Genomic DNA, 114,899 nt, shown 5'->3' with positions numbered 1-114,899 from the left:
TGATTATATGTTTTTATTTAGCATAACAGTCCTGCTGTTTTTCCTTTTGAACAGGTCACAGATTTGAGGTATGGTTCACGTTTTTGTCATTATGCGCTTGCAAATACTGCTGCTAATTCATATTGTGTAAATAAGGTTTGGGTATTACCACACATTTATTAGTGATGTTTATTAAACTAGGATAAATAGTTTGAAAAGGAAAGAAACATTTGGAGTCCCATGAATTATTGCTCAATTCATCACAAACAAATGAGTGTATAAAATGCTTTATTTGATGCATTATGTTCCACAGTATTAACAAAATATTGGCCCTAGACTACTATCATTAATTATCTACAGTACAGATATAATCTGAGGATATTTATTGGTTCACAGATGTTCCTTAGTGTGTCATACCCAGGGTCCAAAAACAACACTCGCTAACCAGCAAAATGCCTGTAAATATTGGATTTTGGTGAACAAATGTCATTTGGAGGGAGCTCGATGAACTGAACCGAGGGTGTCAGATGAGAGATATATCAAATGTGCAGCGTTACTGTAGAACCATTGTCAATGGAGATTTTGGGAAAAGAGCAGTGGTACCCCAGGACAGACTTGAGAAACATTTTTTTTTAAGCGCAAGCTGAAACAATGGCTTTTAATGGTGCACATCCACATCAGTGTCCAAAACTTGAAAGCAGTTTTATCACTCACAATCTCAAAAAAGGATGATTAAATGCAGCCAATCAGAGAAATGGTGAGTGGTATAACATTTGTTTCCTTATGAAAATGTTGAAATCAAAAATTATATATATTATTGCATTTATATAACTGATGCATTTATATATATATATATATATATATATATATATATATATATATATATATATATATATATATATATATGTTAGCTGGCTTCAATGTATAAATGCATCAGTTATATAAATGCAATAATTAATGTATAAGTGCACTACTTGAAATGTTTTGCACAAGCTTTTATAACTTTTACTGTTCATCCTATTGTTCTTATAGTACGTATATCATCTTTATTTCATGGTGCATTAGAGCTGATCCATTGCTGCTGCTCATTACTGTCCTCACAAGACGTTTTCCTTTAACAATGGAGGGAACCACTCGTATACATAAAACTTGTAATAGTTATGAATATATTTTTCAGAAAAATAAGACGCAGTTATTTCCCATCTGAAACATGCTGCCACTTATATTCCAAAATGACTCATATAATGCAAAACTCTCTTGAATCAAACAAAACATTACGGCTCCCCTGCTGTGCATCAATGTAAAACATCAAGAGAGGGATTTAAACCTAATTCAGTTAATCACAAGGAGCACATGGAGCACTCTGTATATATGTCAATGAGAAAAGCTGTAAGTACAGCTGAGCGCTTTAATCAGCTCTGAGAGATGACAGCAGCCAGCCATGAACTGCCCTGTGTGCCACAGCTTTACTGAGATCGGCCTTCGTAATCAGCGCAAATGAGAGTGGCCAGCACTTCAGCAGAGATTAGTGACCACAACAAGCATGTTTGACTGCAGAGCGAGGCCTGAAATATACTCTACACAAGTATGTGAGCGCAAATTGTGCCAGAGTGGTTTGCATTCTCATTATTTTCACAAGAGGTGCTAGTTGGTTATAAATTTAAGTGAATGTGACATGTGGCCGTACTCCGAATTTGTCCCATCCAAGTGCACACACACACACACACACACACACACACACACACACACACACACACACACACACACACACACACACACACACACACACGCACACACACACAGAAGTAAGTAGAGAACAAACACACACCTGGGGCATTGGGCAGCCATTTTTGCTGCAGCACATGGTATTGAGGGTGTAAGAGAGAGCACTTCAACAGGATATTATATTTCTGTTGTGTTTTCGTACTTGTGCAAAGTATGTTTTTGGCCTAATTTAGCACACTTTCCAAATTGTGCATGACATATTACATATTCAAATTTAGTTTTGAATGAACTAGTTGCACAGTCCATATATGACTGGGATTACCCTTTATTTAGTTTCCCCAGGTTAGCACCTTTAACCTTGAGTGGTTTACTCAGTGCTTTTTGATATAGTTATAGAATAATTTGCTGAATATTTGATTTACAGATGTGGCATGAGAACGGGCCTCGCTGAACGTGGAGAGGAGATCAAATAACATAAAACATTCAATATCATAATCAACACGGATCTTCACGCACACCTGCAAGCTCTTTTTTTTTTTTTACACGGGCTGCTTAAAAAGACAAGACAGAAAATATAAAATTATATATAAACTTGAGAAATAAAAAAACACAGAGTACATAGCTATGTTGTATTTACACTCATGCTTTTTTACAGTCTTGCATTCTGCTACAGGAAAAGTTTTGCTCTCAAGGCCTTGAATACATTGGGCTATGACCCATAGAAGCAGGCAGGCTGGGTGTTGTGGACCTGACCTGGTTTTTCATCCCATCCTGGCATTATCTAATGCACTGAATGGGTCAACTGGGATGTGCTGCCAACAATGGCATTACTGGGGCAGTGGCCCATATGTGCAGGGTCAGACCATATGTCGCCTGTCAGAGAGAAATAGAAAGGAAATAATACATGTCCCGTCGTCTGTTCCCATGCAAGTGGATTCGTTTTGTCTGATCGATCTCAGTCTGCGTCATTTCAGTGGACGTTATACGTTAGTCTCCAGACCATTCATGTCGATGGCACAATGGTCCTTGTCTCTGTGTTTCAGGTGCCGAGGAGGTATGGGTGGCTTTTTTCGATCAACTGGTGGTGGACGGACCCCTTCTTCCAGCTGCATGAGACGGGCCACGTCTGGGGGAATGTGCTGAGGTTTGCCCCCTGGTGGTGGGGGCTGGAAACTACCGTTGTTCTGCTGACAGTTCGGCAAACCCTGGTTAGTCATGGGCTTTGTTTCGCAGATGAGAGGGACCTATGGAGAAACAGAAATAAGGCCAATTCAATATTTCTTCTAATGGACTGTATCTCTTTCAGAGAGATTTTGATTCCGATTATCAGAACAGTGTTGTTATTGTTAAATAAAACTGTTAAAGAACATATTTATTCATTGAAATAAAGCTCAAATAAAATAGAAATAGTAAATGAAAAGCTTGAACTAAATGTAAGGGTAACCCCTCTATCCTGTGTTCTAAGCGCCTCTTCATTCTTGAACCAAGTGGGTCTCGAACCCGGTTTTCTGGCATGGAAGGCAGGTGCACTAACAAAGGCTAAAGACTGCAGCACCTCTTGAGATCAGGGGAGTGAGGTTTACCTGCTCCAGTTTTGAATTCATCATTATTTGAATTATTATGACCATAATATATTGCACAATTATTTCAAATTGAAAAATCAAACCGATACTTTTGGTTTAATGAGAGCATCACTTGAGACATCTTTTTTTTTATTGTAGATGAAGGAACCAAGGTCTTCCTACATGACTGTCAGAGTACAAAACGTTGTTATCATTAACTAAAAGTTTTTAAGAACAGTATTTTTCATTGAGATAAATCTGAGATAAATTATATATAAATATTAAATAATCAAGACTAAAACGAACTGAACGGAAAATGTAAGATTTCAAATTTAAGTTGAAGTACTAATCTTACAGACGAAAAATAAAACTAATACAGATTTTTTTTTAACTATTAACAAATATTTTTAAAACAGTAAATCTACACAATGCTATTTTTTTAAAGTTGTAAAAAAAAAAAAGACACTAATGGTGATTAAACATACAGAAGTAGATAAATCATACTAAAACAATACTGTACCAGGATCGCTGCACAGCTCATATTACAGTGTTTTTGATAGCTGTCATGTTTTTTGTCCTAACAGCTATACAATAAAGCCATTCAATAAAGGCCACTTACAGTATATGCATGCGAGAGACAGGGAACTGTCCAAAAGGTTTGTCAAAAATGAGCAGCTGTCCAATCAAATCAATGCCTCAAATTATCTTTTTATGAGGGGGAAATTTTCAGGTATATTTTTGCTTCATGTGCATTGTAGAGATATATTACTTTCAAGAATGGATTTTATTTGGGTGTGTGGTTCCCATCAGAGATAGATGCGAGCTGAAATTTGGCTACAGAAGGGTTTTCTGTTGTGAATAACATGTAGTGAGGGCATTTGAACATCTTTTGGTGGTGTGTGGTAGGGGTTAAATCTCAGAAAAAACGAGATTCAGGCTTTTAATGAGAAAGCCATAAGTTATAATTATTTTGCTTTTGAGCTAATTTGTCCAGTCAAGTAGTCCTTAAAGCAAGCAAACCTCAAGTTGCTCTTGGATTAAATTGTTTGGATAAACTTGACTACTTAATTACTAAGAGTGGAAAAATAAGATTGTCACAGAAGCAGTTACGTTTCTGAAGAATAATTAGAAACAGCCATCAGTATATGGTGTTCTGTACATATGCCTTCATGACAAATGTTTTCCAAGCCATTCACCATAAATTGGATGCCTACATGTCTATTTTGGTCCCAATTTTAACACATAGACATACTTTTTTTCCTCAAAACCATGTTTTTCCACCTTGTCACGACTATACTGTCTTTCTGTTTGTCGAAATCTGCATTCAATAGTCACAAACCCTCCTATCGTCACTGAGTTTGTCCTTATTTACAAAACCTCACTATCCTTGAGATATCTTTGTGAGTATGAAACGTGCAAATCAAGTGGCCTGTCCTATTTGTCAAGGAAAAAAATCAATGAAATCCACTTCAGTGTTGTGGAGAATCGTGTTCTTCGGTTTCAAAACATGTATGTTTTCCACAGAAAATATTTGTGTGTGTGTGTGTGTGTGTGTGTGTGTGTAGTGCTTCTCACAATTTGTATATTTCCAACGCAGCTTTACAAAGAATAGCACTTCACGAACCCCCACAGCGAGGACACAATATGAGGGAATAACATTTAAGATGTTTAAAAATTATCCTTGGGAGGACTAAACTCAGTCTTTATGTTTGTGTGTAGTTGTGATTGTGAATGTGTTATTTAATTATTTTACTATTAACATTAATTTACTTGAAGTACTTCAAGAAATTTGAAGTCAAAGGGGTTCAGCAGACCGTTTGGGAATCCTTGGTATAGCCTATATTGTCACACTGCAGTACTATTCATGTTTTGGCCTGCTACAGAAAAGGCTAAAAGTCCACTAAACGTGTGAGGGGGAAAAAACAACACAGAAATGGCTCCAAAATACTTTTACCTTCACTGGCTTATACAGTCCAAAAGTCAGAAAAGTTTTGCATTCTTCATTATTCATTCATTATCATTAGTCATTTTGCATGATTATTATATATTATGAGCATTACATTTTGAGCAACAATTTCAAATTTAGAAATTAAACTTTTTATTTTAAGCACTTGAAGCTTTCTTCAACAAAGCTTACAATTTACAAGACTCAATGCTAAGGACTTTCTATTCATATTTTTACTTGAACTAATTTTAATTTTTACCCTGCCAGTAGTTTCACTGGCCCTGCCAAAATAAATAAATACATAAAATTGTTATAATTTTTTTTGACCCATGTTAGGTTTTATTCTAATAAATAAACCTAACTAACATCAAGTTCATTCATTATTAAAGACAAGTGAACGGTCAAACAAATGAACACTTTACAGAAATTTAAATGTCAGCATTAATAATAATTGAACAACAAAAGACGAGGAGAAAAATCACTCCCCGCTCTTGACAGAATAGCATTTGTTGCTTTTATGAGAATTTATATATATAGAGAAAATTGTGCCCTACCATAACATTCACATCAATGCAACATAAATAAATCACTACTAGAACACAAAATTGTTTCTAAGAGCAAATATTTCTTAATTGATCTAGTCACTTGATTCTGCTCTCAAAATGCAACAGATTTCTGCATTTAAGTTTAAAATGAACAAAATTGTCTTATACCCGGCTACAGACCCCCCTAGAGTAGAGGAACCAATGTGCATTCATCACAGTCTCAAAAAATCATGTGTGGACACTGGGAATATAGAGGAAACACTGTAGGATCGGCTCTCAGTGTGTGTGTGTGTGTGTGTGTATGCCAGTTCACTTTACTATTTGAGTGTGAAAAATGTGTGGCACTAAATACATTTTTCACACTGGCCTCAGGTCCTCAGGCAGTCCTCATTGACAAGCCCTGGTTTACTTTGAAGTACTGACTTAGAAATAGTGCAGATGTTAAATTATTTATTTAATATTTTAAACAATAATAATGTAATAAAGATATTCGATTTTTTGACACTACTATAGATATATAATATATCTTAAAAAAAAGATGATTTGTCAACTTGTAAATGTCACGTACGGTGTTACAGATAACACAGGAGAGGGAACCAATTGCAGGTTAGTCCTTTATTTGAAGGGTAATCCAAAGGGGTAAACGGTCCAGGCAGGGTCAAAACCAGAATATCCAAACATAACATAAACCAAACAAGACACGAAGACAAGGCAAGGGCAAGAACTGACGGACATGAATTAACATTCAACAAGGAACATTAAACAAGGACTCCGTAACACAGACTCAGACATACCGGGTATAAATACACAGAAGGATAATGAGGGAACAGGAGACATGTGTGGAAAAATCAATTACTAAACAGGAGGAAGGTGACCAAATAAGGGAACAGGAAGTGATAAGGAGACAGACACTGTGAGAAAGGAGGACACCTTGTGGAAACCCAGGGAACACAACCCAGACACTGAGACAGGACCCCCCCTCTACGGAGCGGCTCCCAGACACTCCACGACAAGACACGACACAGACCAGGAGGGGGGCGGACAGGTGGAGGCTCAGGGGGAGGGACGGAGGGCCAGACTCACTGAGGGGAACAGACAGAAACATAACAGAAACCAAGAAACACAAAACAGAAATCCATAAGGACATCATGTGGCGCCCCCCAGGGCGGAGCAGAAGACCACCACAGCCGTGTGGTCAAGGCAGAGGCCCCCCAGGGCGGAGCAGAAGACCACCACAACCGTGTGGTCAGGACGGAAGCCCCCCAGGGAGGAGCAGAAGACCACCACAACCGTGTGGTCAGGACGGAAGCCCCCCAGGGCGGAGCAGAAGACCACCATGTCCTTGTGGACGAAGCCAGAGTCCTCCAGGGCGGAGTGGAAGACCCCCACAGCCGTGTGGTCAGGGCGGAAGGCCCCCAGGGCAGAACAGAAGACCACCGTAGCCATGTGGTCAGGACCAGAGCCCCCCAAGGCGGAGCAGACCTCCGTGCGGCTGGACCAACGTGACGACGAAACTCTGGTAATTCCCTGGTGTCCTTACTGGACTCCAGAAGATTGGTGCTGGCCTGACACTGCTCATGATGATCAATGGTGACTTTTATTTGCTCATGAAGATCAATGGTGACTTTTATTTGCTCATGAAGATCAATGGTGACTTGACTCAGTCCATGAAGATCAATGGTGACTTGACTCAGTCCATGAAGATCAATGGTGACTTGACTCAGTCCATGAAGATCAATGGTGACTTGACTCAGTCCATGAAGATCAATGGTGACTTGACTCAGTCCATGAAGATCAATGGTGACTTGACTCAGTCCATGAAGATCAATGGTGACTTGACTCAGTCCATGAAGATCAATGGTGACTTGACTCAGTCCATGAAGATCAGAGGTGACTTGACTCAGTCCATGAAGATCAGAGGTGACTTGACTCAGTCCATGAAGATCAGAGGTGACTTGACTCAGTCCATGAAGATCAGAGGTGACTTGACTCAGTCCATGAAGATCAGAGGTGACTTGACTCAGTCCATGAAGATCAGAGGTGACTTGACTCAGTCCATGAAGATCAGAGGTGACTTGACTCAGTCCATGAAGATCACCGGTGACTTGACTCAGTCCATGAAGATCACCGGTGACTTGACTCAGTCCATGAAGATCACCGGTGACTTGACTCAGTCCATGAAGATCACCGGTGACTTGACTCAGTCCATGAAGATCACCGGTGACTTGACTCAGTCCATGAAGATCACCGGTGACTTGACTCAGTCCATGAAGATCACCGGTGACTTGACTCAGTCCATGAAGATCACCGGTGACTTGACTCAGTCCATGAAGATCACCGGTGACTTGACTCAGTCCATGAAGATCACCGGTGACTTGACTCAGTCCATGAAGATCACCGGTGACTTGACTCAGTCCATGAAGATCACCGGTGACTTGACTCAGTCCATGAAGATCACCGGTGACTTGACTCAGTCCATGAAGATCACCGGTGACTTGACTCAGTCCATGAAGATCACCGGTGACTTGACTCAGTCCATGAAGATCACCGGTGACTTGACTCAGTCCATGAAGATCACCGGTGACTTGACTCAGTCCATGAAGATCACCGTTGACTTGACTCAGTCCTTGAAGATCAGCGGTGACTTGACTCAGTCCTTGAAGATCAGCGGTGACTAGCCCTGACTCTGGAGGATCAGCGGTGACTAGCCCTGACTCTGGAGGATCAGCGGTGACTAGCCCTGACTCTGGAGGATCAGCGGTGACTAGCCCTGACTCTGGAGGATCAGCGGTGACTAGCCCTTACTCTGGAGGATCAACGGTGACTAGCCCTGACTCTGGAGGATCAGCGGTGACTAGCCCTGACTCTGGAGGATCAGCGGTCGACTCTGGAGGGTCCACTGGCACCTGACTCGACTCTGGAGGGTCCACTGGCACCTGACTCGACTCTGGAGGGTCCACTGGCACCTGACTCGACTCTGGAGGGTCCACTGGCACCTGAGGGTCCACTGGCACCTGACTCGACTCTGGAGGGTCCACTGGCACCTGACTCGACTCTGGAGGGTCCACTGGCACCTGACTCGACTCTGGAGGGTCAGCTGAGACTCTCATCCTGTGCAGCGGCGCTGGGCAAGCAGCCATCTTGGTCCATGACTCTGGACAGGCGGCCATCTTGTACTGTGATGCTGGGCTGGCGGCCATCTGGGGTTGTGGCGCTGAACCGGTGGCCAATGTGGGCATTGGCGCTGGGCTGGCGGCCATCTTGTACTGTGGCGCTGGACCGGTGGCCAATTTGGGCATTGGCGCTGGGTTAGCGGCCATCTTGTGCTGTGGCTCTGGACTGACGGCCATCTTGTGCTGTGGCGCTGGACTGACGGCCATCTTGTGCTGTGGCGCTGGACTGACGGCCATCTTGGGCTGTGGCGCTGGACTGACGGCCATCTTGGGCTGTGGCGCTGGAACGGTGGCAAATTTGGGCTGTGGCGCTGGGTTAGCGGCCATCTTGTGCTGTGGCACTTGGCTGGTAGCCATCCTGGGCAGTGGGGCTTGACTGACGGCCATCTTGGGTTGTGGCGCTTGGCTGGTAGCCATCCTGGGCAGTGGTGCTGGACTGGCGGCCATCTTGGGTTGTGGCGCTTGGCTGGTTGCCATCCTGGGCAGTGGTGCTGGGCTGACGACCACCCCGCCGGAAGAGACAGGATTGGCTGGGGCATCCCACAGAAGCCGATGCTGCAAATAGAACACAAACTCCCAGAACTCCAAAGTTTCTAAATGCGCCATCTCCTCCTGAGAAACTGGATCATCAAGCCCGCTGTTAAAATAATCTTTAAGGGCTGCATCATTGTATCCCATGCCCTCGGCCAGGGACCAGAACACCTGTGCCAGGGCACCCACCTCATTGCCCTCTTGGCGGAGGGCGATCAACTTCAGATACTTCGCCCTCCGCTCCGCCATCCTGGCTGGGGAGCGGGAAAAAGACATACCGCTGGTTCCTTGCATGACGGAGTCCTTCTGTCACGTACGGTGTTACAGATAACACAGGAGAGGGAACCAATTGCAGGTAAGTCCTTTATTTGAAGGGTAATCCAAAGGGGCAAACAGTCCAGGCAGGGTCAAAACCAGAATATCCAAACATAACATAAACCAAACAAGACACGAAGACAAGGCAAGGGCAAGAACTGACGGACATGAATTAACATTCAACAAGGAACATTAAACAAGGACTCCGTAACACAGACTCAGACAGACCGGGTATAAATACACAGAAGGATAATGAGGGAACAGGAGACAGGTGGGGAACAATCAATTACTAAACAGGAGGAAGGTGATCAAATAAGGGAACAGGAAGTGATAAGGAGACAGACACCGTGAGAAAGGAGGACACCTAGTGGAAACCCAGGGAACACAACCCAGACACTGTGACAGTAAATTTTTGTTGTTGGGGTTTTTTTCTCCAGGTAACTCACCCCATCTCCCTCTTTAATGAAGTCCTTTCTGCAGATATGGGCCATGATTCCTGTGGCCAGAGCATCTCCCATCACATTGACCATGGTGCGGAATCTGTCTCTGAAGAGGTGAGGACAGACAGACATGACGCTAAAATAAACTTACTGTAATGTGTTTTAAAGACACTGGTGGATAAAACATAGTCAGGATAGATACAGATGCTGGATAAAAATAGAGCATGATGGGAAATTTACAATCAAGTCCAAGAGTGACTGATTATTTGTCTTTCAACCGATGTTGAACTCAAAATTTTGAAAACTCTGATTTACTGTATGTGGCAACAGTAAACACATTTTTATGATAATAGTGACCATTAAAGAGTGAAATGCATTGAGTTAATATCCTGCCTAAGATGCCATTCACACAGAACATGTTTGGACACTTAAAAGCGCAACATACATGTCAGTGTAATGAAAAAAAAAGGTCTCTCGAAAAGTTAACTTGATAGCTTTTTCAATATGAAGCATTTATTCTGCAAAACAGTGCAATGCACAAATACGTCCACCTAGTGTGTGTTTATGTAGAAAAAGAAAAAAACCCCATTGAAAAGCAGAAGTAAACTGTTAGAACGCATTCTTTGTGATCAGCCTCTAATGGAAATTGACAAAAAATTGCACCTAAATATCCAATACTTACAGGGCCCAATCAACAGCAATGATGAGAGTGATGTCATCAGTGGGCAGTCCAACAGATGTCAACACTATTACCATGGTGACTAGGCCGGCCTGTGGGATCCCGGCTGCACCGATGCTCGCTGCTGTTGCTGTAATACTGGAGAACATGGTAAACAAATCATGATGAGGCAAACACAATGTTATGAAGGACAAAAACCTCTGTAGCATCTAAAGACCAAATTAGAGTAAATACATGGTGCAGTTCTTTTTATTTTGGGAAGAACTACTTCTTTACAAAGATAATCATAGGCCAGATATATTTCCACAAATTGCATGCATTTTATGAATGACAGATAACCAGCCTTCATGCAAACACTTCACTGAGGAATAACATCTATACATGTCACGCTTTGATCGCACGCAATTTATAATGCACTGGGAAGAATAAAAGATGCTCTGACATTCTCTAGTGAGCTTAAATAAAATGACATCAGCGACTGAAAGTTTTAGGGAATGTTACTTTTAAATACAACTTTTTACAATAATTCATTACTCATTGCAAATGATAACTAATTAAGGTAACTGACATGTTAATTTATAATTGCATCCTTTTGTGAACTGTTAATTGAGTCAATAAAAATGTTCTTGTCCCGGTTCAGAATTGATCAGTGTCGTCGAAGAAGGTCGAAGCAGGGAGGACATGTTTAACGTGTTTAAGACGTGTTTAACTGAACGTCTACTAGCTTGATGTGGGATGATCAGGAGTAGACTGGTGAACAGTAGTCTGCAGTTGAATAACACAGAGCAAGTGCAGTGGTCTTTAGTGTCTGGGCCCTTGCACCCCAGCTAGTAGATATCATCGGCATTGATGAATTTGTAGGACTGTGTTGCTGGAAGATCATTAATATAGATGTTGAAGAGACTTGGAGACAGGACAGACCCCTACGGGAGTCCATTTACTAGTCTTCTCCAAGAGCTATTTTTCCTACCATGTGTACTCGAAAACGTCTGTCATGGAGAAAGAGTTCTACAGCCTCTATTACCCAACATGGTCAAACTTTGGATAGTTTCAACAGGAGACCAGCATGCCAGACCGTGTCGTAAGCCACAGTTAGGTCAAGGAAGATGGTCCCAGTTTTCAGATTTTTCTGGAATCCGTTTTCAATGTACAGTATGTCGTCAGGGCAAGAACATGTTCACCAGTGCTATGTCCTTGCCTGAACACTGACTGCTCAGCTGTGATGGTTTTCTCCAAGAGTGGGCTGATTCAGTGAAGGATCAAGCGTTCGAGTATCTTTAAACACACGGGTAGCAAGGATATTGGGCACCACAATAAATGCACTTTCAACATATTGATTTCAGCAAAAATAGTCACAGAAACTCTGCTATGCATTAGCATTGTGCTTAAACAAGCAGTGTGGATACTTTAACATTTAATATAGGTGCTAAAATAAATACACCCTGCATGCAATTGTGAAATAAAGCAAGACCAAACATGGCAATAAGATTTGTGTATATGAATAGACTACTAGTTAAGTTTTTCACTGATTTTATCAATGTCACTATGTATCTGATTCACACTTGTAACAGAAACAGAAACAGAAACGTAGAGCTGAGGCATGGCAGAAACAGTTTCCTTTTGTTTTCAGTGACAATGTTTTCATTAAGGGCATGAGATGCTTCTGTAACGTATCCGTTCAAGATTCATTAATGCAAAGATGGATCCTAAGAGGTTTCGAGATCTTTTCATGTGAATATCAACAGCATGTCTTTGTAGCTCATAATGAGCATGAAACTGTGGTTTGGTGATAAACATAGGAGAATATTTATAAATTGTAGGTATAGCTTAAATATTGCCCATGTATTGTGATGATTTTATATTTGCAAATTCATTAGTTGTTCATTAACTTCGAGATAGTAATGCAACCTCAAATCGTATGTAAATTAAATTGTTAAATAAGGTAAAATATATAAATATCAATTAAATAAAGCAATGCAATATGTTTCCTTCTTTAACAGGGTCACCTTGACATAGAAAAAAAGATTTGCTACATTCTCTTACATTTTCTAATCGCATAAACCAAGCTATTATGTAACGCTCTTTTGTGCATCACACACAGCTGGAATAAAGCATCTTTTGAGCCTTGTTCATTCTCTGGATCGTGAAGATCTTCATGTGTGAAATACTGTAAATCCAGAGCTTGCTAGTTAGCAGTAACTGATCGACAGAGGTAAATTTCTCAAAAAAATTTACTTGAAAAAAACATAAGAGATTTAATGTTTTAACAACTCCAATTACAAATAACAAAATTTGTATTCTTAATCGTTAAGACACATTTTGTACCTGATAGTGATGATTTGGCCGAAGTCAAGCTCGTAGTTGTTGACCTGTGCAATAAAAATGGCTGCCACAGCCTCATACAGCGCAGTGCCGTCCATGTTGATCGTGGCTCCGACGGGCAGCACGAAGCGGATGATCCGCCGGTCTATGTGGTTGTTCTCCAGCAGGCACTTGAAGGTGATAGGCAGAGTGGCAGAACTGCAAATGAAGAAGGATCCAATGTTAAAACACTTGCTAGACTACAATGTCAGACTGTCTCAGTTTTACCCAAAACCAAAGTCTGCAATCATGAATGAAGGAACTCAAGAAACAATTCCTATCATGTTTGAGTTCTTAACACTTTGTGGTTCCTTCTACCACTTTCTTGTTTGTTTATTCGATAGTTAGGCCAGTTATATCCGTAACATATTTTACCATGTTTAAATCCACATATTTATTGCCATAATAAGAGTAGAAAATGCTAATAAAGGTGTGCAAATTCTGCGAGACCTAAGATATTTCTCAACCTGTTGAAACAGCTTCTCTTAATATAACAACAAAGCTTCACACAAAAGTCTGTTTGTACTGACACAATATCCTGCATTGTGTGTTGGCTCTTTTCTTTTTAGTAGATGCAACGTGACTATAGTTACTGGCATAATGACTTTGACAGAAGGGTAAAAGTATGTAATTCTTCATAGGGATGCAAGCTTGTGCAATATTAATGCTGTTTTTTCTTTCTCTCTATACAGTAGCCTAATGTATTTTCCTGTCCCAGGGATGGGAGAAACATGTTGTTTATTGAGTAAAATAAATGTTGTTGTGTAATTTAAAGATATATTTCTATAAAATCTAGCTTGATTATTTGCACAAAAGCAAGAAAATGAACAGGATGGAAATAATGAGCTGAAGTGCTTAATATTTAGACAACTATTCAAAAGTCTGCGTTCAGCAAGATGACATTGACCTTGAAAGATTTCCGAAGGATCACTTGACACTGAAGACTGGAATAATGATGCTGAAAATACAGCTAAAATAAATAAATAAAAAATATTTCACAATTTTCCTGTTTTTTTTAATTGTTTTTTTTTGTTGTTGTTTGTTTATTGTTTTGTTTTTTTTACTTGAATTTTTGATTAAATAAATGCAGCCGGGCTGAGACTTCTTTCAAAAGCATTAAACAATATTAAACTTTTAAATGTTAGTGTGCATCTATTTAAAAATGTTGATATTATTAATCAAACCAGGAAATAAAACACCAGAGGAATTGATCAAATTTCTTGTTAACACTAAGTTTTCTGGTCTTCTGCCACCAGAAATGGTGTTAAATTTGAGTTTAGTTTAGTTTAAAAGTAGTTGTTCGTTAGTTAAAGGGATTTTGCATCTGAATGACAGGATGAATATGCACAATGCATATGCATATGAATATGATTGCTTTGTGTGTTTGTGTGTGTTGTACCTGGAGGACGTGGCCAGTGAGATAAGCAGGGCCTGCAGGATTCCTCGGATGTAGACGATTGGGCTCTTCTTTGTGATGAAGAAGTACATGCTGGGCAGGATGAAGAGGCCGTGCAGAATGAGGCCCATCACCACAGTGATGGCATAAAAGCCCAACTTCTTCCCCATCGCAGACGGGTCGCTCATCTCCAGGATCTTCCCGGCCACCAGAAACACAATGCCGAATGGGAAGTACCTGCACAGCAAACTATTAACTAAATATCCTCTTACACTTTATTGCCTAACCTTAATTTCTACCTAAATTATCCGCATTATCAAAACTGTAAAACCCTGTTGCTCACAATCTACTACATGCCTTCTGTGGTCTGAATGATCTTTTATGCACTTTTAGCAAGCAAAAGGCCTTTTAGTGTAAATGTACAAATATTGTGCTTCATGGGTCTTTTTGCCATGATTTTTTTTTACTGATGTTTATAATGTAAGAATAACTTTGCCATTGTTATTAATATTTCAAGATGAGCACTTACTGGACTGAAGCAGTTTAGCTTTCCTTGATTATCCAGGCATCATTTTTTAGAAAAATTAGATATTAGTAACAAATATCAGGCTTATTTGTTCATCTCTCAATCATCATTGTATTGCATTGCATTATGTGTTTTGATTATGAAGCTAAACATCTTACAAAGAAAATATAAAGGGGTTGCCTGATATTTATGTCATTTTAAAAAGATCCCATTAGTTTACATTACAAGCAATCAGAATTTCATCTGACTTCTTGTCCATATAAATATTAGTATCTACACCAAATTGTGTATTTCTTTGCTCAGTTTGGGCCTCTGAATAAATCTTATGCTTTTTACATTCTGAATTTGAACTCCATACTCTCAATATATCTTACTATATGAGTCATAAACAATTTCCCCCCCAAACAATTTAATATTTTGTTTCAAGGTTCAGTATTTAAATATATATATATATAGTCTTACCAGATGACAATAGCGACAATTTTCAGCACTGCTTCATTGAGACTTTGGCAGAAGTTGACCAGAGCACTGCCATTAGGACCCATCCTCCCCAACATTATGCCTTAGCAAAAATTAGCAGCGATGTGCAAATGTGAGAAGCGATTTAAAAATATTAGCATGTTTATTGTCAAATATCATTTGTAGTCTCTGTGCCGAAATTCTCACCCATTGTGGCAGAGAAGATGACGATCCCCAGGACGTTCATGCCCTCGCTGGTGCCTGGAAGCGTCCGCATCACCACATCAGGAGGCGGCGTCAGATCCAGCTGGAAGTTCTGGATGTCCGTCCCGTTATCATCCTGAATCCCGTAGATTAGAGCGCGGCGAGTGGTGGTTTCTGTTAGACTGGTGGCCACTGTTGTCTTGGGGGTTTTCATTATGGGCACACTGTTGGTACGATACTAAAGAGAAGAAACACAAAATTAATCTCTTTTTAGTTTACTTCAGGTTGTCAAGCACTGTGTGATCAGAGCTAGCTCCTCAAATGCATTTATTCAGTAATTCAGATTGAAAAACAACTAACCTGCCCATGCTTATTACATTCCAGGCGCTCATTGTTAATGTGCGTTAATGCTTTTACATATATGCATTAATTCAGTTGATTGTTGTCAGTTTTTCCTTACATGTATAGTAAGCAGGATGACTTATTATTCATGGCTAGCTGTGGATTCTTACCTGTTGAAAAGTGGCTTGAACAAGGTTTGCTGGAAACATGTTTCTGTTTGGGGACATAAAATATATCACAGTTATATACGTGCATAGAGTAGCATTGAACTGCGCTGAATACTCTCAATAGGACTTTCCTTAAAACGTTTAATGTACGCAACTTATATTAACCTATAGTAAACTGTCCTTACCAGTTCCTTAATGTGTGCAACTGTTCATTTTATTTTTTTTATCATTTTACTTTTTTGTCAAAAGGTCTGAAAAACTCCACATTAATAAAAAAGCCAATAAATACTTATTGAGAAATACAATTCCTGCTGTTGAAGGATGTTGAAAATAATTCATTAATCATTACGGGGTGAATTCAATTCTGTGCCAGTTTTTTGAGGTACGTACTTCAGTGCAAAAAACTGCATCCTAATCTCAAATAAGCATGTATTTATGAAACCAATTATACATTGGTTTCTATGGAATAAGAACCTTTAGAAAAACACACACAACACAGCAGTAAATGAATATCTGTGTGTACTTTAGATACAAATACCTATGATAACTAATGAGATCACCCCTGGATTGGTTGTATAGTCATATAGTGCTGTATGAGAGGATGATATTCATTCATTAACATCCAAACACAATCTGTGCATGCAAGAGCAGTTGGAGCTGGATCAGATGTGCCATATGGTCCCAGCTCACTATTCACATCAAGATAATATTCTGTGTTAATAGGTGGTTGAGTTTCCTGCAGGCGGATACTGTAATGATTGAATAGGATGCAAATGTGCTGTTGGTTGGGGTCTACTTAAAGCTGGCCCAGCTCGTGTGGCCTTTTCACACTGAGTCATAAAGCACTGGAACTGTCGAAGGAAAACAGCAGAACCCAATGAATTTTTCCTCTAATGGAATTTAAATGAAATGTTTATACTGAACTCTCAGTTCTACATTCCAAGACTCTCAGCATGCTGCATCTGAAAATAGATGCTACCTACATAATGCACAACCACAGCTGTGTGAATTCAATATGCATCTGTTTGTGTATTCGTGCATGGTATTTTTATTTTTTTGAGTGCATGCAAGTTCTTATTTCTCAATGGAAAATAGCTTTCCTTATGCATTATGCATATGTTCATTAATTCTGTGAATTAGTGCATGGGATTTTTTTTCATGCACGCAAGTTTTTTTCTGAATGGAAAGCAGATGCACGTGCATTTTGCATTACTTTTTTTGTGCACACAGTGTTTTTTTTCATAATGGAAAATATCTGTGCTCATGCATTTTGCATCAGTTTAGGTTTGTTCGTTCTGTGCATTAGTGGCTGAGTTTTTTTTTTGTGGATGCAGGTTTTTATTTCTTTGTTTTGCTTTTACAATGTAACAACATAAAGAACATGTTCATGTTAAATGTGTACTTTATTCTTTCATTGTTATGCTTATGTAGCTATTAAAAGGAGTAAGTAGTGTTTTTGGCAGGCTTTATGGTGTTTTTTCATCATTAGTGCACAAAATGTGTACCAACTACACTAAATGATTAATAGTCAAAAGTCACTAATAATTACAACATTCCTATGTGCTTCTCTCCCAAATAACATCATTATGACAAGACCTTAGGTTTGTATATTTATGGACAGTCTTTATATACATATATATATATATATATATATATATTTTTTTTTTTACATTATTGCTTATTACTACAAATTAATTTTTGTCTGAACATTCGAAAATTTTGTTAGCCAAGTAACCTGCAATTAATCTGCTTTTGCATATCGTTGGCTATAACAAAGCTCAATATCTCATCTTCAGGTGGTTTGAGTCATTCTCTGCTATCAGTCAAACAGCTTCATTAATCCACACGTTAATGTGTTCAGTCGACACACATGTTCTCTGGGTAATAAGGGGCTCATTTTAAAGCTATTAGAGAAAGCGAGGGATAGCAGATGATGTTATTAATCTGGTCTTCGTTCTAATGAACTCACTGGACGATATGAGGTCAGGAAGCATGAGATGTTACATTCAATTTGGAATCAGTTAACTTGAACATTGATAGCACATCCTGAGTTTGAGAGAATGTTAATTTTAGTGATCGTTCTAACTAACACAGGCTTTACAGAATGGCCTTATAGAAATGGAGATTTATGTGACAAGTGGTCTTCAATAAAAGTGTTTGTTAATAGGTCAAATTGATTGGACGCACTGGAATGAACTGTGACGTGGCAATGCATTTTTAACAGTCATTTGCATTAAAGAAATGATTCCACCAAATAATCCGGCCATCAGATGAGGCTTCTGACCGTATTGAGGGTCTTTTAAAAGGCTCTGATGACACAAACAACAATTATATTTCTAATGAAATGACCTTCAGCTGATGGAGTGTAATTTGAGTTATGAAACAGTTTATTTTAGTTACGTAGCTTCCTGGCCTTAAGCTAAAAACATGCATTAGCATGAATGACACAGATATTGACCAGTTGGGTGATGCTGAGCTCAAATAAAGTGGCTTCGAAATGCATGTGGACACTTTAAATATACTGTACAATTGCATTGGATAACAAAATATGAAAACTAAAATAATTTACTGTATAGAAGTACTTTTCAAACAAAAAATACACATTTGCTTGGTTTGAAATCCTGAAACAGTAGATGTAGCGTTGAGGATGCTCAGTATTGTGTGACTTTGTGTTTATTTGTCATTAGTGGCAAATGTTTTTATCTAATGCAATGGCATGCGGTGTCCAAAGACATTTTAGTGTCACTGTGCATTTATCAGATCACTCAGATAGATTCCCAATGCTTCAGCACAAGCACTAGATGTGTGTTGTTAGATTGATGTTAGAGACTCAAGTGCTCTCAAACTGGTCATATGAGATTCTGACTGTAGTACCTTCAATTTAAACATAATCCGGTTAGCTGGAGATTATATCTGTGATAATGGTTTAATGTGATTTATTACTGATCATCAGCCCGATAGTTAATAGAAATTTAGAAATCAAATTCTATTTTTATTGACAGGTACTATTTATAACGAATATACTAATATAGTCTGTGTTAATATTTTGAATTGAATTTTAAAATGACACTTTTTTTTTTTTTTTTAAATTGATCACTATTAAAATTATTTCTGATCTATTTACAGTATGATTATTTCTTATAACCATTTGATCCACTTTGAAAAAACACTGTGTATGAAATTTGTAATGAAATGAAATGAAAAGATTTTGTGTCGAGATACTGTCCTAATTTTTTCTAATATTTTCAATTACTTTTTATTTTTATAATTTGTTTTCATTTTAATTTTAGTGAAAGTTTTAGTAGTTTAGTAGTTTTTTTTTATAGTTTTCATTGATTTTTATGTATTGTAGTAGTCAGGGGCGTCATGCATTCATGATTTTTGAGGGGGCACATTTGGGGGGGGGGCGTTGTATAAGTCATTCATCCAGGTGGATGCTGCACACTGGTGGTGGATGAGGAGATACCCCCTGACAATGTAAGCGCTTTGAGTGCCTAGAAAAGCGCTATATAAATGTAATGAATTAATGACTGAATTTGCATTTAATGTAAAATTTTCAGGCACTTCAAACTCCCATTAAAATCACTGAAGCACTTTACATTGTGAAACGAATATCTTACTTACATTCGTACGCACATCTGCACTTTTTGTTGTTTCTGATGAGAGAATTCGCTAAATAATTCAGTCAGCAAGCAAGTGAACAAAACACTGCGTTTCAGTGATGACTCTTCTGGACGTCTCTGATTGGCCATTGCATCCATAAGCGCAACAGAATAGTTTCTGATTGGTTATCATGAAGCGTTGTACGAACGCGTCTGTCTCTGGCTCAGCGCCAGCCAGCGAATGCAGATTTGAATTTAGCAGCTGATGCTGTGCACTGAACGATCTAATCACACCGCTGTGATTGTATCAAATATATAAAAAAATAATATTCTGCAATTTTTTTTTTGTTGTCGTTTGGAAGCTGCATTTAAAATCCACTTGGCTCAGAAATCTGAGGGGGCACGTCCCCCCTCACTTCGAATGTGCATGACGCCCTTTGGTAGTAGTTTTAGTTTATTTAGTTTTAGTCATTTTAGTGAACTAAATGAAATTACAAATGTTGCCTCTGCATATAGCTGAAATAAAATAAGTAACATGTTTATATATATATATATATATATATATATATATATATATATATATATATATATATATATATATATATATATATATATACGTGTGTGTATTTCATTTCATTTCAGTTAGTGCTTTCAATAAGCGTTAATAAATGGTGGCACAGTTGCCATTTTTGGGTGAACTCTCCCTGTGAGCAGTGCCTCTGTTTTCTCTCTATGCTGTCTAGGAGGACGATGAGGGCCGTCTGACCGTATGAGATCCAACAGAGCATCAGCGGAGCTCATGATGGGTTTCCCGCTGTCCTCAGAGTCTTCCTTCTGTGCCATTCCCCCCGGATGGATGATTAACACCATGACGATTCCCACCACCACGGCCAGGAATGTGGTCCAAAGGTAGTAAGAGACGGTGATGAGACCCAGCCGACTGGAACACTTGGCGTCCAGCGCAGCCAGACCTGACATCAGACTGATGGAGAGCAGACAGAGACATGCTCATGTGTATAAAGATGAAAAGAATCAAAACAATAAACACTGAATACATTATAAACATAGTTTTATTGCCCATACATTAGAATGTGTCCTGTTTAATTTAATTTTTTTTTTCTGAGCAAAAAAGAATGACTTTTATGCATAGAAGCATAGAGGACACACGCTAAAATCAGTGTAAAAATAGTTCATATACTGTATGAAATACTCATGTCAGGCATATTTACAATGACAATTAGATTACATTAGATGACATTAAATGTTATTTCTTTTTAAATCTTTACCAATCTTTAAACCACTGTCCTTCAAACCATTGGGTTTTATCCAATTGTCAGTTTTTACTCAGTCATAATGTATTATAATTTAGTATGATCACTTTTCCTTGTACATGTATTTTAACAGAATGATTGTTTCATTTTTACATATAAATATACAGTATCTGTTAAGCTGAATGAGAATGGAACATTGTCTCATCCATATTTTAACATTTAGTTTCACAAAACCCATTTTAAACCGACACTTTACTTGCATTTAATATGCTTTTTATGTATATACAATGAAATCTAATTTGATGGGTGTGTGTGTGTGTGTGTATATACTACTATTTAAAAGTGTGCATTTATTGCTTGAAAATACAGTCAAAATAGTAATATCCTGAAATATTATTAGAATTTAAAATTAAAAGCTTAATTTTCAGCCTCATTACTCCAGTTTTCAGTGTCACATGATCTTCAGAAATCCTTCTAATATGATGATTTACTGCTCTAGAAACATTTCTGATTATTAGCAATGTTGAACATTTTTGGAGAAAATATTTTGGAGAAAACATTATAATTTTTTTTATTCAAAAGTTTCAAAAGATCAGCATTTATTTGGAACAGAAATCATTTGTAACATAATAAATGTCCTTACTGTCACTTTTGAATCAATTTAATGCATCCATGCTGAAAAAAAAAATTACTTGACATTTATATTAATACAAATTGTTTAAGAAATATGACTTCATACTCATGCACTTAATTTTTTATTATCTGTATATATTTATATAACAATATATATGATTTGATGGATAAAATTACATGGTTTTATCCCACTGCACAAGCTGATGTTATTTTGTAGCTGAACACATTTTAATTTGACCTCTCAAGGCCTTTGAACTGGACTAGTTCATGCACCTATAAATAGCCCAATGCTGTCGTCCCCACGTACTCATCTCTCTGGGCACAGAGCTAAATCTCACTACAACATGAGCAGTCAGTCAGTCATCACACAAAAGCTGTCAGATTAACGTGAGAGATAGAGAAGGTGCCCTCTAAACAGCTGCTCTATCAACCACGATTACATATTAATGAATGCAGCAGAAACATAGCTGTTTCGCATTTACATGATGTCATTTTCCTGCACTGGATGGCTTCTTTTCTCAATATTAGTCTATTTTGAATAGAGTAATGTTTTGTTGTACAGTCATACATGTGGATGTCCTTCATATCTATATTTTATATTATATCCTTTGAATTGGACTAGTAAGAAAGCACCTAGCAACTGCATAGCAATATCTTGCTCCCTTAAACCTCAGGACACTGCACTGAGCTCTCAGTTGTGTTTCATTCTAGTATACATTTTGTCCTGCACTGCTTACAGTCTCACAAGTCAACAGCTGTCATACAGTAAGGCAAGGGCATAGAATATAGGGACATGTCCCTACCAATATCCAGCGACTACAACAATAATTATGATTAAATATAGGCCTATGTAAAGACAGTTGTAATTTCAGCCGCTTCTAAAATAGGTTGTACCAATGATATTACCTAACATATTAGTACAGATCAGCTGAATGATAAAGTATACCCACGTTAACTGTATATTGTTAAACTGAATGTAATGATGACACAATCTTGTGTCATATATACAGTATGGTTTGTAATTGTACATGCATTTGTATTTTTAAATGATGTGAGGAGCATGTATGAATATATGGATAAAAGATTTAAAGTTATACCTTTAAATAGGAAAAAAAGTAGGTGATTCAATTTAAAATATTAAAGCAACCAGCTGCAATGTTTGACTAGTAGCACGCTCAACTTAAACAAGTAGTTTTAGTGAACTTTCATATGTTTTGGCACAGCATCCTTCATCCACTGAAGCTGAATAAACAAAAAAAATGCTTTGCAGCTGGTTGCTTTATTTTTTTTTTTAAGTTAACTCAATTTTTTATAGTGAATAAGCACCAATTTCGGGTCATTGTAGCAGCAATTTTGGGTCAGTGCAAGAGCAATTTTATTTGTTTTGCAATTTACTATTTTCTTATGTGCAGTAGCTGGTAAAATTTAACCTAAAACACTATTCCAATGCTTGCTGTAAATCCTGTAAAACATTTTTTTTTCTTGTTCCATAAGCATTTTACACATTCTTCAGTAAAAGATTCAAAGCCAGGAGCAAAATGTCTATGGGGAGCACCTTCGACGTGATCGGTGTCTGAAGCACATGTCTAAACACAACAATAACATTGGATGGGCGACAGCCTGTGACATCACTATGAGTGCGACCACAGTATAAAAGGACGCCGGGAAAATATGTCATCAACTTGCATCCAAATCATGGCAGGAAAAGAGGACGCAGTGTTTTGTTAACTTATCAGGGAACCATGGTTACATGCGTAACCTGAGATGTTCCCTTATGAGGGAACTCGAACTGTGTCCTCTAGCATTCGCTATGGGGAACGAAATACCCATGCTGCCATGCTGAGGGGAATGCATGCCAAGTACCAAGGCGAGCACTTAGTACCAAACCTATTGCGTAGCCATAGAAGTTGCCCCTTGGACGCCTCAGCAGCTGTTAGTGACAATATCCCTTTCAGCCAAAGGCCTGAGCTACATACACAAAATAACTTAAAAGTCAAAGTGGGAAACATTTGTCATGGTGTCACTGAATATACACATCAAGAGTGGGACTGAGAACCAGGGTCTGAACCACACCTATATATAAGTAATTTAAGACTGTTGGGGGACAAAATTCAGAATAAATGTTTTTATTTGCTTTATTCCTTGGCAGACTTCAATTAATTCTGAGAAAAAGGTCAGATTTGTGAGATATACCTCAGAGCAATTCTTATAATTCTGTTTATATCTTGCAATTTTGACTTTTTAATTGCAAATTCACAATTCAAATTTTTACTTTTTATTCCATGGCAGAAATATTCTTCCATAATAGACTGCTGTGTTTTATAAGTGTGAATACATTTTAAATTCTTCTAGGATCACCGCTGAGATCTGACCTTCACATTCCGACGCTAACATGGCACAGCTGGGCATGTTTGCATGTGGTCCATCCTATTGTTCAAGGTCATGAGCCTGATGAGCATTGTGGGTAATCCATATCTAGCCGCGGTGACGTTTCAATCTGGACTTGCGTGCTGATGGATTTATTAAGGAAATATCAAATCTGTTTCTCTCTTTATCTGCTCCTGTTTACAGGGTGAGCTTTGAACCTCACCGACCCTCATCAGTGGAGAGGAAATAATCATCATTAGAAATATGAAACATATGTTCAATTTATTCTTAATATTACACTTCAAAATACGTGAATGTCACTGCATTATGATAACATTTGGCATTTATGAGTGCCATTTACTTTAATGGAACATTGCACAAACACTTTAAATTTTTTTACACTTATGCATTGGCCTTTAAATACATGAAACATTTAATTTAGTGTACAAAATGCAATGCCATAACGTTCAGGCATATTAAAAACTCTTTAAACAATTGCTCTGTCATGACAGTAGTATGAGGCTATGTGGAGAATGTCACACATATCTCCATGAATTGTTGAACAAAACAATGGCTGAATAAAGTTTGCATAGCTTAAAGTGTTTATGCACTTGTACAAAATAATGTTTCGTAATGGCCTCCGTTTTGATGCAATGCAACATGTAGTTTTCAAGGTCTACGACAATACATTTACAACCCATAAGTTGAGTCATGTCCCAAAGTTGTACTTTCTTGCTTAAGACTAAACAAATAATTTATGTTTGCAAACACCTTGTGCCTTTGCATGGCATTAATGACATAATTCTAAATATCATTGCATGTTTCTGATGGATAAGAGAAGATATAAGCCATTTATATCTATTTAAATATACTTTTAGGGGAAAATGTATGCCTTTCGTGTTTTTTTAAATGTTACATCCCATACATCTCCACAGAGAGCAATGCTCCTGGCCTCTTTTCCTGTGAGAGGGAAGAAAGATTAACCGATGCACCGTCATCAGCATCGTCTGGCAGTCAGTGGCTGATCGTACACCTCAGTGGGTCGACTTCAAAACAACAAATCCTGACTAGTAGTAAATAATCACCAAATCTCTCAATGTATTTTTCTCTTTACCATCTATACAAAAAAAATGTTATTATATAAATTATAAAATATGTATTATATGTGTGTGTGTCTATGTATAAATATGTATATATTGTATATGAAATATTACTACATGAATGAATAAAATATATACACTGTTAGACTTTTTATCGTATTTTTGCGGTAACTTACTGGCAGCACTATTGCCAGTAAGTTACTGTAAGTTCCCCTTTACAGTAGCTTACCTGTAAATGTGTTTTACGGTAAGATGCCCTTACCGCAATGTAATTTTACAGTAAGATGCTCTTACCCCGATTTCGTTTTACAGTAAGATGCCCTTACCGCAATTTAATTTTACAGTAAGATGCCCTTACCGTGATTTAATTTTACAGTAAGATGCCCTTACCGTGATTTCATTTTACAGTATGATTCCCTTCATTTAACAGTATATTAGTCATTTTATTTTAATAATAATAATATTTTAATATTTATATTTTACATTAATGCTATTGAATTTAACAAATTCCAAAAAAAGTGACTTGAGTCCATGTACATCAACATATTGTTTATTGTGCTTTTTTGTCAAACAAAATATTTTATTATAAACAAATCATCTAATTAAAACAAAACTAAGTTACAAAACAAAACAAATAAAATAAAAAAAAATTCACAATCAAAAATACACTTCAAAACAGTTCCAAACTTCCACTCCTCCAATCACAGCAGATCACTGGTGTCAGGTGGCATCAATTCCTTTCTGCATATGGGAAGTAGAGAGAGAAACAGGGAGAAAGGGGAAAATAAATAAAGAAAGAAAACAAAACAAAACAATTACATCCTTGGAGTAACACACTCACACAGCAAGTTCTACAGATTGTAGCACCAGCACCAGATTTGGTAGCACCGCACATGTGATATGAATTTTACATGTTTTGTCTCTAAGAAATGAACAGGTCCCCATTGACTTCCATAGTATTTAATTTTTTCATACCATATAATTCAAAGGACTATTTGGTTACCAATATTGTTCAAAATATGATCTTTTATGTTCAACAGAATAAATAAATTCATTCAGGTTTGGAACAACATAAGAGTGAGTAAATTACATATTTTTTATTTTTTTAAAGCTTTCTCTTCTTTTGGGCAAAGGAATTACACGATTCTCGTAAAAATTTGGAAAGATTGTCGAGTTTTTTAAATGCACATAATAGACAATAAGTAAGTGTACACTATGCAACTATCGCTTTACATTTTCCTATATTAAAAATAGCAGAACTGTGATCCTTTCACCTAATTATCATTCTCACATTTCTCAATCTGTCTCCACCTTTCACTTTAAAAGGTTAAATTATTTGCTTTTCTATTGGTGTGTAGTTCACAGTTATCTTTTTACCTTGATTTAATTTCTTAACAGAGCTTTTCTTTAAATATTACTTGTACTTCTACTTATGGAGATTTTGTAGTCCACTGCCACCTATTATCCCAAGAGTGCCAGTCGAATCAACAAGTCCACTTGTCCAGAGCACTTACTACTGTGTAGAGGTTTGGGGGGATAGTAAAGCTATCGGGTCAAGAGTAGTGAGTGATTCTCTTTGTCTTTTGTTGTTTGATTGCAATGGCAAACAGCATCAGTATACTGTATATAGGCTACTGTTACTTTAAGACAGAATGCACAGATCCAAAATAATTACTTGCATGCATCCAATTTTTTCCTTGTGACGAGTGGGGCGGGGCCGAGGGACATGGGAGCGAGGCCGGGGGAGTGATTGGAGATGAACTACACCTGTTCGACCCACCGGTCTCGAGGCCCATGGAGGAGATGGAAGGATATAAAACTGGAGCGACGACAGTGAAGGACGAGAGAGGACCAGGCCTGGGCTTTTAGTTGTGTTTTGGTTTTATTTTATGCGCACCAGTCGTCCGTGAGGGGCTGGTGCGCTGTTTTGTGTTTATTTTGTTATTAAAATGTTTTTGATTGTCCGCCGGTTCCCGCCTCCTTCTTCCGGATGAATATGAAGGTTGATATTCATTACAGTGGTGCCGAAGCCCGGGAGAAGGAGGGACGCGCTGCTGAAGATCCCTCGCCGCTGTGGTGAATCCGCGGTGCCATCGAGCTGGCGAGGAGTGTGCCGCCATGGACGCTCGAGGCGGTGGGCTGGAGCGAGTTGCCGGGGACGGGCGAGCTCGCTACCGGCCGCCCACGATGTGGAGAGACGGCTGCCGTCCGTGAGGGAGCGGAGGAGTCGGCGCCGTTCGCCAGGTGGCCGGAGCCTGCTGCCATCCGCCGGAACGGGGAGGAGCAGGGAACGGGGGACTCCTGCCGGCTGCCCAAAACCGGAGGAGCCGTCGCCGTCCACCGGGCGGCGGAGGAGTGTCGTGCCGTCCGCCGAGGGCCGTCCAGTGCCACCGCCAGGCACCGCGGAGGAGATCGCCCAGCTGGTGGAGGGCCGAGCAGCGGTGCGTCTGGGAACCGGAATTTTTTTTTTTTTTTTTTCCTCTCTCCCCTCTCTCGTCTCTGTCGCTCCTCCTTCCATCTCCTTTTCTCTCGCCTCGTCTGTCCTACCCCCAGGTTCCCGCAGGTCCCCGTGAGCGGCCCCGGAGGGAGGGGGGGGGGGAGTAGAGCGCAGTCTCGGGAGTACCCCCCGGCCTGCGAGGGGCGATGGGGGTATGTGACGAGTGGGGCGGGGCCGAGGGACATGGGAGCGAGGCCGGGGGAGTGATTGGAGATGAACTACACCTGTTCGACCCACCGGTCTCGAGGCCCATGGAGGAGATGGAAGGATATAAAACTGGAGCGACGACAGTGAAGGACGAGAGAGGACCAGGCCTGGGCTTTTAGTTGTGTTTTGGTTTTTATTTTATGCGCACCAGTCGTCCGTGAGGGGCTGGTGCGCTGTTTTGTGTTTATTTTGTTATTAAAATGTTTTTGATTGTCCGCCGGTTCCCGCCTCCTTCTTCCGGATGAATATGAAGGTTGATATTCATTACATTCCCTATTATTTACGTTCACTTAAGACATGATTGTGGACTATTCAATTTCTGGGCTTACGTGAATACTATTCAGGTCATGCATTTTGACACATACATATGTGTATTTGATCTGTAAAAGCACAGAACTGAAATGGGTGCTCGAATGTTGACAGACTGTGTGCTCACTCTTCGAATGAGTGTGCACAAAGTGCTGCCTGTCAGTATGCAAGTGCTAAATTGAGATATCTTGCATGGTTTATTGCAATTTTAATAACTTACATTTTTGCATTTTGCCTTTTTCTCATTTACCCACATTTCTTTATTGCTCAAATGCATCAGTAACTTTAAGCAGTCATAACATGCAATGCATTGACATGGATTTAACATTTCAGAAAGCAACAAGTGCAAATAAAATGTTAATCTTCTCTGTGGTTGCATTTTAAGACCTTTGAAACCTGGATTTAAGACATTTTGACGCTGATTAAGGCCTTATCTTTTCATTAACAAATTTAAGACATTAAGACTTTTAAAGGATCCACAGGCATATGGAGCCAAAAGAGTCTCAATAAAGATAAATGCACACACTACATTCACATATGCACACATAGGATTCATACATGCACACACATAATTCATAAATACACACACAGGATACACAAATGCGCACAAAATTCACAAATGCACACACAAAATTTAAAAAGCACAGAAGATTCACAAATGCATACAAAATTCACAAATGCACACAAAGTTCAGAAATACACACACAATTCAGAAATGCAAAAAACATTTACAAATGCGCTCAAGATTCACAAATGCACAGGACAAGATTCAGAAATGTATTTCTGATGCACACACACATATATCTTGATTTACAAACTGCTTGCGGTCTGTGAACTTCACTGCATTTGTGTGTGAATTTTGAGACTCCCCTGACTTGGCTCGACACACAAATGCCTTTTTTTAAACAGGGAATGATCTGCAACCAATCAGATATCTCCCTTGTTTTAGCCAATCACAAGAATGCACCCCACGTGGGGGATTGTTTACTTATAAGCCAATCAGCGAACTACTCACTTTCCTCAGCGAACAACTCACTTTCCTCACGCAGCGAACGACTCACTTTCCTCAGCGAACGATTCACTTTCCTCACGCAGTGAACGACTCACTTTCCTCAGCGAACTACTCACTTACCTCACGCAGCCGGCGACCCACTTTGCGCAGCCGGAGAGTCACTTTCCTCTCGCAGCGAACGACTCACTTTCCTCAGCGAACGACTCACTTTCCTCACGCAGCCGGCGACCCACTTTGCGCAGCCGGACACCCACTTTGCGCAGCAGGAGACTCACTTTCCGCAGCCGGAGAGTCACTTTCCTCTCGCAGCGAACGATTCACTTTCCTCACGAGTCATGCAGCGAACGACTCACTTTCCTCACGCAGCGAACGACTCACTTTCCTCACTCAGAGAGCAACTCACTTTCCTCAGCGAACGATTCACTTTCCTCTCGCAGCGAACGACTCACTTTCCTCACGCAGCCGGAGACCCACTTTTCGCAGTCGGAGAGTCACTTTCCTCTCGCAGTGGACCACTGACTCTCTCTTCATGTAAGAACCGAATATTATAATTAAAGTGACTTCTATATTGCATCCAAAAGAATATTTAGATATATTTAAATATTCAAAAAGGTGTAATTTTTTTTTAACTTTCATTAAAATATTTCAATAAAATGAAATAATTGCTTATTGCAAATTTATGAATCCATGGTTAACTTTTTTTCTGCAGTCACTGGGCTTTATGTATTGAGACATTTTTAAATTTATATTTTGTAAAAAATAATAATAAATAAACCTGAATTGTAATCTAAACATCTGTATTTTCATACAATTTCATAAATAAGTAGGCTATAATATGCTGCACCACAGGCATATCGCGCTGTGTGAACGTGTTCATGTGATTGGCTTATAAGTAAACAATCCCCCGTGGAGTGCGTTCTTGTGATTGGCTAAAACAAGGGAGATATCTGATTGGTTGCAGATCATTCCCTGTTTAAAAAAAGGCAGTGAAGTTCACAGACCGCAAGCATTTAGCAGATATATGTGTGTGTGCATCAGAAATACATTTCTGAATCTTGTCCTGTGCATTTGTGAATCTTGAGCGCATTTGTAAATGTTGTTTGCATTTCTGAATTGTGTGTGTATTTCTGAATTTTGTGTGCATTTCTGAATTTGTATGCATTTGTGAATCTTCTGTGCTTTTTAAATTTTGTGTGTGCATTTGTAAATTTTGTGCGCATTTGTGTATCCTGTGTTTGTATTTATGAATCATGTGTGTGCATGTATGAATCCTGTGTGTGCATATGTGAATGTAGTGTGTGCATTTATCTTTATTGAGACTCTTTTGGCTCCATACAGGCACCCTGAGTACAGTAGGGACAAATATTTAATGGAACTGCAAAGATTGTGTACTGGTGTTTGGTGTTTGACTGATTGTGGTGGCCTGTCTGGGCCAAATTTTTGTCCCAGTCCAGCCCTGCATTAGAAACTTACCTAATTTGCAGTCTTCCATTCAAATTCCGTAAGCCTCTGCAGGAATGTTGCTACCTGGGAGTTGATGGCTGCAACTTTTCTCTGTACAGTTCCACCTGTCTTTCGGCTTTTACCGAATTTTGCAGTGCACTTTGTGCCCTCTTCAGGATTGATCCTGACAAAGAATCTAAAAACAAACACAGGTCTTAAATGTTAACACATATAGTAGTCATCTTTAAAAGCGGCCCTGTGCATTTATCAATTTTAATGACATGGAGGCAAAGAACCACCCAAAACGAAATGACCCTAAATCATTTAATGCACAGCTACCCATGGATAATCCCGCTTATACCATGGTCATTTGCCAGCACTGACAACTTAAAATTGTTGTTGCTGTTTGCAGAAAGTTCGCAATATTTGACCGGGAGGGACAAATTGACCCAACAACTAATCAATTAATAAAACATTTTGGTTTCTTATAATTTGGCTTTGGCTGCATTGCATGCCATTTTATTTATATTATTCTGAAATGAACGAAATGACTCGAAAAAGATTCTTTAATTTTGCTGAACGAGACTCAAATATCCGAGTCAGTAAAATGATCCAAACTTCCCACTACTACACAGCGGTGTTTCGTTTATGAATGAATCTGCGTTTTCAAACAAATCTAGTGAGTCAATGACCCATTCAAAAAGCATGCTTTGTTCCTGAATAAATCTGCCGTTTGAACGAACTGACTGAATGAATCGTTCAGTGACAAAGACAGTGACTTGCTGTCCCCTACTGGCAGTTTTAGTTTAATTTTTAAAGTATTTTTTCAGTTATTTAAATCATTTAATATTTCTATATTCAAAACCTTCTATTTAAAACATTAATCTCATAACATATTGTTATCATACATTTAAATGCATTCATGCCCCTTCTGAGCCTCATTAAAGTCCCAGTGAACAGAAAGTTGCAAACAACTTTTCTCCAGTGTTGTGAAGTATTTCCATGTGAAACGGAATATTAAATAGAGGGCAGGGTTTTACTTTATTTTTTATTTAATTTTTATTAAGGTTAAATAAATAAAAAAAAATACCTAAGTGCTCCTAAAAAGAAATGTAAGTGTAAAGCCCTAAGTTATGCATTACAATATGTTAATGCATCTGAACTGATAGTCAAAACATACTTACAAAGCCAAAGATCCTCAGTGCTTGTGGCTCTTAAAAGAGCCTTTGGGCTGTAGTTAGCTCCTGATGACACAGGGAAAAGAGAAAAAGAAGAAACATTATTTTTCCTCAATGATTCATGGGTAATGACTATATGAACATGTTAAATCACAGATCTGGGATCACTTACACAATCAGATGACAATCAACACTGAAAAAAGGGAGAAGAAAATCAGTTTTACCAATAATCAGCATAGAATATCTAAAATATTTTTCAATGAATATTTTTCAATTAATCTATTGGTCTGCCTTTACATTGCTTTAAAAGCGTTACTATTTTAACATGTCATATTTCTGTCACGTGCAGAGTGAATCGCACGGTGAACCAGACAGTTTGCAGCATTCAATTGGCTGTCGGTCCAATAAACCTCTTACATCGTGTCTAGACTTTGTTGATGAGAGGATTCGCGAGCCTACATAATTCGGCACTGAATTAAAATGGCGTTGTGAGCAGTGAGTAGATTCTGACTAACTTGAACACCTTTGATAGGTCATTGCGTTCAAGAGACCAGACAACTAACGTTATGTCTGTGAATGGCTACATTGATGCTCACCGCTGCAAAATGCGTTGTAAGATTCATTTGCCATTCACCAGAGAGTGAACACAAATAAGCACTAATATACACTGGAGCTGGAGCGCTTGCCAAATCTGTTGCGCCAATACATTATTTCAGTATCAATTGAGTGTGCTCTTGCTTGCGGTGGACTGGGGGAGAGAGACTGCGACAGAGTGCGTTTGAGAATTCGCGCCAACGTTACTTTAAATAGCCTAACGTCACACACATTTAACGGCATTCATTTAAATGACGAGTAAAATATACCATAACTGGTCTTAAAAAATACGGAAAACCATTGTGAAAATACTACATTGGGTCCATCTAAAAGCAGTCAGTCAACTGTATGACATAATGGGATATGAAAGCGGCAGTTTTTGAGGAAAACTAAAAGTTCCTTCAGACTGTCCTGTTAATAATAGCCTATTAGATTGTATTATTTACTTTCTTCATAAATTTAGCTATATTTAATTGATATTGGTAATGGTTTACGTTGTAAAAGTAACTTATAAAATAAATTTGTTAAGTAAAAAGTACTTACCTCAGAAAAACTTGCTTCTAGTAGAAAAGCTGGCTTCTAGTAGCATCCACTCTGACAGACGTCAGTTTTGCGCGCACTCGACACGTCACACAAACATCAGTTTACATTCTGCCAGGTTGTTGCGCAGGCTTTGCACGTGAGCAACAATTTAAAATTTGTGAGGTCTAAGCAAAGTTATTATTATTATTATTATTATTATTATTATTATTATTATTATTATTATTATTATTATTATTATTATTATTATTATTGTTGTTATTTAAATATCACCACACCTGTGCTCTTATACCTGGCATGAAAATAAAACAAAAAATGCCTAATTTGCCTGTATGGGAACCAGCTGTCGATTACTATTATTATTAGGGCCCGAGCACCGATGGTGAGAGGACCCTATTGTTTCTGCTCCGTTTATTATTATTATTATTATTATTATTGTTGTTGTTGTTGTTTTTATTGGAGAAAATGCTACTATTAAAATTAACATCCAGTGTGTGAAATGAGAATAATTTTATGATTTTCATCTGCAGAACAAGACGGAAAAAACTATAAAACATTATCATATGACATTTTAATAGGCCTAAAACATTAATACAATATGCATATAGCCCTATGAGTAATACAAGTTGTGGACACAATGACAAAGGCAATTTGCATACAAAAAGGCATACAACTTAATTGTATGTATAGATATCTGTCTTCTTCATTTACAGTAGCACTACTGCTTTTGCGTAAACAGTAAAGTACTGTAAATGACCATATACAGTAAGTTACTGTAAAATTCATACAAAATACCCACAATGCAGTGCATATTACAGTAGTTTACCGTAAATAATATAAATGGTATTTTACAGGGCTTTTTTGCGGTAAGTTACTGTAAAATTACGGCAAAGTCTAACAGTGTATATATATAATAAAATATATAACCTCAATAGAGTTACTAAGCTATGGAGTTGATAAATTAATGGAAAACGTTTATCTTAAACTTTTATTCACTTTCACATTTATTGGAATCACACACATAAATAATTACAATTATTCGAGTCAGAAAGGTAAGTTTTAAATGAAAGGTCAAGAGGATTTCATACCAGACCGACATAGTGAGTAAATCGTGAACTATTTCTTTAAATCTTTCTAAAAAAGAGCACTCTTTTTCTTTTCTTTTTTTCTTTTTTTTATAATTTTATTTATAACAGTTTTTATATGAACATAAAACAGATAAGTCTCACAAAATGTATACAAAGATAAATTTTTAACATAAGTTAGGTCTAGCTAGGCCTATAATAATAATAATAATAATAATAATAATAATAATTATTAGAATTTCAATTAGTATTTTGGTCCTCACATGAGTTGTGCTTCAGCTCTGCTGTGATCGCAGATGATCAGCATATCTATGCGAATCTTAACAACATAAAAACTCTCCCAATAATGAAAGAAAGGCACATTTCTCGAAAATAAATAAAATAAATATGCTGTTGTTGTTTGGACTTGTTTAAATGAATTGTTTTTAAAAAAAAAAGCCTGACAATGCTGTACATTAGAAATAACGATCACTATTCAAAACGGTGGAATCTACTGTATAACTTGGCAAGGCGATTTAAAGGCAAATAGAGCAGTGACTGGTTAAGAGATTTTGACAGATTTGATACCTACATAAACATTGTTAGTCAATACAGCAAATGTGATGCTAGGCAAACTGTGTTGATTCGTGTTTTATTATGGGCTTTAGTATGCTGGAAAAATAAATACATTTATTGAGATATGCTCTCCATCTCATTTAACTATGTCCTCTATTGCAAAATGAGGCACAGTTTCTCTGTCTCTCTCTCTCTGTATGTATGTGTGTGTGTGTTTTAACACCCTTCTTCTGGCATTTCTAAATGGAAATAAAAGCTGTGAATTGTTTGAGCATGTGTGGATAAAATTTTCTGAACTGGTCAGAAAGAATGATATTTTCATTCAAAGAATGATTATTCAACCAATCAGGTTCAATATTTTTAATGCAAAATAAATAAAGTACTAATTTATACTGTACAAACTGTATATTCTATCACCCTACACCAACCCTACACCTAACCCTAGCCCTCACAGGAAACATTGTGCTATTTCAGATTGTCAGTAGACTCCATTCTGTGTGATTTCTATGTGTTTTGAAAAGTGGGGACATGGGGTAATGTCCTGAAAAGTCACATGCTCCTTGTAATACCTAAGTCATACCCTTTTCATAATATAAATCTATGTCCTGATATGTCACAAAAATGTGCACACACACACACACACACACGCACGCACAAGCACGCACACACACACACACACGCACGCACGCACACACACACATACACACACACACAAACTGCATATTGGTTGGTATGTCAGTTGCACACAATTAACAGAAGCTGATGCTTTCAAGATCCTAAAAAGACCTAGAAGCACCATAGAATAATCATAATAGTGGTTCATGCCACTAATTTAAAATCATACAAAGGCTTTACTTGAAAAACAGACTGATGTTTAAGTCATTATTCAATTAAAATATTTGGTCAATGAGTCTGTGAGCTGAACTTGAGTTCAAATAAACAACTCATTCAGACTGGTAATGAAAAGATTTGACTCAAAAAAAAAAAAAAGATTCATTCATAAATCATCTTCTCACTTGAACTCTAATAGTCAAGATGTCGATTTGGGTTTGCTCCTTAGACAAAACTGAAACTAGAACTAACACTAGGAATGCACAAGCTGTGTGGACTATTTTAGGATAATTATGGGGCGTTTTAATTCTTTATAAAGCTTGAAAGACCTTTGAAGATGTGGTCTGATGACATATTTTGTGTGTGTTTACATAAATTGTATGTGGTTCAAAGTTTAATCCTACTCAAGGCTGTGCTTATCCATAGGACAATGCACATATATTGAATATTTATGATACAGTCACTGTTTTTTGCTGCTTTATATATATGTGTGTGTGTGTGTGTGTGTGTGTGTGTGTGTGTGTGTGTGTCTGTGTGTGTCTGTGTGTGTGCTCTTGTTTTTGTGACATATCAGGACACAACTCTGTATAATGACATGGGTATGACACAGGTATTACAAGGAGATGGAGACTTATGAGGACATAACCCATGTCCCCATTTTTCAAAACGCTTATAAATCATACAGAATGAGTTTTTTTGAGAAAGTAAAAATGCACAAAGTTTTCTGTGAGGGTTAGGGTTAGGTGTAGGGTTGGTGAAGGGCCATAGAATATACAGTTTGTACAGTATAAAAACCGTTACGCCTATGGGATGAACCCACTTTTCACAAAAACAAACATGTGTGTGCAGGGCCGGATTGGGACTCCTTTTCAGCCCTAGAGTTTCATGCCTTAGACCGGCCCACTTTAGTTCACAACTGACTATATTAAAATAATGTAATTAAAACCTCAGAATATAATTCCCTACAGCCTTGTAATTCATTGTATTTTTAAAAACATCATAATTTCCAATTCAGTGCAAAAACAATAGCCTAAGTTTTGCTTCACAGTGAAGATTTATTAGAACAGTAAATGACAGGATAGTGTAAGGCCCCTTACATAGTCAATGCGAGAAACGCAAGCAAGCAACGCGAGCGACGCGCTCCGTTTCATAGTCTAAACAGTGGACGCAAGCATCACGGGCGATGCGTGTATGCAATACACCGCTCACGCAACAGGGGGTAGTAGAGTCAGGGTGATATTAGTAGAGCCGGGTCGCGTGATATTCAGCAACTGAAAAGGAGTGTATTCTGTTGCTGATTTTACATCGGCGGCAACAAAGGCAACGCAGAGATAGGGCCATTAAGTTTGCATAATTTTTCCTCTTCTTCTGTAAACACAATATACTTGAATTAATGTACAATACTTGCAATGTCGCCCCCACCGACAACGCATAGTATTGCGTGTATCGGCACGTCGCGTATCAAAAACTAGGACGACACATTTGGCTACGCACCAACGCATAATGGCGGCCGAAGCGTAACGATGCGTAGCCTCGGGGACGCGTATGTGTACAGATGCGTTGACTATGAAACGGCCCTAAGAATCTCTTTTCTTTAAGATTTAGTATTCATAAATATCCAAATAAAATGTATTGCACTTTCTAATGACAGTATCTCAGTTTCATTAATGTATTGCTGAATCATCAGGTATCATTAAAGGAGCTATGTGGAGGTTTTTACTTAAAAAAAATCTTTAAGATAGAGTTTTCATTTGTACACTTATGAGCCAACCATGATGGAAAAAAAAAGAATGACACCTCGACTGTCCACCACGGTTGCCTCTATCAGCCTGTAGGCTCAATTGTGGAGGAGTCGGGCCCGAATTGGCGTGAAAATTCACAAAATGTGACGTCATGCGCGTTCTCGTCTACTTGAGCTTACAATCGTAAGGCACGCCAGCCAGACGGTTTCATCGGGCGCACGCGCCTGGACCTAAGTTAACTTCCGGTCTGTGTTGTGTATATCAGTCTGGCTGCAGTGCTTTCTACAAACGCAGTTAAAGTCAAGGTGATGAGTAGACTGAAGTTGGCCTCAGGTGGTTGTGCTGCGGGATGTGTTCCCCATACATTTATTTATTTTTGAAGACTCGCCACGATTTTAAAACTGATCGATTTTCCAAAGGGCTTTGTTGTAAATAAACATGAGTAACGTTACGTACTGCACGTTTAATCATAATAATAATTCCTTCAATTTATATGTTTAAATATCAAAACGAGGCACGGGTGTTTTTATATGACTATTTCTGAAGGAAGACTTGCATGTTATATGCCTGATAACGCAGCGTTTGTGAGCGTAGCTTTGCTTTGTTTACTGCTGTTACTGGGGAAACCTCTATTTCTCGCGCTTTATGCATCTCCTGCTTTGAAATAATTAATTTGCATTTTCACCAAGTCCACCTGATTTACACAGCAAACATATTTTGTTTGTTATCAAAAAAAAATCTACTCTAGAGGGACTTGGCTGTTGTTATTGATTCTATTTGGAAGTCTACCGGAAGTTAAGTTAGGGCCACAAAAGCGCATATGTGCAGTAACGTTTGTTTATGTTGTTGCCGTTGAAACCGTCTATAGTAAGCAGCGGCAATAGTGTTTTCAAATGGACTCTGCGGATGGAAAGAAGCGACCAGCCTCCAGCACAATTCAGACACCCACGGACACTCCTCGTAAGTAAAAAAAAAAAAAAAAGAGCATGCGTACTGAGAACCACTATGAGACTGGCTGCAGTTCCTCTAACGGCCACTGGTGTCAGTAACGGTTAGAAATTTCAGAACCTACGCAATGCTCCTTTAATTATCTTGGGCATTTTTCATTGAGTAGGCTCTTCATTACTATTGGTTCTTCTAAATGACAATCCTACCTGCCCATTCTGGTGTGTTGGGCTCATGACTGGAGCTTGGTAACGTTACTGGGCCTTGCTCTTGACTGTTAGCAGAAAAACTGGACTAGAGGCGGCTGCTGCTGAAGAGCTACAAGAAAAAGTTTGATACATGAGCGGTGGTTTGCAAACAACGTTGTTTTGCAATGTCGCTAGCATCTTGAACTGCTCCTAACTAACGTTACCTTATAATATATATTTATATATATATTTCAACCCAGTGCCATGACAACAACGGCCCTCGGAGCAAAAAAAACATACCGGCCCACCGGGAATTTTCCCGGTGCTCCCGATTAGCCAATCCAGGCCTGTGTGTGTGTGTGTCTGTGTGTGTTTGTGTGTGTGTGTTGCACAGAGGAAAGCTAATTTGGATCAACATAAGAATGAAAAAAATCTTATGCACTTCTATAGTAAGGCTTTGTGTACTGAATCGGTGACATGATTGGTAAATATATTTAGTTTCATTTTGTTTTATTTTTTTATTGTTGTGCCAAATAGATTTCACTTTTAAGAACAAATGACTACATTAGATCTACTGAATGGATAAAGATGTTGCCTGTTAAACAGTTTACAAGACCAAAGTTGATTATGGAAATGCGTCATATCGGCGTATTTTGATTAGAAATGCTTAACTGCCAAGATCTTGAAATCAGATTTACTGGCATCAGTTACTGGCTCTCACAATGTCCTGGGAGATATTCATCAATACCAGACTCAGAAAGAAAGAATAAAAGAGCCTGAAAATCATGCCTAGTGAAAAAAAAAAGAAATTTAAATCAATAGTTCATTTCAGTTTAAACATGATCTGTTTTAGATGCTCCTCTTATGAATGGTCCGGCAACAAAAAGTTTGTTTTCAGATGAAGTTCCTATGAACTGATACTTTTCTATCTTACATTTTACCAATAAAATCATTAATATAGCTCTGCTTTATACATTTTTTGCACAATATATTCAGTTATAAGTTCTGGAATACTGAATTATTAAAAAGAAATGTAATTTTTTTTGTTAATCACGGTTGTTTACAATCTAATTTTGTGTAAAATTAGATTGTATGATTGAATTATTGAATACCCAGTCAATATGAAGTTAAAAGGGATTCATCCCTTACACTGCAAATTAGAGGTCAAGTACATTTCATATTGGGATACATAATGCACTTTTACTGTTTCTGCCTGTATCTTTTTCTCTTTCCAGATTTCTGAGGAAGCTAATTCAATTTCAGATGTAAAGCAGCTCTGCAAAATGTAGTTTAATTATTCAGCTCAGTTTGTTTCAGTTAATTTCAATAAAGTTAATCAATTAGGAAATGAGTTCAATTCAGATATAAGCAACTTTACAGAAGACAATAGTGTTACTTTTCAGCTCAAATCATTTCAGTGTTGATTAAATTCAGTTCCAGCTCAATTCAATTTAAATTTTGTTCTCGTTTGATAATGCCAGTGTCATTACATAGATGACATTACTGAATATTAACTGACTTTTAAACCCCAAGAGTGAATTGTAAATTGAACACAGAGAACAAAATGCAGTCTGATGACTTGTAATGCATATTTAAAAGCAATCCGTGAAAACTTTTCCGTTTCCCACTAATTAAAGCCCTCAGGGCATTTGGTATTCCTTACAGATGGATAATTGACAGGATCTTGCTTCATTACTGAGGTCAGACCGCTGGTAAACAGCCCGTTTTAGAAAAAAACAGTGACCCTGTCCTAGATTGATCCATATTGTTGAAAACTCACCAAATCAAAAGCTGAAAGTTCATCAAGCGGCCGTGAACACGCAAGCAGACACAACACTGATTTTAACAGAAGACAATTATGTTCAATCTGACATGTTTTTATGCCAACAAACAAATAAATGATGGCCATTTCAGTCTCAAGACATCAAGTGCACTTCTGGCTTACAACAGACTAACTACATGTCAGAAGCTCACATACAAGAGAGATTTTCAACCAAGAGAAGTCATTAGAGGGTATTTATAAAAAGACCATAGAGGGTAATTGAAGAAGCAGTAAACACTCCAAACTGCATCAAACTATTTTGTTTCTTAGTCTTAAAATCGACTTCCTCTAATGCATCAGACGGATGCTAAAATGGCTAAGAGTAACCTGGCTGGTTTACTTCCATCCCTCAGTTTCACTGGTGACAAAAAGAACTCTACAATGGACAAACTGATGCAAAATTTATGTAAACCAATTACAAACAGAGATGCTAATGGAAGCCTCACTATCAAATTACCCAGAGATATTTTACAGAATTTTAATTCTATGTTTTGTGACTGCGATAGTTAAATTAGCTTTTCAAACTCAGGGCAAATACTAGTGAAAGTTCTGATGGAGTGTTTGATTATAAAGGGTCAAAGGTCAAAATACTCTCAATGTTTGGTTGCATGATTGAGCATCACTTTTGCACATCACTTGTCCACAAACCATGATATTTTTTCCTGGCATAGCCAAAACTCATATAAATTGTGACTAACTTTGGCGAATTAGTTCGTTTGGACAAATTATGTAAGTTATACATATTATGTTTCTTTTTTATTTTAATTGTTTGCATTTAGTGTAAATGTATATGTTCAAACAATACTGTATTTAATTTCACTTCATCTGGTTTGTGCTAGGCAAAGGCATAATTCATAAACTAAATAAATAACTTAATAATTAAATTCCCTGATTAAGAATTATACACATTTGTTTTTGTACCACAAGTTTTTGTAAATGTTGTGCTTACAGTATATACAAATTAGTCATAAGTAATTAAATATGCAGTAATTTCTAGAACATACAGAATTTCTACAAATTTTGTTTCATTTTATTGACATATTAGAGTTGAAGCTTTTTACAGATGGGATTCTGGAAATTTTAGGGGTGAAATTGTGATCGATTATATTGATTAAATATAAGTCAATTTGAATGGGATGCACTAAAGCGTCACACTGTTCATCTGACCTGTTTCACACAAAACAAAATTTTATGAGAAAACTTTTAAATAATACATTGAAAGATTAATAGCAGAAGTTATGGTCATTTGATTGGTAGGTTAACTAAGGTTATTGGTAAGGATTACTAGACTGACCATAACAGTTAGTTTATGAATATGAGGCGTTCATTACAAGACCATCTTAATTGAACTAGACATACTGCCACATTTAAATTTCAGGCTCATCAGGAGAAAAATGAAAATACTAGAACTATTATACAAGAACATGATCAAGATTTGAGTATGGCATTCTTTCTACATGATAAAAAAAAAAAAAACATTTAATGAGCTGAACAGAAAACTGCACATATATTAACTATATTTCAGAAAAGAAATCAAGTATTTATAGATTGTTCTATAATTTTTTATCTCCACTGTGTATATATGATATATGATTGGTCATTATGAATACCAGGATGTGTTCTTCTCCTCACTTATGCAAGATACTTTAAAAGCATATCAAGAGCTCTGTGCTTCCAGGAACTGAATGGGCTTTTCTCAGAAATGGTGTCAGTGGACTATACAGATTGTGTTTCCATTGATGGCAGACGCCTCAGTCACTTCTTTGCAGTTCACACTCCTCTCTGCATCAGTGGACCAATGTTTATTGGTCTTAAAATGTGACATTCCAAGTTTATGGCTGTGTTAAATAAATATATAATAGCTACACATTATACTATACCAATGCACAGAAACCAGGGGTCGCTTTGGAGGGCTTGTTTTTTAATATCTGGTTGCTAAGATTGCAGCTAATTGCAATGCAGCTGGGTATTTGTGTAAAGGGTTTTTGTTGTGAGCATAATGCACATGGCTAAATCAAGAAAGGCTCTTAATTTAGCACAGCTGTGCCAATTTGTTTAATGAAAAATAAATTGATTTATTGAAATGAGCTGATGGCAGGCGTGTGAGATATAGCCAGGATTGCTGGGTTAGTATACTTATCATAATAATCAGAAATGTTTCTTGAGCAGCAAATCAGCATATTAGAATGATTTCTAAAATATCATGTGACACTGAAGACTGGAGTAATGATGCTGATTCAGCTTTGATCATATAAAAATAACAGTTATTTAAAAAATATTCACAACATTACTGTTTTTAATGTATTTTTGGCCAAATACTTTTGAACGGTAGTGTAGCATAAACATAAATATAATTTTTCAAGCTAGGAATTAAGATCTACAGACATAAAATCAGCTTGTTGTTCATCGAGAGCATTCTTACCTTGACACGACCAGAGGCAAAATCAACATCTTCAACATCCTCATCAGCAGCTCTCCAGGAAACTGGAAGTATTTCACTTCCTAGAGTGGAAAAGAGAGAAAACATTTAACAAAACACTAATCAGTCACAACTTTCGAAGGATTTTTTTTTGAATATGAACATGTGAGAGAATACTTGATATGGCTTGGTGGATTTAGCCTAAAGGCTACTTTTATCCCCTTACCCAAGAAACCAAAAATCACAGGACTTAATGACTACAGACCTGTTGCTTTAACATCTGTGGTCATGAAGTCATTCGAGAGACTGGTGCTAGGCTACTTAAAGGACATTACTGGCCCCTTCTGGACCCCCTGCAGTTTGCATACCGAGCAAACAGGTCTGTGGATGATGCAGTCAATATGGGATTGCACTGTATCCTCTAACATCTGGACAAACCAGGAACTTGTGTAAGGATCTTGTTTGTGGATCTGAGCTCCGCTATCAACACCATCATCCCGGACACCCTTCAGAATAAACTCACACAGCTCTCTGTACCCACCTCCATCTGTCAGTGGATCACAGCTTTCTGACAGACAGGCAGCAGCTAGTGAGGCTGGGAAAATCACATCCAACACCCGCACCATCAGCACAGGAGCTCCTCAGGGCTACGTTCTCTCCCCACTGCTCTTCTCCTTCTACACAAACCTATAGAGACCCCTCTTTCAAGCTGCTGAAGTTTGCAGACGATATTACAGTCATCGGCCTCATCCAGGACAGTGACGAGTTTGCTTACAGACAGGAGGTTAAAGAGCTGGTTGTCTGGTGCGGTCTCAACAACCTGGAGCTGAACGCGCTCAAAACTGTGGAGAAAAATCATTGACTTCAGGAGAAACCCCCCTGCTCTCCCTCCACTCACCATCATGGAAGGCACTGTGGCTGCAGTGGACTCATTCAGGACTCATTCATCTCTCAGAGGTTGTACTTCCTTCATCAGCTGAAAAAGTTCAACCTGTCCCAGGCACAGATGACACAGTTTTACTCTGCTGTTACTGAGTCGGTTCTGGGCTCTTCGATAACTGCCAGCCAGCAAATCAGATAATGGGCCCTATAATACACCAGGCGCAATTCGACGCAAGGTGCACTGCAAGTGTGTTTACTAGTTTCAGTCGCATTTTCCCGTTCAGCGCAACGTCGTTTAATTAGCAAATGCATTTGGACCCATTTGTGCGCCCATGGGCATGCTGGTCTAAAAAAGAGGTGTGCTCAGGCGCAATGCTATTTTAAGGAGCTGAAAATAGACTGCGCCATAGACCAACTCAAATCTGGTCTGAAGTCTGGCACATTGATTTTTCTTTGTTATTTAAAGAGCGTGTTAGTATAGGCGGGTCCACAACACTGCTTATTAAACACAGGGATGCACAGCAGCACACAAACATGCCAAATATAAAAAATGAAAGGATTGCAATGCATTGGAATTTTTTTGTAGGCTAAATAAATGTATAAATATATATATAAATGCCTACATGTCATAATGGATAGTCATCGCATGTATCAGGATTAGGCTATCTATTTGCTCACACACAAGCAGCTCCATTTCATCTCGGAGACGCGTTCTGTCTTTCCGCTTGCCAAATTCCGCCGCGGAAATAGCAAATCCGTCATGGCATTTTACGCCCAAAAAACACCCATTATTCATTAAGAGAATAGGGTCAACCCCTTTAGACCATGCGCCCGGGCGCGCCAACCGTTTTTTCGCCATTAAAAGAGCAAAAGTGGATTTGTACACGCCCTGAGTGCACCTGCGCCGTGCGCTTTACACTTTGCATTTAGATTGTTAAAATAGGGCCCAATAAGTCTGCAGTGGATTGTTAGGACCGCAGAAAGGATCATTGGTGTGCAACTGCCCAGTCTTCAGGACTTGTACAACTCCAGAGTGAAGAAACTGGCAGGTAACATCATCAAAAACCCCTCTCACCCCGGACACAACCTGTTTGCACTTCTCCCCTCAGGCAGACGCTACAGATCTCTGCGCACTAGAACATCTAAGCTTAAAAACTATTTTTCCCCCATGCCATCTCCAGCTTAAACAGCTAACATATGAATCATTACCTGTGTTTCTGTAATTCCTGTAATTCTGTGTTCTGTAATTCATTTCCATCATCATTCAAATCATTCTACATCTGTAATTATTGCCTTCTCAAGTTTTATGGAAATACACATGCATATCTCAAATTTTTTAAAGTAAAAATATGAGTAAAAATGCACAATTCTGTACATAAATCAATATACGGTTCCAGATTCTTTCACATTATTTATTGCTAAGTCTTGCTAAATGTATTATTATTATTTGTAATAGATGAAAACATCCCAGTTCTTGCACGGCCAGCATACTCACTGGACATATCACCCATTGAGCATGTTTGGGATGCTCTGGATCGGTGTATATGTCAGCGTGTTCCAGTTCCTGCCAATTTTGCTTCTTTTGGACTGAAGAACTGCAACACCCACTGACTGCAATGATAGAGCTTGGAATAGCTGGGACAATTTTTTATATAACTCTGACTGGATTCGTCTGAAAGAAGAAAGTCATATAGACCTAGGATGCATCGGGGGTGAGTAAAACACAGCCTAATTTTCATTTTTGGGTGAACTAACCCTTTAATATTTCTAAATGTCAAATAGAAAAGAAAAAAAAATATATATATATATATATTTTTTTTTTATTATTATTTTTTTTTGTATATATATATCTTTTCTTTTTTTTCTGTTTTTACGTGGTACCATTTCTTGCCGGTTTGATCCACAACACAAAAGTAGTAACCAGTTATTGAACAGAACAGAAAGGATACATTTAAGCAGGAAACAGCTGCAATCCATACTGAGTTTGCAGCAGCACTTCTCTTTACTGGCACTGAGCAGGCCACAGTCTGAAACTAAAGAAACTGCCTTGTGAAAATGCCCAAATCTCTCTCTCTCAGTGTTTGGATGTTTGGCCCATGGTCAGGACTCTGAGAAAGCCTCTTTGCTTTAAGCTTTGCTGGTTTTGTGCTATGCTATGAGAGCAGAGGACTCAATAATCCATCTTAAAACTCAGAGCCATGACTAGACTCCATAGACTGCTCACAGACTAATACACAATTATAAATATGAATATATATATATATATATATATATATATATATATATATATATATACGATTTTAATTTCTGTTTCGATGAGTGGTTGCTGATAAATGCAAATGTGTAAATGTAGAAATGTCCCAAACTTGAATGCATAATTTTACACAAAGATTTAATTATAAATTTAAGTATAAATATGCATGCCAGCTCAAACGGTGGTATAGGCATGGGTACAATTATTTTACATAATCATATTATTGAATGTGGATTTAATCAATGCAAATGGGGCTCATATAATTTAATTTTTAATTTTAAAGCAATTATTTGTCCAACAGAAATGGCCTGTTAGAAACACATTTATTGTTGCATGTATGCAAATTATGTTTTATTATCAATGCATTCCTGTTTCCATTCAGTTGCAATTTAAATAAAAAAAAATACAATGACCTTCCACAGCACAACTTAATTTCAAAATGCCCTCTATCAGAATCTATTTCGTTTTGCAGGCTGTTACACCAATCAAGCAGGGCATTTGTGTGCAATTTTTTTGTTTGTGTCAGTACAGATGAGCATGCCATAAATACGGCATGGATGAGGATACTGAAAAATCTCAGATAAAAAATGTATTGGTCAGAAGTTGATTGATTGGGAAATCCTCTAAGAGACGTGTGAGTGGTCTTTTCTTGAGAAGAAGTGTCTCATTCCCTGTTCAGGGAACATGGGTTAAACAAGTAACCCGAGATGTTCATTTACATAGGTTCACTGAACTCTACACGAACTTGCCAATCTAAGCGCTGCCACTTCTGGCCTGAAACAAAATAGACCAGGCTAAAACCAGAGCCCAGGACTCAGGAGCCACATCTAAATCCAGATTATAAAACCTGATAAAATTGTGAGGGGAGGACCAGCCTGGCATCACACATACCACTTTTCTTTGCCAAAGCCAAAGCCCAATTGGGAACCAGGCTGCACTGCCCCAGTGGAAAATCCATAACAGATATCTTCCAGGGGTACTCCTCTGAAAATGCGAGGAAGCAACACTCCTGGTAGAGTGAGCCCAAATGTTGCAGAGAGACCTTGCACCTCATATGCAAGTGAGATAGCGTCCCTAACCCAATAAGAAACCCAAATAAGAAAAATACCTTAACAAGGCCTGGAGCAATCACAATGAATGATTCACTTACAGAGAGAGCCTGCAAATCCCCTACGCACTTGATAGAAGCCAGTGCCAACAGAAGCGTCAACTTAAGGGTCAGATTCTGGTTGGGAGCAGACTCCAAAGGCTCAAAAGGTAACTCTGATAAGCCCTCCAGGATGATAGACAAGTCCCTGGAAGGAACACTGACAAGGCACGCAGGTCTCAAATGCCTAATCCTATGCATAAACACAGACTAGACAATGCCTATCTAAGGGGACTTTGTCCAAATCCCGACGAGCAGCAATAGCTGTGACATAAACCCTCAAAGTTGTGGCAGCCGCAAACTTCTCCTGCAAAAAATTCCAGTATTGAACAAATTTGGCAGTTGACTGGATACATGAGGTGAACACCAACACTTTTCCACTTGGAAAAATAAAACCTCGTAGTGGAAGCAGCCTTAGCATTATAGATGTTTTCCTGAACATCAGCAGGTAGACCAGAGGTTACTACCGATCTCCCTCGACAGGAAGTCCACTGTGAAGTTCAGAGCCCCTGGGACATGAACTGCTCTCAGTGAAACAAACTTGCAAAAAGTTGTGAAAGCAACTGTGTGTCACTCTCAGCAGGTGGAGGGCCAGCTATGAGGGGTGATCTCATTTGATACTCTTTTGAAACATGTTCTGACACCGTAGACTTGAGCTGGAGCCAAACAGGACCGGATTGAGACAGAATCAAGCTGTACCCCAAGGAAATCATCTGCTGAGAAGGAGTGAGAACACTCTTCTGGGCATTCAGCCTGAGACCGAAGGTGGGGAAGAAGAATGTCCCTGTCTCGACACACAAACTCCCTTGATTGGGCCAGCATGAGCCAGTTGTCCAGGTAGTTGAGCACACAAATGCACTGGAGCCTCAGCGGTGTCAGAGCAGCATCCATACACTCTGTGAATGTCCATGGAGCCAAAGCCAGACCAAATGGAAGAACCCGATATTGGCATGCCTTTCCCCAAAAAAGGGAATCTGAGGATCCTCCTGTGTTGCTGAACAACCTGAATATGAAAATAAGCATCCTTCAGGTCTCCAGTGATGAACCTATTCCCTTCACGAATCTGGGCCGGAATAGCTTTTAGCGTCAGCCTCTTGAACTTCCCTTTGTAAAAGGAAATATTCAGGCGATGCAGATCCAGGATGGGGAATCTCTAAAACTGTACTTAAGGACAATAAATAAGTATTCTGTTTCAGTGCATGACTCTTTAAATGATAATGAGCTATTGCTCACTCCACCCCTTTCTTCTGTGGAGCGCGTCTAAACAAGTCACGTGAATCGCTGCCTTGGACTCCATATATGGCTTGGAGGTGGTCTTATTCAAAAAGCTAGCTATCTACATAGAAACCGGCTGCAGATTGAAACAACTTGCTGGATTACAGTATAAGACTCAGACAGCCCATAACAAGCTGGCTGCATGTTTTTATTTTCACCTTTTCTGGGCTGGTAGACACACCAGAAACCTAACTAAATAAAAAAAAAAAAAAAAAAAAAGATGAAAATTTTACTTTTTCACCTGACGTCACCTTTAAGTTTTACTGGAAAAACACAAATTACATTTTGCTTGTTTATAGATCTACTAATCTCAGAGATTTCGGAACAAATACCAACAATGTCTCAAACTGTGATCTTTCAAAATTTCTCAAATTTAAAATATTAAATGGACATTTCATAATTAAATTCTTACATTGGGAGGGAAAGAAAGAATTGAAAAGGATAAGAATCACTAAATGTGGAAAAGCACTACATGCTTGTCTATAACTTTTGTTTACAATGAAAAAGGCTAAGATTTTTGGATGTTTTTCAGGAAAATACTATTTCAAGTTTTCTACTTCAAAATTTCAAGTTTAATTCAATGTGCTTTCTTGTGAAATTTTCTTGTGAAAACTGTTTCAAAGTAAATCTCACACCAAACATGTTCTTTACAATAAGCATTTTGCTTTGACATTTTGACCTAAAGTAGTGACATTTTTTTTTCAACCACTGTATACAGAGCTTCTCAGATAATTGAGTTACTCTCATAATACAAATAAAGAAATAAATAAATCTTGTGTGTCAATGCACTGGATATATCAAAATGACCTTGCTCCAGTACAACAGTCTCTCTAATTACTCTGAACCCTTTTAATGTAATAGTTCCTTACAGATGCTAATCATTTCTAAGAAGGAACTAGTTTGGGAAAGAAAATTATCCCATCAAAAATTTCCAATCTGCCTGTTTCAGTATTAAAAATGATATTCTCTTTCTTCCTATGTGGATTACGTCACTTTAATTATAGTGGGAGCCACTATGTCGCTGTATCTGCAGGTCTTGGTAAAGAAATTATGAAAGGATGGGTAGGTTTTGTTGAATTTTTTTCTCATTTTGCAATATGTATAGACCCATAATTAACAATAGAACAATGATTGCCAATATTTATTTAAGAACATCTCATGCTTTGTTTTTGAGTACTCAGTTTTTGCTGTAGAATTGTAATGATATACCTTTGTTCCTTCACACTGAGAAGAATTACAAAGCAGCTGATTAAAAATTAGCTATTATTTTGTGCATAAGTGGCTCATCTGTGTGCATTGCACATGTGCTTCTAAAGCACAGAAAGGACGATCATGCTTATATTATATGGTTAAACAGAGGCTGGGTGGTATACTGAACAACAGCACAAACGCATTCTGCAAGACATTGATAGGGGATTACACAAGAAAAAGAATAGTGAAATGTGAAAATACAGAGCACAATTTGTCCTGAACAAATCAGATGAAAAAGTTATTTAGTTGGTTACGGCTACTGTGCAACATCATAATTCCCTCATTAACATTGAAATCAACCATTGTGATAATATTAGTTTAAAAAAAATTTGCATCTATCTAAAGTGTTGCTTTCACCAGTGAAAAAGTCATTTAGACTGAATCAGGAGAGAAATATTCACAGAAAACAGCAAAACAAACAGCAAAAACAGTAGTGGATTTTGATGTGAGAGGACAACAGGAGATGGACTTTTTCACTGGAGGAAGCGTTATTATGGATTATGAATTCCTATTTTAGCTGTAAACAAGGGTTTGAATTAAAAAAATAATATACATATATATATATATATATATATATATATGAACTACTATGAACTACTATACTTTGGGTGAAGTTTAGATTTTGGACTTGTGATTTTGGATATCTATTTTTAACACTCCATTATACTTTCAACAGACAGATGAATTTTTTTTTTGCCATATTTTTAGGAATAAATTGTTACATTGTCACTATAGTCTGAAAGTAGAAAAGGAAATCGCGTTACACTGATGCCAAATAAATGAATAATTTAGTAAATTTGAAAATATGAATAATTATGAATAATCTGAACTTTTGGTTTCTCTAAAATTGATAGTATACTTGTAAAGGAAAACAAGAACAAGTCTTTCTAGCAGTCTGCTGTGCTCTAAAAGCCACTCAGAGCACAGTGTTTATTTGTTAGACTCTAAAAAGCAATTTAGGCGTGAGTGCCTCAGTGTCCTTGCTGAGTGGAACATTTCAGTAGATGTTAAAGAGCAAAATCTCATAGGGGCTCAACACTGAACATCTGAACCCTCACTGCACAGCCTCATTCAGACTAATGACCGTGTGAGTCAAACTAATGAATTTCACTCAGTTCACATTTTTGACCTGCACCATTTTTGAGTCTATGACTGTTTTCTAAATTTATTTGGTATATGATTTGTTTCTTGTTCCTCTTAACCGTTCCGGCTCCTTAAGTTGCATTAATGGGGACTACTAATTAACTAATTGGGAACAAGAAATGCATTTAATTGTGACATATGTATAATAATAAAAAATAAAAAACTTTTCTATTTTAGTGCATGGAATGCTCTTATTCATTTATTCATTCATAAATAAATAAAACAATTCTTGCAAACTGTGTGTACACAGATAAGACTATACAATTACTTTTTAGAGCATAAATGCAACCCAGTATTTTGCCTTAACAGCAAATGTGAGACAGATTCAACTTTTTTTAATTTTATTTATGTATTGGTATATCTTAGAAAACTGCACATTTAACTACTCGTCATATAAACATCAGCAACTAAGTATCAGAATTATGTGTTTGATTCATTAAGATGAACCGACTCACCCTTCGTTTGGTACAGTGGCTGTGCCTTAAGCTCCTTTATTCATTCTTTATGTATTAAATGGCTTTTGTCAAATTATTTCACTGTATGCTTTTGATTCTTTATCAGATTCTTTATCTATTATTATTCTTATTCTTATTATGTATTATTATTTATTAGTCATTTGAATCATCCACAGCTTATTCATTCATTCATTCATTCATTCATTCAAATATCCTGACTCATAAGAGTCATTTTTGAGAAGTCATACTACACCAGTTGCACTGTAGTTTTTGATTTACTAAAAATAACTGCTTTTAGTATTTGTTTTGTAGTCCAACAAAATCCATATATGATTTGATTTTTGATTTCATACTCAAAATAGACAAACTTACAATATGATTGTACAAGGTTTGCTATTCATTCTCAATATTAAGATGAAACTGCCCCAGAGTCAGCTCAACAAAGTAGAAGAGAAAGAACTGAGCCAGAGATAGAAAATGTTCAGATTGAGAAAGAAAGGCAATAGAATGAGACAGAGAGGGAAGAGACAGAGGCAGAGCAGGAAAATATGGAGAGTAAGTCCAGAAGTATATATAGACAGAAGACTGCTTTTTTGCTTCAGTTCCAAGATCCTGCCCATGTAAAGAAAAACAATACAACGTACAATGTGTCCTTTTGTTTCAGGGACAGTGGAATGAAGGACACACATGGTTAGACTATTCTCCTGAGAATGATGGAACGTATTGTTCCAGCTGCAGGCTTTTCAGAAATGATGAAAAGTACAAGAGCAGGAAAGGTTGGCAGTCAGTGGGGGTACGACTGTGGAAGCAGGCTAAAGGGAAAATGAAGGAGCATTATAGGACAGAGACATACATGCTAGGCATCATTCGGGGAAAGCATTTAAAAGAAAGTCATTTGATAAAGCTTTGTAAAAAGCCGACTTTGAAATGCAAGCAGCCAAAGAAAGAGAAAGGCAAAACAACAGGGAGATTATCTACTGACTGACTGATATTATATTGCACTTGGCGAAACAGGCATGGTATTCAGAGGTGACAGTGTAAGCCTCCCAATTTCTAACAAAGGAAATTTCTTAGAGCTGGTGAAGTTAGTTAGTTAACATGACAGTGTTCTTATGCTTCATCTTGACAACATCAAGCATCACGTTAAAAACCTCAGGTGTCTCTCCTCTCAAACCAAATACAAAATCACCTAATTAGAGCAAAGGAAACAGGTCATACTAAAGGAAGTGAGGGAAGCATCAATATTTTCACTATTGATGTATGACGTATCACACACTGAGAAGATGTGCTTTGTGGTGCATCATGCACATGACAAGATCATAACGGAGTGCTTCATTCAGCTGTGTGATGTCCAGTCAACAACAGGAGAACAGCTTGAAAACCTAGTAATGCACTGAAAGCGAATGACATTCATGGCCAAGTTTATGATGGAGTAGCCAAGGACTACAGTCCAGAATACACAAGCAAAATTAAAAGACAATATATGTTCGTCACCGTGCTCATTGCTTGAATCTTGTATTAGTGGAGAGTGCAAAGTCTAGCATACACTTTGTCAGTTTTTTATTTATTTTTATTTTTCATACAGTAGTTGAAAAACTTTACACCTTTATTCCTGACTCCACAAAACAACATGCAGCTTTTGTCCAAACACAGCACATGGCTTGCCATGTACCAATCCTGGCCAGCGTGCCAGCGAGCTACAGAAGCTCTCCTAATGGAGCTGCAAGGAAACAACCCTCAGGACTCTCAGAAAATGCCTCCATGCAGTTGTCCAATTCCTGGAAGATCTGACAGCGTCTGAACCATCTGATCTAGCTGCAGGGGAAGCAAACTTGTGATGCACAACAACTTTGAATTTATTCTTTGCTTGGAGATAACAACCCCAATATTCAAGCAAACAACAGTTGCTTCAAGTGCTCTTCAGCAGCAAGACCTGGACTTGGCAACAGAATACACTGTTGTAAATGGAGTCGTTAGCAGAATGAACACACTGCAGAGACCAGAGGGATCAATGTGTCTGAAGAGATTCCAGGACAAGCAAGATGATGAAAAGTACCAACAGTGATTAGGTGCTACTCCACATAAGTTACAGAGGACCACCAGCCACAGACTTTAGAGGAGTACATATATGAGGAAGGATGTACTTCAAGGTAAAGGGAACACTGACAAAATTGTGACATCACTGCACTGCTTGATTGAGCCATCAAAGTGGACAGACACTGTAAATGCTGCCCATACTCTGTGAGTTTTACTGATTTCAAGAGGAGGAGGAACAGCTGCAAGCTGAGTTTTTCACTCTTCATACACATACTCAAAAAAGAGTGCCCATGCAATTCTGTAAACGTTCAAGGAGTCTGATGCACATGTTGTGTTTCCAACACAACCCTACGAGTCTCAACAGTCACTGCGCATGTCTGGTAGGACAATCTGACTGTAGCTGTATCCCTAATACTAATATTTTGGGGAACACTCTAATTTCAGAGTACAAACATAATGTTTTCCCATCAAGTTCTTCCTCAAGACCTCAGGACACCTGCTTGAATCCTGCCATCTGTGGAACAAGCCCACTAATTACTCATGAGACAAGCGGAGCTGAAGATCTGCCGTTAATCACGTAATATTGTTCCTGAATCCAAGAATGCATTTCCTCACATAAAGAACTTTGAAGCGGACTCATTTTAAAGCCCACTAAGTTGTGTGAAATTATACAATAGCACTGCATGATGAACAGATAGAATTCTAAGTTGATAATGATGTTGGATGCAAAGCTTTTGATAAAAAAATAAAATAAAATAAAAAAATAAATAAAAAGATCATTATCCTTTCTGGAGCCTGACAGATGGTCATTATCTGTCGTTACATACGTATGCGTTCTTCAGTACTTCTCATTTTGTTTTACCTGAGTCAACAGAGTAATTCAAATCATTTATTTTTGAATGAACTATTTATTTAAATTCAGAGTTTGTCTCCTGTAATCTACACAACACTGAGGCTTTGGTGTCTGTGTGATGTGGTCATAAAGTCTGCTCATGAAAATGAACATCCCTCAAATTTTGTTTTTTAGAAATAGATAATAGATGAGTATTCAAATGTCCTACAGGCTTCTCTATGTTTTCCATCTGCAGATGTGGTGACGTCTGTAGTCTACTTTATCTTCAGCGATGGCCTCAGGATAAGCATATAATGAAACGCAGCTTGTCTTGAAAAGAATAAATCATCCAAATGAAAATTTTGTCACCATTTACTCACGCTCATGTTGTTTGCAAACATGTAAGACTTTCTTTCTTTAGATTTTCTTTACAATACAAAAAGGCATCATTAGCATTAGCATTGTCCAGCTACAAAAATCCGCTATAAAGCAGACTTGGATTATATCTTATAAATTCTCTAAAGTCATAGATTATCTTTGTCTGAGGAACACATTAAAATGCAATTTGTTATTGAATTAAATCTTACCATCCAACCTTGCTCTCAAATTGCGTTAATTCTCCCAAACATTCAGATCAGAGCTATTTTAGTGTAATTTAGCTACTATTACATTTCAGTTTTTCCCCTACATTTCCTGTTTTTATCTTAGTTACTTTTAGTAATTGTGTTGTTGTTTTTTTCATATTTTTTGGTATTTCTCTTAATAAACTGTAATAGTCCTGATTCAGACCTGGGATATTATTAATGATGCATGTAAGAACCAGTCAAGTTTAAGTGCACTTTGAAGGTTCAGGTGTGTAGATTCAGCCTGTTTCTCACACAAAGACATTGTATAGCTGCCTTTTTACAATGCTTTCTATATGTTGTTAAGTATTGTTCTGTAGTGTTGACTGCATATACTGTACAACACACCAGATAAATGGGCCACTTTCATGATGCTTTTAAGGTGCTTTTAGTTCTTTTTAAGCATGACAGGCCCAATATATTTACATTTATGCATTTAGCAGATGTTTTTATCCAAAGCAACTTACAGTGCATTCAGGACATACATTTTTTTTTACCAGTATGTGTGTTCACTGGAAATTGAACCCACAAACTTTTGCACTGCTAACGCAATGCTCTACCACTGAGCCACAGGAGCACTATATATTGTATAACATAAGTTGGACATGTCACTTCTTCAGGTGCTCAAATACACAACAGAATTGCAGCAGAATGGACACACAAGCTGCATCTTTTAAAAGCTCCTGCTGGCTTTCTGAATGCATGAGATATTCCCAATCACTTCACAGGCATTACACCAAGCTCAGGATTCATTTTATACCAGAAAAAACACCATCCAGTCCAGCGCCAGAAAAAAATCTCTCTCTTTGAACACAGCAAGGAAAAGATCCTCCCAAATCTGTCTTTGTGTTGAGACACAAAAATAAAGTAGGGCATTTCAGAGGTTTTTAATGGTGCAAACTGCAAACAAAATTCATTGGGTCAGCTTCAAAGCTGTTGAAGCAAAATGTGAATTTGCACTTTTAGTGTGGATCAAATCGTAAACATATATTTACAAAAATGTGTACTTGCAGATTATATTGATGAAGCATAAGACAACTTAAGTGTGCTTAAAGAGATTTAACTTTCATGACCGTTTTAAAAAGTGTCTTATAATGTCAAATGAAAAGTTTACAAATTTTATATCATTGCTTTAATAATTGTTTGTTGTCCCTTAAAGACATACACTTATTTTAAACATACACAAGTATCTGAAATCATTTTAACTGCAGTTATTAGATGCTACATCAGATTGCAACTTCAATACAATGTGTAATTAAAAAAAAATTAAATAGCATACAAATGTATATCTACATTATTTACATTTTTATATGTACATTTTCAATAGAAATTACATTTAAGTATATTTTAGTTTAGCATAAATGCTTGTCAGTACACTTTGAACATTTAAAAGACAATAGAATGATTACATTACATACTGTATGTACTGTAATCCTACTTAAGTGGTCAAAAAAGCACTACTAATTGCATATTGCCCTGTGTAATTTAAATGAACAAAAATACATTTTAATTTTATTGCAAATAACATGCATTTAATTTTCTAAAATTCAACTACATTCTTTAATGCTACGTGTAGAGGAAAGGCACACAAAGATGAAGGTCATCTACACAAGACTTTGATAGAAACCAACAAGATGAAAATCCATGAAGACAAAGGGAACAAAATAACAACATCAACCATACCAGACAACTGAAGAGTGCACAAGGATGAACTTAAGTACACAGACAAATTAAGATAATAAACTAGACACAGGTCAACAGAATTAACTAATCAAAAGATGAAAGAAACTAGGTAAAATGAAACTTGACAGGAAACATGACACATTCAGTTCACACTTAAGTATTGTTTTACTGTCTTCTATTTCATGACAGTTTCAAAGCATTTTTCTTTCAGACTCCCCCTCAAAAAATATATATATAGAATAAAAAAAATAATAATTTAAAGTATGTATTCTCCTTTTGCTGAATTTGCACAGTTTTTTTCCATATAATGAACAACAATGAGCATTGCTGAGGTCAAAAATGACAAAAAGAACAGCTGAGTATCATTGAAGACGTCTACGTGATAGCTCTGTTTCAAGCCATAATTCATCCCAAAAAATGAAGTGCATATATTTCAGTGAAACACATTAAAGGTGCCCCTATTATGCCTTTTCGACTATTACATTTCATGCAGTGTGTCATAACTGTATGTGAACATAAACTATCTGCAAAGTTGAGAAGAGTCTGCTCGCAGTCGCCTAAATGAGTCGTCAGGAATCTGAATATTATTTTGTTACGGCTCTACGTCATGAAGTAACATACATTTGCATAATGTCCGCCCATGTTTTAGGTCGCCAACTTGCCTGCCCACAAACACAGTCAAATTACCAAAAGAGACCAATAAATAAAATAAAACACACACACACAAAATAAACGCTGTATTTACGAGAATCGTTATGTGGAATCGAAATGCACGTCTTATCGAACCTGTTCTTTATACACAATACTATTTGTGACTATCACTTTCGACACATTTAGTCTTTCTTAATGCAGCTACAGAACAAATGCATGCTGTGTCTTTTTGTGCTTTTGTCTCATTATAAATGCATCACAGCAAGGCAAACCCAAAAATAGTCTCACATCTGAAAGAGAATTAAGAAATGCATGCACAATAGGGAGAATTTAGAGCATGTGCTTATAAAACAACAACCACACTAACAAAACAAAAAAAGTCTACTATTCAAAGTGTCTGTAAACACTTTTATGTCTCACATTTTCTTTGCCAAAAAACAATGAACACTGATGAGCTTCAGACACATGCAATGCATGGCTCGCAGTCACCTCTTCGCAGCCTGCAGCATTTGTTCGGTGGCAGTTCTGAGATTATGAGTCAAAACTTCGCTGTCTAACAGATGCAGCACTCAGTTTCTGCTCTCCACAACACAAACAGCAAAAGAGCGAGTGTGAGAGTCTGTATTGTGACACGGCTTTGTGAAATTAGTTTGGAAATCTGTCTACGAGAAGGGGCAGGTTTTACATTTATCAAAAAAAGAAAAATAAATAATATATATATATACCGTAAATGTCCAATGGCTCTCAGAAAAAATACTCAGTAAAAAATATTTGTTTGTTCCCTTATAAAAATACCATAAACTTTACACATAAACTGATATTTTCAAGGGATTTTCAAGCAATTTTTTTTCCTCACCTTTTTCAAATAATATATTGTAAAATGGAGTTTATTCCTGTGATGCAAAGCTATATTTTCAGCATCATTACTCCAAATATGATGATTTGCTTCTAAATTATTTAGTCATGATTGGTGCTCAGTTGTTAATAATGGTTCTTAATCAGTGTTTTTTTCTGCTCAATTTTTTTGTGGAAACCATGATTTGCACATTTTATGGACAGGTTGATGGCTAATTTCGCTGGTACTTGTGACTAGTGACAATAAAGGGCTACTACTAAATGTTTTACTGTCACTTGATCAATTACAATTTTCAACTTAATATTTCACAATTTTGATCAAATAAATGCAGCCTTGATGAGCATTTCAAAAACATAAAAAAAAGTTAATTATTCCAATTATTCCAAGCATATGTGAGTGCATTTGCATTAAGAACAAAACTGTCTGAAAAATGTAAAAATATTTGATCTCCTCATAGGTAAAATTTAAAACAAAAATGCTTTTTAAAGATGTTCATTAAAAAGACTTAAAGACTTAGGTTTTTTATTGTCTGCACTTGCATTTATTTTCTATATCATGTAGAAAATTGTCTAAATGCATGGGTGTGTGTGTGTGTGTGTGTGTGTATGACTAGTGCTTTCAGGTTACTTAAGTCCTTTCTCCTCTTATGACTCATACATAATTCATACAAAATCACCAAACATCATGGGCTCTTGACCGATGATTCTGTTTGCTTTTGTATAAAAAGAAATCAATAGACATATATAGCTGAATTTACAGTGTATATATATATATATATATATATATATATATATATACATACATACATGAGGGATATTTGTGGATGCTATACCTTTGTTCCTTCAAATGACTTGGTAATAAGACAGATTGTGTTGAGTATGAGAGAGAGGGTGGTGTATGAAGTGAGCCAAACATAATTATGATCATTTCCTCTCATGGATAGCAATGGACTTGTTTACACTGTGTCTCAAGCAGATAATTCCCATCAACAAATAATTTCTCAACATTGAAAGCGAAAATGCTGTGATGGCAAACAATCACAGCCAATTGGAACATATATTAACATTTTGGTGCAATGTGATTTCAGTATGTGATTTCAATTTTACATGCATCTAAATGAATGAGATTGCTATGTTCCTGTACTTTAACTAGAGCTTAACTCGCAACACCAGGGTCAAGGGTTCAATTCCCAGCGAAGCATGTACTGACGAAACATCTGGATAAAAGCCGCTCTGGATGAAAACAGATGCCAAATGAATAAATGCACATAACATCTTTTATTTTAAGATCCAAACTGGGTTTCTCTTGCAAAATAAGCCAATTTTTTTTTTTTTTTTTTATAAAGAGCCCATTGCAATTTAGCTGAAACAGCAAATAGCATCACTGACCTGCTTTAATGCTGCGAGGCTAAGCAGCACTTGCTTAATGTACAATTACTAAGAGCATTTGTATGATTGGACAGTAATCCCCGGCCGTTTCAGCAAATGGCCTGTGGAGGTATTATTTTTAGGCGTATTTGAGAATCATATTTGAGGTTTTAGTCGAAGCGGACAACAAAATGAAAAAGGGAGAAACACCACCTCTTGTTTGCCGTTCATTCAGTCGCTGTTCTTTTAATCTAATGAAGAACTAGAAAATAACACAATGTGAAAAAATTCATTATTTTGTACAGTACAAATATCTAAACATTCTTAAATCAAGATTTACTTTGAAGTAAAATAATGAAGATATTAAGTCTTGTTTTCTCAAAAGCAAAAAAATAAATACAAATAAAACAGGTAAAAAGATCTGTCAGTGGACAAATTATCATGTTTTCAGTTTGAATTAGGTTTATTTTTCTTACACCATTAATTTTTTTTCTTGTTTTAAGCATAAACATAAGCATAATTTTGAAAAGTCAAGTTGCTTCTCAAGTAATTATATACTGCTTTGAGAATGTTCTAAAATGTTGCAATTCAGAGTTACTCCTAATATTGAGGAAAAAACTCTCAATCCCAATACATAAATTTCCCGATCATTAAAAACAGGGCTTGATGCTAAAACATTTATCCAAATTATTCAATACTTGGTGGAGTCAATGTATAATCAAAATAACTCATATTGATCTACCAATAATCAAAAAAAGCCCTGATTTTAGGGTTTTACTGGAAAGTCGTCCATAAAAAAGCAAACCCAGAGGTCATTCAGACCAAATGAGACCATAATAATAAAAGTTTTTTTGTATAGCGCTTTTTACGATACAAATCATTGCAAAGCAACTTTAGAGAAAATAACGTTTCTACAATATTTAGTAGTACTGTAGCTTAAATAATCATCAAAAAGCCCATATTGATCAACCAATGATCATAATTCAATGATTTTAGCCTTCTACTGGAAAGCCATTCAAATGAAAGAAAACCCAAAGGTCATTTGGACCATATGAGATGGTAATAATTTAATCGAAAACCCATATTGTTCAACCACTAATCATAAAAAATCATGGATTTTTAGCTTCCTGCTGGAAATTCATCCTAAAAATAAAACCAAAAGGTCATTTGGACCAAATAACACAACTTGACCATCATACTTGAATCGAAAAACCCATATTGATCAACCAATAATCATTAAAAATCCCTGATTTAAGGCTTCTACTAGAAAGTCACCCCCCCCCCCCCCCCGCAAAAAAAAAAGAAACCAAAGGTCATTTGGATTGGATGAGGCCATGAGGAGAAGTTTGGACCATACTGAAACAGTATGGAATAGGGTTTTATGGGAGGTTTTTGGAAATAATTTTACATTGTATTGGTGGTGTTTGCAGTGAACATTCATTGTTGTCCGTATAGGAGGTGGACAGGGAGACTAACCTGCTCCGAGAGGTTTTTGGAGCGCAGGAAGAAGCCGAGCAGACATCCGATAACCACGGCCAAAACTGAGAGGATGAGTAGGCCGTTCTGTTTACAGACACCTTTCACTCGCACCCAAACTGCATCCAGCGCCACGGCCATCGTGTGTCCCACGTCCACAAAACACCAGCTACACTAGCAGATCTCCATATATCCACCGCCCAGATCCAGATGGGAGAAAGTCCCACGCAGATGGACGAGAAAGAATGGATGGACAGATAACAATGTGCAGAAAATTAGTGCAATTTTGCTCAGGATCTGGAGAAAACACACATACTCTCGTTCTTTCCTTCACCATGCAGCGATAGACTAAGATCACCACACTTTTCAAGCATCCACTGTTTTCAGCCCATTCGGGACAGATTGGCTCCGCCCACCTCCCAGCTCGGCCAGTAGAAAGTGAGCGACAGTTGGTGTTGTGCACAGTGCGGACAGCATCAATCCTATTAGTGAAAGCACACTGTGTAAAGGGGTCTGTGGCCTGGATTACACGCACAGAGCATCAAATGAAGATGAAACTGGTTGGATCTATTCATAAATGACGTTGAATGAAGGGAAATGGTCTCTTTTTTTGGGGAGTGTGGATGCTTACATATTTACACAGGTGCATTTTGGGGTTAAAGCACAACAATTATTTGCCTTAATTTGTACAGATTCAGAAATGATTCAGAACGAATTAAACTTTTTGAGCATCATGACCATTTAAGAGCGAAACTTGCAAGGGGAAGAAGAATCAGAAATCTGCAGGATTTAGTTATGTTTAAGGGATATTGGGAATATATCCTTGGACACGATGCACATTGAAACCAACAAACCATGGGCATAAAAAATGTGTAAAATACTTTTTATTAAGATTTTTTCTTTTATTAATACTTTATTCAGCAAGGGTGCATTGAATTAATCAAAAGTGACAGTGAAGACATTTATAATGTTACAAAATAATTATTTTTCAAATAAATGCTGATCATTTGCACTGTATTTTTATCAAAGAATCCAGCAGTAAATCAGTATATTAGAATGATTTCTGAAGGATCATGGGACACTGAAGACTCGAGTAATGATGCCGAAAATACAGCTGCGCATCACAGGAATAAATTACATTTCAACATGTATTCGAGTAGAAAATGGTTAAGTTAAAGTGCCCCTTTTATGCCATTTTTAAGGTACCTAATATTTTCCTTATAGTTTTGGGAGTTTCCTGCAATAGATAATACATGCATGCAAGGTCAAAAAACGCTTTTGTTTTCCCAAAATATGCATTTAATTTAATCACCTCATTTCCCAATGATTCTCAAATGTATGGAAGCCCGTTTCTGCCACTGAAAGAAAAAAAACAAAAAACAAACAAACAAAGAAAATCTATTTTATCTCATGATTCTGACTTTCAGTTGCGAGTTAAATTGACTTTATAACTTGGATTATAATTCTGACTTCATAACTCCCAATTGTTGAGTTTATATCATTTATAACTCCCAAATTGAGTTTATATCATGCAATTCTGAGAAAAACAGTCAGAATTATGAACTCATATCTCATCATCCTCATCTTTCAGGATTAAAAATAAATTGAATTTCACAGCGTCTCTTAAAAACATTTAAAAATTGTACAAACCATTAACTTTAAACAGTAGTGTAAATCAATAAAAAAAGAAACAGAATGCCAAACTAAAATAATATATGTATGAAAAGTAATGTGGACAATCTGCACAGTCAGTGTTTTTTATTTTTATTTGATATCAGAGAATCACAGGAGCATTAGATGACATAATCCCAACACACCACACACATCTCCGGTCCTCATTCACAATTAATCTGAAGCACCGAAGGCTAAGCATGGCTCTCCAGCTGTCTTACTCATCAATTACTCTCAGAAGATAAAGCGCTGGTTCATTTGCTACACAGAGCAAACAAATAAAGAGCTTTTAATGGAGCACGAGCTGGAGGAAATCTGCGTGTCTGTCAGATGCTTCGTTAAAGCCCTTCATTGAACCGCTGTGAGGAAGACTTGTACATGAGCCTCTTATTACTCATGATGATAGTACTAAAGTGACATCTAAAGGTACATTAGCGGCCAACATAAACAGCACTGCTCTCCCAACTGCATCTTCAAAAATGGTAATAATTTAACACCAGAAAAGTGTATAATGATTGTTTCCAAACAGGTTGCTCAAGCATTTCTGGCACAGTGTTTCATCTTCTACAGTGATATCGTTGACTTGATTGCAAATAAATGCACAGACACTATTTAACTGAACAGAGGTGACATCCGTGAATTCATTGATGAACTGCCTTTAACTATCATTTTGCATTATTGACATACTGTTTTCCTAATGAATGTTGTTCAGTTGCTTTGACGCAATGTATTTTGTTTAAAGCGCTGTATAAATAAAGGTGACTTGACTTGACTTGACTTGTAACAGAACTGTGACTCTACAATGCTTTCCGGGTTACTACATGAATATATCTTTTGATAATGGCCAATTGTTCACTCCACTATTTTAAGTTACTTTATATTTTCATTAATGAATTACTAAATTGCAATAATTATTTGTATTTTCCAGTTTTTCATAAACTGAACATCATTAAAGCTTCAGTTCTTTATAGTTCACTCAAAAATGACAAATTCGGTCATCATTTACTCACCACACATCAAACCTGTAAGACCTTCTTTCCAACACAAAAGGGGATGTTTGGCAGGATGTTTCATTCAATCAAAGCAATCTCCAAAATGCTCCAAAAATGACATTTTGAAGTTCAAAAAAAAAGGTAAAAAATGGGTTTTTGTGTAGTCAATATTATTAGAATGATTAAAAAACAACAACAACACAAGTGTAATATGTCCTCATTTAGACAGCCTTGTTTGTGTGCCAAGTTTACACTGTTATTATCCTTAACAATGAACAGAATTAAACAGAAATGTCAAATTTGGTAAATGCATTATGCTAGAGCTGAGGGAGATTCAAACTTTCAGGCTTGTTTCTTCCTTTTTTCTGGCTCTACCAGTCGATGGTAGAGCAAACAGCATTTGCCAACAAGATCGAATCCTAAATTGCAAATTATTATAGAGCAAACAGCAAGTTAAAGCCCAGCACTGTTCTGCCATACCTGCACACCTTTGTGCACTTTAAAGCTTTCATTTAGTTTTGTTGCCTGAAATCTACATACATGGAAGAGGCTGATGAATTTGTTTTATGAAGGGCACAGAGGGAGTGATTTTCAGGACATGGAGAAAACTCTGATATTAGACTTGTGCGTCATATGTCGTGTTTTAGTCAGGACAGTCGTCAGCGGATGTTTACCAGTAGAGTAATCTGACTCAGTCTGGCTGTCCCACAAGCGAACACACTGAGACAGACCTCTCCTTATCTCCACATGTACCGTCCCATTTTGACACACACTGGACGTGACCTCTTTAACAGCTCCGTGCCTGTGTTTAAGGGCTATTTTGCAAGTATAGAAAAAATATCAAACAGTACCACAGTGTGTGCAAGGCTGTGTGCGCATATGTGATTATTTGTGCAATTGTGTGTTTGGTTTGTCTCGTCATCCCTCACGTCACATGTTTGTCCAGACTCTTGTTCATGCTCAGTAATCCCACTCTTTTGCCAATATTTCTGCTCAATCTAGTTTCATCAGGTCAGGATTAGCAGAGATTAGACAAATGCCCAGCCGCTGGTGTGCACATTCACTCATTCATTAATGATGTTAATGTTTCTGTCATCAGGATGGCAGCATATCACATTTCTGTTGCTATATTTTTCAACCCCAAACCTTTTTTTATTAAACTTTGATGTGCAACTTGTCATGCACCATTTGTGGTCCATAGATGCGGTCAGGACTTTGACCTGCTAAATCCCATTGACTAACATTGAAATATGCACTCAAACCATATCTAGAGACCAGAATAGACTTGGTTGGGTAAGACCACTGCCTAAAACACCAGGCTGATAAATTTGTGCTGACACTGTCTGGATATATGTCTGGCTTTTGGAAAATAATAGATAACCTTGAATGGACAGTGACTCAAAATAAATTTACCAATCGGAGGAGGTTGCAGCACGGGGATTGGACACTATTGTTCATTGTCAAAGCTAATACTCCAGCTAGAAAAGAGGCTTAGCCTGAACAGACTGGTGAGTAGGAAACCAATTCTCAAAATTACCCCAGTTTTCTGGTCCATTTTAACACTGTAATCATTCCCACATGCCTCGGGACAACAAAAGAGTGACCGGAAGATACAAGGGAGATAAAATTGGATCAGGAACTAATATAACACTGAATCTGAATTTAATTTATCAGATTTTGATATCCCAATGATGTAGAATTCACGTGGAACTGCATGAGTGTTTAAGTATAGTAATAGTTTAGCCAAAAAAAATGGCATTGGATTTATCAAAATCCTCTGTAGTGTGACTGTGTTGAATTTTATTGAAGTCAGTAAATTCCTCTTCCTCTTATGTCCATAGCCAATTCAATCTATTTAAAACTTTCCCCAACCTAGATTAGCACTACAGCCCAATCTATCAGGAATTTATGCATTAACCACTTAGCTTCCTGGATTTCCCAAGGGAGACTCTTATTATGTCATCAAAAAAATAACAGGACAGGCTGTTACGAAATCGGGCGAAAAAATGCCATTGTCATCAATAACAAGGTAGTTTCTTCATACACAATGAATGATCCATATAACCACTTAAAAGAAATTTAAGACTACTTGCATGGGACTGCAAAAAAAGTTCTATTCAAATCCAAATTACACTGTTAATCCAGGTTTAGCAGATGTTCATATGAAATGACCTGAGATTACCTTGAACAGATGGTGGCATCTACAACAATAACTCTAGAAGACACCTTAACATATCATGGAGTCCACAACCTGATGCTTACTGTACCTTAATTTTTCCAAATGGGATGTGTGGTTTCACATCCTTTTTGGTCTTGGAACAACATTCCCATCAACTGATCAGATTTTAGGATTAGGTTTAAGGCCTTGACCCACCAAACTGACGGTTGTCCGTTGACCAATGTTGGCCATTGGCAAGCATCTGTCAGGCTAGTTTTTGTGGCGTATTCCACATGTTGGCAGCAGTTTGCCCAATTTGACATGTTAAACCGGTGTCATGGGAACTGTGATTGGATGTTCAGTTTAGCGAATGAGTCAGTGAATGAGAATTAAAACAAATTTATGAAAAAGAACAAGTAAATAAAGCTGGCACAGACAGAAGGCTGTTCTAATTTTCTCTGGACCGTAACCAACATAGAAATTGAGGGGGACAAGTAAACCTACCCTGCCCACCCTCCAAGAACTGTATACGTATATCCAGAGTGAGGAAAAGGGCTCAGAAAATCACTCTCGATGCCTAATATCCTAGTCAACTCCCTTTTGAACTTTTACCGTCTGGATGGCGCTACAGAGCACTGAACACCAGGACTGTCAGACAAGAAAAGTTTCTTTCCCCAGGCAATCTGCCTCATGAACATTCAAATGTTCTCCCCTACTGTTTAATAAAAAGATGTGCAATATCACTTTTTATTTACTTAATTATACCCTACATCTTATTCCTTTCCTGGTGGCATTTGAAAGTTTGGGAACCCCTTGTAGAATCTGTGAACATTTGAATAATTTTAACAAAATAAGAGAGATCATACAAAATGCATTTTTATTTATTTTTCATTTAGTACTGTCCTGAGTAAGATATTGTACATAAAAGATGTTTACATTTAGTCCACAACAAAATTTTATTTTATTTGAAATTATTTGAATATTAGAAATTATTAAAATAACCCCATTCAAAAGTTTGTAAACTGTTGGTTCTTAAACTGTTTGTGGTTTGTGTTTTTTTGATGGTTGTTCATGAGTCCCTTGTTTGTTCTGAACAGTTAAACTGAGCTGAGCTCTGTTCTTCAGGTTCTTCAGTTGTCCAGAAACTTTTTTAACCCTTTTTTTCAGCATATTTGAAACCCTTCCAGCAGTGACTGTATAATTTTGAGATCCATCTTTTCACAATGAGGACAATTGAGGGACTCAATATTATACACTGATGCTCCAGGGGGTGAAAACTTTTGAACAGAAAGAATATATATATATATATATATATATATATATATATATATATATATATATATATATATATATATATATATATATATATATATATATATATATATATATATATATATATATATATATATATATTTTTTTTTTTTTTTTTTCTACACTGCCCTTCGGAAGTAGCAGAAGATACTTGCATGTTGCATGTTTCCCAGAACACAATTTAAGTAGGCTACAATTTACTTTGATCTTCAAATTTCAAAGGCTTTCACCCCTGGCCCTTAATGCATCGTGTTTCCTTCTTGAGCACCTTTTTAAAGGGGGGTGGGTTACAGTGAAAAAAGTAGTTTTTTTTATTTTAACCCTTTCACGCATAGTGGTCACTACAGTGGACAGCTATTAAAAAAGCATTTTCTTGAATTTGCATGGGTTTTTATGGCAAAGTTGCACATCAATCTCTTCATTGGACCCTGGTGCATCATCCTATAAATTGCAACCAAGTGGCAAGCCTTTGTGTTTCGATTTTTTCCCCCTCCAAACCAAGATGGCCAAGGGTCAGTCAGACATGCCAAGTTGCTCCAGAATATCCACCCATTCCTTCTATCCTAGGAGACTCTTGTAGGTAAAAAAAATATTGCAGCATAAAGTAATATCTAATGAGTCATATCACAGTAAAATGTTCCAAGTTTTGATTTTAGATTGAGAGAAAACTCTGATTAATCACATGTCCACTGTAGTGGACATCATGCATGCAATGGCTATATTTCAGCTACAATTCATAATTATAATGTGAATATTGTTTTTGAAATTTAAAACTTAAAAACTTAATATGCATTGACTTTTTCTACTGTAAATAAATGTATTTGTATTATTAGAATGTAATTTTCATTGACATCGAAAAAAGTCATGTGATTACATAATGTATGACACTTGTAATGCATTACTTTACTTGTTAGATCAAAAAGTAATCTGATTTTATAATGCATGTTATTGTAATGCGTTTTTTTACTAATAACATCAAAAAGTAATCTGATTACGTAATGCATGTTACTTTTAATGCGTTTCTTTACTCATAACATCAAAAAGTAATCTGATTACATAATGCATGTTACTTGTAATGCGTTTCCTTTCTCATAACATCAAAAAGTAATCTGATTATGTAATGTGCGTTATTGTAATGCGTTTTTTTACTCATAACATCAAAAAGTAATCTGATTACGTAATGCATGTTACTTGTAATGCGTTTCTTTACTCGTTACATCAAAAAGTAATCTGATTAGGTAATGCACATTACTTGTAGTTAATTACTTGTTAGATCAAAAAGTAATCTGATTAGGTAATGCATGTTACTTGTAACACATTACTGTACTTGTAACATCAAAAAAGTAATCTGAATTGGTTATGCATGTTACTTGTAATGCGTTACCCCCAACACTGATCATTTCAGATGAGATTGAAAAAACGTATCGCTAGGTTTTCTCAGAGGAGGGCTATGATAGAAATGTGCATGTCCATCTTGAACATAATCATAATTATCAGCTAATGAGGGTAAATCTCCATACTCTGGTGCACTGGAGGGAGCATCTGAGTGGTTTCCACAGTTGTACCTTGACAGGCTGTAGAAAATTCTGATGGAATCACGTCCTCATGTTCTGATATCATAGATACACGAAGTGCAACTTGTATGAAGTTGTATGAAGCCATTGCAATATTTTGCATTTATATTTTTTGCATATATTTTATAGTTTTCACATTATTTGATATAATTGCATTGATTAGTTTGTTAAATTCACATACTTTATCTGTTTGATTATTGTCTTATATTTAATACAGTATATCTTCAGTTTAAACCAACCGCATGCTGTCCACTCAAGTGGACATCTGAAGATCTCTTTGAAAAATTTGTAAAAAAATTAAATAAAAATCAATTCTTGTTTTTCATGCCCTAAGAGCAATAAAAACACATAGGAAAAAAATCCTGACTGAGGTTCTCATAATTCATGCGTGAAAGGGTTAAATTTTTTACCTTAAACCGCATAAACGCATATCATTTCACCAAATACACTAAATAGCCTTATCATTGGCGCACGAGATGATGTAAGAGTCGTAGTTGAATTTGAATGTTTTTGTTAAACTATCTTGTTGAAATCACGAGATGTGCCGCTGCTGCGTTTTTCATTCAAAGTATTAAAGAAACACAGAAGCTCAATGTAGAGAATATATTGGTTAGGTTCAAACCGAAACCAATCCATTTACATAACGAGTAGGCTAATCTGCGTGCTTTTTTTTTTTTGATACAAACAGTTAGCCCATGACTTGCACTCACGTTTCACACAAGATATGTATTGAAAACCATGTAAAGTTAAAAGAGGTTAAACTTTTAGGAAACATGTCTCAAAAATTTGTGTGGATTTTATTCCATTCCACTATGCCCTGTCATATGTTTTTAAACGCAATCTGTGAGATTATGCCATGTATTAAGATATGCATAAATAGGTTTAGGTTTAGTGTTTATGCGAAATTATTTTTTATTTATAAATGTTAGTTTATACACTTGCGAAGTCGTTATTTAATTGCATTGAATAAACAATTCAATGCAGTTCATCATTTTGCTCATTGCGCCCTCCTGTGGCCTCAGGAGACAAAATATTCCTTATTTAATCTGCATATAAAAAATATAATAAAGGAGATATTTGCTTACATTTTATTTCGTGTTGACTGTTAAAACAAAAAAATTATTTGTTTTTTGCCCCCACAAACATCAAATGTTGTCCCTTCAAAGGCATCTTTGATGTCATTTGGCATGCAGTGTATGAGAGGCACAAAGCTGAAATGGGCTTTCCCTGTCCTTCTGCTGAGTCTATCCAGCACAGTCCTTCGGATCAGCTGAAAAGGCATTCAGAAAGACACTTTCTGTTTTGAAAAGGCATGTTAAGAGCTTGTAGTGACATGATTCAGTAAAAGCAGAGGTTGAACACAAGGTCACATCGTCAACATCTCTCGAGAGTTTGAATCACTCCACTCACTCGCTCTTTCCTGTTGTTCTAACATGATGTTAATGGTCTGTCCTTTTTGCTGACAAACATTTCCTTATTTTGCATGCTATTTGCTTAGGTTCATCCACTGTCATCCTCACCATGCCCTTGCTGATCCTTATTATTTTGTTCTTTTTTACTCTACATTCTTCTAATTAAATGTGTCCAACAGCGCAACTGACTGGTTTAGATGGAGTAGAACTTAAATATTAGAGCTCAGGCAGGTCCATGAGTAAAAATATCTTATCTGTCAGCATGCATTGTTGACAAAAATAAATATGTTACATGACCGAGAGACCTATACTTGCCTAGGTGAAAAGGGTATTATTATTGAGTTGAACCTGGGCTCATATTCCTCTGGATGGAAGTGTGGAAGCAGACCTGAAGCTCTGGACTCTGCCATGTTACTGTGGCAACACTGCATCAGCTTCAGGCATCTGGATGCATGTAGCTGGGTCTTTAGCAGTGCTTCAAGTGGACCATATTTTATCCTTTAGAGTACCTGCAATGACATGATGACAGTACTCAGAGTAAAAGCGTCAGGGTCTGGGTGATTATGATCCACTATATGGTTAGAAAGGACACTATATGAATCACACCACCCAGGCGGGATCACCTCTCATATCGACCAATCACGTGAATGAATGCAAGCGGAGTGTGTAGGGCACGAGAGCATGTCAAGGGAGGCGTGCAGAGTAGTAGAATATTAATTAATAATTATTGATTACAAATTTGAATTAGTAATTTATAACAAAAATAATATCTTAAAATGTAAAGAAGCAGGCTTTTGCAATCTTCTTTTTTTCCATTTCAAGCACTGGTCTTTAGGGGAAAACAATGCAGCATCAGTATTAAAACCGGTACATACAAACACAAGAAAATATGAGGAGGAAAAATCACATAATCGTTTTAGCACAAAATCCTTCATCTTGATTCACAAACCACCTACAGTCCAACTTTCACTGGATAACACGAGGCTGTGAGTATTTGAAGAAAATGTACGATTTTTTATGTAAAAACAACAATAAATTGTGTAGATATTTTGAGCAAGTACATACAACGTTTTGTTCAAAACTTCAATTATTGAAAAATGGTATGCATTTCTTTATTGAGAACTTCTTGCACTGTGTGCATGAGAGTTAGACCACCATCAAACATGGAAACAAATTGCCTTGCATTTCTTCTCTTTGACAAGACTGCAAATGCACATCGCATAGACAGTGTTTGCAAATTGTCAGAGGACATTAATAGTGTAATATAATGAGAGAAAAAGCAGTCTGAATGATTATTGTAGTAAGGCAACTTTAGTGATGCTCTGACATTCTTACTTGTGCTGTTACGTCTCTCTAGAACAGTGCTTCTCAATTGCAGTCCTACATTTTGTGTGTTCCTCTTATCACTTCAGATGTTTGCTCATTTCGACCATAAAGTGGAGCTCGGAGCAATGAACACTGTGTAGGGACCCTGAACATCAGAACACAGTTCATGCATGGAGCTCTCTTCTAGCTGTTTTTCTGAATCAGGTGTGTTAAATAAAAGAGACATGCAAAATATGCGGAGCTGTGGGTCGCCAAGACTAGAATTGAGAACCACTGCTCAACACCTAAAAACAGGTGTAACATTTACTTCACACGCTTGAGGTATTCGGCCAATCACAATGCACCGGATAGCTGGCCAATCAGAGCACACCTCGCTTTTCAGACCGATGTTAAAATCGGCTTTGTAAAAATCAACGCGTTTTTAGAAGGCGGGGCATAGAGGAGAAACGACATATAGTATGTGGATTTTTTTTTACCTTAAACCACATAAACACATTTCATTACACAAAATGCACAAAATAATGTTCTTCTAGCAATATAATGACCCCTTTAATGAAATTTAAGGGTTATATAAAATTAAAACATTACAAAATAATATAATTTACAGTGTTAAAAAGTTTATTCACATTACCAGAATTCCCTGTGTTATACAGTATTTCACATTTGATAGTTTTATTTCGTTTTGTTTAAGTAGGGGTTGTTTCTTCAATAGGGATTGTATTTTTCATCTTATGTTGTTAAATGAATGTTTATTGCATTGTTTTAGTATCATGTGTTACCATGATGGTGTTCAGTGTTTGTGTGAATGACAAATAAATATTGCCTAAATAAAGAGAGGAAGTGAGAGTGGATACAAGAGCGACAAAGTGATTGACCGTCTTGAGAGAGAGAGAGATAGAGGGAGAGAGAGAGAGAGAGAGAGAGAGAGAGAGAGAGATGTCCGCGCATCTGTGGCAGTCGTCACATCACTGTTACACTGCCTGGAGTAACGCTCAGTCGGCTAATGAGACTCCAGAGGATGTTATAAGGGTTTGCAGACTTCAACAGGTGGCGGGTTTAGGGTTCGAGTCTCGGCCAGCATGAGCGCGGATTGTTCGGGATATTACAACGCGGAGAACGTGTTTGTCAGCGGCTTCACGTGCCCCAAACACGACAGCGACTCGCTCGCGATCTTCTGCTGCGGGTTCAATGACGTCAAATACTGCTGCGACGACCCCAACAGCTTTTTCCCTTATGAGTATGGCTATATGTGGTGGCTCAGGTAAGACACCGAGATTGTGTGTATTTTGTTATTGATACTTAATTTAAAACCATTATTCTACTGTATATTAAATATAGTTGCTCTTTAAACTTTAAAGTCACCGCGTAAAGAAAACGTAATACGACAAAAAATGTTTGTTTGTTTGTGGGTTTTTTTTTTTTTTTGAAAGAATAATGGTAGCCTACATTTTTATAAAAAATATTTTAAAAACACTTTATCATCTAATTAATCTAAATAATAAACTAAAGCTCAATTTTTTTTAAAAAAATTCAGTATTTAAAATTAAAATGTGCCCTTAATGCATTCATTAAATATTCTTTTCTTGAACACATAGGAAGATAAATATGTTCCATTCAACACAACACAAAACAGTGGTCATTTATAATGTCAAGCTAAGAAAAAGACAAATTAAAAATGCTCTTTCTCTATTTCAAGCCTTTTAAGGCCATAGTTGCAGTAAAACTTGTCAGTCTCATTCATACATGTCTTCATTATCCACAGCATGACTTTCAGAGAAAAATGACTGAATAATGAGACTTGTTCTCTTCATCACACACAGCTTTTTGTATGGCTTCAGGAGCCATTGTACAAGTGCATAATAGTGATTTCTTGACATTATATGAATTCACTTGTTATACGGATAAAAAATATTCTGCAAAACAAAGAAAGATAAAGATAAAGAAAGATAAAATGCAGTGTTTCCCAGAGCTATGATGAAAAACAATACAGATCTTCTCAAGACAAACATTGTTTGATATTTAAAAACAACAACAACAAAAAACATGTTGACAAACGAACACTGAGATGGAAAAATTGTAGGGCAAAAGGTAGTGAAGAAAAAGCAGTAAAACAGTAAAAAAATTTCCAGAGAAGCTGAGAAACTGACACTGTAATCTGCTTCTCAGGTAAAGTAATCTTGTTTTAAGCATGTTTAGATTTTTTTAAGAACAGGATTTTCAGAAATTATATGCTCTTACACAACACAACAGATCTTCACAAGACAACCATATATATGCTTAGTAAGCCATGTAATGGGTTTAACTGTTGATTGATGAGAGAACAGTGTTACAGGGTAGAACAAGAGCTCTTCATCAAGGTTCATCAGTGCTTATATGATGTGGCATTAATCTCAGCAAAAAGTTTCCGTTAAGTGGTACGATCACACTTCAGGTTTTAATTCGATGATCACTTTCTGCACAGGAACTTAATAATGATCTAATAAGACGTGAAGACATGCTGTCATGGAGCACGCATTGATTTTATGGTATTAATTCCAGAGCATTGACTGACAGATTAAACTGTATTGAAATGAGTAAATAATTCATGCAAATTGCTTCATTTATCAATGTCAGTAGTCAGAATAAAAGTTTAAGGTTCAAGAACTGCATGTACATAGTGCACATCCATTCTTATGTAAACTGTTACAGTAACTTTAAAGCTGCAATTTACGTCACAAATGGCAGAAATCAAGTCAAGTCACCCTTATTTATAAAGTGCCTTATACAATACAGATTCTGACAGCAGTGTTAAACAGGAAAAAAGTGTTTGATAATAGGAAGACAAAAGTAAACAGTCACTTCTTCAGTTAAAAAATGTTCGGTTAAGAAATGTGTGGTTCTTGAATATTCTGATGAGGGATGATAAGGGCAACAATTTGCATTCATTATAAATATTCATGTATCTCACAATTCCTGATGAGAACATGTCGATTTCACCCCAAAAATCTAATGAAAACGGCAAGATGATGATATTATACAAGAATGAAGCCTGTTTTATGTCCATATTTTTTTTTTCATTGTGAAATTAGTTACATGACAGTTAATCACATCCCTTCTAAATCTTCATGACTTGAATGCAAAATTTCCCATTCTCCATTTGTCATGCAAAACAAAAAGTAGGCCTAATTTCCATTTTTATTTTTATTTTTGGGTGAAAAATGATCTGAATGTGTTTCTGCGAGGCTTCGGTCATGCTTTTTGCAAATTAAAAGATATATTATCGTTGATACAAAGCCAAAATATTCTGCTTTGCAATCTAAATGAACACAGAGATGTATCTTTCCTCTCACTCATGGTCAATTAAAACTGTCTAGTGCTGCTTATTGTGGCTGCTACTGATCTTCAGGTGATTAGGTCAAGTCATCTTCATCGCTCTCACAGGGAACTCAATGATGACTCTTTTCTTCATATTTCAGCGTGACATGAAATTTAACAGCAGGACATTTCAGAGAAGTCTGTAGGCACTCTGTAAATGTGATTCACATACATGAGGTTGCTCATGCTGCCCTCTTAGAGTTTTATAGAGTTTTAAGAGAGTGTGATGAGGACCTTAAGCTCTGATCCATAGAAATAAAGGTTCCAAATGGAAGTCTTCGTAGCAATGAGCTAAAAGAACCATTTTGGGTTCCCAAAGAACCCTGCACTGATCAGATACCATTTTTTGTGTAAATGTGTAAATCCAAGGTTTGCTGGTGCAGAAATGACACACTTCACCTGAGTGATGCACTGTTAGTATGTCTCTTTATTGGTTGTCTAAATGACCCACCAAAATATTCTGCTTTGTAATCTTAATGAACACAGAGATTTATCTATTCTCTCACTCAATGCTCAATTAAAAATGGCATGGATCTAAGTTTTGATGGTGCAGAAATGACACTCTTCACCTTTAATGAGCGATTCAGTGTTAGTTTGTCTCTTTATCAGTGAAGTTTTCTAAAATACCCACTGCAGCTATTTAATTACAATTTCTCTGAAGGTGAGCTCCGCTGATCAGGAAACTTTTACATTCCAAATAATGTGAAATAGACGGTTCTGGACCCTTTTTTAAGTGGGCTTCAGCTGTCATCTCAGCCCCCCCTGAAACTATAATCAGCTATCTGAACAACTGGGCTAGTGCTGCTTCCTCAAGAAAGTTTACCATTCTCACGTGTTTTAAGTCTTGTCAATTTAAACATTTAAGTGCTTTTAAATAGGGATGTAATGATTCAAATATGTGAGGTTTCAAATTGGTTGAGATGCTAAACAAATCGTGATTCAATTAGGGATAGGAGTTTATATGAATGTATGTCTGAGGGTAACTTACTGTCTTTAGAAAAGTTTAGATGGTATTTTTTCTTTTCATCTTGCCAATGCACATTAAATTTCATAAGTGCAGCCATGCTTTGTTTACAGCGGTAACCAAAGAAACGCTTTAAGTGCCACCTGCTCGGCTCATCTGCTGTTTCTGTTTCATGCAGATATTTTTTATAGAACATAAAACTGAAGTCAAATCATTCTGTTTTTTTTGCTGCAAATTTCAAAATTATACAGTCTAATTTAGATTATAAACTGCTCATGTTTCAGTGATCATATGATTCTTTTTTTTTTTAAATCATTATTTTGTGTATTTGGTGTACCAGAATATGTTGACATGCTTTAATGTTTAAAAAACACATTATTTTTCAAATACTGTACATTATTGTAGGTCCTATATGCCCCGCCTCTCTCAAACGCGTCATTTTCTACAAAGTCCCTCCTTCTGACAAGCTTCTGTTGTAAGTAAACTTAAAGATTCCTAAATGCATCTACTTTCAGAAGGCCAAATAAAGTGCTTTTGCTTTTTTCCCTGACATGACTGCTTAAACACTGTGTTACTAAAACCACGCCTTCTTCTTTGCGTGAACATTTGGGCGGAATTACGCAAATATTTCCACATAGTGACATAGACAAGTGGGGGTGTGTTTGAACAGGCCGTTTTAATGAACTTTGATAAAGAATATCTCTTTGGATTTGAGACTGTAGTCTTTGCAACTTTACAGATCTTCTTCATGCACCAAGAGCTTGTAACACTCCAAAGAGAAAGGAGAAATTTAAAATCGCATCATACGACCCCTTTAAAATCCATTGGTTGCCTCTAAATTTAAAAGGAAAAAGTACAGGCAAAAGCCTTACTATTGTTTATATGAAGAGATTGCTTTATTTGTGTTACTTATTTATTTGATTTTGGGCTTGTTTTCAAATTTCAGTTTAGTTTTGTTATTTACATTTTACATTATATTTAAATTTTGTTATTTAGCAGACGCTTTTATCCAACGCAGCTTACCAATGAGGACATTAGAAGCAATCAAAACCAACAAAACAGCAATGATATGCAAGTGCCAGAATAATATAGTGTTATATTTCAATTTCACAAAGAAACATGCAGCTTTTTGTCCAAGCAATAATAAAAGGACATATATATATATATATATATATATATATATATATATATATATATAGTGAATCAAATAATGAAATCAAAATCGTGAATCGAATCGTGAGTTGAGTGAATCGTTGCATCCCTAATTTTAAGCCATTCAAGCACAAGACAGCATGAAGGAGATCTCAATGTGGCACACACATTTAGAAAATATCAGATGTAAGTCAATATAACGGATCTGTGCATTTGTAATGTTAATAATGTTTATCAAACAACTAAAGAAAAAAGAAAATCACTCACTGCTCTTGTCTTAACTAAGTAATGTTAACTTCTATAGCTTTATTGGGTATTTGTGTATATTTACTTCATAGATAAATAGAGGTTTCACATGCACTGTTAAGTATATTTAGGTAATTTGTATCTTTGTGTCTAATGGTCTCTCTAGGATGAGATGCTAGAACTGCCCCTGATGTGAACCATCCATTAACATTCATTGATTTATGTAAGAACTCATTTGCTGTTTTCAAAGCTCCAATTAATTTGCTCTCAGGCATGCAGAAGTGATGCAAAAATTGTTTGCGTTTTCAACCCCATGATCTTGTGGGGGAGGAGAAGAATGTTTGAAGGGAGTTGTTTTAATGTGTAAAAAAATCTAACCAAACATCTTACAAAAAGTAATGATTGTCTTTTATTCTAATCACATAATGGGTTTTTTGAAGTCAGAAATATGCAAATGTGTTTTGTGTGTGTATGTGTGTGGCAAAACAGGTACGATTTTATTAGATATCTTTTCTGTTCAGCATTAGTGGCCAACTAAAACATACATGTCTGACTAATTATTTATACATATAAGTTATGACACATAGCTAAATAGATAGATACAGATTAATATCGGTTTCCTATAAATTATTTTTAAATAAAAAAATTATATATATAAACACCATTTTGAAATTTAAATGCAATAATAATAATATTAATAATAATATAATTAACTTCTTGTTTTAAGCTTAAATAAGACCTAAAAACAGTTTGCCAGCAAGGTGTTTAAATGTGACTGCTGGAAGGAAGATGAAGGCAAGATGAAGATAGTAGAAACAAATACTTTTAATAGTAATCCTCAGGGCGAAGAAGGCCTCACACACAGGGTAGCATCAACAATATCGGACAACATAAGGAACAGAACGTAGAGTACTTATACTGACTCAAACAAGGAACTAATGACTAGATAAACAGAACACAGGTGAACAGAATGAACTAATCAACACACGAGGGAAAACTAGGTTAGGGGAAAACATGAGGGAAAAATCATTTCTGTGAGCATTTGATATTGACACGATCCACAGGTAAACTGTTTAATCTGTCTCTTTTTTTTCTCTGTCTCTGTTCTTTAGTTTGGGAGCCCTGGTTGGTTTATCTATAGCTGCTGTTGTGCTGTTAGCATTCATCATCACTATTTGTGTGCTTTGCTACCTGTTCATTGCCACTAAACCTCGAGGGCTGGACAACGGGCTGCCTTTACGAGCACCAGGTATGAAAACAGCTTCAACAAAAGATCTATTTCTACATATGAACACATCATCAGAGGAAAGTCCTTGATCTCAGGACTTAAAGGGTTAGTTCACCCAGATAGCATAATTATGTAATTAATAACTTACCCTCATGTTGTTTCATACCCTTGAGACCTCCGTTTATCTTTGGAACACAGTATAAGATATTTTAGATTTAGTCCGAGAGCTCTCAGTCCCTCCATTGAAGCTGTGTGTACGGTATACTGTCCATGTCCAGAAAGGTAAGAAAAACATCATCAAAGCAGTTCATGTGACATCATAGGGTCATTTAGAATTTTTTGAAGCATCGAAAACACATTTTGGTACAAAAATAGCAAAAACAACGACTTTATTCAGCATTGTCTTCTCTTCTGTGTCTGTTGTGAGAGAGAGTTCAAAACAAAGCAGTCTGGATATCTGGTTCGCGAACGAATCATTCAGTTCACCAAATCGAACTGAATCGTTTTAAACGGTTCGCATCTCTAATACGCATTGATCCACAAATGACTAAAGTTGTTAACTTTTTTAATGTGGCTGACACTCCCTCTGAGTTCAAACAAACCAATATCCCGGAGTAATTCATGTACTCAAACAGTACACTGACTGAACTGCTGTGAAGAGAGAACTGAAGATGAACACCTAGCCGAGCCAGATAACGAACAAAACACTGACTCATTCACGAGTCAAGAACCGTTTCTGTCAGACGCGTCAGAGCTGATGATACTGCGCATGTGTGATTCAGCGTGAAGCAGACCGACACACAGAGCGCCTGAACCGAACTGATTCTTTTGGTGATTGATTCTGAACTGATTCTGTGCTAGTGTTATGAGCACGGGTAAACCGAAGGCTTGAATCAAGGGCAATCATCGCAAATGACGCCATTACGTCGAGCACAAGAACCGGTGAAGCGTTTTCTTCAACCGGTTTATTGAATCGAACTGTCCAAAAGAAGTACTGGTGATCCGAAAACCGATGCAACCGGTTCTTGACTCGTGAACGAGTCAGTCTTTTGTTTGTTATCTGGCTCGGCTCGGTGTTCATCTTCAGTACTCTCTTCACAGCAGTTCAGTCAGTGTACTGTTTGAGTGCATGCATTACTCCGGGATATTGGTTTGTTTGAACTCAGAGGGAGTGTCAGCCACATTAAAAAAGTTAACAGCTTAAGTCATTTGTGGATTAATGCGTATTAGAGATGCAAACCGTTTAAAACGATTCAGTTCGATTTGGTGAACTGAATGATTCGTTCGCGAACCGGATATCCAGACTGCTTTGTTTTGAACTCTCTCTCACAACAGACACGGAAGAGAATCAATGCTGAATAAAGTCGTTGTTTTTGCTATTTTAAGACCAAAATGTATTTTCGATGCTCCAAAAAATTCTAACCGACCATCTGATGTCACATGGACTACTTTGATGATGTTTTTCTTACCTTTCTGGACATGGACTGTATACCGTACACACAGCTTCAATGGAGGGACTGAGAGCTCTCGGACTAAATCTAAAATATCTTAAACTGTGTTCCAAAGATAAACGAAGGTTTTACAGGTTTGAACGACATGAGGGTAAGTTATTAATTACATAATTTTGCTATCTGGGTGAACTAACCCTTTAATAACACACTTAGTACATTTTTAGAACCTTTGATGTGAGCCTGTTTGATGAGAGTTTGCTTTATTTGCCAAATTACATTTATATTTAGTCTTTGAGTAGCAGTATTAATCTCAATTAAATTACAACGAGTGTTTGTTCATGACAGGCGTTATGTTCTTTGTAAAAGTATGCACTGTATCAATAACTTATTTTCAATTATTTTGTGCACATTATCATCAACATATTTCTTACATTCGCTAAAATTTATATTTCATTCAACTCAAAGTAATTTGTACTAAAGTTAATTAATATGCCAAAATATTGACACAAGTTTACAGATATGTTTGCCAAAAACTTTGACTGAAGCAGAAAAAACTGTATAAATTGTGTAAGAAAAAGGAAAGTGACTCTTTCTCACACAAGTTTTTTTTTTGTGTGTGTGTGGATAATTTTGACAATGTTCACTCAAAAACTGAGGTGCATGAACTCAGATCAATGAGGTCCACAATCAGTCATTTCCAAAATAAAATACGCAATTTGTGCTTACTAAAAGATAAGCAAGATAAAATTTAATCTTGATAAAAAGATTTAATAATTAACAGATCCCTCCACACTGGTGTATTTCCCTCAGAATTTAAACAGGCTCAGATATCCCCACTACATAAGAAACCCACTTTTAACCCAGCACTTTTAGAGAACTACAGAATGGTATCCCTTCTTCCATTCATTGCAAAATCACTTGAACCACCAGATCCTCCTGCCAACCTTATTGTCAAAGGACATCTCAGGAACACTCCAGTGGTTTGAGACTTACCTCTCAGATAGGTCCTTCAAGGCAACTTGGAGGGGTGAGGTGTCCAAGTCACAACATCTAGCTAGTGGGGTGCCTCAGGGCTCAGTTCTTGGACCACTTATCTTTTCTGTCCACATGGCATCTCTAGATTCTGTCATTCAGAAACATGGATTATCCTATCACTACTATGCTGATGACACCCAACTCTACCTCTCTCACCATCCTGATGATCCGACGATAGCTGCTTGCAATTCAGCATGTATAACATAGATTTCTTGCTGGATGAAGGACCATCACCTTCAACTCAACTTTGCCAAGACAGAACTGCTTTTGTTTTCAGCAAAAGCATCACTTCATCACAATATATATATATATATATATATATATATATATATATATATATATATATATATATATATATATATATATACAGTACAGACTAAAAGTTTGGACACACCTTCTCATTCAAAGAGTTTTCTTTATTTTCATGACTATGAAAATTGTAGAGTCACACTGAAGGCATTAAGGGCTATTTGACCAAGGAGGAGAGTAATGGGGTGCTGCGCCAGATGACCTGGCCTCCACAGTCACCGGACCTGAACCCAATCTAGATGGTTTAGGGGTGAGCTGGACCGCAGACAGATGGCAAAAGGACCAACAATTGCTAAGCATCTCTCGGGGAACTCCTTCAAGACTGTTGGAAGACCATTTCAGGTGACTACCTCTTGAAGCTCATCAAGAGAATGCCAAGAGTGTGCAAAGCAGTAATCAAAGCAAAAGGTGGCTAGAGAACCTAGAATATGACTTATTTTCAGTTGTTTCACACTTTTTTGTTATGTATATAATTCCATATATAATTCCACGTGTTAATTCATAGTTTTGATGCCTTCAGTGTGAATCTACAATTTTCATAGTCATGAAAATAAAGAAAACTCTTTGAATGAGAAGCTGTGTCCAAACTTTTGGTCTGTACTGTATATATATATATATATATATATATATATATATATATATATATTATACAGTATATACACTTGCATTAAGTGCATGGATTCTGAACCCTGTGTAACTTAGTGTGTGTACAAGATGTGTCACAATTATTTCTTAAATGTTTGCAAGCATCATGATAATATCTGTTGTACTGACATGAATTTTAATTTGTATTATTTTAAATCAATTATATTCTATGTACTTCTGGCAGTTCCTAAGTGTGCATGTCACCTTTTGTGTCTTTTGTTCATACAACAGCTGTTTGGATTACCAGTAACTGAGACCCGTCTCATCTGATATGAGAGAAATAAGACAAATATTGATCATAATTCATTTACTGAGTCAGATGAAATGTGTAAAATATTGGGATTTGTAAAGAGTTGGTCAACTTAATTAAGCAAACAGAAAGACAAGCACCCACATCACTGGCAAATTGCTTAAAGTGGGTGCTCAGACAAAAATAACTTCAGATATAGTCAGCACACCATGACACCAAAAGTGTAGACATTTACAAAGACTCATTTTGAGCACACCAGCTCTTCATCAGATCACCTAATTAAGTTGACATTTAAGATCACATAGGAGCCGTTTATACTGTCATAATGAGAGATGGCAAAACAAAAGGACTTTGCTCTTGTGCCGAATCACAATGAGATCAATACGTTTGACTTGTTTATCTGATGAGTGTTTACATTGATTGCTAAGGAAAAAGTCAGTGATCAGTTTGTTTGTTCTTGTTTTTTGACAGTTTTTGCCAAGTGGACAATTAAAATGTCCCATAGCCTTGCATTGCAAATCATTTATTGTGAGTTTATGACTTTTATTTTGACTTAAACCAACAAGAAACCACATACACTGTTGGAAATCCTAAACCTACACCTAAACCCATTACAAATGAACTTTTAAAACATACACCGCAAAACAATCCTTCATTCAGCTGGAGAATGAGAGGACGAGGATGGTCTCACTGCCTACATTTATCCTGGTGTTTCCCACACAATTCTGTCTGTGGCACAAAATAATTGATGTAATTTCAACTGCAGTGTCAGCTCTTTCTGTGGCCTTTAGAGTCTCATTTTATCTTCTTCTTAAACTCTGCAAAAAGACCCCAGACATCAGTTTTTAAAAAAAAAAAAAAGAGACCCCATCCATGAAGGTGTTTTTAAAAGAATTGTAGGGGGTGTTTTTCTTTTCTTTCCTCTTTTCATCTCTCTGCCTCCTCTGACCTTTTTTTTGTCTGCCACAATAACGTCTCGGTTACATATGGTAAGCCTCATTCCCGGAAGGAGGGAACAGAGAAGTCATGTTGGTGACCGACGAAATTGGGATATCGCTTCGATAGACCAATCTACTTCGAGTGTAACTAAAAGAGCCAATGCACATTGGCATGCAGTTATTGCTTCCAGCTGCCACTCATCGCAACGTGAGTATAAGAAGGCAGCAGGTGCAATGCATACCAGGTTTTCGCTGATGAGCCTAGCTGGTGACCCGGTGGCTCAGCGGTGGTACAGCAACCATGGCGACGGGGCGTAGCATCTCCGCTCCGTTCCCTCCTACTCTCCTTCCCTTATACACATATAGCATCCGTTTAGGTGTAAATGGAGAAATTTGAGGTGATTAAAACCCTCATGGGAAGGCAGAAGTCTGCCGGGGAACACGGGCTCTTAGGCTATACTGTGGACTATACACATACGAGTACTGCTTAGTTCTCAATATGGAACCAAGCCTTCCATGGTTCTCACAGATTCATCATGAAGGCCTGGAACCGGACATTCTGCCACATCCAGCTGCCTAGGCTGATGGAGGATCTCAACAGGGTCTACAGTACGGACACTCTGGAGCAGTTTAAGGAAGCCGACACTAACCGGGGCCTCTCAGTGCCACTACCCGTTTGAGGTGAGAAAACAGGAGGATACCGGCTCTACACGAAGGCTATAGAACCTAGCGAATGTGTTAGGGGTCACCCAGCCCGCAGCTCTACAAATATCTGTCAGCGAGGCACCACGAGCCAGTGCCCAGGAGGACGCCACACTTCTAATTGAGTGAGCTCGCAACCTGAATGAGCAGGGCACACCCTATGCCTGATAAGCCAGGGTTATGGCATCCACAATCCAGTGGGCCATCCTCTGCTTAGAGATGGCATTGCCCTTCTGCCGGCCTCCGTAACAGACAAAGATCTGGTCTAAGGTCTTGAAGCTTTGTGTCCGGTCTATGTAGCATCTTAGTGCTCAGACAGGACAGAGCAAAGCCAGGGCTGGGTCTGCCTTATCCAGGGGCAGCGCTTGCAGGCTCACCACTTGGTCTTTGAAGGGTGTAACCTTGGGCACGTAGTCGGTCCGGGGCCTCAGGATTACCTGGGAGTCAGCCGGCCCAAACTCTAGGCATGAATCGTTGACCGAAAATGCATGCAGGTTCCATACCCTCTTAATGGAGGCCAGTGCAAGCAGGAGCAGAGTTTTCAATGAAAGAAACTTTAGCTCAACTGAATGCAAAGGCTCAAATGGGCCCTACTGTAGGGAATTAGGCACTAGAGTCAGGTCAACAAGTGACCTGACAAGTATTTAACCTCCTGGCCCTTCTAAGGAACCTGATGATGAAGTCATGCTTACCTGAAGACTTCCCATTCACGGGGTCATGGTACGCAGCAATAGTGGCAACCTGGACATTGAGGGTGGAGGGAGACAGCCTTCGCTCAAGCCCTTGCTGCAGAAAGGAAAGCACAACCACAATCGTGCATCTTCGGGGGTCCTCTTGGCAAGAAGAACACCGCTCGTTGAACAAGGTTCCACTTCAAGGCGTGTCTCGTAGACAGTGCTCTTGTCGAAGTAATGATGTTCACTACCTCCTGGGATAAGTCATCTAGAACCTCCGCGTCCCGTCCAGGGCCCAGACATGGAGTTTCCAAACGTAGTCAGGACAGTCGTGGCCAAAAGTTTTGAGAATTACATAAATATTAGTTTTCAAAAAGTTTGCTGTTAAACTGCTTTTAGATCTTTGTTTCAGTTGTTTCTGTGATGTACTGAAATATAATTACAAGCACTTCATACGTTTCAAAGGCTTTTATCGACAATTACATGACATTCATGCAAAGAGTCAGTATTTGCAGTGTTGGCCCTTCTTTTTCAGGACCTCTGCAATTCGGCTGGACATGCTCTCAATCAACTTCTGGGCCAAATCCTGACTGATAGCAACCCATTCTTTCATAATCACTTCTTGGAGTTTGTCAGAATTAGTGGGTTTTTGTTTGTCCACCCGCCTCTTGAGGATTGACCACAAGTTCTCAATGGGATTAAGATCTGGGGAGTTTCCAGGCCATGGACCCAAAATTTCAACATTCTGGTCCCCGAGCCACTTAGTTATCACTTTTGCCTTATGGCACGGTGCTCCATCGTGCTGGAAAATGCATTGTTCTTCACCAAACTGTTGTTGGATTGTTGGAAGAAGTTGCTGTTGGAGGGTGTTTTGGTACCATTCTTTATTCATGGCTGTGTTTTTGGGCAGAATTGTGAGTGAGCCCACTCCCTTGGATGAGAAGCAACCCCACACATGAATGGTGTCAGGATGCTTTACTGTTGGCATGACACAGGACTGATGGTAGCGCTCACCTTTTCTTCTCCGGACAAGCCTTTTTCCAGATGCCCCAAACAATCGGAAAGGGGCTTCATCGGAGAATATGACTTTGCCCCAGTCCTCAGCAGCCCATTCACTATACTTTCTGCAGAAGATCAATCTGTCCCTAATGTTTTTTTTTGGAGAGAAGTGGCTTCTTTGCTGCCCTTCTTGACACCAGGCCATCTTCCAAAAGTCTTGGCCTCACTGTGCGTGCAGATGCGCTCACACCTGCCTGCTGCCATTCCTGAGCAAGCTCTGCACTGGTGGCACTCCGATCTCGCAGCTGAATCCTCTTTAGGAGACGATCCTGGCACTTGCTGGACTTTCTTGGACGCCCTGAAGCCTTCTTTACAAGAATTTAGCCTCTTTCCTTGAAGTTCTTGATGATCCTATAAATTGTTGATTTTAGGTGCAATCTTAGTAGCCACAATATCCTTGCCTGTGAAGCCATTTTTATGCAACGCAATGATGGCTGCACGCGTTTCTTTGCAGGTCACCATGGTTAACAATGGAAGAAGAATGATTTGAAGCATCACCCTCCTTTTAACATGTCAAGTCTGCCATTCTAACCCAATCAGCCTGACATAATGATCTCCAGCCTTGTGCTCGTCAACATTCGAGTGCGAGTTAACAAGACGATTACTGAAATGATCTCAGCAGGTCCTTTAATGACAGCAATGAAATGCAGTGGAAAGGTTTTTTTGGGATTAAGTTAATTTTCATGGCAAAGAAGGACTATGCAATTCATCTGATCACTCTTCATAACATTCTGGAGTATATGCAAATTGCTTTTATAAAAACTTAAGCAGCAACTTTTCCAATTTCCAATATTTATGTAATTCTCAAAACCTGGAAAAATTCTCGAACCAGGTCCAAATGTGGGGCACTACGGCGTCACTAGCAATACTTGCTCCTCGTCCTCCCAGACTTTGCACAGTGTCTTTGCGAGAAGGCTCGCACAGAAGGGGAATTGGCTGTTTGCAACACGACAGGGGGTAGTGTAGCCTGAAGTGCGCAACCCACTTGAAACAAGAACGAGCACCGCTGAAGTGCCGTCTCGCCAACACACGAAGCTTCCGAGAGCATGCTGAAATCATAGTTCACAACAGACACAGTGAAGCAGAACGATACTAACGCTTGGCTTTCAAAGTGAAAAAGCTGATATGCATTGCACCTGCTGCCTTATTATACTCACACTGTGATCAGCAGCAGCTGGATGCAATAATTGCAGATTGGTCTATCATAAGCAATATACCAATTTCATTGGTCATTGACATGATGTCGAGAGTGACCGACGAAAGGGATCTGGAGTTTCTGATTTAAGCGGATAATGCAATTCCTGTGAAATATGATGTCATGGTTAATAGATGTTTTTTTTTTGTCCGTTTCCATTTAGAGAATGACCATTGTTTTTTGAAAACTGTAAAAAACTTTTGAAAAGGTATGAACCGGACAGGCTTTTTTTTTTTTTGAGAGTGTAAGATAAAGACAAAATTACCACTTATATTATGTTTCTGATCCATTATGGGTTTTGAATTTTCAGCATTTGTTAGAATACTTGTTTTTTTGTGTGTGTGATATTTATCCCCAATATAGTGCTGCTCCAATTTCAAAAAGAGGTGGCTGAAATCTCTCCAGCGACTGCTGATGTAGTTGCATTTTTGGAGGAATAAAACTTGTGTACTGTATATGGCCTGAACAAGCAGATGCATTTATACAGTTGGTCTCCTTGTCTTTTTTTTATTTGTATTTGGTCTTTTCTTGATCTAGCTATAAAAAATGTGTTCTGAGAACGTTTTGCTAATGTTCCCGTTAAGTTGTGAAAATTTTGTTTCTGAATGTTCTCTTAACCTACAAAACTTCCAGTTTTTTGGTTGAAAATATATCCATATATCTATTGTATAAATCTCTATATACCATATATATAAAGAGAGAGATATATATAAAGAAAAAAAAATTTTTTTTTATCATACAGGTTTTTGAAGAGTTTTTGGTATTGAGGGAGTAATCTGGTAAATGTAAGATATAAATAATATTACTAAAACTATTATTTTTATTCTTATTCCCTCATCGTTTTCACTTTTTGTGCAATCTCTTAGATCAAAGTGACCTTTTATTGCTTAACAGTTTGAATTCATAGCATTATTTTGGGCTTTCTAAAGCAAAGTAGTAGTGAAGTATGTATTGTACAAGATTACTGGTTAAACTAAAAAAACGTAAAGGTTAAAGATACAGTGAACATCAAAGATGGTTCCTCCCAGTCATTTATCAGAGTCTGCACTGCAGAGCGATCAATTGTGCTCGAACAGGAGGCTTTTTCGTAAGACTAGAGAGACGAGCAGAATACTTGACAGCCTCCTCAGAGAGATTTTCTTGACTGCAATAACAGCACAGTATTTGCATCTCTTCTGTTTAGCAGGTGCTTTTATGCAAAGTTACTTTCAAATTAGAACAATACAAGTAAAAGGGATTCACCCAAGAAAGAAAATGGTGCAAGTAGTTGTCACATGACATCATTATTTTGCATATTTAATTATGATGTGCATTCCAGTGTCAAAACTTTGGCATTTGGATTATATTGAAAAACATACTATTTTATATTATAATAAATTTACATTAAATTATTTATTGCAGTTTAGGATCATTCACCACATTTGAAACTACTTTTGAGGACATTTATTGAGCTATTCTCTTGCATGAAATAACATATCATTTATCCTTTCTCAACACTCAACAGACATGGATTTTGATTGATGTACTGATCTGTGAAAGCTTGAGGAGACACTTTGTCTTGAAGATTTCAGGATAAATCATTGGTCTGTAGCTCAGGGTGCCATTAATCAAACATGCTAAGATAGTTAATTCAGTATCTCAATATCTCAATAACTCATCTAATAGCATGGATAACTCATTTTATTTAGTCATGTTTTTGTTAAGGGTGTCGGGTCTCGGGGCTAATCACCTGTCTTTTTGGTGTGTGTGTGGGTGTGTGTGTGTTGGGATGGTTTGACAGCTCACCGCGTCTGCCTGTTTGTGTTTTCCCCGCCTCCCTTGTTTCCCCGTTGTTAACCGTAATTGCTCGCCACCTGTTCTCTATGTCCTTCTAATTTTTTCCCCTTTATTATTCCCTGTGTTCCTCTGTCTATTGTCAGACTGTTGTTATTCATACCAATAGCTCCGATCATCTAGCAGCTCTTTGAACTCACCTTGTCGTGTCTTTTCCTCAGGCTCCAGTGTGTTTAGTTGATTCCTCTGCCCTTGTTCTTACAAGCCTAGAGCTCCTAGTAGCTTCCAGCTGTTCATCCCTCCGGTTCGGCGGTTATACGTACTTCTGTGAGACGTGACTCATCTGCTACTCATCCTCACTGCGAGTGAAACCTGTGAACCGTGACTCTTCTCCTCTGTTTTGTATAAAGCCTTGAGTTTACCCGCATCTGATTCCAGCCTGCTTTCTCTTGACATAGGGACTATATGGTCTTTTTATTACAAATGATAATATTGCATGACAATATTTAAGCATATAAATATTAAAAGGCAATTTCACCTTTTACGTCTTGTATTATAAATTCTGAAATCTCCCTTGAAAGCTGTGCAAAAAGCTCTTGATAATTCATCATAATGCCCAGATACATATTTAACACACACACACACACACACACACACACACACACACACACACACACACTAGTCCATGGAACTCAAACTGGGAAAATATCACACTGAGTCTTTATAAGGTGTTGCTATAGTTCATAAACATTCTCAGTGTGAGATTTCTCCATGCAGTAACAGTATTAAATGCTTTTATGTGTCTGTGTGTGTGTGTGTGTGTGTGTGTTATCTTTATAAGCCATGACGCATTACAGACTATTTTGAGTGTCTTGGACTACTGTGATTGTACTGAGCTGTTATTACTAATTAAAACATTACTTATAAACATCATAAACCATCAATCATTAATTTGAATAAATCTAAAATATAAATATTAAAAAACTAAAACAAAAATGGTGCCTTGGTAACTAACTGAGAATTAGTTGCAGTACTAAAATGACTAAAACTAAAATAAAAATATATTAATAAATTATAATTAAAATGAAAACTTGAAGCTAATTATATAAATAATATATTAGTCTATAAAAAAACTGAAATTCTGAAATTTTGTCTTGGCAGCTAAGTGAAATGAAGATGAAGTACTAAAATAGCTAAAACTAAAATAAAAAGCTAAATAGAAATATTAAAAATAAAAAAATGAATAAAAAAGACAAACCTTATTTATTAAAATTTAAACTAAAAGTAAAATGTAAACTAAAAATAAAAGCTAATTCTAAATATTAAATATAATACTACTCCACAAAACCACAATGTAATTATTAAAACTTAAATTAAAATAATTAAAAATATTGTAAAAATACTAAAATGGAATATAAAAAACTGATACAAAAATAAAAAAAAATTTGCCTTGGCAACCAAATAATAATTATATAAAAAAAATATAAAATATTACTAAAACTAAAAAATGTCAAAGCACAAAGTGTAATTATTAAAACATAAAATTTTAAATATAAAATAAAAGCAAATTTAAAAAAAAATAAAATAAATAACGTAATGGTTTATAAATAATAATCAAATAAAACTGGTCTTAAATCAAAAATCCCTTATCTCCTGGAGGTATTTACAGATTAGTTTGACCCCATCATGCATGCAATTTTTAAAGTTGTACGTCCTTCAGTATTTCAATGCATTCTTGTATTTACCAGTGAGTTTTGCACAGATAAGCAGCAGAAAACTCTTCATAAAAATGTCTGTTTTCTGTTGTGTGTTTCTCAGGATCTGGGCCCAGTCCTCAGGAGGGTCCGAGTCAACCGAGTGCCCCGTCAGGACCACAGGGTTTCCGCAAGCATTTCCAAAGGGGAAAACTAGACTGTGACAACCAGCCCCCCGACCCGGACCGCCTGTTCCAGCGCTGCTTCATGGCTACAGTCACCACCATCAATGTTGAAGGACCTTCATAAAGCCCTGGAGCCACAAACACGACATGAACAACATTACCCAGGAGTCTTTTCATCGGCTTTATCCAACCATCATTTGACTGATGTAACATTTTGAACCATAGAAAGAGTGTGGAATTGAAATCTCCCCCATTTTGGCCTCAACAAACTCTCAGTTTTTGGAGACTGAAATCAATGACGAATTGCCTCAATGTTACAAATCCTCTTTGTTTGCATTTTTGATGCAAGAAACATTAAAGCGTTTACATTCATCAAGACTTCAGCTCTTTGAGACTCTGTAGGCTGAACCAAAGACAGAACTGAACTCAATCAAAGAGTTTGTTGTTCCTAGAATCCCGGCTGTTCACCTTTTTCTCAAACAAGGTTTACAGAGTGATTAGACCTGCACATGGTGTCAATGACTTCAAAACAGCGTTGAGCACTGTTTGAACCATCGAGTGATTGCTATAGTGCAAGAATCAAAAGTTGAAGTGTTTTTGATTTGTTCTTCTGCTTTTGTTGCCAGTTTGGGTCATAGCATTAAATCACGTTGGGTATAAAATATTATCTGACCTAAAATGAACATGGCATGAAAGTATAAGTATATACTTTTTTTTCGTAGCTTTTCGTTTTTTAATCAATAGCTACAAAAAAGAAATTATTTGTTGTTTTGTTATAATTTTTTTTTATTATTAATTTGTTTTTGTTTAATATTTTTGTTTCATAACAAGGTTGCAGAATATGCAGACAAAGTTGACAAACTACATTTTCTAAAGGTTAAGCACCACTTTTTGTCAAAAAATCAGTAATTGACTTTTTTTTTAATATTGTTTTTATTTTATATTTGTAAGCTTTATTTTTAAGGCTGTGTTAATGCAAAGTGCCAGAACCAAATTTTGCACCAATCATTATTGTCTCAGTAATAATTATTTTTAAAAGTTGGTATTTATTTTCTACAAACTATTACTGTGGCCGTACCCTTTTAAAAGCTACCAATATGTATTTTTAAATTTCTAATATTATCATTTAGGGGTAAGGTGCAAAATTTGACCTTTTTGAGTGCTCTCATAAAAAAGGTACAAAAGCTGTTTTTGGGGCAGTACCCTTTCAAAAAGAACACATAAAAAACACTGGGTTAAAAAAACAATTTGGAATATTAAATAGTAGATAGGACAGAACACATGTAAACTTTTATATATTTAAATTTAGCATTATGGATTGATTCACCTGTAATCAACCACTCTGAGGACATATTTATTTATATTATGTATCTTTATGAATAAGATCATTTATTTTAAGGAAGGCAGGCCTTTCCATCACGTGTAAGGCACTGTAACGATTTTAGATCAAATAAATTGTACACAAAGCTGTATTTTACCAAAGAAATGCATCAGTTTGATGGCAATTAGAACTGCTTTCTCCTGAAGAGGACGTAAAAACCCCACGGTAAACAACTCAGTCTCTGGGTTATGTCTGACCGATGAACTTGGTAACACAAAAACTACCCAAAACACTGAAAAAATAAATCGAAAAATGCTCAACCCAACTGAAGCGTGCATGTAAGTACCATAAAGGTACATAATAAAGTGTAGTGTATTATTACCTTCATGGTACATATTTGTACCTTTCAAAAAGATACTTCCCCAGTGAGAGATTTTGTACCTTTTTCTTTTTCTTTTTTTGAGCGTACTGTATAATGACCGCTCGTTCCTTTTTTGAGTGGCAAGGAAATGCTTGAAAAATTGTTGGCTTTCTGTGTTCATGAATTGTTGTGTGTGTTCTGCTGAAGGCCAAAGCTGCACTGAAGTCTACTTTGTAAGCCATTTGGTTATCTGTTATTTACTTCAGATCTTCAGGGTTGCAACTTTGACCTATTGATTTGATTACAATTCTCTGTGCTCAAAAACTTAATGTACCGTTAAAGATTTCTGTGTTTCCAAAGAGCTGCATGACTCATTGATTTTTCATTGACGTTTGTCCTGAATGGCTTTGTTTGTTTGGAGCTGCTGTTGTTAATGTTGTTAATGTTTCATGATGCTTTTTGTGTTTTTTCTAATATATGCCTTGTCAGCACCGAACTGAAAAATGATTTGCCTCTAAGCACGGCTAATAAAGAAATGTGCATCTGAGTCAACAACGACCGCAGGACATCAAGATGCCATACAAGTTCAAGATTCTTCATCTCTGAGCTTTAAAAACCACATTAATTGTTCGTCTGTTATTTATTACATCAAAGACTACTCATTCAAGAGTATTTCCGAGATCAACACCAGTTAATGCATTCTGAGAAATCCTCGCTCAAACCATTAAATGTATTTTAATCCCCTTCTTGTTTGAATGTAATGGTTATCTCAAGTCAGTGTACTGCATTGAGTCACTCTTTTAACGCATTCTCCACATACATGCTCAAAGTGGTTAAATTAGTAGTTATAGGACACTCAAAAGACTCAAATTGCACACTTTAAGCAGTTTATTTGTTCTCATGCCATCCACTTATGATGTTAGTGAAGGTTTCTTGCCTCATACACTGCTCATTTAGTTTGCACTACAATTGTACACTTTTTTCTAACCTTTAAAGCTAAACCGAGTGTCTTTTATATTCTGTACTGTACCTTTAAGACTTTATGTAAATGACCTCAGTTTTGATTGGCTTACCTCGTGAAACAAATAACTGCAGGCTGCAGATTTGCTCTAATACCCTAAAATCATTGATACATGCTTTTTCAATGTTGTAAATAAACTGAAGATTATTATAGTGTTATTATATAGTGTTAAGCAAATAAATAAATAAATATAAAATATAGGAAGAAAGTAAGGAAGAAATTAAGTAAAAGAAAATATAAAAAGCTTTTATCTTAGCTTGATGCAACATTTTTCGTTGTAAGACACTAAAATAATTAAAAATAAAACTGATATGAAAAGTTTATATATACAGTACAGACCAAAAGTTTGGAAACATTACTATTTTTAATGTTTTTGAAAGAAGTTTCTTCTGTTCATCAAGCCTGCTTTTATTTGATCAAAAATACAGAAAATTGTTTAATATTGTGATATATTATTAAAATTTAAAATAATTGTTTTTAAATGTATTATACTTTAAATTATCATTTATTTCTGTGATGCAAAGCTGAATTTTTAGGATCATTATCACATGATCCTTTAGAAATCATTCTAATATGATGATTCATTATCAAAGTTGGAAACAGTTCTGCTGCTTAATATTTTTTCAGAACATGTGAAACTTTTTTAGGATACTTTGATGAATAAAAAAAAAGAAGCTTTGTTTTTAAAATATTAATATTTTGTAATAACAATATACACTACTGGTCAGTAATTTGGGGTTGTGACAAGTGGGGCGGGGCCGAGGGACATGGGAGCGAGGCCGGGGGAGTGATTGGAGATGAACTACACCTGTTCGTCCCACCGGTCTCGAGGCCCATGGAGGAGATGGAAGGATATAAAACTGGAGCGACGACAGTGAAGGACGAGAGAGGACCAGGCCTGGGCTTTTAGTTGTGTTTTGGTTTTTATTTTATGCGCACCAGTCGTCCGTGAGGGGCTGGTGCGCTGTTTTGTGTTTATTTTTGTTATTAAAATGTTTTTGATTGTCCGCCGGTTCCCGCCTCCTTCTTCCGGATGAATATGAAGGTTGATATCGTTACAGGGGTCAGTAATTTTTTTTCTTTCATTTTTTTTTAATAAAATCAATACTTTTATTCAGCAAGGATGTGTTAAATTGATAAAAAAGTGATAGTAAAGAAAATATATTATTAGAATATATATTATTAGAATTTTTTTTTTTTTTTTTGAATAAATGCAGTTCTTTTTAACCTTTTATTGATCAAATATATTAGACAGCAGAACTGTTTCCAACACTCATAATAAATCAGAATATTAGAATGATTTCTAAATGATCATGAGATCGACTGGATGTTACGGGACACTGAAGAATGGAGTAATGATGCTGAAAATTCAGCTTTGCATCACAGGAATAAATTATTTTTTTTTAAAGTATATTCAAATAGAAAACTATTATTTTAAGTTGTAATAATATTTCACAATATTACTGTTTTTTCTGTATTTTTGATCAAATAAAAGCAGGCTTGATGAACAGAAGAAACTTCTTTCAAAAACATTAAAAATAGTAATGTTTCCAAACCTTTGGTCTGTACTATTAAACTGTACACCTCAAAGAAATTAGTTCATTTTATTGATCGAAAAAATTAAATAAAATAAAAATGAGTGTTTTAAATTGTATTTTCATATCAGGGTTGCAAAAATTGCAACAGTTACACAATTAAAACCAGGCAGCATTTTCTAAAGGTTAAGCACCTCTTTATCATTTTATTAAAATAGAGCAAGGAATAGTAATTTGTCATCATTTAATTCTCATTTGAAACCTGTGATTTTTTTTCATCTTCAATAGAACAAAAAATAATAAACAATAAAAAGTAGATAAACTGTGGTAAGGGTTTAAAATGCTCAAAATAGCAGGGGGGGGGGTGCATCATAAATACATCATAACAGTAGTCCACATGACTTGTGCACTCTATTTCTACTCTTCTGAAGTCAGTTTATACAGAAATTGATGCTCTTAAATCTCATGTGATGTTGATGTCAAACTCATTTTGAGACACAAGGTCTGAAACTAGGTACGCAGAATATTTAAATTCTGTGTGACTGTTCCATCTTTTAACAAACATCAAAAACTGCACTGGCAAAGTCCTGATTTGTGGTGAGAGAGAGAGAGAACAAAAAAGCCTTTAAGCTCTGGGGCTTCTTGAGAATTGAAAGTCAAAGCCAGAAGCAAATTTACTGCATACTAGTGACAGTGAAAGGGTGATTTGACTGAGATATTGTATATATCTTTGTCCCAAGAGAAATTAATTATGGAAATGAAATGTTGGATAACATTTTGTGAACCTCAGGCAGTTCTCAGGTCAAACACACTCAGTATTTGTGTGTTACAGCAGATGTACAGTTTTATCCCTAACAGAAGCAAAAGTGAGAATGTTCTAAAGAGACTTTGTGGTTTAATGAAAAATAAAAAAAATAAAAAAAACAAGAACATTGTATTAAAATAGTACACTTACAAGTATACAACTAGAACACTGATATTTGTATACATCATGAAATATACTTCTTAAAATAAATTTGAAGTATGCTACTTTGGTTACAGTGGTACTCAACACTGATTACTGTCAAACTTTTAGAATCCTTCATCATTTGAATTAAGATTATAATTTAAGACAAAATCACCTCTTTCTACTTTGAGATCGTTTTGAAGGTAAATAATGATTTAAAACCATAACAAGAATAGTTTAATAGCTGCGATACTGTTTTTGTAATCAAATCTTTTGTTAATCAACAGTTAAAGACTTTAGTAGAAGTTGAAGTATTAACTCAAGCTTTTTACTTGAAAAAGTAAAAAAAAACTACTTAAAGTATAAAAGTAAAAGTAATGTACGGGAAAAAATGCCATTAAGAACAAAAGCTTAGGCCGCGCCACAGGGGCCTATTGTGCACTACCCCACCTCTCAAAAAACATTTTTCTAAAGGCCATAGGCCATGACTATAATGTTATATTAAAATGTTCATGTTGAAAAATTTGGGATTCACTAGGCTACCTGTTTCAGCCGCATATATGCCCATTGAAAATGAACGCACTTTAGTACAATGCAAATACATTAAAGAACTAGAGATATGATGACTAGTTGACTATAAGTATTGTTATGGTGCAAAAAGTCAAACTTCACAGGCATGTCATCAATAACCTTTAATGGAATGTAAATGTACATCCAAGCTTAGCTGCAGGAATCTGCGAGGGCAATGGACAAGAACATTGGGGAAGGCTTAGTAACAATCACACTTATATGGTTGTCTATTTACAATAAACATTATAGTGCTGTCAAAATGAATGATTAATCCAAGTGAATAATCAAAAACTAAAAATGAAAAACAACTCATAATCCTGATACCTTCTTGATTGATAGCTTCCTGTATTCGCTAAATACGTCTGCTATGTCCAGTGTGTGTGTGTGGGGGGGGGGGGGGGGGGTATAGCCCCAAGTTACAAAGTTGGTAAAGCCTAGTTATCACAACATTGTCAATCGCGTCGTCAATCGCAAAGATAATTTATTTAAACTTCTCGAACTACCTACAGTAGCTTAATTTGTGGAGGACGAAGAGAAAGCACCCATTTGGTAATTGAGCCAGTGAGAAATAATAACTTTTAAGTAGGGTCCAGTGCCTTTTCGATACTTTAAAAATGGTACCGGCGCCTAAACGGTGCCTGAACCGATACTTTAAAAAAAAAGAGTCACAAAAAAAAACTATGGATAATATTAAAGAACATTACAAATATTTAAAATAAATCCATAGTTTTCACCCTGGATGCTCTCATTTCCCAAATTGTGCTTCCCTTACTCTAAGACTAATAAATGTATTTCACAATCTGGGTCATTATTTAATACAAAAGCACACATAATGTTTCTACTGTATCTCTGTCACTCTCTCTGATATTTAGTTAAGATGAGTGCTGTCTGTCACCGTCTTTAATCAGTTCTGTGAATTACTGTATGCTCATTCTTTATAAAGTAGCAACAATGTCGTTTGTAAAGTACAGTACAGTGCAAAAGTCTGAGGCACATTAGTATTTTCACCCCAAAAAAGGGTTTTAAGCCAGTTATTTATATCTTTTGCTGTAGTGTGTCAGTAGGAAATATCAGTTTGCCATTTATTTTAATAATAATCTAGTGCGATTTTGAATGCACAAGCAGTCTGACAACGGCAAAATGAATGTTTGGAAATGTAAACTGATATTTTATACTGACACACTACAGCAAAATATACAGTATAAATAACTGGCCGAACTCCATTCTTTTAAGTGAAAATACTAACGTACCTAAGACTTTTGCACAGTAGTGTATGTATTAAGTACGTATGATTAAATTAAGTATATTTAAATAAGTGTAATTAAAGTATGTGTTCGTTCATATGTGTTAAGGGCAAGATTTTCGCTGGAGGAAACAGCTGATTAGTGATGAGCGGTGACAAGCGAAAACTTTACAGTAGACCTTTGTAAACTGTATTTATGACTAAGAACTGCACATATATAGATATTCTAACAATCTATCGATAATCACATACCTTGTGTCCTCTGTTTGTGTTTGAGTCCGCTCGCGCTGCTCCGCCGCTGTCTGCAGATTGAAGAGTGCGCAGGGCCGGTTCTATACATTTGGAGGCCCCTCTGCCACACCCTCCTGCCCTCCACCTTTTAGAATTCACAAGTTCACACTTACACATCAAATTAAATAGAGTAAAGATTATGTGTATTTGGCAAGCTGTCCGGGGGAGGGCTCCGGGCTCTGAATTTTGGCCCGAACCAAGAGTATTAACCCCTGTTTGTGATAGAAATCATTTAGATTGCATTGTATTTTGGATTGTGTTGTTTACATCCAATAAGAGATTATTAAAATCAAAGTGAGGAGACGAGGTGGTGGAGGGATACTGATAAACTGTCAGTGAGCAGAGGTAAGTATGCAAGTATATACCTCTTATCTCGTTGATTGGGTTGATTAAGTGAAAATCCACTCGCATTTAATAAGGTTTAATTATCTGAACATGCTCCTCCTGAACTTTGTTAATAAAACATCATTAAATAAAAAGCACTTGAAACAAATATGATTCCTAACCATTTTATTTATACAAAACCTGTTATAAGTATTTTTATATTTTTACTTAAATATGCATATTAACTTTAAGTTAAACACACCAAAAAAAAAAAAAGATGGTTTTTTCTGCTTTTTTCCCTCATTGCTTAATGTTCATTTAATGACAGCTTTTCTTTTATTAGTCAGGATTATTTTTAATTTTTTCAGTAATTTGTTCAGTAATTTCTTTATAGTAACACCCCTTACTTGGGATAATGAACAGTTTTTTGTTTTTGATAGACTAAATATGTCATATTATGTTTTGTAGAGAAATACATTTAATATGCATATACACAAATCAGCTGCTAGTGGAAGTGATAGAAATAAAGTACTAAATAAAAAGTCTAGTTCATTTCTTCAGCTGTAATCGGGTGTGCTTGTTCATATGCTTAAAATTATTTTCAATAACAGTATTTATGGAATTGGAAAACGAAAAAAAATGAAGTAGGTGTATTATGATCGAGCAGTAAATGTAGGCTAAACATCTGCGTTTTAGAAGATATACAGACAGTTGAGGTAGCTGTTTTAGACTGACAAACTTCTTTACTTTTCCTTTAACTTAGTATTTTGACAGTCAGCGCCTGACTAGGGCTGGAAATCGATTCCAAAGGAAAGGAATCGATTCCTTGATTCAGAGGCGTAAGGAATCAAGATTTGATTCCACAGGTTGTAATCGATTCCATCGAGTAGAACCGACTCCTTTGTAAGATTCAGATCAACAGTTCATCATGAATTCGCCTCAGTGAAACAGTGACTGGAATTACGATTCATTTCCGCTAACAGATTCTTTCGGACGGTTCGTAACGTATCTATTTTTTAACAAAATTCTGCATTGTACGCTCAGATTCAAAGTGTCAGAAGCGAATTGTCCATCAACTGTGATTGCGCTCTTTTGAACTCAGAATAACCGTCAAATGATCTATCCCAAAACAACGCTGATCGTCAGGCTCAGTTTATTTATTTTTTTACAATACAATCACTCCAAAATAGATGATACCTGCATGACGAACTGCACTTTCTTTGCATGCCTGCTTAGCCTTATGCTTAGCAGCCCCTGAAGGATGCGTGCGTTTCGGTGCCATCAGATCAATTTGTAGTAAAGTTGGATCTCATTCATAAAACAGGTATGTAATCTCTTCATTCAAATATTCAGAGGGTGGGCGTGACTCAGGTTTAAACAGGGATATTAATTGGTTTTACTACAGCTGAATGACAATTGTTATATCCAGTGGACAAACAGCCTAGTATTTTGCTGCTCTTGATTGGTGGACAAGCATATAGGTATGATTTGGAGGCCCTGCCTCCAAGCCCGAGGCCCTAGGCAACTGCCTACTCCGCCTATAGGTAGCGCCGGCCCTGAGAGCGCACTGAAAGATGGAGAGGAGACCGAGAAAATTTCCGAGAACCAAAACAAATTTCAATCGATCGCTCAGGCATTTAAAAGGCACCGAAATCTGCTTCCTCTTATTCGGTTCCATACCCAACCCTACTTTTAAGAAATATATTTTTTGATAAACAAACCCAAAACTTTTTAATCAGTTCTGGAGTTCGGAGCTCGGAGCATGAATCATCTGAATCAGTTCAGGAGTTCGGAGCGGGTTTGCGAATCATTTGAGTCAGTTTGGGAGTTTGGAGCAGGTTTCGCAAATCATTTGAGTCAGTTTGGGGATCGCAAATCATTTGAGACAGTTCGGGAGTTCAGAGCGGGTTCGTGGATCATTTGAGTCAATTCCAGAGTTCGGAGTGGGTTCGAGAATCATTTGAAACAGTTCGGGAGTTCGGAGAAGGTTCACGAATCATTTGAGTCAGTTCGGGATTTCAAAACGGGTTCGCGAATCATTTGAGTCAGTTTGGGAGTTCGGAGTGGGTTCGCGAATCATTTGAGTCAGTTTGAGGATTGCAAATCATTAGAGTCAGTTCGTGGATCATTTGAGTCAGTTCGAGAGTTCGGAGCAGGTTCGCGAATCATTTGAAACGGTTCGGGAGTTCGGAGCGGGTTCGCAAATCATTTGAATCAGTTCGGGATTTCGTAGCAGGTTCGCGAATCATTTGAGTCAGTTTGGGAGATCGGAGCGGGTTTGCGAATCATTTGAGTCAGTTTGGGTGTCGCAAATCATTTGAGTCAGTTCGGGAGTTCGGACTGGGTTCGCGAATCATTTGAGTCAGTTTGGGAGCTCAGAGCTTGAATCGTTTCAATCAGTTCGGGAGTTCGGAGTGGGTTCGCGAATCATTTGTGTTAGTTTGGGAGCTTGGAGCTTGAATCATTTCCATCAGTTTGGGAGTTCGGAGTGGGTTCGCGAATCAGTCTCACCTCAGCAGGATGTTAGCGTCTAGTGACTCTAGGTCAGAGGTTAGATGTTTCACAGGATTGATCTCATACATGATTTATCAGCAAATGTAAGCACAAACTGAACATTAACAATTGGTTTGTGTCATAGACGGAGGGTTAACCAACTCCAGGGTAAGGCTAAAAGTAGCCTTATGTTACTGTAATCTATCAAATACACACATCATGCCGCCTTTTAGACAAGTACCCGATATAAAATAATAATACAATTATTTTACTACAACTGAATGTATTTAATGTAATCACAATTTAATAGTTCAAACAGCGAATAAATTACAGAAAGCAGCAAAGAACATTTACATGATAATATATTATTGATTTGCATAATCCCTGACTTCAATCTAGCATGAGTTTAAGCACTCTCAAAATAAAACTCCCGTTATAATCAATGAAGCTGTCTAAATACTGTACAAATCTCTTACTTACATCGTACATACATCTGGATGGTTGGTTGGATGGCCATGTGGTCTGTTGAAAGCACTATATATAAATGCAGTCCATTTACATCTGCACTTTGTTGTTTAGAATTAGGGAATATTTTTTAGCTGGATGCAAAGATTTGATGTTAAAAACATTTTAATGATGGATTCGTTTCTTACAAAAATTATCTACTGGCTTTACAAGACATTAACTGATGGACTGAAGTGCTGTGGATTATTTTGATGTTTTTATCAGCTGTTTGGGCTTTCATTCTGATGCCACATTCACTGCAGAGCATCCGTTTATGAGACTGATGCAATGCTACATTTCTCCAAATCTGATGAAGAAACAAATTCGAATCACCTGAGGGTGAGGAGATTTTCAGCAAATATTCGGAGCGGTTCGCGAAACATTTGAATCATTTTGGGAGTTCGGAGCACAGAGCATGAATCATTTGAATAAGTTCGGGGTTCGCAAATCATTTGAGTCAGTTTAGGAGTTCGGAGCAGGTTCGCGAATCATTTGAGTCAGTTTGGGGATTGCGAATCATTTGGGTCAGTTCGGGAGTTTGGATCGGGTTCGCGGATCATTTGAGTCAGTTCGAGAGTTCGGAGCGGGTTCGAGAATCATTTGAAACAGTTCGGGAGTTCGGAGCGGGTTCGCGAATCATTTGATTCAGTTCGGGATTTCGGAGCAGGTTTGCGAATCATTTGAGTCAGTTTGGGAGTTCGGAGCGGGTTTGCGAATCATTTGAGTCAGTTTGGGGATCGTGAATCATTTGAGTCAGTTCGCGGATCATTTGAGTCAGTTCGAGAGTTCGGAGCGGGTTCGCGAATCATTTGAAACATTTCGGGAGTTCGGAGCGGGTTCGCGAATCATTTCAGTCAGTTTGGGAGTTCGGAGCGTGTTCGCGAATCATTTGAGTCAGTTTGGGGATCGCGAATCATTTGAGTCAGTTTGGGAGTTTGGAGCGGGTTCGCGAATCATTTGAGTCAGTTTGGGGATCGCGAATCATTTGAGTCAGTTCGGGAGTTCGGAGCGGGTTCGCGAATCATTTGAGTCAGTTTGGGGATCGCAATTTCGCAAATTATTTCAGTCAGTTCAGGAGATCGGTGCGGGTTCGCTAGTCGCAAATATAGACTCATTCACCTAGGAGATTGAAAATGTTTCTTTTTTTGAGACCCCAGAAGCCCAAATTCAGACCCAGAACAATAAAACCCACAGAAGAGGTGGGAGTTCAAAGGAGGAATCTTTATATTACCAAACTGCAGGAAGAGGAAGAGTAGATATACTGTAAATCATGATCTGCAAGATTAACCACAATCTGATGTGATCCGACCACCTCAGAGAAAACCAGTGTTGAGCTGCTGCAAGAGCTTTTGAAGCACAGCAGCTGTGGTCAAAGAGTTCTCGTGTGTTCTGATTGGTGGATGATGATGATGAGTGGATAAAGACTAGAGCAATCAAATAGTGAGAGAGTGATCTGTTTTATATAAATATAAATGTTTACCATTTAAACATCAAATGTTTACCTTCTAGTCATGACTAGAAGGTCATGACATAATGCTGATGTTATTGTGATGATAATGTGATATAATGCTAATGTTATAGTGGTGATAATGTGATATGATGGTGATGTTATGGCGATAGTGGTGTTGGTGATAATGTGATGATGATAATGCTGATGTTATTGTGATCATAATGTGATATAATAGTGATGTTATGGCGATGGTGATGGTGGTGATAATGTGATGATGATAATGCTGATGTTATTGTGATGATAGTGTGATGATTAAGGTGATTTTATGGCAATAGTGGTGATAATGTTATGATGACAATGGTCATGTTATGGTGATATGATGATGTAATAATGCTGAATGCATACCCATTGTGATTATGTGATAATGGTCTATTTTAGGTGATGGGTAATAATGTGAGGAAGATGGTGGTTACGATGGTAGTGATATGATGGGGATGTTATAATTAAAAGTGATGATAATGTGATGTTATGGTGATGTGGCATGAAGTTGACAATGATGGATGAGGATGTCATGGTGGTAATTGTGGTGATGAAGGTGAAGGTGTTGATGATGAAGCAGCTTGTGAATGTCACACTAGGACAAAGCATGTTTGTTGCAAAAGCAGGGGGCATAAAGGTAACCCTCCTCTGCTTTACACCCGACTGCAGCCACATCCAGAGAGAGAGAGAGCGAAAAAGAGATTCAGTCTCACCTCTGCAGGATGTTAGCGTCTAGTGACTCTAGGTCAGAGGTTAGATGTTTCACAGGATGAATGTTTATCTCATACATGATTTATCAGCAAATGTAAGCACAAACTGTAAAGTAAAAAATGGTTTGTGTCATAGACGGAGGGTTAACCAACTCCAGGGTAAGGCTAAAAGTAGCCTTATATTAGTGTAATCTATCAAATACACACATCATGCCGCCTTTTAGACAAGTACCCGATATAAAATAATAATAAAATTATTTTACTACAACTGAATGTATTTAATGTAATCACAATTTAATAAGAGTTGAGTAAATTAATAATTACAGCGCTTTTATCTCCAAGGTTATTCAAACAGCGAATAAGTTACAGAAAGCAGCAAAGAACATTTACATGATAATATATTATTGATTTGCATAATCCCTGACTTCAGTCTAGCATGAGTTTAAGCACTCTCAAAAAAAAACTCCCGTTATAATCAATGAAGCTGTCTAAATTTACATCGTACATACATCTGCACTTTGTTGTTTATGATGAGAGAATTTGCGAGAGCAGAATAAACAAAACTTTCAGCGATGACTCATCTGAAGGCCTCTGATTGGCCATTGCATTCATTAACTCAACAGAATCGCGTGTGATTTGTTAAAATGCTCAACACTGTAAAACGCTTAAATTTTCTGCCTGATAGCGATCGTTCATCACAGAAATGTCTATATGAAATCTGTATTTGCATCTGCAAGACGTAATCTTTAAAGTGTTTGCTCATCTGCAATACATCTATAGACCGTTTCCTATCAGATGTCAAATAGACGTTTAGAAGACATCTTAAAATAGCTTAAAAAACTTATCTTAAAAACTCCTTCATTCTGTTCTGTAGAAGTTAAAACAGCACAGGACCGTCATGGGATTCCCAGAGTCCTCAACTGCAAATTAAAAACTAAAGGAAAATACAAATTATCTATTAGGTCGGCACAGAGAAATTAGCATTGTGAGGTTTATTAATCTTCCAGATCAGTTATAATGAGGGCAATTATTGCATCTGTGTGTTAATCATTCGCTGATTAAATCAAGATTTGGAGAAATGTAGCATTGCATCAGTGTCCCAGCAATGGATCCTCTGCAGTGAATGGGTGCCGTCAGAATGAGAGTCCAAACAGCTGATAAATACATCACAATAATCCACAACACTCCAGTCCATCAGTAAATGTCTTGTGAAGCCTTAAGGTGTTTTTAACTTCAGACTGTTGCTTCCAGCTAAAATAGGAGTTCATAATCCATAAAAATGCTTCCTCTAGTGAAAAAGTGGTCTGGTCTGAATCAGGAGAGAAATCTGCACAGATTTAAAACAGTTAAACAAATATGTGGCTGGATTTTAAAGTGAGAGGCAACATGAGATGCACTTTTATCACTAGAGAAAGCGGATTATAGAGAATTCTGGAATATTTTTTAGCTGGATGCAAAGATGTGTTGTTAAAAACATCTTAATGATGGATTCGTTTCTTACAAAAATTATCTTCTGGCTTCACAAGACATTAACTGATGGACTGGAATGCTGTGGATTATTGTGATGTTTTTATCAGCTGTTTGGGCTTTCATTCTGACGGCACCCATGCACTGCAGAGCATCCATTGCTGGGACACTGATGCAATGCTACATTTCTCCAAATCTGATGATGAAACAAACTCGAATCACCTGAGGGTGAAGACATTTTCAGCAAATATTCGGAGCGGGTTCGCGAATCATTTGAGTCAGTTTGGGAGCTTGGAGCATGAATCATTTGAATCAGTTTGGGAGTTCGGAGCTCAGAGCATGAATCATTTAAATCAGTTCGGGAGTTCGGAGCTCAGAGCAGTTCGGGAGTTCGGAGTGGGTTAGCGAATCATTTGAGTCAGTTTGGGGATCGCGAATCATTTGAGTCAGTTCGAGAGTTCGGAGCGGGTTCGCGAATCATTTGAAACAGTTCGGGAGTTCGGAGTGGGATCGCAAATCATTTGAGTCAGTTCGGGATTTCGGAAGGGGTTCACAAATTATTTTAGTCAGTTTGGGAGTTCGGAGCGATTTCACGAATCATTTGAGTCAGTTTGGGAATAGCGAACCATTTGAGTCAGTTTGGGGATAGCGAACCATTTGAGACAGTTCGGAGCGGGTTAGTTGATCATTTGAGTCAGTTCGAGAGTTCGGAGCGGGTTCGCGAATCATTTACAGTTCAGGAGTTCAGAGCGGGTTCGCAAATCATTTGAGTCAGTTTGGGAGTTCGGAGCGGGTTCGCAAATCATTTGAGTCAGTTTGGGAGTTCGGAGCTGGTTAGCAAATCATTTGAGTGAGTTTTGGGATCGCTAATCATTTGAGTCAGTTCGGGAGTTCAGAGCGGGTTCACGAATCATTTGAGTGAGTTTTGGGATCGCGAATCATTTGTGTCAGTTCGGGAGTTCGGAGCAGGTTTGAGTCAGTTTGGGGATCTCGAATCATTTGAGTCAGTTCGGGAGTTCGGAGCGGGTTCGCGAATCATTTGAGTCAGTTTGGGGATTGCGAATCATTACAATCAGTTCGGGAGTTCGGAGCGGGTTCGCGAATCGCAAATATAGACTCGTTCACCTAGGAGATTAAAAATGTTTCTTTTTAACACCCCAGAAGCCCAAATTCAGACCCAGAACAATAAAACCCACATAAGAGGTGGGAGTTCAAAGGCGGAATCTTTATATTACCAAACTGCAGGGGGGGAAGAGTAGATATAAATCATGATCTGCAAGATTAACCACAATCTGATGTGATCCATCCAGTGTTGAGCTGCTGCAAGAGCTTTTGAAGCACAGCAGCTGTGGTCAAATATTTCTCGTGTGTTCTGATTGGTGGATGATGATGATCAGTGGATAAAGACTAGAGCAATCAAATAGTGAGAGAGTGATCTGTTCTTTTACTGCATGGCACTGTAAAATGTACTGATCAAAAGAGTCAAAGCTAGTAACAGATCTACAATAAATCTAAATGTTGACCATCAACAGCACTTAAATGAACACCAAACCAACATAACACTTATGACTAGAAGGTCATGATCATGTAACTACAGTTACTCCCCAACACTGCTGAGGACTGATCCTCGTGTCAGTTTTCTTTTTCTTTTTTTCAGAAGTGCTCTAATAGAAGCCACTTCACAGGTGAGTCACCCCTGGCATTTAATTTACTGTACAGTTCATTCATATTTATATTAATTCATCTCTGGCTGTCTCTGCTGGCAGTACACGTCAAATGCTCAGACTGTCATTATTACTGGCATTTCGTTAGAACAGAGCTATTCTGATGGTCATAGCACATTTAAAAGCATCATTTCCCATTCAGATACATGCTCACATTCAGTTTAATTGACTGATGCAGGAACTTCCGAATGTGTTTACATGGCAATCATTTAAGGAAAGAAATTTCATATTGAGGCTTTGTAAGTCTTAGGATGCATGTCAATATATAGTTTTTCTCAGTTGCTTTGGTACATTTCTCGAATCATCCTTGAGATTTGCAAAACAGTAAGTGCATTTCTCAAAACAACTCGTACAAAGAGCAAAACACCATGGATTACCTGCAAAAGTCTCTTGCTCAAAATCTTTAGTTCAGCTCTCAAAATTAAATATCTGTGTCAATGAACATGTCAGTGCCATCAGAATGACAAGTCCTTGTGTCATAGTTTACAGATAAGACAGTCAAATCGCTTAGTCATGTTGTCAATATAACAGTGTACTCTGGAGAGATGTTCTGATGTAAACTATGGCAACATTTTGGATGACAGTTACTGTATTGAACAGTATGCCATATGCTTATGTATGCCATATATCCATTTCAAAAGTACACATTTACACATTACTTTATGTGGGATATTGATTGAAAGAGACTGGATAGAATTCCCAGTTACACTTTAACTAGTGGCCCAAAAAACAAAATACCTTTACAATGCCATTGTGATATAGAAAAGGAAAAGGAAATATGGGCACAAAGATGAAAATAAGTCAATTGTCAGAATGTGTAACTCTTGTGTTGTCCTCTGTCTATACAGTATATGCTTTCCAACTGAAGATTCATGAGATGAACCTTTGAGCTATTTCAGAGAAATAGTTTATCATTGGTTTATCATCTACATTATCTTCATTAGTCAAGATTCACTTGTACAATTCATGCCAAATTGACAAAAAGTCTAATAATAATTTGTAAAAATGAAAATAACAAGTGTGCTTGGCAGTTTATGACAACTAGATTAACCATTTTGCATTTAATGACTTATACGATGAACTAAAGACCCGATGTTTTGAGGGGTAAGACTGTTGCACAGAAAACTATATAATACATTTTGAGCGACATGACATTAGCAACTGATAATGTAGGAAACTGCAGATAAATGCGTAATTAATTGCATGAATGTACAAAAGCAATCACAACTTGTTCAAAAGAATGAGAAACTGGTTTTATGATGTGTATAAATGACTAGATGATGTGGAGGTTGTACAAGTAATTTTGAGAATTTCATTTCTGATTTGAGAAATGCACCAAAGTGACTGAGAAAAACTGTAATGACTAACAAACAACAACAAAAAAATCAGAAAGGTCTGTGAACATGAGCAGGATATATTCAATATATAATTGTAGCTTTTCTAATAAGAACTTTTGAAAATTGTTTTAGCCATAAAACATTTTTTTTATTATTATTAGAAATAATTAATAAAATGAAAATCTTCAAATTATTAACTGGAAAAAAAAGCTAAAAAAATGATAAAAGTACATACGATTATTAAAAATAAAAGTAAAAGTACAATGAAAACTGAAAAAAAAAACAAAAACAAAATAAAAGCTAAATCAAAATCTCAATTAAAAAACTATTATAGTATATAAATACTAAAATCAAACTGATCTCTAATGTAATAAGTGGTGTGCCAGTAGCTGAAAAACACCAGATTTTGTAAGTAAAAGTCTGAGCTAATTGAAATTCACTAAATCAGAAAGGTCTTGAATAGTGAGTTTGCATAACAAGACAGCAGCCACGTCATGTTTGCTGATCAGGAACATTTGAATTCCTGCTTCATTCTGAATATTGAAGAGTGTTTTAACCTTTACATGGCTTTGTTATGTCTAATAATCAGAGTGATAACTTATCAGATATTCCATCCATATCCTCTTCTGCTTCACTGTTCATAAACCTATTGGCTGATGCGTTTAATTCAATAGACAGCGAGTTTCCAGAGAGCTTTCTCCCTGCTGTCTCTGGTGTTGTGCGGGTTTGTGTCTTGTGTGGAACGTGCTTGAAAGAATACGTGTGTGTGTGTGTGTGTGTCCAAACAGCTGATAAAAACATCCACACCACTCCAGTCAATCAATTAATGTCTTGAGAAGCCAAAAGCTGCATGTTTGTAAGAATAAAACATTAATCCTTAAGATGTTTAAACATTAAACCATCTGGCCAAAATATGATTTCCATAATAATGTTGTCCTCTCACATCAAAATCCACCCACTTATTTGTTAAAAACTATTTTGGCTTGTAAAGTGCATATTTCTCTCCTGATTCATACAAGATGAGTTTATGACTGGAGAAAGCAATATTATGGATAGGGTTATGTCTTCACCTGATGATCAACACAGTCGGCTGATAGTTTGACCTTGAAAAATCATTTTAGGTCATATATAATGGATTTTCAAATGAATGTACTTCAGAGGGTCACATAAACCTCTGGAAGGAAGAAAATAATTCAGTGCAAGTCGATTAAAATCTCTTGCAAATTGCTCTATCACAGGCTGAAGAAATGAATACAATCTTTTGAGATAATCTGCAGGCATTTGAAAAAAACTTAAAATGTCACAATTATGATTATGCATTGATTCTTAAGCGACAGCATCCAAGGAGATATTGTCTGTATTTAAGGAATCATGTCATGAGAAATCACTTGTCCTTGATCTTTTGAAATCTGATGCAACCACAACATCCAGAACTGACGGTCTCTTTACAGTCCTCGTATTTTATCGCTTCGAAGTCCGTTCTCTGTAGATCCCGCCTTCTCGACCAATCAACGATTGGTCGATTGTGTACAATGCCTGAATGCTATTGGTCAACCACTTTTCAGTCATTACTGTACCTGTCCTTAATAGCCTATTAATAAATATGAAATATTATACTGTGTGCAGCCCTATAATAAGTGTTTAGCTCAGCCTAAAGAAAGTACAGCACACCATTGCCTTGACTTTCATTATTTTCCATTGCATCAAACCTTTAATATGAATCTGGCTTTTGAATCACGTAACTCTGATTATGTTCAACAGTAATTGTTCTTGAACTAACAAGCACCAATTATCCCAAAGGAACTTTATAACCTATATATGTTTAAAATGAATCATCTCAAGTTTCTTTATTTAGATGCTATTAAATGTGGTAAATTATAGTTTTTCTCAGTCGCTTTGGTACATTTCTCGAATCATCCATAATATTTGCAAAGAAGGATGTGCATTTCTCAAAACAAATCGTACAAACAGCACCACACAATGGATTACCTGCAAAAGCCTGTAACTTACTCATAATCTTTCATCTCTCAAAAGTAAGTATTCATGTGAAGTCCTTGAGTCATTGTTCACAAAGAAGATAGTCAAAATGCTTAGTCATGTTGTCAATATTACAGTGTAATCTGTTAGTATTACTTGATGTAAACTATGGCAACAGTTTAGATGAAAGTTACTATATTGAAATGCAGAAACCTACACTTTTTATGTAAGCCAGATACCCATTTCAAAAGTACAAATTTGGTGTCTACACACTTTAGCAATTAACACTAATGAAATATATGAAACTGAAACTGGCTGCAATATCAGGCTGAGCACTTAGTTTAGAGGATGCATGAATGTATAGGCATTTTAAAGAAGTTCTGCACTCCAAACCTATGCAAAAAAGAAACAAAAAGAAAAAAAAATTGTATGAAAGCCATGCATGGTCATTTTTAAGTTGCAGCCTTTTTGTACAAAATATGAAAAAAAAAAAATGTTCTTATGGATTTGAAATGTGCACTCTTTTTACTGATATGATTCAAATAAACACAAGGTAATATTTAAATGTTAACAAGACCTGGTTGGAAAGCATCATGAAGTCAGGCTTTAATATTTTTCTTTAGAATTATTTTTATTAATTACTAAATTTTTACATTTCAACAATCATTTTTTTAAATAATTAATTTTAGTTTTACATGGCCACTACTCACATTTCTTCAAAAAATATTAAGACATATTAGTTTCTTTTTATTTATTATTAATATTCAAACATGGGCTTTGACATGGGCAAGCTCCACCACTCACTATTTAGTCAGAGAAATATTAAGATATATTTTATTATTAATCCTTAATATTTAAACATTAATTTTAATGATCATTTTAATTTTACATGGGCAAGCACCACTACTCATATTTTCTTGAGATAAATATGAAGATACATTATAAAAAAATGCTTAATATTTAAGCACTACTTTTAACAAGAATTACACCTTTACACATATACACAAAATTTGAGCACCAGCACTTTTTTTGAAAAATAGATCAATTATTATTTATAATTTTTTTTATATTTAAACCTCATTTAAAAATAAAATTTAAAAAAATAACTGTTCCCCATCGAGGGAGAGACGATGCGTCGATAACGCTTTGGGAACGCATTCTGCGTGAGTGCGTCTGAAGCATCCATGTCAACTAGTCCAATGGCGAGAGTGAGCGTCAGGAGTGACGTCACCACCAGGAATTGATAAAAACCCCAACCGGAGCAACCGGTGTTAGCTTTCTGTGCCTCAGCAAGCGATCTGTTTCAAACCTGTCTGTCATATTTACTGTTGTCTTGTTCAAAGTTTATATATCATGCCTAAGCAACTATTCAAACCGTGTGCTTCTCCCTGCCCGCGTTATTTAACGGGTGGGGATACACACGAGCTTTGTGTAGTTTGTTTGGGAGTGGAGCATGCGTTATCAGCCTTCGAGGAGACTGATTGCCTGCATTGTGAGAAGCTTTCGCTTCGCATGCTCCGCTCCCGCTTGTCACTCTTTGATGAGAAGAGCGGCGAGCCTCGCGCTCCTCAGGGTGCAGGACCCGCTTCTGCCGAGGCAGAACGGAGAATGCATTCCTGGGGTTTGCTAATGGATCTCTCAGCGGGGTTGGAGACGGCTCCGAGGGCTCTTTCTCCTCCCTTACCTGGGAGATCCATAGCTCAAACTCCGGTGTCGGAAGCCCGCCCCGCAGCTTCCTCCGCTCGGGGGGAGAGCTCATTGCTTCGTTGCTCTAGCTCCGAGGAGTTAGATGTAACGGGCAGTGAAGGTGACACAATCAGGGGGGAAGAGGATTCGCCATCTCTTTTCCCAGCATATGAGGAGTTGGTTGATGTATTAACACGAGCTGTAGATAAGTTACATATATCTTGGCCATCTGATAAACAGAGCGCTCGTCCTAAAAGCAAATTAGACGAGCGTTTTCTGTCTTATAAAACATCTCCTACATCACAGGGTCTCCCTTTTTTCCCTGATCTTCACAGTGAGCTGTCTAGATCGTGGAATAAGCCATGTTCATCACGTCTTTTCAGCCCTCAAGTGCGCATTTATTCTGATATAAGAGGGCTGAAAGAAAATGGTTATGAAGCGATACCCCGGGCGGAACAGACGCTCGCGAGCTATCTTTCCCCTGGTTCAGCGTCATCTATTTAGAACATGACTTTGCCCACGAAGCCTTTAAAGATCACATCTAATTTAGTGGGTAAAGCTTAAACCGCAGCAGGTCAGGCTGGAGCTTGCCTTCACTCGATGGCATTGCTTCAGGCTTATCAGGCTGAGCTGCTGGGGGAGTTAGATAACAGTGAGGGAGTCAGCCGTGACGAAATTCGCGAACTTTGTCGGGCTACGGATTTATCTCTCAGGGCGACTAAAGAAACAGCACGTGCTATTGGTAGATCTATGGCTGCTTTGGTTTCTACAGAAAGACAACTTTGGCTTAATCTTTCAGATATAAAAGATAAAGATAGATCTTTTCTTTTAGACGCTCCCATTTCTCATGAAGGTCTGTTTGGTGATGCTGTGAATGAAGTGGTTGAGAGATTTCAAGAAAATAAAAAGCAATCTGAAGCTTTTAAAAGTTTTCTCCCTCGCCGATCTAATCCTGATGCTGCTGGGCGTGCAAGGCAGCCCCAGCCTTCTTGCTCCTCATATAGTGTTTTTCAAAAAGAGAGTGTTGCGTCTCGCGCTCCTCCTCAAAAATCACGGGGACCGAGCCAGCACTCACAGCCAAAGCAATCTAAGCAGAAGCCGGATCTGAGGACCGTTCTTCTCGCTAAGAAAGCTTCGGCTCAGAAGAAAAGGTCCTGACGCCAAATGGGTCAGACCTGTGAGGGCAGCCCCAATCGAGACGGTGCGGTGCGGTGTACACCTCAGTATACGGTGCCCGTCCGGTCTCGGTGCTCTCACGGGGCCGTCCTGCCAACCCCGCCACCCTTGGTGCCTCGGGGCGCAGCAGTCTCCAGTGGGTCTCTGGCGCTGTGTCTCTCAGACGCTGCGTCGGGCTCGCTCCCTCTGAGGGGGGTTCAAGAGCAGTTAGCTCGGGTGGTTCCTGCGTTTCGGCTTCAGGTCCCCGCACTAGCTGTTCAAATTACACCAGAGGCCAGCCTCGAGAGGCTGGTTCCCTTAGTAGAATGTCTGACAGAATGGAAAAGTCTGCCGAATATATCTCAATGGGTCCTGCAGATAGTAGAGAAGGGTTACAGAATCCAGTTCGGTTCTCGTCCCCCTCGCTACAACGGGGTGTTGCTCACAGTAGTGCATCCCGAACAGGCTCTGGTCATGGAGCAAGAAGTGAAATCTCTTTTAGCGAAAAATGCTATAGAGCAGGTGTATCCTCCCGACAGGGCATCGGGTTTTTACAGCCGTTATTTCATTGTTCCAAAAAAGGATGGAGGGCTGCGTCCCATTTTAGATCTTCGTCTGTTGAATCGTACAGTTCAGAAATAAAAATTCAAGATGCTGACACTCAAACAGATCGTGACTCAAATCAGATCCGAGGACTGGTTCGTCACGATAGACCTAAAAGATGCGTACTTCCATATCTCCATCCTCCCTCAGCACAGGAAGTTCCTAAGGCTTTCGGGGGCAAAGAATACCAGTATCGGGTACTTCCCTTCGGTCTAGCTCTCTCACCCCGCACATTCACGAAATGCGTAGATGCAGCACTGTCCACTATGGTTCTCCCTTACTCATCCAGCCCCCCTGGGGTTGGACGCTATGGTACAGACGTGGCCGAGGCTACGTCTGTACGCCTTTCCCCCTGTTGCTCTGCTCCCAGGAGTTCTGGAGAGAGTCTGCCAGGGTGGAGTAAGTCTACTTCTCGTAGCTCCACACTGGCCGAGTCGAATCTGGTTTACGGACCTGATTCATCTCCTCGACGGTCCTCCCTTGGAGATCCCGATCAGGAAAGACCTTCTATCTCAGGCTGGGGGCACTATATTTCTTCTTGGTGTTACCAACATCAGTGTGGCCCCGTCCACTGCTCTGTTGGCTCAGTTCTTGAGTTTTTACAAGACCGCTTCACTTCTGGTCTATGTCCATCCACCTTAAAAGTTTACGTGGCGGCCATTTCGGCTTTCCACGCCCCAGTGGGTGGTGCATCTCTGGGTCGTGACCCTCTTATCTCTCGTTTCCTTCGTGGCACCTTGAGGCTGAGACCTGCAACTCGTACTAGAGTGCCGGCCTGGGACCTGGCTATAGTTTTAGAAGGCCTTTCTAGGGCTCCTTTTGAACCCCTAGATTCTGTCTCTGAGAAGTTTCTTTCGTTTAAGACTACTTTTCTCCTTGCTATTTCGTCCCTAAAAAGAGTCGGAGACCTTCAGGCTCTCTCGGTTTCTCCCACCTGCCTTGAATTTGCACCTGGGATGGTCAAAGCATTTCTCTACCCTAAGCTGGGATACGTCCCTAAGGTACCGACCGTTGTTCCGAGACCTATTGTTCTGCAGGCTTTGTGTCCTCCCCCGTTTGCATCATCGGACCAGGAAAAGTCTAACCTCTTGTGCCCGGTGCGAGCATTGGACACTTATGTTCATCGGACTTCTTCTTTTCGGAAATCCGATCAGCTGTTTGTTTGTTTTGGGTCACCTAAGATAGGTCTTCCTGCCACTAAACAGACACTTAGTAAGTGGATAGTTGGGGCTATCCTTCTTGCCTATGAGTCTTCTGACCTACCGTGCCCTTTGGGGGTCAGAGCTCATTCTACTAGGAGTATGGCGGCCTCTAGAGCCTTATTATCTGGGGCCTCTCTTTAGGATGTTTGTGATGCGTCAGGCTGGTCCTCGCCACTCACATTCATCAGGTTTTATAGCCTAGACCTGGACGCTACTCCCGGGTCTCAGGTTTTTAATTCTTGAGCCGTTGGTTTTTTCTGGCTGACACTCAGGCACTTGTAATATGGCGGTTTGGGTATTCTCGTTCCCAAAGCGTTATCGACGCATCGTCTCTCCCTCGATGGGGAACGTCTCGGTTACGTCTGTAACCTCGGTTCCCCGAGAAGGGAACGAGACGATGCGTCTCCCTGCCATACTTCCTTCGTTCCTGTGATCGACTTGCTTCGGCACTGTCGAAGCTAACACCGGTTGCTCCGGTTGGGGTTTTTATCAATTCCTGGTCGTGACGTCACTCCTGATGCTCACTCTCGCCATTGGACTAGTTGACATGGATGCTTCAGACGCACTCACGCAGAATGCGTTCCCAAAGCGTTATCGACGCATCGTCTCGTTCCCTTCTCGGGGAACCGAGGTTACAGACGTAACCGAGACGTTTTCGGTGAATAAACAAAAAACAAAAAATGTAAAAAAAAATGGAGGGTCAAAATAGATTTCAGACAGACCACAGGAAAAAAAATTATAATAGGAGTATAAAAATAAATATTTGTTCTCCAGAATCAGTTCATCATATTGCTCATATTTCATTATTTTGTATTGCTCTTTCAGACAAAGTATTTCATTAAGTGTAAGCATGAAGTGTTCTCTTTATATGAACGTGGAAAGAGAGCAAATCTAATGCATCCAAGATGAGGGAAGAGGAGGATGAGAGCATATGAGATCATTTAAAGTGTAAACTCACACTTCATACTTTGAATAGGCCTAAATTAGCAGGTGTTTCTTCAAAGTGATCTGTTTCTGAGGT

The 114,899-nt window shown here is 37.4% G+C and overlaps 2 protein-coding genes across 2 annotated transcripts; one reads left to right on the top strand and one right to left on the bottom strand.

The window, feature by feature from the left end:
- Window positions 1-1,774: 1,774 nt before the first annotated feature.
- On the bottom strand, window positions 1,775-61,038 carry LOC132129562 (excitatory amino acid transporter 5-like). The gene is made up of 11 exons (XM_059541186.1): window positions 60,622-61,038; window positions 42,693-42,772; window positions 20,718-20,933; window positions 16,353-16,395; window positions 15,844-16,078; window positions 15,640-15,739; window positions 14,655-14,888; window positions 13,220-13,414; window positions 10,898-11,032; window positions 10,222-10,321; window positions 1,775-2,948 (listed from the first exon to the last, which is right to left on the bottom strand). The coding sequence occupies exons 1-11, from the start codon at window positions 60,760-60,762 to the stop codon at window positions 2,685-2,687; spliced, it is 1,743 nt and encodes a 580-aa protein (XP_059397169.1). The 5' UTR covers window positions 60,763-61,038; the 3' UTR covers window positions 1,775-2,684.
- A 10,968-nt stretch (window positions 61,039-72,006) lies between these two features.
- On the top strand, window positions 72,007-90,295 carry LOC132129206 (protein shisa-like-2A). Its single transcript, XM_059540715.1, has 3 exons — window positions 72,007-72,326; window positions 77,894-78,030; window positions 89,859-90,295. Exons 1-3 carry the CDS (start codon window positions 72,145-72,147, stop codon window positions 90,041-90,043), a joined length of 504 nt encoding a protein of 167 aa, XP_059396698.1. The 5' UTR covers window positions 72,007-72,144; the 3' UTR covers window positions 90,044-90,295.
- The last annotated feature ends 24,604 nt before the right edge of the window (window positions 90,296-114,899 follow it).

The sequence above is a fragment of the Carassius carassius genome, chromosome 46 (genome assembly GCF_963082965.1).
Source record: "Carassius carassius chromosome 46, fCarCar2.1, whole genome shotgun sequence".
Classification (NCBI taxonomy): Eukaryota; Metazoa; Chordata; class Actinopteri; order Cypriniformes; family Cyprinidae; genus Carassius; species Carassius carassius.
The sequence above is the reverse complement of the archived record's forward strand: the minus strand, read 5'-3'. Positions and strand labels throughout refer to the sequence as shown.

Bases quoted from the DNA above. Each gene is read 5' to 3' on its own strand.
- LOC132129206 (XM_059540715.1), top strand. From the start codon at position 72,145: ATGAGCGCGGATTGTTCGGGATATTACAACGCGGAGAACGTGTTTGTC. The intron at 72,327-77,893 runs GTAAGACACCGA...TCTGTTCTTTAG, and splicing joins GGCTATATGTGGTGGCTCAG to TTTGGGAGCCCTGGTTGGTT. The intron at 78,031-89,858 runs GTATGAAAACAG...TGTGTTTCTCAG, and splicing joins GCTGCCTTTACGAGCACCAG to GATCTGGGCCCAGTCCTCAG.
- LOC132129562 (XM_059541186.1), bottom strand. From the start codon at position 60,762: ATGGCCGTGGCGCTGGATGCAGTTTGGGTGCGAGTGAAAGGTGTCTGT. The intron at 20,934-42,692 runs GTAAGAATGCTC...GCTCTCCATCAG, and splicing joins TTGCCTCTGGTCGTGTCAAG to TCTGATGTCAGGTCTGGCTG. The intron at 10,322-10,897 runs GTAAGTATTGGA...TCACCTCTTCAG, and splicing joins ATTGCTGTTGATTGGGCCCT to AGACAGATTCCGCACCATGG.